This window comes from Patiria miniata, unplaced genomic scaffold (assembly GCF_015706575.1).
Source record: "Patiria miniata isolate m_02_andy unplaced genomic scaffold, ASM1570657v1 HiC_scaffold_22, whole genome shotgun sequence".
NCBI lineage: Eukaryota > Metazoa > Echinodermata > Asteroidea > Valvatida > Asterinidae > Patiria > Patiria miniata.
In genome coordinates, this window is record NW_024037061.1 from 17281872 (window position 1) to 17425137 (window position 143266).

The 143266-nt window shown below is 39.6% G+C and overlaps 3 protein-coding genes across 8 annotated transcripts; 1 reads left to right on the forward strand and 2 right to left on the reverse strand.

Annotated features, from left to right (window-relative positions):
* Positions 1-2592: 2592 nt before the first annotated feature.
* LOC119729932 (calcium/calmodulin-dependent protein kinase kinase 1-like) lies at positions 2593-57658 on the forward strand. Of its 4 annotated transcripts, none has more exons than XM_038202716.1 (16): positions 2593-3008; positions 23733-24860; positions 28554-28644; positions 29160-29913; positions 33340-33441; positions 36173-36224; positions 36705-36826; positions 43871-43929; positions 44493-44581; positions 47159-47232; positions 47832-48011; positions 50390-50463; positions 53293-53380; positions 55001-55129; positions 55825-55952; positions 57033-57658. In XM_038202716.1, exons 2-16 carry the CDS (start codon positions 24821-24823, stop codon positions 57052-57054), a joined length of 2004 nt encoding a protein of 667 aa, XP_038058644.1. In that variant the 5' UTR covers positions 2593-3008; positions 23733-24820; the 3' UTR covers positions 57055-57658. The 4 variants fall into 4 exon arrangements, with proteins under 4 accessions (XP_038058644.1, XP_038058643.1, XP_038058642.1 ...); XM_038202715.1 differs by lacking the exon at positions 2593-3008 and adding an exon at positions 16134-16319; XM_038202714.1 differs by lacking the exon at positions 2593-3008 and adding an exon at positions 18053-18242.
* Positions 57659-66142: 8484 nt separating this feature from the next.
* LOC119730693 (mediator of RNA polymerase II transcription subunit 21-like) lies at positions 66143-70089 on the reverse strand. Of its 3 annotated transcripts, none has more exons than XR_005271388.1 (3): positions 68479-68617; positions 66460-67665; positions 66143-66324 (listed from the first exon to the last, which is right to left on the reverse strand). XR_005271388.1 is itself a non-coding variant. In XM_038203689.1 (3 exons), the coding sequence occupies exons 1-3, from the start codon at positions 70044-70046 to the stop codon at positions 67453-67455; spliced, it is 477 nt and encodes a 158-aa protein (XP_038059617.1). In that variant the 5' UTR covers positions 70047-70089; the 3' UTR covers positions 67304-67452. The 3 variants fall into 3 exon arrangements, 2 of the variants coding, with proteins under 2 accessions (XP_038059616.1, XP_038059617.1); XM_038203689.1 differs by lacking the exon at positions 66143-66324 and adding an exon at positions 70005-70089 and having other exon boundaries at positions 67304-67665; positions 68479-68700; XM_038203688.1 differs by lacking the exon at positions 66143-66324 and having other exon boundaries at positions 66406-67665.
* A 2053-nt stretch (positions 70090-72142) lies between these two features.
* On the reverse strand, positions 72143-108870 carry LOC119730133. The gene is made up of 5 exons (XM_038202906.1): positions 108813-108870; positions 101484-101648; positions 83039-83088; positions 81099-81187; positions 72143-76278 (listed from the first exon to the last, which is right to left on the reverse strand). The coding sequence occupies exons 1-5, from the start codon at positions 108868-108870 to the stop codon at positions 76266-76268; spliced, it is 375 nt and encodes a 124-aa protein (XP_038058834.1). The 3' UTR covers positions 72143-76265.
* Between the last annotated feature and the right edge of the window lie 34396 nt (positions 108871-143266).

The following is a 143266-nucleotide window of genomic DNA, read 5'->3' on the forward strand; positions in this document are numbered from 1 at the left end:
CGGTGGCGTCCGGAAATTGGGCACAAATTGGCGGAGTGTTCCCTAACGTGGCGCACTTGAATAAATCTCGGAAAATTCCAAATAAACATTTAAGAATCTCTGTGAACTTGATAAATTCTGATAAAGCATTATTATCTCTACTTACATACCCAGCAAGATGTTTGTCAGAAAATTATTTTCTTATTTTTCGGGGCATTTTCAAAGGGTTCACTTTGCACTTTGTAACGGGTGAATAAACTCGCGATTTATAAACGGGAGTGTGAGAATGTGATGAAATGTCACTTTCTGTGAAATTTCAATTAAAACTTTTGCTCTAGCTAGGCGCTACAGGCGAAAAATCAAAGTGCGCCACGTTGGGGGCCGCGCCACGTTAGGGTACATCAACGGCCCACGGTGGAAATGGCACGTGCAACTCTTCTAGATCACTTCACAAATCTGCTAGATGCACAAAACACATTGTAAACACTTATACACCCATGCAGTTGTTGAGTTTCCTTAAGAAAACAAAATCATAAGATTTCCTAGCAAAAATGGAATAAAACAATTACAAAAAGATGATGGCGCATGTCTAGCCTGGCTTCCAATGTCTGTGGTTCCAATACACCAAATACGCGCTCATAGAAAAAAACACAAATCGGACTCGGACAGAGACAGCAGCGCCGCCTGGTGACGTCGCTCAAGAGATAGGCGACGAGGTTTTTTTCGCTGGAAATTAAAGATTGCGACCCCGAGGACATTTCCTTTCAATTTTACTAGTGGTAAACCGGGTCAATCGTTTTTTATATTCCCCTCACCCCAAACGCCCCTAAAATGGTTGCCCGAATCTCTAGGCCAAGGTTGAAGTACCCCGCCCCCTCCCCCGCCCGCCTCTATGCAAAATAGGACCACAAGTTAAGGCTTTTTAATCTTGTGAAAGAAATCCCCCAAGATGGCAGTCACAAGTCACAAAATTAATGCTTGATCTCCAGAAAAGTTTCTACAAAATGCCCCAAGTATATAGGCCGCAAGGACCTCTTATTTAAAATTACCTGTGGGATCACAAGATATTAATGACAAGTAAAGTAGAAGGATGTTCCTCAGGTCACGGCCCGCCCCCGGGGCCCGGGCGCGTCCCTGGCGCTTTAGTGAAGCGAAAATGGGCCCCGGCCCTTTAATAGGGCAGCGTTATTGGCAATGACCACTCTAGATCTTCTAGGCGTTTACAATTTTAATATCTAGTATTTCTTGAGTTGTTGCTCCCAAAACGAGTTTGTTTCGTATTTTAAGTGGACTGTATTTTGTCGCGCACTTAAAACACTGTATTGTTACAGTCATAATAACTTCACTGTTTGACGGTTTCTTATGAAATTAAATCTCCTAGTGTTAGATATAATGACAAATCATTGTACAAAAATTCAACTTAATACGTCTCATATTTCTTGAGTAGTTGCCCCCCAAAACGATTTTGGTGGTGAAGATCGAGACCACTATTTATGTGGCGCGCCCTCTATTGCAAGAAAATTAAGGTATAAGTAAGATTTCTTCTCCCGAAGTAAAAAAGTGCAGAGCATCACCGCCGGCCGGATGAACGTCGAGTTTATACCTCTGGTTCTTTTCAAAACCATTCTCGTAGTTGAGAAATTATTCCCAAAGGTGTTTCCGCAAACCTAGTCACTCAAAAATAAGGTAGGCATTGGTGCGAGACCACTAGGGGTGCACCCAATCAAATAAATTCAGACAACAGTGAAATGCCATACCTCAACATTCTTTTAAAAATACTCCAAAACTCTCATAGGTGTTCATCTTTCATTTTCTTTTCATTTTTTGGTGGATTGACGGTTGACTATTCGAAATTGTCACCCAAAGAAGACTACAAGTAATTTCCCAAAGTGGAAAAGTAGCTATCTCGAAAAACGATCTCTCCACGGACATGGCAAAATAGCGCCGCGAGCCCAATTGCATCCAAAATGCTGGATCTTGGAAGCCCCACGTCCGGGCCAGAGGTTCATTGCCATATCTCTTCAATTCCCCAATTGTATGGCTCTCAGCTAGAACTATAGAGTATTTTGAGGGGTGTAACGTTTATTCATGAGCTCGGCGATGGGTTTTGGCCTGTTTACGTAGGTGTGAAATAGAGCATGGAGATCAATAGTCAGAGCCGTATTGGCTCAGCATGCTAAATGGTCAAGCCCAAAGCGCTGTAATAAGAAAGCAAAACAATATGTAAATTTTCCAGCAATACAAAATTATAAACTTTTGAATGAGACATGGAACGGAAAAAAAAAATTGTGGCCGGACAATAACTCGGGCTTTGGGAATTGGGTATGTTGAGTCACGTGCAGCACATCGAGCCCCTCGACTTTCGAAGCCCCTTTGTTGAAAAGCTTCAAATTCATTCAGATAATAAAGACTGTTACTTTTACCTTAATAATGCTTACCGTTATTATCACGAATCCAACTAAATGTTTGTAAGAAAATAATGTACTTATAATATTGGGCGCATTTGAAAAAGGTTAATTGTGCACTTCAAAATGAAAATCTGAAAATCACGCAAAGCTATTAAAAAGTCTAACTCAAGAGGGCGCTACTCACCGCACCACTAATATTTTTTTTATAGAAAAAAAAAACGTCTGCACGCAAACGTTGAATGTTTGTGCATGTGGTGCTCGGGACTGAAAAATTCAATAATTTGGTTTTCGTCATGTCCTACTTAGCAATTAATTGTAGCTGTCAGTAAGGATATTTCATCCCTTATATCCGGAGGCGAGTACGAGTTCTGTGAAACGTTTTGCGTCTGCTGCATGCAGTGCAAGTGCATTGCTGATTGCAGCAGTGATTGTTTTGAAGTCAGCGGCCGGCGCGGGACGACGAAAAAAAACAATATTTCCAACTTTCCAAGACAATAAATATGGTCGACAATTTGGCTTGGGGTGTGTGACGTCACTCAAGCCAGAATCTTCAACACGACAACAGTTGTTTACTTCATTGCTCGCTGGAAGTTGTCGTTCAGGGTTCGGCTGCTGTAAAAGGTAAGCCAAGAAAGAAGACGTGGCGGTTGGAAAACAAAAAAAAGTGACACTTATTATGAGTGTACATCATTTAGGGGCCTATACTATCATGGATATTCTATAAAGTAGAATGAGACGAAATAGTACATGATGATGAAGGTGGACTGAAAAGATGCAAAACAAACTTAGGCCTCGGGTTAGAGCGGGAAAACAGTCTATATTCTCTCAAATTTCCTCATAATATATAAAGATGATTTTGGATAGAATGTTGCAACCTACTTCTATTTCTAGAATTAGAAGGCTTAATTCTCTCCATCACAGAGAAGCCTGACGGAGAGAAGCCTGACGGAGAGAAGCCTTCTCTCTGACGGTAGTTGCAACCAGAGCAGACTGCTTTTTTCTTTATAAAATATCATCTCAATGAAGGTCAGTCATTGCAAAAATGATGATAACACATGTATATCCGGGAATGAGAAACAGTTCCAATTTTGTAAGGAAATACTTAAGGAAATTTTCTTGACTCTCCATAGACTTTGTACTCAACTGCAACATCATTTTCTTTACATGATTTCTACAATGTATGTGTATAAACAGGTTGCTCTTAGTCCCACTAACTGGGTCGCTAGAACTCCTTTTTTGACATTTGGGATGTTACTGTCGTACTAGCCAGGAGTTCTAGCGACCCAGTTAGTGGGACTAGGTTGCTCTCTATTTTTGGTAAAGTATAGTTGGACTGGAGTCAAGAGTACTATTATTTCATTCCAGAATTAATACTTTAACTGCAACCTAAACCAGACTTTTCTTAATTCTAAGAACACTCTTTTTTTTGTAATTTTGAATTTTGTGTGACACTTGATGTCATGTGAATCAGTGCGGTTTTGTCTTCACGGTGCGTAATGGTGATCACAGTGATCACCATCGTTATTTTTGTTTTGTCACGTTCATCGTCATTTTACTCCAACATATCCCTAAAAAAAATCAGGAAATCCTGACGCCACTTCTCTGGTGGTGTACAAAGTCAATGGAGATTTGAGTGGATAGTTTTCAAAGTATTTTTTTAACAAATTTGGAAATGTTTCTCAGTCCCAGATTCATGTCTTTTCAACATTTTTGCAATGACTGACATTCATTAAGATACCATATGATGAAAAAAGTGGTGTCAGGATGCAACTTTCTTTCCAAAAATCAATCAAAACACGGCCCTCTATCCGCGACATTCCTGTTCGTTTGCTAACTAATTTTGGTCACACACCTGGGTCGCAGCAGTTAGATTTGTTCCAATAACCTTGTGGATAGGAACAGGGCCCGTAAAGACGCAATCATGACCACATATCGATGTACATGTAGCAGGCAAAATTAGCGATTCAAATTTTAAGTAAAAAAGAAGAATGCTGTCCACCGTTCAGTTGGCCTACAATGTACATGTACATGATACAACAAGTATGTTCATGTATAAGCGATTGGCACCAATAAAAAAAATTATGTGCACCAATTATACATTTCTGAGTTAAATGAGATGTAATTTATAAATTTTATGCGATTTTTATAAAGTTTGTGTTGTAGACAGGTACACCATCACTGTAGACTGATATCATTGAAAAAGTGTTGCTCTGAAATCATTTTAAAGACAATGATCATAAACTGGCCCAAATTTCAGATTTCCAATATTTATTCTCCAGCGTGTTTTGCAGCCAGTGCCCAGTGAGTGACCCCCAGATCTTATTGATCATTTGTTATTGCCCAATCGATTTTGTCATTCAGCGTTTATTCACATCACCCATTACCAGGAAAAACCACTTTCCAGCTGATTTCCCGCCAAAAAACCCCAACCACAAACAGACGAACAATGGAAGACTCTGACCTAGCTTAGGTCAGGGCCACGGCAGAGTGACTGACTGCATATACAGGGTCCCCTTATCTCTGTCTGACCTAGTCTCAATATCTAGCACTACCAGTACCAGGTCACTTTATAGGCAGAGTTGAAAAAAAAAAAAAAGTTTCTACCAGGGGCAGTTCCACCAATTTTGTTGTTCCAAGAATTACATGTAAAGGGCAAGAGTGCACTTCACATTTTTTTTGTACCAGAATTCATCAATGGAATTTACTTCCAAGCAGCATCAAATGTTCCAACAATCTTCCTCATTTTAAAAGGGCAGTGAAAGAACATCTCTCTTCTAATTAATTTTGTTTTTTAAGCAGCTGAGATTTTTGTGATTTCTGTGATTTTTTCTTTAAATTATTTTTCTGTTGCTAGATCCAGTGCAATTTTTTTTGAACTTTTTTAGTTGTACTTGTACTTGTATATGTGTGTTTTTAAGGACCCCGATGGAATTAAGCCGTCTTATAAACAGTTTTTCGGGTTTTCCTTGGCTTTGTATATCATGAAATACGTTCGTTTTTATTCCGTTGTATGTTTGTTTGTTTTTGCCAAAATAAATAAATAAATAAATTGTCCGAATGTTTTGAACAAATGAAGGAGGCAGCCCCCTTTTTTGGTCCCAAAAGAGGGCAGAGTTTCCAAGATGGATGGATTCTCCCATTTTCTCGACTCTTTTGCTGATGCAAAATTGTGTCCAAAGAAGTCGTCACCCCTTTATGAGTGGAAACGAGTTTAAAAAAAAAGACAATATACTGAAAAAATTGCAAAATGAAAAAAAAGAGGAGGTGAGTGGAAAAAAGACAGTGGGCGGGGACAAGAAATGGGTTTATTCTTTTACTTGGCCTTACTGTCTGGATTTAGCAAATTTTACTGTTCATCGCTTTTTGGGCAAATGCATGCATTAATACTTTCTTTGTGTGTGTACATGTGCGTGTTTATGGTGTAAATCGAGCACACACGTGCAACACCATCGATGAATCGAGGACAGGAACCAAATCGAGGACGACCTCGACCTCGATTAGAAAATGTGTACTAAACCTGTTGCAAAAAGGTTGATGTATAAACGAAGGAAAAGAGAAGAGGGACAATAGAAAATCCTTGATTTACACCATAAACAGACGTGTCTGTACATGTGTGTGTACTTGGGTCAGAGCTACCAGTACTGAACACATCTGCTGAATTGTTGATTTTATAGTGTACACACATGCATTAATAATACGCCTGTAAATGTATAGCTTGTGTCAAGGGAATGCTGATAAGATAACTAAAAACCTGGTACAGTAGGCCTATAACCATGGAGGTACATGTAGATAACCACGTTAGAAATTTCACATTTTTTAAAATGATCATAATATCGTTGAAGTATCAGTTCCGGTTGTGTGTACATGATGAGTACGATAATTCATCTGCAACTATTTTGCAATCATTTAATCAAGCATTTTAAATGTTCTTGGTGTTGTATTGTGAATTCGTTTTCTTGTTAAACTTTAAGCTTAGCAATTAAAGCTTTGCACATTCTGTTTATGTTCAATCAATAAATTTGTACCACATTTCATTAAACTGCAGACTTGTTTTCCTCGTTTGGCTAGCCTGCTGACAGCCTTGTGTAGGCCTGTATATGGTTTCCCCTTTGTTTTAATTGGAACGAAGGCAAACTAATCATCATAAAGCTGACCTTGCCTGTAGCCAGTATGTCAAACAGGGATTAGTCTAGGATGACATATTTTCCTGTTTCATGTAGGATAATTTATAACAAGTCAGAAACGCTGTCTCTCTCCCCCCCCCCCCCAACCCAGACCATCCTGGGTACTACATGCTATTAACTGTTGATGGAGTTCTTCATTAAAAATTTCACACCTTGCGCCATCCAGTTTCCTGATAACTGTACAGAGTGCGATTCAAAACAGTCTTGGAAAGCAAAGGTATAGTGAGTATTCTATAGGTACATGTACATGGGGAAAATGTATCAAACATTTAAAGGGAATGTACATCATTGGCTTTTGCTGTAATTTTCAGAAATGAACTATTTGAGCGGTTAGTATAATAGATCAAATGTTGTTACACTGACATGTGTGAAGTTTTGTGTTAAAAAAATGCTGGAAAAACCAAGAAAAACACAAATGTTCAAGTAGTCTGGTTCCCTGACTCCACTAAGATGAAATGGATCAATTTATAGATGCCGGAAAATTGTAAGGTAAGGGAACCAGTCTAGCTGGCCTGCACCCGTTCATGAACATGAAACCAATAGCAAACAAAATTTGGACTGAAAAAATGGTAAATTTGGATCAAAAGTTGCAAAATAGTTAGGTTTTTCCAAAGGTGGTCGGCCGACCACTGTTGGAAATTTATACAAAATACCACTTTTCTTGAAAATGGCTTCACACCAGGTGCCATAATTTTACGGGATGCTTTAGACTGTCATTAATCAACATCCTAGTAAGGTATTTTGTAAAAATGTGTTCGTTTTGTTTTTCGATGTTCGCAAATGTTGTATATTCCCCTTTAAATGGTACAGGTCTATCAACATGTTCCAGACTATGGACGTAATGTATTCAAGGATTAGACTTCAGTGGATCATAATTACACAGCTTCATGTACCGGTACAGTGTTTACAATAAAAAAAAAAGGTGCAACACAAGCAGTAATCACATGTAGAGTCTAACATGTGTTCATGTTTGCACAGTTATTTCCCATTCTTGATGCACATGTAGGTGTAGATGTGCATGTATGACTCATGGAAATTGTACATGTACATTGTACAATGTATGCACATGTTCCATACTGTCACAGCATACAAATGTGCAGTATATGATTAAAGGTGGAGTATCATTTGTCATTTGTGCATTTTTGTTTTCGTTTGAAGCAACAAAGTGCTCAGAATCCAAAGAAGGGTGCTTAACAACTAACCTGATTATGTATTACTATTAGCTCAGTGAATGCTGTATATTCCGAGAAACCATTATTCTGGGATCTCAATTTCAATTCGAAAGTTGCCGAGTCATGTTTTGAATTGCGCCCGAAATTAGCGTCTGGGACACGTTCTCATCCAGCCGATTGCAGGTACATGATGTTGCTCACTGAACCGACAAATTATAATGGCTCCACACCTAAAATGTATGAACTGTACACTGTATGTACATGTATATATGCTGAATAATTTAAATGTATGCACCATGAACACTATGATAACGATCAGTACATAACGACCGCACCCAGATCTTTTAAATGTATGCCAGAGTTAAAAACTCCAGTGCCTCATCAAACTGGCAAAGAATTGTGAATATATCACAAAGAAAACATAATCATTTTTCCCTTTCCCCTTGGCCAACAGAGCGTCATGATTCTCCTAGTTGGACAATAAAACTATATATCCGTACAGTATTGAACATTTGCAAATGATATGGATCCCATGATGAAAACAAAAAAAATATGGTTCATTGTTCACAAGTAGGCGCCAGATGTTGCTCGCTTCATTCACATACATGTGTAGAGCTCATCAAATATTGAACTTGATGAACATAACACCTCGGCACGCGGCGAAAGTGTTCATCTACCGTAGCTCTACATGTAGCTGTGCATTTAATATACTTGTGCATTTTGAAGTAATTAAATCCAACAGGGAGTAGGCAGTTCTGTTTTTCTCATATTTCTACCAGTGTTGTTTTTCGCTGATGGCTTAAAGACTCATCTTTTGTTTATCCTTATTTATTTTCAAGCTGCTAAATTTTGAAATTTGGAAAACATATGGAAAACATTTTAGAATTTATCTAAACTAAATTCATTCCATGTTTCATGTGCTTCAGTCCATGCTATCCCCCTCCCAATGTGAAAAAAATATTTGAGCAATCTATTTTTTGCTTACAATATCTCAATTGTATTTGCATGTATTACTATTAGTCTGATCACACCCCAATATGACGGACTTGGCCATTCCCTCCCCACAAACACCACCCCACACTCAGGGATCCAGGAGAGATGGTCAAATCTCCGCCCCTGAATTTTGCTTGATTAGCCCACCTTATCCACTACCCACCCATGTCTGCAAAAAAAAAATGTTGTTCCTGAATGGTGAATGCCGACATGATGATAATTGCTATTGCAGTACCTGTGTTTCATAAAGCTGAGTACCTCATTATCATGCTGTTTCAAAATGTCAGCCCCCCCCCCCCCCGTACCTTCTGTTTCCTGGATCCACGCTGCCTGTCTCGATCCCCGATTCCCAATCATCACCAGCATTCAAACGCATGGTAGGCCCTATAGGCCTATCGGTCCTACGGTGTTAATTAATGCGGTCATTTGTAATGGTTGAAAAGAGCCTAATAATACATATACATGATTTGCTAGGAACCATACCCATCCTGGCAAATGCCAACACCATGTGGGAAACTGCACACACATATTTCTGACTTTAATTCTGGAGGTGTGCCAACCCAATGTAAAAGACTGTCAGTTTAGGGGTACTGTACCCATCCTGACAAATTCCAACAAAACATGCCGTTGGGGTTTGATGGGTTGAGTTCTGTTAGGGTTAAATAAATGATCCACTGCAATACATTGTAATTTGTCTATAGTATGGAAGATTAAACTTAGAAATTCATAAGTACCTAAGACAGTTTACCTAGATTCCTATTGGTCAAGAGCCCGTCACGTGTGTGGTTTTAATTCAGCTGCCTCTTACTGCCCAACCCTACCCCTTCAGTGTTGCTGACTAAGCTGAAAGCTGGTATCCTGCCAGTCTAGACTCCCACTGGAATTCTACAAGTGTTCATTGACAATAAAGAGAGATTACCCTTTCTCTAGGAAGCTTATAAACATACTTCAAGATGTTTAAACAATTCTCTTCTGGACTGTACATGTAGATCCCCCAACATAATAAACCAAACCTGATGTGCATGTGGTATACACATGTCCAAGAAGAGTGCTTAATGGTAAGGATGCTTTCAAACAATGTTATGCCAACTCCAAATATTTATGAGAAAGAAAAAAAAAGAAGTAACAAACACAAAGCCCCTGGTAGACTCTTGATAAGTTGACTGGTGTCGCAAGTTTATTGACACCACAAAAAGCGGACCTGGATCTGAAGGGGGAAGTCGGGACGTGATTCAGCTCATGTAGGCCATAGGGCTAGGTCTACGTGTAAATGTACAAATGACTCATCATGCACAGACATGCATTCAGCGGTGCAAGCTGTACAGCTGTACTTGTTGACAATAACAAACGGGTCCTGTAGTTTCCAGGAAGGTGCGAGTGCCTTGCTGCCATTGACCCTGGGGTAGACCATTGTCTTATGACGAAGAAGGCGTCCTTTGATGCTGATAATGTGCAGGACGTGTGGCCCAGATTTTCAGGGGCAGCATTTACACGCAGCTGTGGTCGTTTGTCATTTCCTGTGAAAATTGAAACGTTAAAGGGTTCATGACATCAATTTTACCCTGGAACCTGGAACATATTTGTTCAACTAACCATTCCACTGAAAATGTATGAAAACTGCGAGACATCCCTTTCTGATTAAAACTTTTGAAAATTGTACTTTTTTCAATGTTTAAAAATGAAATGCTTTTTCCGTCAACAGAGTTTTTTTTCTGTGATGTCACTTTAGAGACACAGTCTTCAGTCAAGGGGTTTTCTGCTCAAATTGTGAACCCAAAGTTTTGCTCATTGGAAACTTTTTTTTTTTTTTACATAATGTCATGTAAATGTACTGAAACAATAAAGAATCACCCAAAACAGACAATTTAATGCAGCAAAAACCAAAACAACTTGATGCTGAAGCAGCTGTAACTGAATATTCTGTGTTCATCATTTTGTCTTGAGTATTGAGACTTGCTTAAGGTAGCATAAAAACCAAAAAGGCACCCTTGAAAATGGCAATATGGAGATCAAAATCATAGTGTAATGAGACACATAGGCCTACATTCTACGCATTTTAAAATGTTTGAAACAAATTTGTGAGACCTTTAAAAGTGGGGATACCGGTATATATCTCAAAACTCATATCTAATGGAACAATAATGTGCATGTAATTCAGCGTCAGAGGGGGAAATAAAAATGACTCATTAGAACCCTCCTACATGTATGAAACAAGCATTGTAAGCCTTGTTATTACTTGGGTTGATATTGGTCAAGACCCCCATTGGTTTGTACACAGTATGCCAGGAGGTGAGGAAGAAAATTTTGACCGATTGTGACCTCTTCAATAGTAGGAGGTTTTTTAAAATTAAACTAATAAAAATATGTGGACCTGATTGTGTGTACACTACGCGTGTACTGAACATGTACATGTACATGGACCGTTACTTGTATTTAAAACTCTATATAAAACAATTTAACATGTCTACTATTTCATGTTCATTTTAAAATCAAATCTTTATTTTGAATCTGATGGTTCGTGTTTGTTCTCATAACAAACTTGATCCCCCACAATACCCAATTACTGACAACCCCCCGCCACTATTCCAGAAATCCTTCGAAATCCACGCTGTGATATTGGGGGCGGTTGGGGCCATTCAAGACTGTTTTTTAATCATCTATTTTTAGCTGGAAATCATGTTACTTCATACATTGTCATAATGCGGCTTCCCTCCGTGTCGGTGTCGATTGAGCGCGTGTTCCTCGTTACTTGAAACGTGGCAGTACGTGTTCAGATCGCAGAACAGAGGTCAATAGCCCGCGGGCAACGCATTCAGTTTTTGGGTGCAACATCGGACATCATGGTTCAAGTCGTGCATGACTTTCATTCCCCAATCATAATTGAAAATGTTGAAAATGTTGCCATTCAAAGATGCGCCAGGCCAAATACAGAGATATCTGTTCACCATCTGCATGTTCAAAATTGCACTGACAGTGTGAAACGGAACTGTATGAACTATTAGCAAGAAGAAATTAAACTGAGATTGGAAAAAAAAACCTGTGATATCATTCAAGACAGAAACTTCAGTTTCACATCTGCTCTGACAGCATAAAAAGTCACCAGATTTTTAGGGGTTTGCTGCGGTTATTTCTCTGCTTTCAGTGGTTCATTGTTTCAGACTATATGACAGTAAGACAATGAGAACATTTTATGCACCGATGTTTTCAATAAGCAGAATTTGGGGTTTTCAATGTGAAGAGAAAAACCCTAATATGAAGTAAGAAGAGTGTGTTGTGTGTTCCTAAAGTGACATCACAGCAGCAACGCCCTCAATTGTCAGAAACATTTTAAATGTTTAAAATAGTGCACTTCTCAAAAATGTTTACCAGAAATAAATGTCGCATAGTTTTCTATATAAAAACTATGCGACATCCCTTTCTGGTAAGCAGTTTTACAAAGTGCAAATATATATACATTTCAGAGAAAAGGAATTTTGCTACAAGTATGCTCCAGTGTAAAATTAATTTCATGAACCTTTAAAATCAGGACAACTTGACTGACCGAGAAGAGAAACCATCAGAATTATTTTTATGTTAATTGCATTGTTGTTTTTGGATGATTGGAATTAAAATTACACAAAGCTTTTTCATTTGATTTATTTCTCTTTGTGTGGGCCACTGCCAAATTCCTGAAGGCTGGATCGCTCCGATATTATCTGCGAAACACCTGTCACAGGTTGATGCGTTGCTTGTGCAGAGATCACGTAAGCTTACAGATAATCCTTGTGGTTTTTAGTGCAGTGTATTATTGCATAAGTCCAGGTACCATGCTGGTATAGCCATTGCAGTGGCAAATCCATGTTTATTTCTTCCAAAGCTTCCTTACTCTGTTAGAAAAAAAGAAGTTCATAACTCGTTCATCTTTAAATACTCGTGACAAAACTGAATGATTATGCAGCATGTGGGTTTCTAGACCCAGCGAATATTACAATAATAACATTATCAATAACCACGCTGGTGTTAAGTTTCACACTGTATCATTTCACAGGGATATTTTTTTTCATACCGCCACTTGCACAGCATAACCTGCAGAAGTGCAAGTGCATCTGGTCTTGCCAGAGGCTGTAAACCTACATGATACATCTCTTACATGTACTACCTGTTCTTACTCCCCCGTTCTTTCCCCCCCCCCCCATCCTCTCCCGATCCCCTGCGCAGACACAGTTTCAACATTTGGATATATAGGTGGTGTAATAGGCATGTGAAGATAGATTGAAAGTTTAGAACAACCTACGGTACGCTATAGACCTTATGCATTGCGGGTACAAGATGGTGTTCTTTGTTAGTTTAATTTAGTTACAAAAAACTTACAATTAATGTACTTTCAATGCTTACCCCCCTCCCCCCCCCCCCCCCCCCACCGCCTCCTCACCCACCTTCCCATTTCTTGTGTCGAAGGCCCTTGAATGCTAAGTTCCAACTCAGTGTATGTATGTGTCATGTGGCTAATAACAAAGACTGCCGTATGCACGGCGCGGCGGATTATCGTGGTCGTACCGATGCCCGTGGGTATAGAACTTTTGCCTTGGTGCATAAAGTCTATACATGTACTACTACACAGCACTTGTCCTACTTGCAAAGGAACACCTTTAAAAAACTGTTTTGCTCATACTTTTAGATTGTCTGGGTCTATTTCCAGCCTACTTGAGTCTGTTTTCCTCCACAGTGTACGATAGAGGCTTGGGAGAGAAAACGATTTTGGCAAACATGCAGTTGCCTTACCCCCCCCCCCCCTGCCACCGCCTGCTCACCCACCCTCCCATCCATGTTGTCGAAGGCCCTAGAATGTTGAGTTCCAACTCAGTATGCACATGTATCATGTGGCTAATAACAAAGACCGCCGTATGCGCGGTGCGGCGGATTATCGCGGTCGTACCGATGCCCGTGGGTAGGACACAAACTGGCTTAAGTGGATTTACGGCAGACGAGGCGAGCAAGGGGTGGACTTTGCTCGCTGTCAACATGTTGATGGGGGATGCTTGGAATTCAGTTGGCATGGATATTAAGACGTGAGATTTGGACTCATGAATAAAATCGCACTGGGGATCTCAGAGATCCGGCTTGTTCTGGCCGGTGCGCATTTAATGGTCCGTCATGCAGGGTTGAAAACAAATGTACAGTGACATCTGTGTCAGAGATTCCCCAGGCTATAATAAACTGAGCGAGGTGGTAAAATTTCAAATCGATGATTGAAACAAAATTTACGCAGTCTGCAATCTGAAAAGAATGCAGCGCTCACAAACATGCGCGATGATAAATTGTGAGTTTGTGATACATAGAGGTCAAGGAAATTTGTCAATTGCCAAATTTAAAATTGCACGTGTGTAAAGAACTGTGAATCCGATAATTTCAGAATTCGACTATCGTAGGATCATTTGACTTTTTTTTTTAGTGCTTGGGCAAGACTGTGTAAGCCAGCATTTGTTTGGCTGATTGGCTGATGCTCCTACCCTGGATGTGTTTACATGCCGGTCACATCAGTCCGAGTGCTCTCAACTTGGGCCTGGTCAGTCTGGAGTGCTGTTCCCATTCCAATGGTACCGTGCCAAGAGCCGTGAGAGCAACTTATCAAAACAGTAGTCTGGTGCCTCTCGACGAATGGGGGAAAACATCCATTGTAAAGGATCTTTTTGCCAAGAGGGGAGACAAGATACACTACAAATGTACATGTGTGTTAAAATGGACAGTGTGGCATTTTTAGCAAATGAACTCCTTAATTCTTTTGTTGTCATTATACAGACATATTCCTTGGATCCGCTGATTTCCTCGTTTTTTACTTCTCATGAATGCCATTACAAATTGAAAAACACTGTACAAATTCTTGTGTGGTTTGGAGTTTCCTCGTTTTTTTTTCGAAAGTCCCAGTTGCATACGAAGCAAAACTGTTTTGTGTAAAGATGCAAAATTAAGAATTATTTTTAAAAAAATGGTATTAAGCCCCCCCCCCCCCCCCAAAGCCGTTTCAATGCATACATGTCGTACATGTACATGTACCACGTCGTATACCACCACTGAAATGCATGTGATGTAAACATTTACACTGCGGAATTGTCATGTACTGGTACCACTGTGTTAAAATATACATGTCCATCAAATTTATACATGCATCCATGGATACACGTAAATACCTTCAATTTTGAAAAGCAAATATTTTTAATTTTTTCAAAAACACTAAAAAAATCCTTTAAAGAATGTTCACGCAGTGAGACTGACTGATGCAACTCCACAGTGTGTTGCAACATACATACCGGTACATGCACATGAACACGTACAGTCTTGTGATAAATTCTGATGATTCATTGTATTATGCGTTGCCTAGTAATAGTTACTGTAATATTAATAAGGTCATCGGTTCTACTGAGTCGTCTGTATTGTATCGGTTGACACTTGGCATTAAATTTTGCATTTTTTTTGCCATTGCATGTACATGACACCATTCACACATTGTTCTTCTGTTTTATAGCTCCATGATAAACCTCAGTATATTTTGTTAAATGGCAAGTTCTTCATCCGGCCTGTGTTTTGACAAAAGTACCCCACCACCAAAAGTGAATGATGATCGTTTTCCCCATAGTCCTTGTGTGTCCATAGTCCATGGTCCTTACAATTTAAATTAAGTGTCTTTTTCCTGTAGTGTTTTTTTCCATAGTACTCACAAGTGCACTTGCTGCAACTTCTATTATCAAATTTGAAAGGCACCACATAATAACCGCAGCCAACATTTTCAATTGCTTTTTGACACCGGCACCAGTGAACCAAATCCAGTGAAAGATCCACAAAAGATGAACAATGTACAAGTACGTCAAGAGCTTAAATATCACCCAAGGCTAAATTATTAGAATACTGTGCCGGTAGTTATTATGAAATCCCATGCTCTTGTGGACATCACAAAGTAAAAAGCTTGCCATTCTCACCTGCTGAAAATTACACAATACCATTCCCAATCAATTGGATCGAATGAGGATTCTTATTATTTCCTGTGTCCTGTAACTCCACCTTTCACTGTCCAAGGTCATGCCCTGTGAAGTCTTCCTTCACAAGGCCAACTCCTGGAGATCCTTACTACATGTAAGTTATTTTTATGAATGAACTATGAATAACCCACCATTGGCCAATCCAAGGCCTCTCCACTGCACAAGTCCCGCCCACCAAAATCCTAATCAATGAAACTGTTCTGATCAACTAGCCAATGACAAGGCCATGACCCTGGTAGTTCAGCCAATCAGGCTGGAACCAGATCATGAGATCATCAGGCAAGGACCTTGGTCACGGGCCTCACGGCCAATCAGGCGTGGAGGAAACCCCCAACAGAACCTCTTAATTTGCATATTGACTTCTGCCAGGTGAATGTTTACACACTGGGCAATGCTAGCACGTCCTGGAGATGTGGCCACAGCAGACCTTGACTCGGTTTAAAAGTGTCGGATGATTTGTTTTTGTGTTTCCACATGAATTGCTTCCTTCCGTGCGGCGAGATTGAATGATTCTTGTGGTCATGGTTTACTGGTTGTATACTATACATCATAAATGCTTCATTTTCCGAGGTAAGTTTGACCGTTAAAAAAAGGAGTCAGAAATTTTGATTAATTTCCTTTCCACGAATGTATTATTACATGTTCAAAAAGCACACACTTGTCGTTGTGTTGCGATTGATTTGTTTTTGAAATGAAATCTTAAACATTGTGAAACAAAAACTGCAAAACAAGTGGATTGTGGAAGAATCATACATGAAAAACATTGCTTGTAGAATATTTTTTTTTGGGGGGGGGGGATATTATTAAAAGAAATTAAATCTAACCGAAACAAACCCATTGAAATTTCTGGTGATCTATTTTACCAGCACTATACAAAACTAAACCAACAGAATTTGATTTTACCATTGCCAGAGTTTTCCCCCAAAAAAATGCCAGTTGGGACCTCAAAAAGCAATTGAAACTTTAACTGTAATCTGTTCTCCATCAATATTATTTTCACTACACCCAGCTATATTTTCCTGCTCTACAAAACATGTTTAGACTTGAGTTTACCAAGCTGGACAGTCAGTCTAAGATAAAGTTGTTTTTCAAGTTGTCCATTCTGTCAATTTCCACTTGGATCAAAACGTCTTTTTGGTTAAACAAAAACCTGGAGTGGTTTGTTGTTTGACCCAGATTCAGCATTGCATAAATAACAGAGTGCGTGCTGTTTGATTTTCATGACAAATTAATTGCGTTTAACAAAAACAACATCCCACCCCCAGCTTCACTCCCTTCCTGTAGAAATTATTCATTGAATACCCCAGAATAACTCCCTTTAACTTTTATTTTGTGACTTCCAGTTTCGCAAACATAAAAGTTTTACTTTCTCTTGGACATAACACTTTCCAATTTTTTTATTCCAAATTTTTCCCCATGTGTTGCCTTTGCGACACATGATACATAATTTGTTTAATTTCACTCGGACACAACAGTTTCAATTTTTTTATTCCAATTGTTTTGTTGCAAGTTTGTTGTTTTTGCAAAATATGAAATTATAAATGTTTCCTTAGTGCTGCTATTTTCAGCACATCTTCATGCACAATTTCAGATCAATTTTTTCACCATTCCCAAATTCTCTGCCACTCTGTCGCATGTAAAATCTTTCAGCTTCAGGCCAGCCTCAACCATACCCAGAAATAGCCACAATTAACAAGTCCAGACCTGCATACAAAAAGCACTGCACTGCCAAATTGTACTGCCACAATTGATGTGGCTGCTGACTCAGTTTCACCAGTCATTTATGTCTCCTCGCCCATTCATCATTGTGTGGTCTTCAGGGAACTGGGGCAATTTACAAAGGGACCTCAGAATTAGCAGACAAACATGGGGATCAATTTGCCTGTGGTAATTGACTGTGCAAGACGCACACATCTTTCAGCTGGTGAGGATAATTACATCCGATCCCCAAACTCCTATCTCGAAATGGAGATCAGTGTCCCATATTTTCCTTGCTGCCCCTTGTCGTCTTGTTTACTGTTGTCCCATTTCAGAGAACTGTTTACAGTCCTTGAATGAACTTTATTAGTCACTGTATACAGTGCAGTTCATTCACTGGGGATTTGTTTTTCAGCTTAAGCCCCTCCCCCTTCCAGTGTCTTAATGCTATTGATTGGCCACTGGTGAGACCATGACTTAGTGGATGAACCAATCAAGACCCCCCCCCATGTAATTGATCCCATTCATCCTAAAGGTTTTGATGTTGTGAAATGCAACAAGTGTTTGCACCACCAGCTCACATGTCCCTTCTAGTTCTACTTCTACTAGATTTGTGCTGTATCATGCGTTAATAGTGGGCACTGGATGGTCACTTGTGTCTGGGCAAAAAAAGCATGGAAACAGCCTGAACAAGTGTGTAGCATCCCATGTACATGTATACATGTACATGTAGCACACTCCATACATGTGGCAATTTCAACCCCCATTCACGAATCGGATGGGATTTCATCACAGGTAATGTACATGTGTATGTAAGTCAATTTTTTCTTTAGTAACGAAGAGCTGCATCTAAGTTACTACCAACTGGTATGAACCGAAGGAAAAATTGCAAAGGTTTTGTGGCCCGATATTTTTAATTTTGGCAGAATAGCATCAGTTTTACAATTCAAGTATATTCCTACCATATTTGAGAAACTCCAAATTGAAAAACTGTCCATTTAACTTTGGAAAAAATTAAATGGAATTTTGGAAACATTTTTAAAGCTACACGTATGCATGTACCTTACATTTATAAACGGGAAATGCTTTGGCAGCATAATGATGTACATGTATGTATGTAGCAGTCCTTTCTCCATGCAAATAAATAATTAATTTCATTTTTTGATACGGCCAGGGAGCTATTGAAAAAAGCTCCATAATGATTGCATACAGTGTAATGCTCACTTGTAAGCCAGTGCATGTGTAGGTGTGCACCTGTCGCATTGCTGCAGCATTGTGCTCAATCATTTGCATTCACAATGAAAGCAACAACCTCTCTGCAACAATAGATTGTTTTGTCATGTTTGTTGGACCTTTTCTCCTCTTATGGTATGTGTACATTGTACATGATATTGTACTGCTCTGTGCAATAGGTGTAACATCTGCACACTATATAAATACATGTACAGTGGTATATTGGTGCATCTATTGTAGCCAGTGAATACATTGTAATAATAACATTTACTGCATGTCTTATGTTGGATGGCCTCTTTGCGGCTGGCCACAACGTGTTTTAGTTTACACCTTTTGTACCGATGCTGCCCTGGTTGTGAGCACGCCCCGTCTTTAGAATTTCAGGCAGTTGTATGCTTCAAGAGGGACAAGTACTGTGCATTGTAACATGTACCGTATACTCGTAAATTTACATACGATAGGTAAGCCACATGCAGTGATCATGTACCAGTATGTAACTTGTCTACTTGTATTGAATGCAACTTTACAGGGAGCTGGCACCCCAACTTTTATTGAAAAGTAAACACTATTGAACATTTTGGACATTTCCACAAACTGACCAGAACCGGCAGGTTGACTGTTCAATCGAATTGGGGAAGGATGTGCAGCGCGTCCCAAAATATCCGCAACATTTGTTTGCGAGGCTCTAGCGTCACGGCGGAAACACGTTCTGACATTATTTATTATATCATTTTAAAGCTTGGAATCTTAACTTTGACCCTGGTGAGTATTGGTGCGAGTTTCAAAAGGGTAATGAAACTAGTCGTGTTCACATAAAGGCATGTCAAAAACAAACTCAACCGATTTCAAGGAACATCAATCATGCACATTTTTTCTAATGTGGAAATGCTTCATCATGATCATGATGTGACGATGTCGTTGCCTTTTACGGTACTTTCTGTGTTTTCTTTTCTTTTCGATCCACGTAGACTACACTTAAAACAATTCACAACATTGTTCTTCGTTTCAAGTTCAATGAGTTTTAATACATTCAGCTGATTTGCCCCTTCTCACTTTTTTTGTAAACCATTAAAATTGAAAAAAAAGGGAAGAGAACCTGGAAAGGGTGTAGTATCCACTATCCAGACGTCACTTCCGCGCTTGTGTACAAAGTCTATTATGGAGAGTCAAGAACATTTTTTAAGTATTAATTAACAAAATTGGAAATGTTTCTCAGTCCCAGATTCACGTCTTTTCCACATTTTTGTGATGACTGACCTCTATTGAAATGATATATGATGAAACAAATTGGCGTCAGGATGCAACGTTCTTCCCGAGAACCTTGCCAAGCTTTTAATTTCCTCTTTTTTGTGTGACTTCCTAATTGCATGCCTTCAGGAGTATTTTGTACTTCTCTGGGCTTGAAATATACGTGTGTATCAATTTGCAAAAATACACGTCACTAAACCTCGACCAATCTCATTACATTCATGTTTCACCGCGATCTGGTTTCACCGCAACTGCTCCACACAACACAAAATGACGCAGGCAATTTTCATCTGTAAAATTGTAGAAAGCTGCAAGGTGTTTAATCTACATGGATGTATGCGCTCCCCTCTCTCCTTGACAGCAATTGGGCCGGTTTTCTGCGAAACCGGGAGTGACGATGTTTACGTTTGCGGTCGCACATCACGTGCTCGGCGGAGGAAATAATCGGCAGCTGTGGCTTCCGCCATTAACAAATTAAATTGGGGAGGGTACACTTGGGGAATTGCCTGTCACCGATGCAGATTGATGCACATGATGTACACGTGCACATGTACGTGTAGTTGTACATGTAGTACGTGTTCACATGTGTACTTGTAGTATGCGCGTGGGCGGGCCGTCACCACGTTATGGGGAAGTTTTTTATTGCTAGGCAAATTAAGACCAAGTTATGGGGACTTTCTGCTGTCCCCATAGCATCTTCGGTCCTCATAGTACATGCACCATGGAACAACTCGTGTGTAGTCCCCACAACTGCGGAACAAGTATGTGTGCACATGTACATGTGTATGTATGCACATGCACATGTACACATCCATGTCTACATGTGCATGTGTTCTTGAATATACGTAGGCGTAAAATTGTTTCGGTGCGGTAACTAGAGGCCACACGTCCTGTGAAGTGTTAATGAAAATGTGAGAACCAGAGGTCTTGTTGCTCTTGCGTAGGCCCAGAAAGAGAGAGGTTTTTTCCCATCTTGTCCCACCTGCTGATTATACAGAGGTTATGACTGGAGGGAAGATGGTAATTGGCAGGGCGGGGTGATACTGTCGTTGAGGGAGATGTATGTGGGGTGCTGTGGTCCAATGGTTACAGTGTTCAACTCGTGTGCCGTGGTACATGGGTTTGAATCCTGACTGTGTGAACATGGTGCTTGTGCTCTTGAGCAAGGCACGTTACTATTATTGCTTTGTCCTTCGGATGGGACGTAAAGTCGTAGGTCTTGTGTGTTGTGTAATGCTCGTTAAAGAACCCAGTAACACTTATCGCTAGGAGAAGGGGTTTGCCCAGGTGTTTCTGGCAGTGGCTGCAATATATGCGCCGCAGCACCTTGTAAAACCTTAGAAAAAAAAAGAAGAAAAAAAAGATGCGGCTTCAAAAAAGGATGCGGGCGGGGACGATCAACTGGTTTTGATTGTTACTTGGCTTTTAAAGTTCTGTGCCAATTTGCCAAATACTTTTAACATACCACGTTGTGCAGTGTTCATTGCTGAAATGTACACATACATACATGTAGTTTGGATTACATATACATCTCAAATGGAAAAGTTGGCATTTTTCGAAATAAAAAAAACATTTCTTTTGCATGCTGGCATAATGTTCTTTACACTGTAACACTAAAAATTATTTGGATTATTAATTATTTACGACTCTGGTACATGTACATGTACCGGTACCCTGCCCTCATATTTTAATTTTTTTTTTATTTGGTTTAGCACATGTTCACGTTCATCAATGTCATTTTACACTTTCTCAGTTGTAATGAGCTGCATAAAATGCATGCACGTTCCTGTGTTCCTGTAAATTAATATTCAACAACAAGATGTTTTGAATAATTTGTAAAAAAAAGAAAGACTGGTGCCATGCAGTATGCAGATGTTAATTTTGTGTTTGAAACAACACACACTTGAAGAAATTATTGTCCCCATTTACATATATTTTGGAATACTAAAACCCTAGATAGTAATGTACTGTACATAGTCTACACGTACATTTGAGCTGTTTTATTGAACTATAAACTACGAGTCAAGAGATTTAATATTACTCTGCTGGCTGTGACCTCTTGATGTTTCTCCTGATTAACCGGGGACTGGCCTTGATTCCAATTAAAGTCCTGCATCTGCTGATCTATAAATCACCATGGAAACATGATCTGACTCTGACATGATTAACAGAATACGGACATATGATTTATGGTTAAGTAGTTTGTGTATATATTCTGCTGGTTGTTTTGGGCAATTGCCTTCATAATTTGGTTTAATTCTGTCTATTTAAAAAGCCCCTGCACATTCACTCAGTTTTGAATTTACACATGTAGTCCTTTTTGGTTTTGAGTTCTGTCGAGTTTGAGGGTTTTGGGTAAAGGTTGAATCTTGTTACTTAAGTACAAGTTTTAAAACTCAGGTCTGAGCACTGGCACTCTAAGTCTTGAGTCTTAAGTGTGAATTAAACATTTTGGGTACAAATCAATACATTCATTCAGTTTCAAGATTTACATTTAGTCCTATTTTCGTATTGAGTTCTGTTGAGTACATTAGGGTGTTGAATCTTATTACTCGAGTACAAGTTTTGAAACTCAGGTCGGAGCACTGGCACTCGTGAGTCTGACTTTAAAATGTGTGTACATTCAGTTAGATTCAAATGTTCATGGTTCCTATTTTGGTATTGAGTAATTCTGTCGAGTATGAGGATTTTGAGTAAAGGTTGAATCTTGTTACTCGAGTACAAGTTTTAAAGCTCAGGTCTGAGCACTGGCACTCTTGAGTCTTGAGTGTGAATTAAAAATGTGTACAAATCAATACATTCAGTCAGTTTCAAAATTTACATTTAGTCCTATTTTTCTGTTGAGTACATTAGGGTGTTGAATCTTATTACTCGAGTACAAGTTTTGAAACTCAGGTCGGAGCACTAGCACTCGTGAGTTTGACTTTAAAATGTGTGTACATTCAGTTAGTTTCAAATGTTCATGGTTCCTATTTTGGTATTGAGTTATTCTGTTGAGTATAAGGATTTTGAGTAAAGGTTGAATCTTATTACTTGAGTACAAGTTTTGAAACTCAGGTCTGAGCACTGACACTCTTGAGTGTGACTTAAAAATGTTGTGCCTGAATCTTTCAAAATTTGAGAGTGAGTTCAAGCACTGAAAATATGATAGAACTCAAGACTAAGTACCGACCATGACAAGTACTACGATACTACTATTTACTAGAAGTGTCATGAAATTTCTGCCTTTTTGGTATACTATTAGTGTTCTATAACAAAATGTTGATGTCAATAATTGTGTAACTGGTTTGTTCACTGTGATTGAGTCAATTGTTTGTTGGTTTGGTTTTTGTTTCCAAATTTTTGATGGGGCCATATCTTTACTGATTATACATGTAGCAAGCATGCCTACATTTTCAAGGTTTTGTAAATCTTCAGTTATTTTTATCCTGTAATCTTTCTGTTGGATGTGCCCCTTCATGTAAACATGTTTTTGTTACAGACTGCCCAACACTCTTTTACCCAGTCTATGATTTGTTGTTGTTGTTGTTGTTGTTGATGTGATGTAATGGCACGTTCAGCAAACTAGTGCCCTTTGTGCCATAAGCAATACTTTTGCGTTACAGTAGGCTAATAAGCAAAATATGACGTACGAAAGGACAAACAAAGACACTTCGTATGTCCATATGTAGTCTCGAGACATACATGTAGTGTACATGAACATATCATGTGCCGTTGACTTATTTGATCTTATCTCTACATGCGCATCACTCATTACAGTCCTGCATAATTCATTATCTGTTATTTCCATCTCCTCACACACAGATGCTGTCTGGCCAGCGCCTGTTCACCAATTGTAAGCCGTGACTCCATATTTGGGCTTCGGCAAAGAGTCAATAGAGAGCCACGGGAACAACCCCTGGTCCCCAATTAAACCTGCAACCCATCAGGTAGTTGTGCGGCAATCAATCTTCAACCTTGAACCCAAGCGGGCAGAGTCTGTTGGACCATCCCAGAGGACAGGGGCGCCCCGTGCGTGTATCAACTCATTGAGCCCGGCGTTGACGGGGCGCTTCGTTTTCTTCCGCTGCGAGCCATCTGGGAGCAAGCCCGCACCGCCCCGCTATTACCAATCATCTAATTGAGTTTGCAGCACGTGAGGTATATTACTGTACCAAAGGCTACAACCAGTGCTTTGATAAAAAAAAAGATTGTACACTGTACATTGTACGTGACATCGGTCCCCTGTATTATCTGTGGTGTACGTGTGTGTGTCTTGTGGGGAGATCGTTGACACTAAGCTGTGCGCTCGTGATAGTCCAGCCCCGCTGAAAGCTAGACAGGCTGACTGTGTATAGTCAAGACGCTCCCAGTGTGTACAGTGGCTTTATACTGGCAAGTTGCTGCCACCTGTCATAAACCGGCTCAGTGTGCACCTGCTGATGTAGCTGTTCTACCCACCCTGCCTGTAGATCTGTGTATTTTTTCAACCCTTGTTGGAGGTGTTTGTATACATGTACACCAGCACACACACCCTGGCACATGGTCAAGTGTCCCTACGACCTGCTTGTGGTTTTCAGGAGTACTCAACTTGACAGGCACTGGTGCGACTGGCACAATTGTGCTTGTTTAACACGCATGTTCGGTGCACAGAACTCGGCCGGCAAATCTAATTGTGTGTGCTAAAATAAAAATATAACACTGCCACGAGCACAAATTATGTGGATGCACGGGTATAACTGCAAGCAAATAGTGCACGTGTAATGGTCTGTTCCCGCCACATAATTCCTGCTGCATAAACTACAGACGGTTATACTGTGGACCGGCCCACGGCCGATTGTAGCACACGTGGCCCCCCTCCGGCTAGTGTGTGACTTCCTAGGCATTGTTCAGCTTTCGCTCAGTTGTAGGACATGGTGAAGAAAGACAAACAGTCTCATAAGATGGGTGCAGGTAAGTTACACTAGATAGTTTTCCTAAATCAAATTATTTGTACGTTTGAATTGCCAGTTTTACTAGAAAGTAAGGGATAACGAAGGAAGAGAGTTTGCGAAACTTTATATTGACTCAGGCTTTTTCCCCCAGCTCTCAGCAATGGGTAGGAAAACCAAATTTTATCGTTTAGTAAATCTTTTCATCCATTCTAAAATCATTAGTTTCTATTTGCACTCTGCATGAAATTATTCATTTGAACCGTTGGAATTAACTTCAGGACACTCAGCATTTATAATTTGAAACTACATGTATACATACCGGTATCTGTTATTTATCATGCGGTTTTTAATTTTTGACTTTATTTGAGTTTCATTAAAGAGCCTGTTACTTATGAATGCAACCACAGAAAAACAGCAATTCTCTTTTGAAATTAATTTTTCAGTATGCCATTTGCCAAAAAAACTACAATAAAATTGTATTAACAGCATAACACAGACTTTTTCTATACCTTGGCAAACTTTGTATTATTGGAGCAAAAAATACCCTAAGGCTTTCTTTTGGGAATGAAAGTAACCCCAAACTTTGTCCTGAATAAAAGGGTTTTCGGTCCAAGGTACAATAAGTGGCCCCCTGCCCTCAGGCTCAGGATAACGTGGCTTTCAATAGGTGTGTGCTACTCTGTGCACTTGCTTGGCAAACCTTTTTTTTCATTTGCTGTGTATAGTTGAAAAATTAACCCTCTTTCAGGTAGATTTCAGTTTATGGTGAGAGTTCACACCGACAACTTTTAGCACCGTACAAATGTACATTTACACTGTAAATGGTTTAGGAATAGGGGGGGGGGGGAGAATAAGATTTTGTTTGTTAAAGTGGTACTGCCGATTGCGCAGATGCAATCTCTTTTATGAGAAGCTTATAGTCTTCACATTTGTGTCTTTTTGTGAGGACACTTCCTATATCGGTAGACCCTAAATTCTCCAAAATCTAACACTATGCAGTACATTACCTGTACAAAATTGTATATACCGGTGATCATGGCTGGAGTTGCAGTTCTAAACCCATCAAAATACTTGAAAGAAATCAGGTTACTAAATTTTACAGAATGTTCCATGGGCATGCAAGTTTGGTTAATTGAGAGCTACATATTTGTACACGTACATACATGTACGTGTACATGTGGAATTTATTCATTAAATATTAAAATTTAAGTTTTCCGCTTAGTGCTTTAAATATATGTACACATTACATGATGTATACATGTACATTTAAATTTTATTAAATTGGACGTGATCCATGATCATGGCAATAAACATGAAGACACTTGAACACGTAAAACAAAACAAAAAACTATTTGCTGAATGCTGTAAGAAAACAAGCCTAAAGAAGGGTAAAGATCGCTACGTACAGTGCCCGGTGTACGTGCATACTTGTATAAGTAACCACTAACATTACAAAACTAAAGTGATGTGTCCCAATTGATGGTGAATTAGCAATTTACACTGCATGTACATAAACATGTAGATCAATAAAATGTGGGGGAAAATGTAATGTGCCCAAGTCCAGTGGAAATTCTAGAAATTACGTGCACACTTAATGCCTTCTTCCTGTCCCAGGGTTCAGTTACTTGCTGAAAGAAAATGCACATTTATTTTGCACAAACTATTGCCTCAGGATACATTGTACATGTCTTGTCATGTACCGGTATTTATTTTTTACAGTATATTTGTTTGCCTCTGAAGAAAATCTTTTTAAGATCGCAACGTCAGGCCATCTGATTTTTTTTTTAGATTTGTATATTTCAGGTCAATCCAGTCAGAATGCAATTTGCAGCAGTCTTATTCATTGTCATATATTTATTATTAATTGTTCTACCCAGAAATATTACTGTACGTGGCATCTCGGCCACCATACAAGCACATGAACTGTACATGACTACATGTACAGTATGTATGCGTACATTCAGGCTGACGCGTGTATTTGTAAAGAATCACAATCAAGTACACGTATGCAGTCTGCCTTTAATGTATATTGTACATGGTTACTGTCAACAGTATGTATTTGAACACTCCTTGATAATATTTACAATACATCATGATACTGCATACAAAACACTATTCTCAAAAGGGCACAGTTTTCTTTTCGATGGAGAACTACATTGTAAGTTGGCTATACATGTAAATGCATGTATACAAACATTGTGCACCTGTATGTAACAGTAGCCTATCATACAATGTGCCGATACATCCCTACTAGCCCTGCACATTATGAGGAGACATTGAATCAGTCAACAAAATGATTTGCACAAGTTGGTCTTTATTTGCATTTGAACATGAGGACAGCTGAGATTGCATTGAATTATTAATGGCTAGAACAGTGTACATACATCAGTAATTCAGTGTATAATTCAGCAGAGACAGACTGCTCACATTCTATGGTAGTCTATCATTTACGTGTATTGACTTTTTTCAATACTAATTGAATATGCTCTTGTACATGTACGTAAAGTTAGCATATTGAAATAATGTAACTCAACTGAAAGGCTAGAAACACATTTTATTCAGACATGATCAGATAAAATTGAGAAATCATTAAAGCTTACATGTACTTGGGAACATTTTAAAATCGCATATAAAGTGGCTCTGAAGTGATCGTGTACTGCAAATGAATGTTAGATGAAAAAGTGCACTGCAAATTCATACATGTACGGTATGTAAGTGTCTTTTTTGTGATCAAAATATTAGTTTTGGGAAATGCAACGAAAAAAATGTCATAATTATTCTCTGTTTAATTTTGCCTTGGTGCACAAGGTTTCAAACAAAAATGTTGACTAACTAAATTTGGTAAATTGGGGGCAGTATTTGAAAAACGATGGTTGGCTGACCATCGTTGGAAATTGGCACACAGATTTCACTTTTCTTGAAAATGACAGCACACCAGTACCCATAATTTCACACGATGCTTGAGACTATTATTCACTTACAGTCAAGTAAGGTATTTCATAATAATTTGGTAGTTTTGTTTTTTGATTTTTGCATGTGTATATTACCTTTAATTAAGGTTGTGAAATATAAATAGATTCTACATGTACGTATGTGTGTACATCCACATGTACTTCCCTTTAGCTCTACACGTACACTGTACTCATATCAAAACCAAAACCGAGCAATGCCAAGTTTGAACTCAACTTGTTTGCCTAAACAAAAATCTGAGGTTAAAGTAATCAGTTAATATCTGATAGGAATTGCACTTCGACTAGATCGTCCGTGAAATTTGTTCACGCCATTTTCAGCCCGAACAAAATGCCAAGTACATGCATTTCTGTCATGTTTTAATTGAGCCAGGTTGGTTGCTCATATTAAGTCACGTTCCTTTTTGTCGTGTTTGTATGGTCACGCTCCCAGTGTTCAAAGGGCAACTTGTGATTGAACAGTGACCAATTAAGGTCTTATGATTCTCTGTTGGTGTTCAAATTCACGTGATGTTCTCTGAGACGCATACGTGTGCATACGTTGGTAGTTGGTACCGTCTGTGAATGGTGCAGTTGTTTGGTATCTACATTTGTACAGTTTAACCAGGGAAACAACATTTAATTCATTTGTATACATGTAAGAAAATTTTTGTTTCATGTGTAGAAAAATGTTAAGAGTGAACTGTCTGTGTGTGTCTTCTTTCGTTTTTGTCTCACTGACTGTTTTTTCCTTTGATTTTCAGGAAACAGTACGATTTGCGACAAGTTTCGTAACAACAGCAAAGTGGTCTCATCCGACAAGGAACATGCAGACCAAAGCCTACAACAGTCAAGGTGAGAATGTTACAATCTGAGAAACTCCTTGTTTGCCGTCAATGTTGGTTTTTAGATAACTGGACATATTTCATAGTGTGAATGGATTTAGTAATATCGGAACGTTGTTCTGCTGACATTTTTTATTTTAATGGGTCACATTGCAGACTAGTATGAGCATGTAGGGGGAACACCTCGATGAAAGAATAGGAAATGCAGATCTATAGATGAAAACCTAAATGTGTTTTACAACATGTACATGTACAGGCATAAGCCTGTACTTTTTATGAACTGCTCAATTCTTATGTGATTTTGAAATTCATACTTGGTGTAATCTATTAGTCCCTGTACCGCCCCTAGCAGTACTGCCTGCTACTGCCCATTTTGCTTCAAACTGCATGAGTAATCGTTGTTTCAAATGTAGTAAATGTGGGTATATATATCTATATTTTACTCCCTCTTATATCACAGATTATTTGCGACATGTTTTTATCTGTATCTGAATAAATTTATACATTTTCTCCTTCTCTCCTTAGAATGGACAGTCCCAATATATCACAAGGAGAAATAAGCATTGGCCTCGGCCATCAACACACGCCGGATATCTCCAAATTGGAGCCCTCACACAGCGGGCCGCCATCAATTATTACGGAGGAACATGCTGGAGACATTGACACCAACTATGACGAGCCCGTGCAGTTCCCCATGGACGTGTCTTTTGAGACCAAGAACATGACCGCCATGGTTCCCGAGGGGACTACCGACTCCGGCATGGGGTCTACTATAATGGATTCCGGTTCACAGGTGCCCAACTCCCGGATAGTCATTGTGGGAAGCAATGGCATGGATTTTGAAGAGGAGGAGATTGTTACGCTGCCGGTGGAGCCCATCGCGCACCCCCACCTTCTCCTGGTGGATCAGTACGGTCGACGGAGGTCGCACTCCTTCAACGAGGGAATCCTGTTGAACCGGGACCGGAAATCGGAGACATTTAACGGACTCGACAGTGCCTTGGATGATGACCTGCCGCCTGTGGAAATGTCGCCCTCGCCCTCGCCGCGCGAGGGGGGCCGGCTAGGAGGCGCCGGTTACCGTCCCATGTCCAGGAGTATGTGTGAGCGGAACGATTCGCCCGCTGGTACCCGATCGGCTTCGGCCCAGCTCAATGTGCCGCAGAGACGTATCTACCCCTCGTTGTCCTGCTCACCCTATGCATCGCCGGTCGGCTCGCCCAGGTTGCGGCGACCGCCCACGAAGGAATCCTCACATATATCGATATCATCAGTGCAGGTAAATACATAAAGGCAAGGCCAGCCTGGTGAGAAACTTTAGGCCTTGCATAATGTAAAATAATTTTTTTCGAGAATTGTGCTAATTAATTCACCACGTGAAATGGCTTAGGCAGTGTACAAAATCTTTTGTTCAGAGCTATTGTCTTAGGTTTGCGATAATTGTAGTAAGATAGGCCACGTGCTGACTATGCAGATGTAGCTCATGAAGCCGTTCTAGTCGCAGCCTTACTTTGAGAGCATTACTCTAAGTTTATGCACAATATGTTGAACAGCTCTCTATGTACCTCTATGTGTACATGTATGTAGACTACAGGACAACTTAGCTATAAAAACCACACAGGGTCCCCAGAATCTTCTTGATAATAAACATGCAATTTTAAGCCATTAATGCTTAATATAATTACTGTAAAATTGTGGTGCCAACAGGAATGTTCATTTTTTGCCAAATGTTTGTTAGTTTTTTTTTTTTTATAGGGACGTTGTACTGCACTTGTTTTTCTTACAGTTTTGCATACATGTACAAATGTACGTGTACAGTGCGTGGTACACATCACACAACTGTTTTATTGCCATAAATGGCCCGTCTTTATGAAAAACTCCATTGCAGTTTGCACTGTGTACACGTATCCATACTCTATGGACCTACTGACCCCATTCACCTCCCATGAAATCCTACTTTACTGCCATTGCTGCAAGGGACATGCAGTAATGACATTATTTGTCATTTGGAATTCCTTTACCAGAGGTCACCAGCCTGTTCAAAGGTTTGTTTGACTTTCAAGGGAACAGATGATAGGAGAATGTAGGCAGTGAATTTGGGTCTGCCCAGCGCTCACTAAAGGCAAACTTTCGTACAGATGCGAACTACAATAAACCCAGGCATATTGAAGATCAAAATAAAAATGGTTATGGTATTATCAGGACGTCCTTGACATTTTTTGTAAGTTTGGTAATTGTAAATATACAATACAATACAATACAATACAATACAATGTTTTATTTCATCACAATTAAAAGACTTTAAAAGTGAAATTCTTCTTCCCAATGTGCACATAAAAACAATGTATACATATATTTAGACACTTAAAAATTTACATAAGTCGAAAACTTCAGTTTATGAAAAGTTAATAAGTATAAAACCACCAGCAAAAATATATAAATATGTATATTGTTATAAAAAGTATTCATAAAATGTATTATCTGAATCAATCCTCCAAAAAGCCAGAGTTGGTTTAGCCGATTTAGCTTCAGACTTCCCCTTTTTTTTGGCTTGTGTTAACATTTTTATCAGAACGATGTACAGGCTTACATGTACGTTTGGGACTGAATCACAGTTTTGGAGATTCACATCTGGAAGTCATAATTTTTGTTGTTGTGACAGAAACCAAAACGTTTCCAGTGTGTCTTGCCTTACCTTTTTAAACCCAACCCTCTCCCAAAGTTCATATTAATGTAGTACATGTACCGGTAGGCCCTCATGTACAAACGGTTGGCTCATTATTATACAGATGGCAAGTGATTGAATGCATTGGTTGCTCCCTGCAACCCTTGTCTGATGTAACCCACAGCCCACTTCAAAGTCCAACTCAAGCATTCAAAGTCTCCTGCGCTCATAATTTCTCAAAGTCACACCGTGCAGACTTTACATACATACCTCAAAGTGTCCAGCTTGTTTTTCATACAGTCCATCATCGAGTGATCAAGGCTACATTTGCCGTTACCCTTTATCAACCTGGAGTTTATCAAACTTATAAAATATTACTTTTCCCCCACAGTAATTCACCTCCAAGGTGTTGACCATATTTCATGCAGTAATTGGCCACTGGTGTTATAATAAAAAAAAAAGGGAAGTTAAGATTTATGGGGACATTAGCTTAAAATTTGCAGAAGGAAGTTGGCACACGTTTGAAGGGAAGCTGAACTACGTAAATATTTGATGAGGCTGGATTTTTGTATAATAAATCATGCAAGTTGGTTCCAGTAAGGGTGATACCGTGCCGGCATATTTTGTACGTAAGAATATGAAATGTACAGACGCACGCGTACATGTGCCGGTACAGTATGTCGAGACTGCATAAAAATGACACAAAATGTTGTCACAATGAAAAGTCAGTATTTGTTGTTGCACTGTATTTTCAATTTTCATCAGCACTTGATAGGTTTATTTTTCATACCATTTCCAAACAAATTATGTTTGTGATAGCGGTGGGAGAAATCAGATATTACAAAATCCGGTTATCCTATTTTTTCAAACTGAATAATGGCTATCTGATGTTATCAGAAGCTGACACTCACAGGCATGCTGACAAAAAGTGACGGTCGAGTGAGGTGCGGCATGCAGTGTCCTCCTGACCACTGAGTCAATATGGTTTCAGTCATTTATTTATTTATTTATCTATTTCTTGTTTTAACTGGGTAGCCCATTCAGTGGAATCCACTGATCTCCCATGGGTTCCAGTAAAGAGGAGACAATGTGAAGGAATTACGGTTTTAGATGTGGGAGGAAAGCCCCTGAAGAATATTCTGAGGGAAACCCACGGAATCAGGCAGGGACTGAAAACCCAATCCACATATTGGCCCAGACGGGATTCGAACCCGGGCCACAGCGGTGGAAGGCGAGGAAAGTACCGCTACACCAACCTGACTCCCCAAATAAGATCTGAGACTATCGAGCAAATTGGGGGATGTTCAAGCTATTTTCTTCAGCTTGTGTCACAACAAATGAAAGGCCTGATATTTTTATGGTTGGTTTTGAATATCAGGTTTCCAAAAACCAAACCAAATAGTGGAATTAAAACCAAATTTAAAAAAATCTGGAGTTTAATCCCACTGGTAGTTTGTGAATTTTAGAATAGAATTATCATCAACATAAATCCCAAAGACGTCAAGAATATATCGCAGTACTTGTAATTTTACCTTCTCGTGAACAATTTAAGGTGAGAATTGAACTTCAACTCACAAATCAGATACAGGAGATTTGAGCAGTCTTATTTAAATTTGGAAAGAAAAACACAACCAAGATTTTGAAATTCCCTGAACACTGCCTGAAGGGCTTTCTGGATTATAGTGCCTGAATTTATTCTGTAAACTAAGCGCCAGTTGATGGCTTTTCCCTGCTGATGGCAAATTACAAAGTATAATTTGAAAATCCAGGTACCCGACTGATTGTTGGAGGTCTTGTTTTTTTGCAAATTCAGTGTTATTTGTTTGCTTCAGTCACAAAACGTGAGAGAGGAGAGTATCTTATATTTTCTTTTCAACTTTTCAATGAATTTGGAATATGAGAGAAGCATTACATTACATGTCAATCAAAAAATACTGATTAACATTGCTTCTGACTTTCCCATTTATAAGCATTACACACGACCAAGAAAGTTGTTCACACAATTTGAAAATATTTTGTTTTTAAATTTTTATTTTGCAGGATTACCAGCAATTGAATCAGTACCTTCTCTCTGATGAGATCGGTAAAGGCTCCTACGGAGTTGTCAAACTAGCTTACAATGAGGAAGATGATGTACACTATGTAAGTTTCTTCTTAACCTCATCAGCCCCTAGCATGACAGCGCCTCCCCCCTCACCCTCCTCCTCCCACACCCTCCCCCTTCCCCACACCCTCCCCCTTCCCCACACCCTCCCCCTTCCCCCACATCCCTTAAAATATTGCAGCCTGGTCCTTGAATAACTCAGAGTGTGTATCAGTAAGAAGTTGTATAATATATGGGTTCTGTGCACAAGTATCCTCTCAACGGTAAGAAAAGGGAGAGTTGGGGGAGACCACTGTGAGAGACATTCGAACGCATTGCCGAAGAAGCCAGACACTCATGCAAAGACACTATGGATTTGTACAGGGTGAGTCAAAAAAAAATAAAACCCAAATGTCGGGCCCATTGTTTTAGTAAAGTTCCACATGTAGCACTTGCACAATTTAGTATATGTAAGCCCAATTCATAAGCTTTCTTTTAGTTCAAGAATCATTCAAATCACTCATGTGCTTTTCAAGTTACGGAGTTTTAAACACAACCACCGTTTTGTAGTCCACGGATCACAAAAAAGGTGTGTGTTCTTTCAGCAAAACGAAAACAATTCACACTACAGTGTTCTAGCCAGGCATCAAATAGCGCTAGCACCCGCTACGCTTTCGGAAATAAGCGCTACGCTTAAATCGCGCCGCTACGCTACCGCTACGCTATAAATTTTGGTTGCGAAAAAAAAAAATCTGCCGTTTGTTCGTATACAAGCGCAGCGACTTTGAGCATTGCGCACTGGCCGTACGACACAGCGAAAAAATAAACAACGATCCCACCGCACGTAACCCGTACGATACCCCTACCGTGATGCTGCGCCACACGCATTCGCTATGATACATGTAGCAATAAGCACGTGCTGTTTTGTGCTGCGTAGATACAGCGCTCCGTACGACGTACGTGTCACCATGTCACGTACAGAGCGCTCTGTGGACCACACCATTTTGCGGTATCGGGTGTGCTTTCCTATAAAGGTCAATATTTACAAGCATTTCAACTGTTTTAAAATAAAAAATAATACTTTTTATCAAGTCCGAAACATGTTACTGTTTGAAAATAAGTTCTTCACGTCGGAACATAATTTTCGTAAAGGATTTATTCGAGAAACGATGTCCAAAGAAAGGTTAAGCACCCCTACGATATCAATGGATCCGTCCACAAGATGGCCGCACGTGAAGAATTCTTCTCGAAGAATGTCGCTGTCGAAAATTTCAATTTTTGACCACACTACTCGTTGCTGATAATATCAGTTCGATAAGTTTGGTAGTAAAAACGGATCTGTTTGTTCTTAGGACAAAACCAATCAGCAAGTATTGCAACAAAGCAAGTTTTTAGCGCTCCACGAATGCGTTGCTTTCTCAAATGCTGAGGGAAAATTTGGTCGCGTAGTTCGCCGGCGTAGCCGGTGTGAGCTGGCCCGCGCCGCGCCCGCACGCCGGGGCCGGCCGCGGCCGGGATAGGAAGCAATTCCCGGTGATTATTTCTCATCGTCATTATCTACAATTATATTTTTTAACATAACAAAAATGAGATTTCTCCTTCACATTGTGTTATAGCATATTGAAATTGCAATCGCCGACAACTTTTTCTGTCTGGGACCTCCATGGTTTTACAATTTCTCTCCCTGCCGATCGGATGGTTTTATTTACAAATTTAAAATCGGAACTACTGCTACTACGGCAGCGCTACACAACACAAGGCTTCTTGAAATATGAACGCAAAATATGAAATGTTCATGCGATTTGTTCTCGCACTTAATATTGACAAAGTAAATCCCAATTTTTTATAAAACATTGAGGAACTACTAAAAATGGTTAAACATCAGAAAGCATCGATCTTGGAACAATTTATACAAGATAACATAATCTAAAATTTGAAAACAGAAGAATTTTACAGGAGCAAGACTATCAATCATTGAAACAAATAAAACAAAATTTCTTATAAGTTTAACACTTCTGCTAAAAAAAAAATCAGGGGAAAGTGGCAGGGAATTGCCTCAGATTGCACCACAGAGCATCTAGAGTCCAAAATTTTCCGGGGCCCTTAAGCGGGCCCCGGACCCCACGCCGTAAGGGCTCCGCGCTCGCATTAGTCGTTGAACCAAAATTACCCCTACGCTATAATTTCACCCTGGCTAGAACCCTGTTCACACACATCCTTATGTGATTTGTTTTCGTTTTGCTGAAAGAACACTGAACTTTTTTGTGATCCGTGGACAGAGCCTTAAAACGGCGGTTGTGTTTAAAACTCTGTAACTTGAAAAGTACATGAGTGATTTGAATGATTCTTGTACTAAAAGAAAGCTTATGAATTGGGCTTTAATCTCCTAGATTTTGAAAGTGCTACATGCAGAACCTAAGTAGAACAAAGGGCCCGACATTTGGGTTTCGTTTTTTTTTACTCACCCTGTTTGTGTGTGCTGTGTGTCCTATCCACTGGGCTCTCGAAAGTGATCAAAAAGTGCCTGTGACCTGTTGGTGCATGGAGCCCATTGGGGTGTGGATGCATCTATCACTGTCTGTCAGGCCACCTGTAACCCCCTTCCCCACTTTGCCTCTTCAGCTCTTCTAGTGGTTACACCCGACATACTTAACTGTATTTTGTTCCCCCCACACCAAACCCCCTCCCCCCCCCCCCCAAAAAAAAATGAAAACAAATGATAACTAAGGAAGGAGAAAGACCACCTCTTTATGTACATGCAGTTTGTAAATTCTTCCTCTTTTTCTGCAGGCAATGAAGATTCTCTCCAAGAAGAAACTTGTCCGAAAAGGAGGATTTGCAAGTGAGTACATCGCAGCTTCACTATTTGAACTCACCAAATCCTCTCAAGAAAGCTATTGATAGCAAACACTGTAGGAATATATACGTAACTAGGAGGAAATTACAGTCGTCAGACTTCGGACCTTTACATATGTACTAACACAATTTTTGCACGGTACGTTTGTTTGCATGCGACGGCCCCATTGTGCTTGCTTATTTCGGGCATGCAACATTTCGTCGGATCAGCTGATTTCCTTGTTTTTCATATCACACTTATGCCATTAAAAATCAAAAAGCCCCTTATAAAGTCTTGTAAAGCTTGGACCACCTCTCTTTTTTGTTTGTTTTCCAGTTGCATGCCTTTATTTTTGTCCAAACGGTTCTTAGCGTCTTGTTTTACCAACTGATGTAAGTTTTCCTCCAACTACTAGAAAGATTTCCAGCCGAAGATAAACTATGCCAGACTTTTACCTTTGTTTCCCCCCCACCCCTACCCTTACAGAGCGACCCCCACCCAGGGGAGGCAAGCCGGGCGGTGGCCCCAAGACCCCGCTGGACAGAGTCTACCAAGAGATTGCCATCCTGAAGAAATTAGACCATCCCAACATTGTCAAGCTTGTGGAGGTAGGTAACTCCCAGTAGGTTTTCGTTACATGTTGATGATGGGCTGCGTATGCATGTCTGTTCGTGCGTGTATAGCTATAGCGTCTTCGCGTGAATGTCAGTTGTCGTAGGCAATGCGTTCAAATGTCACTCAAAGGGGCCTCCCCCCCAATTCTCTCCCTTCCTTACCATTGAGGGGGTACTTGTGCAGGGTACTTTTGCACGGAACTCATATCTTCATGGGCACTTTTTCTTTTTTGTCTTTTTAAAATAAAGAGTAATTTTGATCATTTATTGCCCTTTCACATGATTCAAAATCTCTTTGTTGGACCCGGGTAGAACCCTGAGGTTTTGGGAACTCCTTTCCATTGACTGGCTCATTATGTGGCCATACTCGACTTGAGGAATATCAAATCCTATAATATGAGGTCATATACATTGTTGCACCTTAACAGTATTTCCACTTGGTTTCGATAGTGAAAAAGCTTTAAAATGATTCGGAAAGCCAGACACTTATCTTAACCTAGAGATGAAGCAGGGGTTTTGATACTATTAATTAACCCTAACGATCCCCAACCAGCCAAACTCCAACACCAGGGTTTGTTGGAATCTGTTAGGATGAGTACTGCACTAGTAAACTGACTGTGCTTTAGGTGTGATTAGGCATACCACAAATAGACATGGTCCAACTGTTTATGTGCACAGTTTACCATAATGTTGGGATTTGCAAGGATGAGGAAGGTTCCTAGTAAATCACCCTAGGGAGTTGGGGTTAAGGGCAATTTGGAGCTTATGCATGAGAGTGTGGCAAAGTGAGGCTCCTTTTTGGCGATTTGTACAAACTTGTGAAAATACTTCAAAACATTTTTTCCCAGATGAATTTGAATAAACTCACAGCTCACATCATATCCAGCAATTTGTTCACCTGTTTGTAATCCAATAATGCACTGTTTAATAAAAGAGCAGCTGTAAAACAAGATTGACAATGAAATGCACATTGCACACTGACCCGTAAGGAGCGATCTGTTGGAACTGCGAGATACGTGCACGTATGATGTCATGAGACCTTACCAAGGATAACCTGGTGCACTATAAAATGTATCCTCTTGCGTGCGAAACCACTCTCCATTGAAACATGATTGAGGCCATTCAGTTACAGGTTCTGATGTGCGCCATTCCAAATGTCATCAGTTATTATTATCCCTCCCCCTTGTCTAAAAGCTTCTTTCTTTTTTTTATCCCCCCTTAAACAAAAATTCCCTTAAAAGTCAAAGCGCCCTTGGTCATTTGAATCGCCGAGCCACCCTGGTGTAATTCTATAGCGTGACTTGGCTGCAATTAAAAACAAGCCCCTCCGCTGCCTGAACTATCCAAACAGATTTGTATTAATCAAAACACTTCATTTGGAATACTCCCTCACACCGGGGACACGTGTTTTGATAAACTTATTTGGAAGTGCAGACCTGCCGTTTTACTCAGAAGGCAGTGTACTTTTTGATCGAGGGAATTTGTGTTGACGTTCAGCAGAATTGCTAGACGACTTGCTAAGTCAACTTATACTATAACATAAAGAAGGGCGCAAATTTGTGGTGCTGCATAGCTGATATCAATGGGAAATTAAACTGGTGCGGACAATTGACTGAAACCGGTGCAAAGTTGAGGGAGTCTTCCTTGCTTACTACCCTAAGTTGAGTTGCTAAGTTGAATTATACTATAAATTATTATTATTATTTATTTGTTATTTACCCTGGGGAAACCTCTCAGTGGTACACTGTTTTCCAGAGGTGCCCAGCAATTATACAGAACAATTCACTTAAAATTACAATGACAAAAAACACTAAAAATAGTAAACAGTTAACGAAGGATGCAAATTTGTGGTGCTACAAAGCAGACAATAATGCTTAGCAAATTCACTGGACACTACGTCTTGGAATATGCTCATTTGGGCTACAAAACACATTTTAATTGAAATGATGTTAATTGGAAAGAGCATTTAAAAGCAGGATAAACGTCCACACAACCAATAGTGCACATGGCTAAAAAGTGAAAAATTAATACCAGCGTCTCAACCTCAAATGTGGTATCCAATAAAAGGGGACAACAAGACCTTTCATTTGAGTGGCCTGCCAGTGAGAAAATGGTTTTGGGGCTGAAGTTATAGATTTCAGGTAGACATTTTGGCATCTTGTTTTCACATGCAAAGTGCTTGTGTTACTGTGAGTTTTTGTTTTAAAGGCAGAGAGAAAGGTTAATATTTTACAAAAAAAAAATTACACACAGAACTTAGAATACCATGATTCGGTATGTTTTATCATTTGTGTGAAGTTGATTTCAGACACGTAACATCAGTATTAAATGTTTTAATGTAACCTCAGTAACAACAAAAGCATGATGTTTTCATTTGATCAAAGTACCTTTTTGTAAAATGTCATTGGTGTTTTTATAGAGCCAACGCATATCTACCACAACATCATGTTTTTGTTTCATTCAATTCTTGCGAGAAACTTCACAGACTTTTATCAATGCATACTGAAAATAAGAAGCCTATGTCGTAAAACATAGCGTCCGTAATGGTCATTTACAGTGCTTATAAATGTCTCATTTATTATTTCAGCTAACACTACATTAATTAACTATGTCATGTTGAACATTAAGGCCTAAGCTACACTTGTACCAAATATGTAAAATTTTCTTTCACTGCATTTTTTTTACTTCGTTGTTTCAAATTGGTTTTAGACTCTGAATGTAACGTCAGTAACGATGGAACTGCACATGACATTTTGGCTCATACCTGTTTGTTATTCAGCAAACGATTTCCGCTCTTAGCAGATCCGCGAAATCAGCCTCAGTTTTATTTGTCTAGCAGCTCCCCCTTTTACCAAATATGTAAAATTTGCTCTCACTGCATTTTTTTTTACTTCGTTGTTTCAAATTGGTTTTAGACTCTGAATGTAACGTCCGTAACGATGGAATTGCCCCTGACATTTTGGCTCGTAACCTGTTTTCAGCTCAACAACTATTTTCCGCGCTCAGCAGATCCGCGAAATCAGCCTCAGGTTTATTTGTCTAGCAGCTCCCCTTGTATCAATTTTCAAACAAACAGTGGCTGCTTAGCATGCCATTTAAAAAAACAACAACAAAAAAATGGCAAGAACCACAGAAATTAAAAGCCTGTGTATACATAGGGCCCAGAACTGATTGATACCGGTGAATAACTTGCGTCAAAGATTAAGAAAATAATATGGTCGCAGTTCATCATCAATCAGGGGTGTTGATTGGTGGATCCTTAACGCGAGACAAAGTGAGCGTTGAGAAATTTCAGGCACGCCATTTCTCATCTTGCTCTGTGCAAAAGTAAGCACGGTGATGAGTACATATGTCATTTAGAAGAGATTGATTCAGTGAAATTATCAATTTGCATTTTTTTTGTCAGGTTTCAATAGAATAACAGTGAAATTATCAATTTGCATTTTTTTGTCAGGTTTTAATAGAATAACTTAGGATGATTTATGTGCCAAAGTAGCATTTATTAAAATAAATCTTATTTCTGTTGTCATACATGTAGTTCACTAAGATTTTTGTTACCTTCTCTCCCCCCCCCCCATTACCCCCCCCCCATTTTTTTTTAGCACCGTTTTATGTTGCGTAGTGTTATGAAGCATATCTGATAAGAAACTCTGTGTTACACAAAATTGCCATAGCAACAACCTCTGAAAATGTTTAGAAATTGACAAATTTTGTCTGATTTCTAATGTTTTGTGTCTCTTCAACACACACACTAAAAAGGTTCGCTTCAAAGGAATAGGCAATCATTAAATCCATTTCAAGAGTCAAAATGCATTATTAATTCAATCCATTTTCCTCCAGAGTGGAAAAATGATTCATTTAAGCCTTGCTCATTAGATAAAACATGCAGTTCTTAAACAGAAAAAAAAGACCCCCTGCCCCGCCCCCCTATAATGAAAATCCCCCAAAACTCCTCTCCCCCCCCCCCCCAAAAAAAACCCCACCCTGTTCATTGAAATAAAAACATAGCATCATAACCTTATGTGAAAATAAAGTATCCCGGTCGATCATTCTGTGGTTAAAAATGGACATGTCGAGGGGCAATTTTAACACCGGAAGCGTGGCTGTAACAGTACTTTTCCCGTCTATATTTGGCCCACTTTACCTACGGACATAAGCCATTTGTAAATTCCATTGTGGTCACGATTTAGATGTAGATGCTGTCATGTTTGCGCGATAGTAACTCGCGCGCTCGCTATGCAGTGTATCCAGTCTCGCCTTGTGAGCGCCCCGATGATAAATGATATCGCAGGAGCACTTAGTGTGCGACGGCCAAATTTCTGCCTGGCGAGTTCTGAAAGGTGAACTGTTAATCAGGGAATTTTTTCGTTGAGATGATGTTTCTTCTTTTTTTTGGAGAGGTCTGTGTAGTTTTTACTAAAAACTCAGGTTAAATGTCAATGTTTTTCAGGTTTTTCGAGTTTGTATTGTAGCTGTTTTGGTGTGAGGTTTTGCTTTTATCTTATACACTTTTGTTCGTTATTTGTACATGTATCTGTGTGTTTCTTTAGCTTGGCCAATTTCAATTTTCTTTTGTTTATCAATATATGTGTGTCTGTAAAAAGATTTTCTATTTAAATATGTTTTTCATTCTTAAAAAATTCTTACTGCCTGCAAAATCAAGAGTCAGGTTCTTTTATGAAAAGTCAATGTTTTTTAATCATTGATGAAAAAGTCCCCTTTCATCCATCACATCAAATCAAGAAGTCGTTTTCACTCAATGCGTAACACTTTGTCCTGTGCCATTAACATGAGTATCACATTATTGGCTTGAGTGCCAATCAATTCTATCATTTCCCAAATGAGAAATTCCAAGAATGCTCTTCAGTATAAAAAACAAACCACTTGTCAATTAAATCGATGCTTGTTTGTGAAAAAAAAATCAATAGACGTAAAAGGGCAACCAGTGCAGTAAAAGAAAGATAAATGATGTTCATAATTTATCCATTTTTAAGATAAGTACTGGTACTTAAAGAAAAATAATTTCAAATCCATTGTGAGAAGGAAAAAAAATCTTTGAATATTCCCTGGTTCATGTTAATATGGACTTAAAAGTTTTTCATCCATTCGGTCAGACCTGTTTGCCTATAGCAACCCTTCCTTTTCAATTAAGCGCCTCGCAATCGCCGTCAAGCACCCAACATGAGTAGATCCATTAAATAATTAAGCCACTGTAGGCCAGACTAACAACATGACAAATTGCCCGACCACAGACCGGCCTTCGAAAACTGTATCGCACCGTGTGAATGCTGTTATTATAATGCCGTGTGCTTGTGTCGTAAAGTGTCGTTCAGTTGTGAAATGCCGTCTTGTTTCTGTGTCCATTTTCATTTTCATTGTTTGGTTTATCAGGTGGATTTGTGTACATGTGCTGTTAGAAGCATTCATAGCATACTCACAATTGTTAGGAAATTTGTTTACATCTACTGTGCAATGTACGTAGTAGGCATGTATAAAGAAATGTGATATTTAAAGCGAGTAGTGGAATTGGATGCGTCATTACGTTATGACAGCTTTCTGTTGTTATAAGGAAGTGATCACATATTTTTGGGGGGTTTTTGGTTTTAATGATGATTCCAGATGGAACAATAATGAATCATACGATTTCCTAACGTCTTTCAGAAAGGAAACATGCTAAGTGCTGTAAGAAGGTCACTGGTAAACAGAAACCTTCAAAACCGGTGAAAAAAATACACGGGAATAAATTGGGAAATAGCCATGTGTGTGTAAAACAAAAGGAATTAATGATGAGCTATAACTTGACCAGAGACTGCAAACATATTAGGAACAAACTGAACAGAACGCAACTTAGGAACAAACAAATTTATTTTAGAAGTACATTGGAAATACAATTTTCTCCACCCCCAAAAATATGTCCTTTTCCAGCAAGTTTCCTCTTCTCCCAAAATTGGTCCTTTTTAATATTTCCCCGAGCAATCCTTTTTTTTTAATGCCTAATTTCTGAGGGACACTCCCAAAAAATTGAACTCTCTTTTAAGATCATGACTTTAAGAATTAATTACTTTGGCTCAAACCCCCAAATTTCGTCCAGAAATCGCCCTTCTACATTGTAGTTTGTCCTGTCTCACATCAATCTGACTTTAATTATTGATGGCACTCCGCGTTAATCATAACCTGTGGTGTTGCTGGTTGATCAGATTGCGGGCATCTCCCCAAAGAATATCCCGACTTCTGCACCCTCGGGCAAATTTGTATTTACCTTGGGATTCTGTAAGTAATGCATGGTAGAACACGGGGAATGAAATTATTCCTTTCAGCCAGAGATAGCGGGCTTAGTGTCAAAAAAAAGGTCTTTGGCTCTTTTAAAAAAAAAAAATTCTTTGAAAATATTTCGCAGAGAGCATGTACATGTATTCATATAAGTCTTCCAGCAATACACCTTTTTCATGCTGCCACCATTTTAGTCATGTTCCCTGTATCCACTAACAGTGCTGAATGATAATGTTTTTTGTGCAAAAAGGAACCAGACTATTTTTCCTTCCAGCCTCGCTTTGGTTACATTGATTTGAATGGGAAAAATCAAGATGGCCGCAACATAATAATGGTCTATTGCCTGATTTCATCATTTCAGGCACTTTTTTTCAAATTGTAAATTAACATACATATAATAATTGGCACATGTACATGTATGTACATGTATGTACATGTACTTTTTCTTTATACATCAATTTTCAGGCTCAAGTTGGTTTGTGTATTAAAACATCTAAATATTTTGGTTTTATAATTTCATTGGAGGATGTGAAACCTCCTGTTTAGCAGTTCTAGGATCAACGGCATAATAGTCTTAAATGAATACTTCTGTGTTTCTTTACTTGTGAAAGATTATTCTCTGCTGTTTTACAGCAGTCTCATAAACACGAGTTGTTGCAGTTGTGATTTGAAAAACATTGTACATACACGTACATTGCACATGTATATAATTTTAGCAAATATTAAAATGTCACATATTGTGGGCTTTTTTTATTATCCTTTCTCTAGGTATTGAACGACCCTATTGAAGACAACCTGTACATGGTCTTTGAACTTGTTGAGAAGGGGTAAGTAGTTTTTGGACAATGCCTTTATTTTTCCCTTTTTGAAACAGGTTTGGAATTAAAGTTCTTGTGGGGAGTTGACTAATCATTTTTTTTTCCATTTTTGTTCAATTGTCAATTTGCGCATGATTTATTTGATCACCATTTTCTGCTCCGTAGCTCCAGGAAATTGGTGTCTTTTTGGCTGATCTGTAATCTTCAAAAGTTTGCCTTAAGTTACATTTTCAAAATGTGTATTTTGTTGTTTTAAAATGTTTCTTCCCATGCTCCAAAGAAAAACAATCCACAAACACTGATGCACACCTGTGAATTGATTTCCAGGTGGAAAAACATGTTTTGAAAAAAATGCAATGATATTTTACTGATTCAACATCTGATAAGAGAAAGAGCTGACAAAATCTGTTCGACTGAGGTTTACCCTCAGGTCCCTTAATACTGTAAAGATTTTTGAATTGAGATCAAAACAGCCAGATTTAGATCTCCCCGATGTTCCGCTGTGACCAACATTAAGGAAAATGTGTTTCAGATCCACCGGAGATAACAGGTTTCTTTGTTAATCTCTGCAGAGCCGTAATGGAAGTGCCTACTAACAACCCCTTCAGCGAAGAACTAGCCTGGACCTACTTTCGGGACATCATTCTTGGCATTGAATACTGTGAGTAGCCATCTGACATACTCGAACGCCCAGGCTATCAAACAGTTACTTTTGTGTGTTGTGACCATCTTCTCATGTGCCTGGAAATAGACTTTATGCGTTAAGGCGGAGCTAGAGGGCAGTGGTTTTGCATTGCTTGGATAGGCATGCGTAAGCCTTTTAGTGAATTCGCTGTTACTAAATTGAAATGATCAAAGAACACCCTCTCAGGTACCCACAATGCATGAGGTCCATTGCAAGACACTTCCAGCAGGTACCAAAGAATATAAAGTGGATAAAATTACAGTCCATTTGTGGGGCATTCTGGCAAAATAAGACGGAACTGGGCACAGGCGAAAAAATGAATGGGGGTGATTTTTGTTCGATTTTCAGATTTATTGATACATGTATTATAAAACCTTTGAAGTGTCTACTACACATTTTTTAAAAGAGATTGTATAAAAATCGTCCAATGAAGGAGTTTTTAAGGAAAACCAATTGGCGTCTTTCATTTTGAACGACTACAAAACTCCAAACTTTAAAGGCCTTTTTCTCAGTATTTAAGTTTTTGATCATAAAAGTGCAAACTTTAAACAGTCATGACTTGTCTATGGAATGTCTGATTGAACTACAACAAACAGTATTGTAAAGAGAATTTTATTCTCTTTCCTAACACCTGCAAACGCTTGTTTGGGCCTCTGCCCAGTTCTGTCTCATTCTGCCAGAAAGGTTCACATTTGTTAAAAAACCAAAAATATATTATCCTACTCCAATTTTGTCCTGTGAATGCATTTTAAACTACAGATGATTTTGAAACTTGGCTTGTGACAGCTAAACATTGATTTGTGCAGGTCAAGTTGGCCAAATGTTTTTGTGCAAGTCGAGTTGGCCAATCATCTTCGTGCAAAATGTGGCCCTCCATTTTCTTGTGGCACTTTAAAGTCATGGCTGCCTGCTTGGAGTGTGCTTTGACTCTGAAAGAAAATGTAGCGACAGTTTGCACAGGGACTCAGATTCGGTATTGCGCAGTCTCGCTTGAGCACAAAGCGGTCGTCAAGTGCCGTTTTTCAATGCGAACCGGGTTGAGCAATGGTCGCCAGACACTGCATTATGAAAGCAGCATCCGGTCGTCATGCATCACGGGATGGCAGAGGCAGACTCGCAAATCTGTCCCTAGGGTATCGTCACTGCTTCATAGTGTCTTTGTAGCCAGATATCATTTGGGTTTTCCACCCAAAAAAAAAAAAATGTGACATTTCCAGAAACGTGGTCAGGGTTGTACGGGTCTAGAAAAACAGTTCTCCTTGTCATTTATGAATAAGTCATAAAGGAGTTACTGTTAGTGTAACTGCGGCTATGTAAAAATGATTTATGGCTGCGGCTGGCAATAATGCAGGGGTCTGTGGGAAGTGGATTCAGCCGTGTCCATAGCCGCATGTGTAATTGCAGGCGGTAGCCACATGTTTCGGCAAAGCCTAATGCAACATGTAACTAATGAAAGAACTTCTGAATTTCCTTCCCTCGCACAAAAAGTTCACATAATTTTTGTTAAATACGAGAGATTTTTTTTCTGAAGGAATTCAGTATTTTCAAGAGAGTAGTGCATTCGGCCTTGTATTCGTAATAAGATGAATATCAGTCCTGTGTATGTAGATACAATATCACTGCACCTCTTTCAAAAATAAACATTTACCACTCATCGCAAATTGTCTGAAAGGAAAATCCGTGGCACTACTTGCTCGCTGCTATGAATTCAGTCCATAATCCCAGATAAGGAATAATAGGCCGGAGTATTGATATGAAATATATGTCAGTAAATATCGACCTTTTTTTGTCCACAAATACAATAATCAGGTGCCACAGGTACATAGTCCGTGTTGATTTTATATCCTGAAATTCTTTATCTATGTTTTCCAGCAGCAGCAAAGTCAATATTGTGACTAATTTTTTTTTTTTTTTGAGGGTAGGGTTTTCCAGCAAAATATTTGCTCAACGTACTCCCGCCCCCCTCCAAGTGTTGAAAGACTGGGGGAGATAAGTGGAAAATATATGAGATGGAAAGGGCGTGAAATTTTATACCTTATGGGAAAAGGAGACAAAATCAGCTGATAAATTTGAAACAATTGAAGCATCATTTTAATGTCTGGTTTCCTGAGTGAGTTATCAAATGATAAAGGCATTATCAAATGATAAAGACTCTTTTGATGTACATGTAAATTGCAAGTACCAGACTATATTTTTTTTTTGCATTTTGGTCAAAACACACCATACTCCCAGAAATTTGTTTTTAGTGATGATTGTTTATTAGTCTTCAATATTCAGATTACTAAATCATGTTTTTATGAAAATGCAAAGAAATTTTATGAAGTTCTATTGATAGCCTTTGCTCAATATGCACATTTCATGTTGAAGATTTTGTACAGTGGACAACTTTAAAATGAGCAGGCTTCCTGCTCCTGTTTGTGACGAGGATTGAAAAAGAAAAAAACTTTTTTTTACAATTGATTGGCAGTAAGCCTTGACTTCAAACCTAATCTGAAAAACAAATTGAACATCAAATAAAAATTAAACTAATGTTGATTTATTTCCATGACACAGTGCATTATCAGAAGATAGTCCATCGGGATATCAAGCCATCCAATCTACTACTCGGAGAGGACAACCATCTGAAGGTACACATGATAACATCTTTATTCCCCTCTCACTTTCTGCATTTCCTGAAGCAAACAGACTTAACTCTGACCAAACCATTTAGACCTCAAGCACAGCAGACTGCTTTGTAGAGAGCAGTGCTTTTTCCCTCTTTTTGGTTCTTATATTTTGTTATTGCATTCAACAGCAATCATGGTTGGATCCAGAACAAAATTTCGGGGGGGGGGGGGGGGCAGCCTGTACAAGAACAAACAACAACAACAACAAAAACAGACACACAAACAAACAAAAGACATATGATTCCAACATAGTAAAGCCAAAAACTACTTTCTGCCAACATTTCAGGGGGGCAGCTTGTACAAGAACAAACAACAACAACAACAACAACAAGAGCAACAAGAACAACAACAACAACAACAAAAACAAAAATAGACACACAAACAAACAGAAGACATATGAATCTAACATAGTAAAGCCAAAAACTAAAAAAAGAACAGTTGATGCAAACAAAAACAAAAAACAAACAGATGAAGATAACAATGAAAAAGAAGGGAAAACAATGTATTGGATATTAAAGAAAACTAAATGTTAAATAGTAATATTGGATATTCCTTTCCAGATTGCCGATTTTGGTGTCAGTGACCGTTTTGAAGGGATCGACGCCCTCCTATCTGACACGGTGGGCACACCAGCCTTCATGGCTCCAGAGACCCTACATGAAGACTCCAACAAATATGGCGGCCGAGCCTTAGATGTCTGGGCCATCGGAATCACACTGTATTGCTTCATATTCGGTCAGGTACGTAGGTGTAGTCCTTCATGTTTTTTAATTGGTGCATCCACAAGGGAACCCTGTCAAAAATGAAAACCCCCTTATCAACCCTTTTCTCCTGCAGCAATCCTCAACATTTTCATAAATGCACCAAATCTAAACATTTGTAATGAACTAGTGGTCTATTTTGTTGGAAGTCAACAACAGTTTGAAATGTAATCTCATGCACTATGTGTAAATGATAGGAGCTGGATTGTCTACATTGTTATCCCAAATTTGTCAAAATATCACAAAACCACGTGTCAGACACGTGCATGTGGAGCTTTTTAAATTGGCAAAGGAAATTGCATAATAACCTATGATACATGATAAAAAAAATATATGCATGAAGACAAATGTGACCAAATGAAAGAAAGTGATTCAAGTGACAAATTCACTTTTGAAGGGAGGACATTCAGGTTCATTTTGCCTACAAAGTTGTCATAATGAGTCAGGACAGAATGAAGGGGACATGGTACCTTATGTGGCTGACTATGGACCAGACTCATTTCTGTTCATTATCACAGATGTCTCAAATCCAATCTCAGTGTGTCAGATACATTGGGCATTTTGTAACTTAAAAGGTTGATATTGTCTTAACAATGCATTGGCTAGGCATGCCACTTTTCCTATTTTAATAGGATTTCCCAATTTTTTTCTCCTTTCCATACCTTTCCTATTATTTCTTATTTTATTTATTTATTTTAATTCTTTCTGGTAATGAAACCAAGGATTCTTCAATAGTACCCTAAGCACTGAAGCAAAAGACAATGAGAAGAAATTACAGTTTTAGAGATGGGAGGAAAACCCCAGAAGAATATTCTGAGGAAAACCCACAGAATCAGGTAGGGACTGAAAACCCAATCCACATATTGGCCCGGGCGGGATTCGAACCCGGGTCACAGCGGTGGAAGGCGAGGAAAGTACCGCTACGCCAACCTGACTCTCCCAACCCGCTACGCCAACCTTCTTCCATTTTTCAGCATTCTGCACAGTAGGCATTGCACCTTTGGTGGGTCTACAGAACACTCTTTCCTATTTTTTTTTCCTGAGGGTCAAACATCATTCCTGTTCATCTTATTTTTGTTGTTGTCAGTTTCAAATAAAAATCAGCCCTTACTCAAATATGTTCACGTACACGTACACAAACGGATATGATTACAAACAGATGTGACAGATCTTACACACTCCTACACAACCCAATCAGGCTGTTTGTTTGTGTCCTTGGCTCGTCTTTAATAAACCTGATTAGCGTGGCATCATCAGTATGCCATACCCTAAAACAGTTATTCAGGAGACTTGTTTGCAATGGAGTAAAAGGGGCTTAATGAAATGCTTGACTTAGCGAGGAGGAACGTGCCGGGAAAACTAATGTCTCACCGGCCTGGCCAGCACAACAAGTTGGGCTCATTAAAGGGAGGGAGATTCAGCAGATAATTTCCATGGCCTTATTCTGGCACGACCTTGTTTTTTTTCCTTCTGCAAAAATAATTGAATTTAAAACAAAAATAGTCGTTGGCCTGAGGCCTCAGTGTGAGCTTGCTGTGGTTTAAATGTGTTTTTCTAGAAGATTCTGGAGGCAGGGAATTCAGCCCAAGTGTATATTTCCAAAATGTGATAAATGCCATTTCGTTACCTTTTATAATCCCGCTCTCTCCTGGCTGCCCCAAGTCAGTTATGATGGCTGTTATACAGACAAACACAATTGGAGAATACAATGAAGTGAACAAAAGGAAATTTATAAAATAGCTGTTAGGGAGTACCGAGGTGAATATGTCCCGCGCACGAAATGTGTGTGAAAGACATTAGCGCGTGATTCAGCCCGTGAACCAACACGGGCGCATACTCCATTAGTTTGCACTAAACTTTCTGGTTCTAAATGACGCCACACTTCAGTACGCCATAACGTTTTTATTCTTTAAAGTTTCATAAACGTGCACATTTTTCACTCTTTCAAATGGATATATCTCGTTTTGGAAATAAACTCTTCATGTGTTGAAACCAGAATGATATTGAGACAGATCTGGGTCAATTTTCATAGTGCTGCTAAGCGCACAAATTTCTGCTAACAGAGCCCCTGTCTATTTCATGGAGACCGTAAGCAGTAGGCACAGCAAAAGCATGCTTAACCCCCGAGGAAAAGTTGCTTAAATCAGTGACGTAACAATAGAAATCTCCATGCGCGTGCAACTGTTAGCACAACCACACCATGAAATAGTGCTTATGGTCAGCACAATTTCTGCTATAGTAAGCACAACTTTTCTGCTAACTGTTAAGCAGTGCCATGAAAGTGGGCCCTGACTAAACTGATACTGTGATAGTGCTTTATAATGTTATTTTCTTTCCTTTTTTTCTTTTTGCTAAAGGTTCCATTCCAAGACAGCTTTATTCTCGGTCTCCACAGCAAGATCAGGAATTTACCATTGCCTTTCCCTGAAGAGTAAGTCTGACTTAGCCGTTTTGTGTTTTTGGTAGAGCTGTTAACCACAGAGATCTGCTAAGAATGGAAAATATTTGCTTAGCAAATAAAAAAGGTTACCAGCCCAAAAATCATGTGATGTGTATTGCTCTTGACTGGTACTCAGTTTACTTAAGATAGGCCGTGTCTGAATGACATGGCTACGACTGGAGATAACACATGGGTCAATAGACCATTATCATGTTGCGGCCATCTTGATGTTGCCCCATTCAAATCAATGTAACCAAAGCGAGGCTGGAAGAAAAACTAGTCTGGTTCCCTTTTGCACAAAAACGTTATCATTCAGTACTGTTATTGGATACAGGGAACATGACTGAAATGGTGGCAGCATGATAAAGGTCTATAGGAAGTGGCTGCAACTGTGTTCATAGGTGCGTGTGTGATTTCCTACCGTAGCCAAGTCATTCGTACACAGCCATGCTGTCTGTGAAGCCGCTCCATGAAATGAGCCTAGGAAAGTTGAAGAGGAGATTTTCTGTCTGGTTTTGTTGTGCTTCATGGCTTTTGTGATTGATTGTAGTTTGTACAGCTTTGTGGTTGAGTAAGCCAGTGCCATACAGATTTATGCCAAGCACTTACCTTTGAAGTATCATGCAAACAGACGTGGCTTTCAGTTTTGGTTTCACAGGATTGAGTTTTTGTTTTGAGAGTAACGGGAATTCAATTATTACAGCACATACTATCACCATAGAGATATCACATATGCAACTAAGCGCAGGAAAAAGTCAGGCGGAAGACTCATAAGACTTATTAAAATTCTTATTCATATGTTTTTTAAGCCAGGTAATTATTTTGCACGTAGTCAAAACAAAGTTGAACAAAATTGAGTAGATTGGGAATTGAACCTGCAAACTTTGGAAAACTCTGTAATAATTTGAAAAGTATTATTGAATGGTTTGCACTGATTAACCCTGTAACCTTAGTCAAATTCTAGCTGTAACCTGTCATTTTTCAGTGTCTCTCATATTGCAAATTTGTTAAACGCCATTGGGGTAAATAATTTGATCATCATATGATTGAATAAGATGGAATTTTGCGTCGGGGTGATATAAATCAAACTACGTTTTGCCCTGCACTAGAAAGCAGGAGGTCGTGGGTTTGAGTCCCACCTGAGTGATTTTTTCCAACTTTCACTTGGGAGGTAACACACTGAGTATACAGTGTTTAAACGTCGGTGAAGGGCAAAACCTAGTTTGATATGATTGAATAGTTTGTAATGATGTCGGCCCGTCAACCCTATTTCAAGCTCTAAGTGTCATTTCTTTTCCAATTCCCCTCTCTGGTATCGCTAAATGTCAGTTGCTCTATGCTCGGGAGTGCATACGTGTGGGCAATGCACTCTTAGGTGACTTGTGTTACACATGGGGACACACCTAGCTTGCTCATCCACAGACGCAATAGATCCCCTGACCACGTGTTGACATTTTTGTCCTCCCATGTGTAAATACTCGCCGAAATGTCAGTCGGAATTAGCCGCCTCTCTGTGTTTGCTCATGGCCTTTATTATGCACCGTACCTGGGCAAGGATCGAGGGTACTTCTCCTCGGAGAGGTGGGGTTGGAGGGGGGGGGGATGGAGAAATGGAGGGCAAATATTGGCAGACTGCATCAGGATCAGGATCAGATGATTCAATACTGCAAGGTCGGTTGAAGTGACAGTGTGCCCCCCAAAAAAACAACTTGTACTTTTGGACCTGTTCACTGACCACCTGGCACATGTGGTTTTCAAGAAATGTTGATGCAGTGCACCATGTCCACAGAACAATATATGCAGCTGTAGAGTATTTCATTTGCATGTGGGTCATTGTATAAATTTAGGGTCCGATGTGTGACATTTTTCCTGTCCCTGTTACCTTGGTACATGTACTTTGTAATTTGCCATTCAAGTATCGTTCAAAATGACTTCAAATTTTTTTTTTCATGGTTGGGTAGGTACTTTGCTGTTCATAAGGCCTAAAAAAAATATATTTCTGCTTCCGGTTTCCCTACCTACCCTATTCTGACAGCCCCTACCCTAATTTTTTATTGGAAAAATGAGAAAAAAACACCCGAAACCATCAATTTCTACCTTGTACCCTTGACTACACGCAGACGCCTCCATATGATCGTACACACAAAAAAATTGCAAAAAAAAAAATTATAATTCCCTACCTACCTACTCTATTTTCAAATGCCATGTAATCGGAAGCAGAACTGTTATTTTTTTGGCCTAATCACTCTTGGAGGACGACTGCATTACGAAGTGCATTAGAATTATCAAATCACAGATGTCATATGTAACAGGGACTGGGAAAAAGTGGACGGCAAATTTATACTCAATGACCCATATGGGTACTACAAATTTCGTGCAATTTAATTTTAAAAAAGTCAGAATTTTTTTTCTGAAGTTACTACCAGTACATACCGTGAATGTATGTTGTTGGGATGTGGGTCGAGTCTGCTAGTTAACTGTTCTGGGTCTGACACTGAAGTAATGGGTCTCGTTCGAATGATGTCATTTCCTACAGACCATCCACGTGCATCGGCATTTTGAGCATCAACTTGCATAACGTGTATCAGCTGCGTCATATTTTGAACACATTTCGAGCAACAAGCGTGCGTGTTTGGAACATTTTCAACACTGCGCAATGCGTGCTAGATTGCGGAAAATACGCAGTTGCACTTCTCCTACAGAAATGGCCGTCATTGAACGAGCCCTATTGGTTTTATTATTTGGCTGCCTGTGATGTGATAATCAAGGCTGTTTGATTTACATTGGATAATTTCATGTCTCTCTGCTCCCGTTTCACAGCAAACCAATTCCAGATGACGTAAAGGATCTCATATTGAAAATGTTGGAGAAGGACCCAGACAAGAGAATCAAAATACCTGAAATAAAGGTGAGCAATTCAAATCCTGTGGTGTCAGCCGGACTGCTTTAAAATTACTGCTTTTAAAAATACTGCTTAAGCATCAGCTTAAGCATCACATAGATCTTACCAACCCAACCCCGGAGACTGTCACATGGCTACATCAGCTGCACAAAATTGTATAGTGGTCAGCAAATCATACGAAAGAAGAAGAGAGAAGAAGGAGGGAGGGGCTGGATGTTCTTTCTTGGATTTGATTTGAGCTCAGCTACATACAGTCGAGTCTCGTTAATACAAACTCGTTTGGACCTAGCCAAATTGTTTGTTATATCAGAATTTTGTATTAAGAGGAACATCAGTCCCATTCATTGTGCACATAAATGCACAGTCGGGACTAACGCTTTATATTTGTTATAACCAGAATTTTGTATTAACAGAGTTTGTACTAATGAGATTCAACTGTATATACATTTGGTCTTATGTCTGTATGTGTTGTTATTGTTTGAAGTAAAACAAACATGTCTGTTGGTCCATTGCTTATTGGTGAATTTTGGCAGATACCGGTACATGTAGGTTCCTAAAAGAAAATGATGTCAGTTATTGCAACTACTGACGGAATAGTTGACGTCAACTCTAGATTCAAATTACTATGAAAAGCCATTAAAATTAAATGGGGTTCCTCTCTTTTGAAGGGCATTGTAATTACCAAATGAGGCATGTAATGGAATATGCAGTGAGGCCTTGCTGCAAACCAATTAATGATGATATTGTCATTGAAAATCCTCATTTAAATTCTCCAGATGACATTTCGCTGTCTCTTGTCTAAAGAGCATGTGCTTCTGAGGCATGTGCAGAAATAAATTGGCTGCATCTACCTTGGGGTTTACAGTGAAATTTTATTATATTCTTAGTGTTTTCTTGGGGTGGGAGGGGGGGGGGGGGAGGGGACAAGGATGGTCCAATAGGTAGTTCTTGGAATTCTATGTGGTATGGGCTAGTTCAGGCTTGAAAACGTGTTTTCAGATTTAAAGCATGAAAGTTTAAAGACATTAGGTGTTTTCATGGCAAAGTTGTGGAATTTTTCCTGTTTGACAAGGAAAAAAAATCACAGAATGTTCACGGTGTTGTGGAAAAGTCATGCAACATCAAATTGTCATTGTTTTTTGGCATGTTTGTGACAAACTTATGGATTTTCAACAACTTGTGATGGGAAGCATGGACCTTTCACAGGTTCGGGGAGAAGTTTTGCAGTTTTCAGTGTATGACATGGAAAAAAGTCAGACTTTGTAATTAAGATTTGAGGCTTTGCATGGTGGAGATACTAAATAATGAAAGGTTTGCGGAAACACCATGTGCGAATAATTTCTCATCTAAGAGAATGGTTCTGAAAAGAACCAGAGGTATAAACTCGACGTTCCGGTCAGTATGCTCTGAACGTCTTCAGGAGAGTGAAGACGGTCAGAGCATACTGACTGAAGACGGTCAGAGCATACTGACCGGAACGTCGAGTTTATACCTCTGGTTCTATTCAGAACCATTCTCTTAGTTGAGAAATTATTCGCACATGGTGTTTCCGCAAACCTTTCATTATTTAGACTTTGTAATGTTTGACCCGGGTTAGTTAACCTCTCTTCCCCACCCTCGTTCCAGTTGCATACCTGGGTGACCAGACACGGTGAGGAACCCCTGCCCACAGAGGAGGAGAACTGCACCCTGGTGGAGGTCTCGCAGGACGAGGTGGATACCTGCGTCACCACCCTGCCAAAACTCAGGACACTGGTAAGTACAGAGGGTCATCAGCTGTGACATCAGGCATCGATGATCTTTTTTTTTTCACTGGAATGTATTCAGAATATGACATGGAGGCTACTACATTTCATGGCCCTGCTTACCGTATGCAAAAGATCCCTGCTAAGTTTTGCAGAAAAATGGTTAGCGTATTTCACGGTCTGGCAAGGAGTTTGGGGTTGTACGCATGCGTAGATCATGCACCTAATGATTTTGTGCTTACATGGTTAGTGTAGAATGTGTTTGCTAGCGCTGTAAGCTTAGAATGCTGTCCACAAGGTCACAAATCCGTGGTAAGCAGAGCCATGAAATTTGGCCCAGCTTGCCGGGTTGTGGTCAAGTTCACTAAAATTCATTCAGACGGCACAAGTAACGGGATGAAAAAAAAAGGAATGACTCCGTTACAGTCATTCATTTAGCTTGATACTGGATGACTTGCGATTGACTTGTGATGAAACGATTTGTGATATGATTGACACGTGATGACATGACTTTAATCGGATAGATCATATGACGAACGGCTGAAGCTTGGGAGAAACCCTGCAGTGTCATCTGTGCTTGTCTTGATCCAAGTCTTGATTTGACTTTTTGTTCCTTCAATTGCAGCCGTTCCCTGACAAGAGTGGTCAGGCTGCCGTGGCGAAGTGCGTTTATATTCTTCCTTGTCTTTTTATCTGTTTTTCCAGATTTTGGTCAAGAATATGTTGAAGACCAAGTCTTTCGGCAATCCGTACAAGAACAAAGCGCGGCATAGCAGCGCCAAGGGTGGGCGTGTCCTACTGGAACCCATTCCGGCCAATCAGAATCCAAACAGGTTTGTTGAATCTTTGTGTCCTCCAATGAGAGATTAAAAATTACATGTAAAAGAGGTTTGAAAGAATATCTTCAAGTTTACACTTATTAAAGCAATTCTTTGGTGATTGTATAGCATACAAATATTGACTGCTTCGAGTGGTGTAGTAAAACTAGCCTCCGAGGTGATCCATGAAGCATTCTATTTTTCCCGAAGCGAAGTTGAGGGAAAATAGAAAGCTCCATGGATCACCGAAGGAGGCTAGTTTTACTACACCACGAGATAAGGTAGTCAATATTTGTAATGTAACACTTCTACTACAGATTCTGCTTGATTTTAAGCAATAACTGATTAATTTAATCTGAATACAATTAAAATTTACATCTATTTGAATACGAAATTAGTTGAAAATTAACTTGCACTTTTCCAAACTATCCCTTCACAAAATGTGTGAACCCAGCGCTGCAGCGCTAGCGCTTGGGAACACTACGTGCAAAGCGCAAAGCACAAAGCACACACCCGTATGCATTTGCACACAATGCGTATAGTACTTTGGTTGCTACGAGTATAGTACCTTAGTTGCTACGGGTTTAGTTCTTTTGGCCGTGCACAGCAAGATAGCAAAAATAGCGAATGCCATGTGACTCACTCTCGGCCAATCAAGATACAGAATCTGTGGGTGAGGTGTTATCATTTGTAATAGTATAGGAGTGTCATTCCACTATTTGTGCAGAATAGAAAGTGGCATTGCCAACATTGATGGATTTGATGCTGTGCTTCATACAGTGTTGTCAAGTCCATCACAAGTCCGGTCGCAAGTTCTTATGTAAGACCAGGAACAAGTAACAGAATGAACAATAACAAAGGAATGCTTTTATCATAGTTTGTTTGAATATTTAGTGACTTGACATGAGAATGTAGGACTTGTCATGGAATTGGGAGGACTTGTGACGGACTTGTCAGGGACTCAACTGTAACACAGCAATGCTTTTCCCCAATACTTAGGGTCTGTGTGAGTGTACCTTAATGGGGTGCCAAGATTGTTCTATGCCATATATTATTCCTGCCAATTACTGAAATGCACCTTTTTATTTTTTCTAGGTATTCAACTGGATTACCGTGACATGGCAAGAACATTGTACCTCCTGATGCCCTGCGTACACACATACTGATTGGTGCCTCGTGGATGGAAACCAGTGATGCATTTTTGGTACTGTCTTACATTGAACGAAGGGAGAAACAACAAACCATATCTACCTTCCATCAGGATACATCCTCACATTGTATATGTACAGTTCCAGCTCTTCCTGATCGCAGAACAAATTCAAGCGTAAAGGGCGCCCTCTAGAGACTGTTGGCATAGCAACGTTATTGAATGTGCATCAGCTGCCACAAGATGGCTGAGCCAACTGGATGTGACATACTCGTCAGAAAGTGTGTGAATCCAATCGTATTTCAATCCCACGGAGCTCCTGAAGTATTTTTTCCATCGCAACTTTATTTGGGGCAAACTATAATGTACAACCCTTCCCAAAGCAATACCGATTTCATGATGGATGTGTCTGAGCGAAAGCAACTGTTAAGCCATGACTTTCTGGTCACAATCTGTGATGCCGAAACAACTCTGCCAAGTTAAATCTGCATGCATGTACGTGAACTATATACACCCCGAGGACAGACAGACAAAGGGAGAACAACAGATTCTTTGTTGTCCTCGAGAGTTCATCTTTTGTTGAAATCGGTCCTCGGTCGTGCGTTTGTGTGCTTAGTCTATGGGAGAGTGTTATATATTACAGGGACAAAGGAAAAGACAAAGCATTGTCCTCGAGAGTATAGTAAAACACGACTGTGTGTGCGTGTGTGTGTAAAACAGCATTTGGTCTCAACTTTGTGCGGGTTTAACACACAAGCTTTGAGCATGTCTGTGTACACATACCTGTAACCCGGAGACTAAGACCTGCATACGCCTGTGTGTGTGATCATCATCTGCAAAGTTCTTGAATTTTGCGAGAGCGAGGAGCAACAGACTACAGAACAGCAATGGAAAATGCAACACTGCATCCTGATCATAGGTGTACTACTTACATGTACACATATGAGATGTCATTCGGGGTTGACGCCCCATCTAAAATTAAGTGCCTGTTCATTTTGATTGAGAATGAATCTAATTTGCCTACCTTTTGTATTGCATAGAAAGGAACAAAAACGTGTCAGATTAGTGAATGACAAAGAAAGATACATGTAGTTCAATTGTAACATTCCTTGTGTTTTAAGCAAAGAACAAATAACACAGCTTTCATGTTAAAAACAAAAAAAATAGTTTCATTTCCATTGCAATCATATTTTTATTTTTAGGTCCATTTATTGTTTGTAAGGGCCACTTTCTGAAGGTTATGTACTAGACCTGTTTATGCTGTATATATACAGAATTATGTAAAAAAAAAAAAAAATGTATACATAACCTCAAAATATTCAAGAAAAAAATGAGAATCATCATCAGATCAAAGTTAGATGAAAATGGCATTTTGTTGAAATGGATTCGAGAAAATTTTGAAAAAAGTTTTTTGTCATTGAAAAAAATCAGCATCAAGCTTGACTGTTGTCAGTTTCAGGCACAGGGATTTTATTTATCCAGGAAAAAAAAACGAAAACCAAAATCTGTTTGCTTAATTTTTTATAATGACATTTGAAATGCAGTTTTTAATTGTAAACTTTTGGTTGATTGAGACAATCAGACATAGTGGTGTGTTGCTGCATTGTCGCTTTGCATTTGTGATGAGAATCGGCAATTTTGTTTGGATTACCAAAAAATTCAACTCCGTTAATTTTACACTGCGCAATATTGAGTGCTTTATTTACATGTACATCATTATATATCCTAAATTGTATTCACTTTTTTCCCCCAAGCGGTGCTTGTGACTCTCTTGATTAAATTACATTCTTCTAGAGGGAGGCAGAACGTCAAAAGTAGTGGCATAGATACTGCTCATAGCGAAAGTGTATACTTCAGAAAGCAAGAGCAACAAGCTCTTCCATTAATGGCGTTTCACCCCTCTGTCTCCCATCTTCAGCAGTACCAACTATTTTCTGTCTTCTGAAAGGGACATGCTTTAAAAAAGCTTGTTTTTTTTCTTCATCATGTAAGCGAATACCAAGACTACATAATGGCTGCAAATTTAAGTTTTTTTATTCAGTTTGATATTCCTACTCATTTTATGAATAGCTAAAATGCTTGGAGAAAAACAAGTTAAAATTTTTAAAAACTGAAATGAAGTTGCAATTCTAATGATACGGATTCGTCCGAGCAATGATAGTTTGTTCTTTTTCAATTTCCATGATAAAAACAGGCCTTTTCTTTTCAAAAATTCACACACTTTTCCGGCCAGTGTAGCCTCATAATTGACCTTTTCCCCCTATTTCAAATTTTTCTTCAATTGTAGGGTAGGGGACAATTTCCGCTCAGTACATTCTTTATTTTATCATTCATTTCTTCCTCTATATTTATGGCACTTCAATGCCAACCATGAATCCACAAATGGACCAGAAATTTTAACCAACCTCAATGAAGCAAAAGTCAAATTTTTAATTTGACAAATTCATGGTGAAACACATGAAACAAATTTACCTTTGTGAAGTTAACATTTCGAAAGCCTCATTCCTTCCTTGAGGATGGCAAACGAATTACTTCCAACTGGACTTCGATCCTCCTTGACATACATGTACATGTATTGGTTTTATCTTCTGATTATGGTTTTGCGGGTTATATTTTGTGAAATGATGTGACTAATATTGACCAAGATTTGTGACCAATTTCACATGATTCATTCAAAGCCATTACTTATTATTACACACTGATACTCCTCATCGTAAACTGTTGCTTTTTGAAACACCATCTTTTTTTTGTTCGAGTAAATTGTCCACTTTGACTAAATCTTAATTTTTTGTTGCCAAATTAACTGATTACATACATGTATATAGCTGCGTCTTTCCTGTTCAGCTTCACACACGTGATAGTGAAAACCTATTTTAAGAATTTGTAGAAATGACCAAGTTTAACAATTGTATTGATTGCTTTTACCGACAATGATGTATTTGTCGTCATGTTTTACCCGACTGCCACATATACGGAGTCGGTACCTTTAAATTATTGGCAAATTATTGGCTTATTATTGGCATGGGTGGCTTGTGCGTAAAGCGCTCGCCTCTCACCAAGGTGACCACGGTTCGAATCCTGGCCGCGGATCACATGTGAGTAGAGTTGTGCGTTAGTTCTCTCCTGTGCCACGTGGGTTTTTCTCCCTCCGGAAAAATCAAACACTTTCGATCTCAGGCTGTGCTCCGTGGTCATATATGGGTCGATGTGGCCCGCAGCCATAGGCGCCTTTACGTGCCAGTGGCCCGACCACGTTGTAGCCGCGTCCTTCGCAATTCAGCATACCAGCTGCGAGTAAGGATGATTAGCCTCCCAAATTATTATAATTATTAATTATATTATTTCACTTGTATAAGGAAAATGTAGCAAGTACTTGGAAGGGAATCAAACCGGAAAGAATGTAGTATCCAGACGCCACTTCAGCGGTTGTGTACAAAGACTATGGAGAGTCAAGAAAATTTTTCCTAACAACATTGGAAATGTTTCTCAGTCCCAGATTCATATCTTATCAACATGTTTGCAATGACTAACCTTTATTGAGATGATATATGAAGAAAAAAAGTGGCATCAGGTTGCAACATTCTTTCCATCAAACCTTGTACATCTAAACCATTAACAGATGTCAGGGGTTCCAGTCACTAATTGTCTCCTTCATTAAATGGATCAGTGATGCAGTCGAGTCCAGTCCATCACAAGTCCCTGCAAGTCTATCAGAAGTCCTCCAGCATGTCCAGTCCCTATTCAACTCACAAGCTATTCAAATGAGCTTTAACAAAGGCATTCCTTTTTTACTGTTCATCCACTGTTACTTGTAACTGGACTTGTGATGGACTTGACTGCATCCATTCTATACAAATAATTTAAACTCTGCAACATGTCTTGTGACATCTGCAGGAAACACGACTTGACTTCATGAATTTTCCATTATTCAGTTTTCTTTCCAATTAAAATCAATAAACTGGACCAAAGTAGTAATTATTGATCAAACAGTATTGAGTAATTAGAAGTGAATGGCATGGAGTCAGCATGTACATGGTATGAGTGTCTTTACATTCAGATATTGATTAATTCACATGGATCGATTATTGATTATCAGTAATATGATTACAATTGATATCACAACTCAGAGGTGAAACAAACAATTGTATTTTGCTAATTCATGGGAAAAGGTACACCTGTTTTTTTTATCATTTGAAAAAACTTTCAAAAATAGATATTTCCAGTTTGTTACTGGTAATACTGTATCATGTATGATATACTGTATATCATTGAGTTAACATTGTAATGACAATGAGGAAAAGAAATTTGGAAAGACTGGATAATTTTATGATAATTTGTCTTACTCCGTCTGATCTATTGTACATTTGGCATTCAGTGGGATAAGTGGACCAATCCTTATCGTGCATTCCTTTGGGCAACACTTGGCGTTGTTACAAATTACCATTTTTCTTCTCATAACTTAAATGAAATACACTTCATGTTAACTTTGAAACAAAACTGAACACAAAATTTATTATTATTATTTTTTTGTTTATTACTTTTTGCATGATTTGTATAGATGTAGTACAGCCTACTTTTAAGCATGTAACAGTTTTAAAAATGCAAAGGACATATACTGCAAAAAAAAAGACATTCTTGCAACTTTATTATTTCGTTAACTTTGTAACTTATACGTTCAATCCATGCATGTTAAATAGTGCTTCTGTGTATTTTGCAATGCTTTCTGTTCAACGTTAACTTTTTTTGTAAACATAAAAAAATTAAGACCATTTATATTATCAATGGATGGTGAAGGATTATAAACAAATATTTTCGCTAACTTTCTCATGAAAACGTCATGAATTACTATGAAAAAAAAAATTGATTCTATTTTTACAAATGTTAAATTCTGGCATCTTAAGATAAAAGAACCACCCAGGATAATTAAAAAGAATACATAAAATGCAAATGAAATGGTGGTACATGTATCATGGATTTGCTTTGTCTGTTCTGTATGTCCTATCAAGTTTTAAGATAAACAATGTACAGTCAACTCTCGTCAACCCCAACGTCCTAGCCATTACTTTGGGATAAAGAACCGAGTACTACAGAATACTACAAAAACGATGTATGCAGGCACCATGTAACCAAAAATACTATGTGTTTTGTGCCCACTTACATGCTGAAGTACTGCATACTAGAGTTTACTACTAGCAGTATTTTGTAGCTTTAGATGAGGTTAGGGTTAATTCCAAATCGATTTGGAATGCGTTCTAAGGCCATTAAGACATCTTTCTAGCAACTTTCAAGCAATTTCATTTTTTAAAAATCAAGGGGTTAGCCTTACATTTCGAGTCAAAATTTGCCAAAAATTGACATTTCTCAAAACAAGGCAGATATTCATCTGGATGCAAGAGGAACATCAATCTATACTCTTAACACGCAGAAATTTGAACTTTTGGGCAAAAATCATCAATTTTTTTAATTTTTGAGCGTTTTTACCTTAATTTTTTGTTTAATAGCACCTCTGTCCAGCAATCGATTTCGAATGCGTTCCAGGGCCCTTAAAACATCTTTCTAGCAACTTTCAAACAATTTCATTTTTTGGCCAAAATTGAAAAAAATTCAAGGGGTTAGCCTTGCATTTTGAGTCAAAATTTGCCAAAAATTGACATTTCTCAAAACAAGGCAGAAATTCATCTGGATGCAAGAGGAACATCAATCTATACTCTAACACGCAGAAATTTGAAGATACAGGAAAAAGTCATCCATTTTTAAATTTTTTTCTTATTTTTAAAGCGATTTTACCTTAATTTTTTGGCGGAATTTCCCCTTTAATAGCACATCTGTCCAGCAATCGATTTGGAATGCGTTCTAAGGCAATTATTAAAGCAACTTTCTAGCAACTTTCAAGCAATTTCATTTTTTAGCCAAAATTTAAAAAAAAATCAAGGGGTTAGCCTTACATTTTGAGTCAAAATTTGCCAAAAATTGACATTTCTCAAAACAAGGCAGAAATTCATCTGGATGCAAGAGGAACATCAATCAATACTCTAACAAGCGGAATGTTGAACTTTTGGGCAAAAATCTTCCATTTTTTTGAGAATTTGTTTTTAAATTTTTGAGCGTTTTTACCTTAATTTTTGGTCGAAATCTTTTTTTTAATAGCACCTCTGTACAGCAATCCATTTTAAATGCGTTCCAGGGCCCTTAAAACATCTTTCTAGCAACTTTCAAGCAATTTCATTTTTTGGCCAAATTTGAAAAAAATTCAAGGGGTTAGCCTTACATTTTAAGTCAAAATTTGCCAAAAATTGACATTTCTCAAAACAAGGCAGAAATTCATCTGGATGCAAGAGGAACATCAATCAATACTCTCACAAGCAGAATTTTGAACTTTTGGGCAAAAATCTTCCATTTTTTTGAGAATTTTTGAGCGTTTTTACCTTAATTTTTTGTCGAAATCTTTTGTTTAATAGCACATCTGTCCAGCAATCGATTTCGAATGCGTTCCAGGGCCCTTAAAACATCTTTCTAGCAACTTTCAAGCAATTTCATTTTTTGGCCAAAATTGAAAAAAATTCAAGGGGTTAGCCTTACATTTTGAGTCAAAATTTGCCAAAAATTGACATTTCTCAAAACAAGGCAGGAATTCATCTGGATGAAAGAAGAACATCAATCAATACTCTCACAAGCAGAATTTTGAACTTTTTGGCAAAAATCATCCATTTTTTTGAGAATTTTTTTTTGTTTTTTGAGCGTTTTTACCTTAATTTTTTGTCGAAATCTTTTGTTTAATAGCACCTCTGTACAGCAATCGATTTCGAATGCGTTCCAGGGCCCTTAAAACATCTTTCTAGCAACTTTCAAACAATTTCATTTTTTGGCCAAAATTGAAAAAAATTTCAAGGGGTTAGCCTTACATTTTGAGTCAAAATTTGCCAAAAATTGACATTTCTCAAAACAAGGCAGAAATTCATCTGGATGCAAGAGGAACATCAATCTATACTCTAACACGCAGAATTTTGAACATTTGCGCAAAAGTCATCCATTTTTTGAATTTTCTTCTTAATTTTTGAGCAATTTTACCTTAATTTTTCGACGGAATTTCCCCTTTAATAGCACCTCTGTCCAACAATCAATTTGGAATGCGTTCCAGAGCACTTAAAACATCTTTCTAGCAACTTTCAAGCAATTTCATTTTTTGGACAAAATTGAAAAAAATTCAAGGGTAACCCCTTGATTTTTTTTCAATTTTGGCCAAACATTTTGTTATGCAATGAAGACATCGTCCAACCTGGGCTAGGGTAATAATAACCTTGCATAAGGGCAATTCTTTGGAAACGGAATTACGCCCATTTGTCACTTTGTCAAGGATTATTCTTTCCCAAGAAAATATGTTCTATGCTAGGCAACTAATCTAAACATGGAAAGGGAACCAAGACCGAATAGAATTGATTGAAAAAAAAAAAATCCCACAAGATTACCCTTTAAGGGGCGGAGCTTAATATCGGTAACGGAATTACGGACGGAGGACAAGAATATTCGAGTTCTCGCATAAATTATTAAAACTCTCTGAAGTTTTGACATTTTAAAATTGGACACTCCCTGTTATTTGTAGAGTTCAGGGTTGTTGTTAACTACAATGCAGAACAAAGTTGAAAAAATAATCACTCTTGTCATAATTTGCATTTTAATCAAGGTAACGGAATTACGCCTGGGCAGTAAATGAATTACGCCATAGGTTTACATGTACATGTAATATGTAAATGCAATACATTAACATTGAATTCAACATAAACTCACCACAATACAAATTTTAGAAGTTTGTAAAATGGCTCAAGGGGAAAGCTACTTGTAGGTGAAAATTAGCAGATCAAAGAGTACATGTAGGCCTAAACATGTCTGGGCTTCATTTTTTAGGTCAAAGGTCAAGGTCAAATGAAATCAGTCTGTTGATGGCTGCATTGCTGGTTAGCAGATTTTAGAATTAGCAAAGGCTGTGATTGGTCAACACATTCATTTTGTCGACAATCAGATAGTGCCCGAGTATTTCCGAGTATAATATAGGTCTTATTAACTGCTTATTGCTTATTAAAATCTTTAAAACTAGTTGATAATTAATATCCATTCCTTTTATTTAGAAAACTTGAAATTCAACGACAATTTTGTACACGGATCGTATACGAGGGGCAAACTTTTTGCTGCGTCATGTACTCATTTGAATTTGGCGACCGTTACCGGCATTTTTCAAATCTCGGTGTGGTCTTCATTCGGCTCTGCCTGCTAACAGTGCTATTTGGGTGCCTAACTTTGAAGATTCCATGTCAACACTAGTCAATGTTTTCTGACAGAAATATCCAATTGTATTAACATAACTGTAAGATATTATGAAGCAAGTGATTTATTTAAAAATTGAAAGGAACATTAAAAGCTACAAGTGAAAAAGCAAGTTCGGAAACGAAGCCAAGTTTTTAAAAAGGGCTTGTCATGTTTATTTTTAACCACGGAGGCTGCCTGACCTACAATTTTATAGACGTGAGCGTCGGGAATAGTTGTCAGGTCTGGGAACCAGACTAGTTAAAACAAGGGCATGTACATGTACTTTAACTAAGTAATTTTAGTATTTAAAGTTATTGTCCAAGGTTACACATGCAAATCCTATTCAATTTGTCATGTACATAATCTGGAGGAAATGTGCATACTTTGTGCATAAGTAATTCCGTTTTACCAAATCTGAACGTTTTTAATCATAAATTGCCAAAATCCCTGTTTCTACCAGAAATAATTTTTTTCAATTTCGTTTTTTGAACTGAATTCCCCATTTAATTGAGGTCTGGAAAAAGTACAAAAAAGGTTTAATATGTAAGTATTTATTTTTGACATTTTTCCTCTCCCATGGAGAATTGCCCATAAGCTAAAATATGGCCCCTGAATATGAACACAAAAGTCTGGAAATATCACCGAAAGAAAAGTCACAAAATTCGGAGCATTTTAACTGTTAACTGATTTAACTGTTAACATTTTAATTTCTTTAAAAAGGTATATGGGAATAACAGTGTGAGGACCCGGTCTTCACTGCGTGGTAATGACCAGGTTGGGGGTGACCGCTGTTATGAACCTCACCTTCGGGCTGGTTCATTAACAGCGGCCATCCCCCAACACGGTACTTTCGCAGTGAAGACCGGGTCCTCACACTGTTATTCCCTAATTAATAGTTTCATCAGACTACAAATCCTTGGTGGCACTAAGTAAGGTGTCATGGATAGTTCCCGCACCACTATAAGTGAACCACCATGTGCACAAAGTCCACAGACATTCCCTAATTACCCCCGGTAATAGTTTTGGTGCAGCAAAAACATCACATTCAGCACTCTGTGGTGCGACAAACCGGACTAGAAATTTTATATTTCCATCCTGAAATTTACTACAAATATTACTGAAAATACAGGGGAAGAATGCATTCTACTTGGCACACTCCAACTCGGGAATCAGATTTGTAAAGTGTTTTGGAAAGTCGTCAGCCACAATTATACCCTGCTCAGAGCTTGTTGCAAGCTCTTCAATGAAACCAAACCAGTAGATCACCAGGCCAGAACCAAAGCGATTCACGTAGCTCCAGAACTGGTCCCTCATGTAGTTCTCGTGACTGTGCCTGTCCCCAAAGGATGCCTTGCTCTCCATCCAGTTGACCACGCGTCCTCCCACGGCTATCGGGACCTGGAGTTTGACATCCGGGGTCTTGTCGTACCCCTTCTTTCTCATCTCTTCCTCTCCGATGAATGCCAGCCCGTGGTCCTGGAGTGTCTTCTTGAGGTGGACTTCCAGTTCCACCCCAATGGAGTGCTTGATACTCTCTACTACGGGACCGTAGCTGGAGTCCAGCAGGACACACTGCTGCACCTCCAGCGACAGTACGGGGTCCTGAATCAAGTGTGGCTCTCGGAAAAGCTTGGTCACTCTGCTCTTCGGCACGGGCGCCTCGTCCCCAGAGGTATAAAACAAGTGGCGCTCTAGGACGATACGGGCCAGCAATGCCGGGCTGAAATCAATCTCACTAGCAAGTCCTACCAAAATTGTCCCCCATTTGTACAATGGGTCCGACACCCGTTTCCGATACTTAGCATAGTAATGCTCCACAGCGCCCGGCGAAGTGTGCTGGCTGTGGTGTCCTTTAGTCTTCACCTGGACACGCTGTGAGTAGATGCTGATCAGTGTGTGGTGGGACACCGATGGGAACTGCTGCTGCACGAGCGCCAGTGATTCCTTTGTTCCGTCGCAGTGCACAGTCTCCAGGCACTCCACTATTTTGTTATACTCGGCAAGTTTCATCGTCTTGCTCAAACACATTCCTTTCACGAGTTTTGCAAAGTTGCGAGCGAGTACAACTCACGTTGTCTCTTGACTTTCTTCCTCCTTCTCGGCCTTTACCTCCTTGGCTTGCTTTCCTTTCTTGGCACTCTGGGTCCGGAGCTGAGCCTCTGCAATGTCCCCCAGGGCCTCCTGTATTCGGACCAGCAGCGCCTCTCCTCTCTCAACCACCTCGGCAAGTTTGGCGGCAGCTTCTTGGTTGTCAGCCTCCAGGTTCCTCAAGGATGCTTGCTGTCAAGTGAAGATGAGAAATATCCAACAGTGATCATATTTAGCTCTTTTCTGTTCTGTAATAAATTGTAGCCACCGCCCTGAGTGACTCCTGGCCTTGTGTTTGGGCAATACCTACTGAAAAAAATCTGAGAAAGTTCACTACAAATGGCTTCAATGCATTTAGATTAATATAACTAAATATTTGAGACTTGTAACAGTTAAATGTAGCAAAACTGGTAATAATCTTGTCCTAAAAAATCAGAAAGAGGTTGGAGCTAGAACACGTGTGAAAAAAGTGCTACACTAAATTTATTCAGTCAGTTTCGGTTTGGCTTTAAGATGGACTGCATTTTACAATAAAACATCCAAATCTACATGGTACCACTATGCGAACTCATTCCTGGGGAAGATTGTTTTGAACATATTTATATATGCCTATGATTGAAGGGGGTGCGCACATAAAATGGATGGTTCTGAATTTCGCCATTAGCCCCACCCACCATTGATTTGTGTACATTTCTAACAGTGTTTGTGACATTTGACTGAGCCACCGTGGTCACCTGACCACAACCCATGATCTAATTGGTCAATGGGCACTGTTTGATGACAGGCAGTAAGGGTCCATGACAGGAGATCAGCTTAAATTTAAATTTATAAAAACGAAATTCCAAACAAATTTGTCAAATAAGTTGACCCAATGTCTGAGTGGTGCCTTGATGCACTCGCTGGACCCTGTTTCAATATCCAAGACTGAATCAGCTTTTGATCACTACGGTCACACTGGGTCAGAGAAATCTCTAACCACATTTTAACCAAGGCTAAGGGCCTCACCTGAAGTTCAAGTGTTGATTCTTCGCTAGGCAAGGAGTCAATCAAGACATCAATGTCTTTAGCCGTCCGCGCGATGAGCTGAGCAAAGAGCTGTGAGTATTCCTCCTGTGACTGGGCCGGTTCTGGCAGCTGGCCGACACCTTGCTTCTCAAAGCCGGGGAACTTGGCCGGAGATGCACTCTGCTGAAGGACACCGACGCTGTTACAGAAATGCTCTGCAAGCTGTTGGAAAAAAAAAACACCAAAAAAAAAAAAAGAGACAGGTTTATATATGGCTACTATCCCTAAACACCATGTATTCTGTTAAGAACCTACCCTCCGCTGTGCAGGAAAATAATGGATGTGTTTTTTGTACTTGAATTTCAAGGAGAATTATTAGTCCATGTAAAGTTATTAATATACATGTAGTGTCTTGGCTGTAGGTTCCTCATCCCACAACATGCTCTAAACCTCCTTGTAGTATTTGAGGAATATGCTGCAGAAAGTGCTGCCTTCTTCAGATGTCTAATTTTCATGAAATTTCGTGTTGAAATTTTGATACGCAAACGTGTGCAAAGGAATTTGGAAATTTCACAAAAAAGAGGCATCTGAAAAAGGCAGCACTTTCTTATTAGCCTATAATTAAAGAGGGTGAGTATGCTTGTAAAGCAAAAATAAACTACACACTAAGCCTGAAAATGAAAATCTAAAATTTGACAAAGTTCGACATGATTTTTTAAATGGTGGAAGTGTGGCCTTTATTTATGGAGGTAGGCCTAGTCCAGTAAATTGGCCACATTTACGGGGCTATTCGGGGCTAGCAACAGTGGCGTCGCCAACGGGGGGCCAGGGGGGGCACGTGCCCCCCCTGGAAAACCTAGTGTCCCCCCGAGTGCCCCCCCATCTGAGATTTGGGTTGGTAAAAAAAAATTCTGCGCGTTGTTAAAATCATTACCTCGAAAATAGCAATTTCTGGAGATATCTTCAGATCGAATTTAGCATCAAATGTGGCACCATTTTGCATCTAGCCCATCCTCCGTATGCGAAAATTTTCCAAAGGGGAGGGGGGCACCCCCTCCCCTTAGACCCCTCCCCCAGGACGGCGATCCGTATCCACCTAAGTGCCCCCCATCAAATGCTGGTGCCCCCCCTGTGCCCCCCCAGACCGAAAAGTCTGGTGACGCCACTGGCTAGTAACGGTGCTCCCTAGTAACAACCTGGGTTTTTTCATCTTTTCTCGGGAATGGTAAGACATTACTAGGCTGGTTTCCTTTTAAACAGATGTTTGAAATAGGATAAGTAAACAATCCAAAACTTGAAATTTTCGGGGATTTCAGCAGGACCTAGTGCCCCTTTAATAAAGTTGATTAATGTAGCTGAATGTCCGAAAACTGGGCCACATCACAAAAATGCTCCTGACAAAAATTTTGCCACTTTCCCACAATTAAAAGGCTTTCATTCAGAGTAACTATAATCCTCAATAATCACACCAACTCCTGATTCAATACTTTCTCCTAGCTGGCTCTATTTTGTCTCCCAAATCATACCTGATTTACAGCATCCTGCAGTTGGGTAACTCGGTCTGCCATGATAGTGCGCGTGCTTGATCAAAATCCAATGGACATTCACAAGTACCCCCCTCAACGGTCACTGAGTTAGCATGACCTTCCCATCATGCATCTGCTTTTTTGCTCTCTTTTTTGCCAAAGATCCCCAAGATCCTATGAGTGGATATCTTTGCATGTTTGGTTTTTGCTGTCCTTTTTTTTCCTCCAAAAAAGGAAATTGAGTTTTGTTTCTCTTTTTGATGTCCAAAAAGAAAAATGGGTTCTGTTTCTCTTTTTGCTTTTTGCGCTTTGTTGTTCAAAAATGAAAATGGGTTTTCCTTCTCTTTTGTCTACCGAAAAAAGGAAAACGAGTTTTGTGTGAATTTGTATAATGGCATAAAAAAAAGGTTTTTAAACTTTTTTTATAACTTATATTTTCCTTTTCCCCTCTGATCTGTCAGAGAAAAAAACGATACTCTTTGTGTGATTTCTACTTGAGGGCGTCCTTCATGGCCACCGTTAATGTAAAAGGCCGTGTCCGTTGATATCGCACTCGTCGTCCAAACACTGACGGAAGCTCATGTCACTGACCACTTACTGACCTACCTCCGTAAAAAAGGGCCACACTTGGACCATGTACTTGAAAATTTAGAACGTTGTCAAATTTTGAATTTTACATTTAGACTTTGTTTGTAGTTTATTTACGCTTTAGAAGCACATTCACCTTCTTTATGTCATGGAAAAGAAGTCCGCCTTTCTCATACTCAGACATCTATTTCCAGGTTCGTTTACACATGTTTTCTATAACCTAGAAAAAAGTCATGAAACCCCCGTCGTGTGACCGGTAGGCTTTCAATACAAAGCTAAGCATTGACCTCTGACTCGGGTGTTTCCGAAGAAATAGAAATAGCTATGTCATGCAATTTCCATACAAAGTACATGGGCACGCGACGTGCCATATGCAAATTTGATATCTTGGCCAATCCCAGCCAACCCCAGACATTCCTGTTGACTTTCGACCAATCAGAACCGCTCTTACACTTTTTTCATCAAACATGGGGTCTAGTGTGTGTTAGTCCGCGTATGTAGAAAAATGGGACCCCATTTTCTGATTAAAAATGGTTTATGATAGTTTCCTTTCCAGCAGCACGTAGCACTATATCGTTGTAATGAACAAAAAAGTCATGACGCTACACAGAAAAATATATAAATAGAACAATTGGTGTTTTTGTGATGTGCGGAGAGATACAAATAAAAGTGATAGGGTTTTTGAACCGCATTACGCCTTGAACCTGTCGTCTGACTTTCGCCCGCTCGCGAATATTTTATTTACACAATAGTAAATTTTGTACTATTTTGGGAGCTTTCAAATGATGAATGTTAAAAATCTGAGGAACTTTATTTTCATAAAAAACTTGGAAACAACGTTGCAACCCGACGCCACTTTTTTCTTCATATTATCATCTCAATAAAGGTCAGTTATTGCAAAAAGGATGATAAGACACTGGGACTGAGAAACATTTCCAATTTTGTTAGGAAATACTTTTAAAAAATTCTTGACTCTCCGTAGACTTTGTAGACAACCGCTGAAGTGGCCTCAGGTCGCAACATGGTTTTCTGAAAATTTTACGATGGGGGATGTTGAATAATGTCTGAAGGCCAGGGTAATTAAGGCCTAAAATTGTCATTCAAGGCACTGTATTATTTCCAAGAATGAGTATAATTCCGGCTTAATTACCATAAATCGTTGAGTTGTGGCTTGATTATTTGGGTACCACCTTTTGATATTTTCCCATGTATTATGTCCGACAATTTTTCAGCTGTTAGCCCATAGGTTCCTGTACGCTTCAAACTGCCCTGCCAGTTACCCCACCCCAGGACTTCATCAGGGAATAAATACAATGTAATACAATGTTGTACAATGTAATAGGATGCAGTACAATGTAGTACAATGCAGTACAATGTAATACAATGTAGTACAATGTAGTACAATGTAATACAATGTAGTACAATGTAATAACATTATGACGTAGTACACTGTAGTTCAGTATAGTACAGGTTTGAATGGGTAAATAGATGGCAGAAAAGGATTTTGGAAACGGAACTGTCAACAATTATTAAAAAGTCAACAAAGGCTGTTGTTAAAAATAATCTACCCTCGGAGGGGTTCTTTATTTATTAAGATATTCACTAAATGTCTGACAACCAAGCATTGTCATCCAAGCTTCACTGCCGTCCAAAACAATGGCAGGATATCTTACAATAATTTACACTTTCATTCAAAACATTCTTCAACAAAGTAATTAAGCCCTAAATATTACGTGTAATTCTTTTTACATTAAATTTACAGGGTTTTTTTTTAAGAAGGATTAAAGTAAGTTGGAGGAATGCAATAAAAGAGAGTAAAATAATGTACAATAATCCTTACTTTTGTTAAGTTTTATTCACAAGTTCTTACGTTTCACCTGAGTGACTCCAACTAAAGAAATGGAAAGAAAAAAATGAATTTCTAAAGTGAAAACTAAATGTGTTGTCATAAAACAATCAATAAAAATCAAATATATTTTCATTATTTCCAAGAAACTTGAAAACTTTTCCGTTTATGGGTCGGAAACAAAATATTGTGATATGAATACATACTCTTTGCCAATGTACTTACTTGCATTAAAATTACTACAAATTCACTGGCAAAAAAACGTTTTCCTTAAAAAGCAGTCGACTATCAAGACAGAATCAGTGCAAACAAATGCTGCATGTGTGATTAACAATAACATTGCTTAAAACAATGTTTAGGTGTTCCTGCAAATTCTATCACTATCTTTGCCTTGTAAAATTTCAGAACTGCAACACTTCAATGATATGTTGGCCAATTATTTATTTTTTTTGTGAAATATTTATTAGATACGGTTCGGTGGTCCTGAAAACAAGAACCATGTATAACGTAACATCGGCAGCTTTTGAGGGTTGCCAATAAAAGGCTTATGTTACCTGCTGCTCTCCGCTCTAATTTCTAACTGGAGTAAAGGTAGGTTTATGGCTTTCGGCTAGCACCCCTGAAATGGATATGGACAAATTAGGAACACCCTAATGTGTAACAGGATGGCTAAGTTTGTAGAGCGCTGGTACGAGGTTCAAATCCAGCTATGGATAAACTAGGAACACACTAACAAATAGCTCAGTTGGTAGAGTAATGGTACGAAGTTCAAATCCAGCTATGGACAAACTAGGAACACACTAACATAGCGCTAGATAGCTCAGTTGGTAGAGCACTTGTACGAGGTTCAAATCCAGCTATGGACAAACTAGGAACACACTAATGTGCAACTGAATAGCTCAGTTGGTAGAGCACTGGTACAAGGTTCAAATCCAGCTATAGACAAGCTAGGAACACACTAATGTGCAACTGAATAGCTCAGTTGGTAGAGCGCTGGTATAAGGTTCAAATCCAGCTATAGGCAAACTAGGAACACACTAATGTGTAACTGAATAGCTCAGTTGGTAGAGCGCTGGTATGGTAATCCAGAGGTAAGTGGCTCAAATTCAACTTCAGTCAATTTCTTTGTTCAACTTTATAATTATGTTTGCAGCTAGTCAATTTCCTTTTGTTGTTTATTTGAAAATTTTAAGTAAATTCAGATAGTGAGAACTATGTGCTGCTTTCTCGTTTTGCAAGAAAGAATATTACAATTTGCACAACATACAGATTAGCTTTTTTGTTTTAATTAAGAATTGACAAAGAATACTTTGATGGAACACCTTTTTTTGTCAATCACACCTGATTCCGTCAACAGTCATACTACATCTAAAAAAAAAAGACAAGCACGAACAGTTTACTGCGCACGTTAACAATTTCTGACATTGTTACTCAATGACTGCCATTGTGACAACACAATACACATAACTGTTACTGACTGGAAAATAAAAATATGCACAAAAAATACTCATATATTAAGAATGGTGTGACATCAATGTAAACAAAGAACAAACAAACATCTATTTATAAAGCCAATGTGATTTGTTTGGCCCTGGCAAAAATGCAGTTTCAAATGAAGTTAGATTTCTAACTAGAGAAAGTTGGCTAAAATAACAAACTTAGACGACAAAACCAAATAATAAAACAAGGAAGAAAAGTTACCATCATTCAAAACAGGGTTTTTTCCTTCAAATTTACATATAAATACACTGTATTTACCGCATACAACTTTTTGTTGTAGTTGTACCATCTAAATTCTGTCTATTATTTATCCCTTTAAATTGTGATACATAGTATACATGTATCACTTTTCTTTCTTAATTGAATGATATAAATAAATGAACTCAAGGAAAATGGACTTGAGATCCAACAAAAAGTAATAAAGTTTCGAATTAGATCAATGCAATAAAAAAAAGAATAACTCTAGGTTGTCCTTTACAAATTATTTCTGTTAGTTACCATGGCAACTGATATCAACTCAGTCTGTCACTGTCAAAATTGTTATTACCCAAAACAAAATAATGAAGAAAAAAATTAAAATGTGAGGACAGACAAGTATAATGTAGTACATTATGTAACATCATTGCATAGATATTTTTGTTTTGGCTTTTTATGCGTAGCTACATGTATGTAATTAGATGAGGCAGCAGGCGTGCTTTGTTTGAACTAAGAGCGCCCTCTAGTGGTGATATTTCATCTATTTGAGCCCTCGTTTGATATATATTTAATTTAAATGATGCCCTATGGTCAGCACTTCTGCATGCACAATGAATGTTGGTCATTCTATAAATTTTGGGTCCACTTTTTTTTCCTGTCCCTGTGTTACATCTGACATTTGTGAGTTTGTAAATCTGATGCACTCTTTAATGAAGTCGTCTTCCAAGAGTGATTATGAATAGCGAATTACCTACATGTACCCAATAAAGGAAAAACTCTTTTGAATTAATTCTTAATGATACTTGAATGCAACATTTCCAAAGAGACAGGAAAAATGTCACACTTTAGACCCTAACTTTACCGAATGACCCATGTGCAATGACCTCAGCAGTAAATTACCCACAATGCTCTAAATTACCCACAATGCTCTGCATTTCCTCCACAAAATTCTGTGAGAGATATTAAAGGTCACCAGTGCTTTTTTAAATTGGACAGTGGGTAAGAACAAAGTTTGTTGCCAGGATTGAAAAAAAAAGCAGTTTTTGCCTGCCAATGACTGACTGCTATTAATAGAGGGCGCTCTGCAAGTTTGAAAGTTGCCATACTTTAATACTTCACACTGTAGTTCAAAATGTAGCCCTCGGTTGCTATTTCTACAACAACAAAAAAAGGTTATGGTACAGAACCTTTATGTACATACAGAAATTTACAATAAAATTCAAGTTTCCAAAATAACAAATACGTATTTTTACATCGCAAAGCAACCGATAAAGCCTGGGTGTTTCATATAAATATGTAAATTGCTCAATTATCAAGAGGGCCTTTTAATTCTTAACTTGAATAAATCAGTAAATTTTAAGGCAATTTAATTCCTATTTAATTAACTTTTTTTGTGTCCCAAGTCATGCTCAATATATAGGAAATAGCAACATAATTTTATTTAAAAGAATAATAATAATAATAATAACAAATCTTTGCTATTTTCTTTGGCTGTTTCTTTCGTTGGAAGACCTGCGTACATTTCAAATGGCCAATGACTTTCCCGTCTGTAATGGACTTCCGCTTTGGAAGCACCAGCTACATTTAGTGAACAAAGAAATATTTAACTTACTTTAAAAGCCAATTCATGACTAAGGTTTGTGACTTATGATGACTGGTTGCATGCGCATTCTGAGAAATAAGTCTGTGCAGCTCATTTCAGCTGTCATGAACTACATGACGCACAAGATAAAGGCGACACAGATTTTGTTCACACAATATGCCCATGGCTCAGAATTTGGGATTATCACAAACAGAAACTGACAATTTTTTTCGAAAAAAAAAGGAAAATCACTGGCTTTTTGTAAAATCTCTCAAACAAACATCGCTCCTTTAGTTCCCACCCAAGTTTCTCAGAAACTTTGAATCCCAGATGATTTTTCCTTCATAAAATATCTTCTGATTGTCATAAATAACCGTACATCCCTCTCTGCTGATCAGAAAGAAGTTTGCTAGCTGTGAGCTGTTGAGGCCTGTCTCGGCTGTAGCCAAGTGGAAGTTGTGTTTTGGGGAAGTGGATAGACACCAGAAGCTGCAGTGGTGGGATGGTCACCTGCTTCAAATGCTGAACACAGTAGCCTGGACTTCTGGTCTTACTCCATGTTGCTTCAATGAGAACAAAAACAAAACTTGTGTTCACTTCGCTGTAAATTTAAAAATTAGTGTTTTTTTTATTGGCAATATTAAGGCTGCTGCTTGCTTGGATGCCCGACTACCTGCCTGCCTACTACAGGGCGAGGACCAGTAAATAGGCCCAAACTTGCATTTATATTTGATTTGTATACTGTCAATTTTATTCTCTTAAATAAGGAGTTTTGTTGCCCTTGTACTTGAGGGTTTTGTAGAAATGAAAGGTTCCGGCTCGAAACCGGTCTTTGAACTCGAGAAATGTAGGACGAAATTAGACCCGTTTTGCCTTGGAGTGGAGAGATGATTTTTCAACATGGTGATGGGCTTCAGGACTGTTTTTAGGGGTGATCATTTTTGGAGGGGAAAATCACCAAAAAGTCATTGGTTAAACCCCCCCCCCCCCCCAAAAAAAAAAATTGATCAAAAAGTTCAAGAGAATAAATCAAGCTTTAACTTGATGTATGTCTCCATGACCTGTAAGGGATGGGAGTATTTTCCCCGATTTTTCAAAGTTGGGGTATTTATCTTTGGTGCCCAGGAGAGTTCACTAACTGGTCTGCACCCTACAGTGCTCTCATACTCCATAAACTGAAATTAGACACAACAGGAGAAAATGAACAAGAACAAATTCCGTCACTAACTCAGAAAACTCTTACAGTACAAAATCTGATGAGTACGTCCATTTCTCCTTAATTCAAGTGTGGTAAACAGTCAGAAAACATCCGATGTCTGGCAATATTTTCACCCTCTGCTTTCCCTGTTACAATTGTTTGCTTTCTTGCTAGCTGGCTGGCCCCCTGCTAACTTTCACGAAATTTCCGCCACTGCTGCTCAGTTTGACCACAGGAATTTGACAAGCACGCCGCAACACTCCCGCCCCCACAACCACCTCCCCCCCCCCAAAAAAAAAATCACCGATACAAACATCTGGTTGCCTCTTCATACAAAAAGTCAGGGAAAAAACCTGACAAACACAAACTGCCAAAATCTTGATGTATGGGTTCTCCTGCCCATCAAAAGGAGAACGGGATTTTAGAAAATCCAGGCAGCAGGCACACAATGGAAGTTGTTATTGCAAGGGCTTGGGAGAAAAGCCGTCATTTCCGCTAAAGTCATCCAGGTGTAACAAGAGTCACAATCGGCACATTCCAAGTTATTGTTGATAACTTAGAATTAAATGCAAGGTCCTGTAAACTTTTCTTGGGGGAGGGGGGGAAAGGGGCGGAGATCATACTATGGTGACAGCCATATTTGTTTCTTCAAAAAGTTTTTTTTAAGGTAAATATGTGATTTGAGGTATGTGGAAATAAGTTTATAAACATTATTGTAAACAAGTAAGATTTGAGGCTGGGCATGGTGGAGATACTAAATAATGAAAGGTTTGCGGAAACACCATGTGCGAATAATTTCTCAACTAAGAGAATGGTTCTGAAAAGAACCAGAGGTTTTAACTCGACGTTCCGGTCAGTATGCCCTGACCGTCTTCAGGAGAGTGCCTAAACTCTAAGAAAGTAAACACTTAAGTAGCAAAAGCGAACCCTAACACCTATTTCTTAGTGTTTAGGCACTCTCCTGAAGACGGTCATAGCATACAGACCGGAACGTTGAGTTTATACCTCTGGTTCTTTTCAGAACCATTCTCTTAGTTGAGAAATTATTCGCACATGGTGTTTCCGCAAACCTTTCATTATTATTGTAAACAAGTGTCATTTTGTGTGTGTCTTCTTACCCCTATGCTTTCCTTTATAAAATGTTCAACCTCCCCCTCAAACTGCACAGTTGCTGAAAAAGTCTCTCTTCTGAAAAGTCCAGTTAAAAATTGCTATAAAACTCCTACCAGTTTATTTTTCATTCGGAATATGCTAGGGCTGTCAATTTTTGAATAAGTTATTATTCGATTACTCAAAACTGCATTTGACTGAATATTCGGATATTCGAAACTGCCAGCTGCAACTGTGCGCTGCACCGGTCAAAAGTTACACGCAGAGCATGCAAGTTAAAATTTGTGTGCAGTGATCGATATGGGCTGCTGGAGTGTTTTGCAGTAAATATTTTATAACTGTTAGGCCAAAGAAAAAAAAAAATAGTCGGTCTCTGGTCAGACCGAAGTTCCGGAATTGATGCGGCGACGCCTTTTTTTTGGGGGGGGGGTGGCTTTTTTTTTTTTTTCAAGCTTGTATTGTACAGACAAGGTGGGTACTATTTTGCTTTTTTGTGTCCTCATGCACATGTACATTGGAGTCCTCCATAATTTGCCTTGGTGCTTTCGATCATTTGCCTTGGTGCAATTTCCCATTCCTTGGTGCTCTTTGGTAAAAAAAATTGAGGAGGTGCGGAAATAGAGGGTGCTGTTGGAGCTACCGCGGAACATTTTGGAGAAAAAAAAGATCGACGCGCATGATTAAAATCGACGCGCGCGCTGACCAGAGATCGACTTATTTTTTTTTTTGGCCTTAGGCCAAAAAAAAAAAATAGTCGGTCTCTGGTCAGACCGAAGTTCCGGAATTGATGCGGCAATGCGTTTTTTTTTTTTTTTTTTTTGGTGGCTTTTTTTTTTCTTTTCAAGCTTGTATTGTACAGACAAGGTGGGTACTATTTTGCTTTTTTGTGTCCTCATTATACATTGGTGTCCTCCATAATTTGCCTTGGTGCCCTTTATCATTTGCCTTGGTGCAATTTCCCCATTCCTTGGTGCTCCTTGGTACAAAAATTTCAGGAAGCGCGGCAATAGAGGTTGCTGTTGTAGCTTCCGTGTTAATTTAGAAAGAAAAAAAAAGGTTGACGCACATGATTAAAATCAACGCGCTCGCTGACCAGAGACCTTGCAAGTATTTTTTTTTGGCCTTAAAGGGCTTTAACCATCTAAAAGGATGGGAACAATGAACCACCGTCGACAAAAAAGTTACTGCACTAAAAATTGACCCAAAAAATAGCACCTGACAATAAAGCGCCGCAATTTTATGATAAAATAACATCACAGTCGTGTGTGTACCGGTACATATATGCACGTGGTTTTTTAGTCAAACCGGCAAAAAGCTATTTGATTATCTGGTTGATGATCGAATATTTGAATATTCAGTATTCAGAACAGCCTTAGAATGCTTCAAATTTCATCAAGTCCATTCCGAGTTTTGCATCTCTATTTTATCACAACGGGGCCATGGATTTCCCCTCCACACTGAAAAAAAAAGTCACAGCAACTTTTTTTTTTGGCACCAAAAACTCCATCAGCTTGATCATTGATCACAGGAAGTAACTTGGCAAATTGAAATGAAGCAAAGCAAATCGGCGCACAATGCCGACAACAGGCCCTGGAATGTACTACCATTCACTCCACTGTTTACATCTTTGTCCCTGGATCAGCCCGACAATGCCCAGCGGCTCATCCTATTCTCTGAAACCAAGGTCTCCAAAATACTACAGACATGATCAGGACAAAGCGACTCAGAACAGGGGAACAAATCAATCTGTTACGCTGGACTTGCTTTGAAGTTTGGCTGGACTCTTAAAAGTTTCGCTCATCATTAAAGGGAATATACAACATTTGCAAACATCGAAAAATAAAGCTACCAAGTTTTTGCGAAATACCTTAATAGGATGTTGGTAAATGACAGTCTAAAGCATCCTGTAAAATTATGGCACCTGGTATACTGTCATTTTCAAGAAAAGTGTTATTTTTGTATCAATTTCCAACGCTGATCGGCCGATCAGCGTTGGAAACAACTGGCTTTTTTTCAAATACTGGCCCCAATTTACCATTGCACTTGTTTGCAATCGATTACAAACCTATGAATGGGTACGAGCCAGCTAGACTGGTTTCCTGACCTTACAATTCCCCAATGTATGTAAACTGCTCTGTTTCTTCTTATATGGAGTCAGGGAACCAGACTACAGGAAAATGATCGTTTTTCTTGGTTTTTATAGCATTTTCGAACCCAAAACCTCCAAAAATTCAGTGTAGCTATATTTGCTTTATATTTCCAAACCCCCAATTCCATCCATTTCCGAAAATTACAGCAAAAGCAAATGATGTATATTCCCTTTAACCCTACATCTCTCTGCACCATTTTTGCTGAGAAATCAATTCAATTTTTTTTTTTAATTCAAATCACATTTATTTCCTCTTCATCACAGAAATGAAAAAAATAATATAAGTATTGAAACAAAATATAAAGGCCACTAGAGGTGGCAAAAACTTAAAAGGATAGCTTGTATCAGGCATGCCATTACACAAAACCAACGAATAATAACAAAAAAACAACAAAAAATCCAGTTCCATCATTGTGCAGTAACCCAATGGCACAAATGGTCCTGACGACGCGACGGGCAGAGTGTACCATTCCGAAAACGTTGAGTTTCCCTCCGTTCTTTTCATAACCTCACAAACTCACAGACGAGATTTGTCACACGTTGCTACCGTAAACCGTTATCTAACAGACCCTTGCTGTGCAAGGGGATATTCCATAGACTATTCTTAGGCGGCAATAAAAAAAAAAGAGGAAAATCGTGCAGAAAAACACAGCAAATGCCTGTTCACACCCCTCTTGGCAACTAAACCACCCTCTTGATCTGCCCCTGGATCTGCCCTTAGATTTTGCAGGAATTAAGACTGCTAGTGGCAAAGGTGCCTTTACAGAGTTGAAGTTAACCTTTCCGCTTTCACTATGTGTTTCACTTTTACAGTCCAGAATTAGGAATCTATGAGGAAAAGTGAATAGAACTGGGTCAAGACAAAGAGAAGCAGAGGAGGAGGGAAGGGTACAGCAAAAGAACATCTTGAGATATCGCTTACCTACCTCAGGATGTCGTATTCCTGCTTCAGCATGGCAATGTTGTCTTCTAGGACGTTGTTTCTGGACTTGACACTCTTAAGATCTTCCAAACACTGCCCGACAAAACATAGAAAAAAGGTTGCATTCTATAATAATAATAATAAAGAGCATTTATAATGCGCCAAATCCATCTTGATTAGATGCTCAAGGCGCAGAGAAACAAACAAACATCAGCAGGGAACAAAAGTATGCACAAATGAAAATACATGAATATGAAACAGTACACATGAGAGTGAAATCAAACTGGATGATTAATGAAATGCTGCTTGGAATAGGTGGGTCTTCAGAGCACATTTAATAAATAGAGGTTATAATGCTAAAAAAATCTGAAAATGTTTTAAACTTGGAGCAAAGGTTAAGGAAATATGATATTAGCCATTTAATTTGATAGCGAGGTCAAATTAGGGATGTAGGGATGTAGTCGAGTCCATCACAAGTCCATCACAAGTCCATCACAAGTCCAGTCACAAGTCCAGTCACAAGAAACAGAAGATGAACAATAAGAAAGGAATGCCTTTATCGAAGCTCATTTGAATAGCTTGTGATCTGCATTGGGACTGGAGGACTTGTGATGGACTTGCAGGGACTTGTAGGGACTTGTGACAGACCCGACTACATCCCTGCTTGTAACCAGTCTGAAGAAAAAAAAGAATTATGAAAGAAATATCAAACTAAGTAGGGAACTGTAAACCTAAATGATTTCTGACAGATTTGGAACACAGACATTTTTCTGAAATGGTTAAATACAATAAATTTAAAAAGAAAGGTGAAACTATGCTCAGTAAAAATATATAAATTGAGGCTTCATTTGTCATTCTTTTGGAAATTTGTCAAATGTACAGAGCATACATTTTATAGACTGCCAAGTTCAGGATCAGTATTTTAATGTCTTCCACAATGTCCAAGGAAAAAAAGCAATCCGAGAGCAAAGTTTTGTCCCCCCCCCCCCACTAACACACACGTACAAGTGTGTATATGCCTGCAATCGGGGACCCCCTATTGTCCCTCTTTTGTTTGTACCCTAACTTTTTAGGAAGACTTCCCATATGTTTTGTACACGATCGCCAAATTGGGGACCTTCGGGAATTGGGGACCCTATTGTCCTCTATTGTTCAACGTCCCTTATTGAATACAGAAACAAACACACGGTGACACACACAAACCCAACCAAGTAAAGATCACAAGCAACAAAGATGAACATAAAAAGTAATACCATTTCTCATTTTTGCCAGATAGTTCATTTTTAAGAAGACATTTTTCAACAAAGGGTGCATGTATTTGTTTAAAGTACCCTATTTTTCTTTTTGACCCAGCAAGTTCAGCACCAGGCACAGCAGGCACAAGCTCGTGGGGGTGCAGTCAAGTTTACTCCCCACGCATCAATCACTCCCGGAGCCCAGGCTAATTTCACCTGACATGAATGGATGAGTTTATACAGATGTCCTCCATTCACTCCACACTGGTAGGGACAACTTAATTGTATTTGCAGGCACAAACAATTACGGTCCGCTCAACGAGGCAAATGGAACATTTCCACCGTCCATTTCCCGAAATTTCAGTGGGATTCAATTTTTGTTTAACTGGGACATCATATAATGATGTAATTGCTTGTCATTTTTTGTCATTAACTAATGATCGAATGTGACGCTTGCTACTGAAAATAGAGCACATGGTTTATTCCCTTCAGACAACTGACGAACGAGATCTAAATGATAAGGTGGATTTTTTTCTTTAAAAAAAATTATATTTCAGTTTTCGGCATCTGGTTTTGATCACTGCACTGCTGAAATTAACATGACTCACTTATTTTTACATTTCTCGAAACATATCATGGTGCAAAAGTCCGGACAGGATTTTGATAGAATGTCACACATGTCATCAGATTTTGAAAACACTGAACTTACGGTTTTGCTCCGCTGTTGTTTCCCTACCATGTCCTTGATGTAGTTCTGAGCTGTAATAAAAAAATAAAATTGACATTCGTAACCTTGTAAATGCCAAGAAATGTAGTCTTTATAAAAAGATTTATTGTCTGTCATTTGTAATAAAATGTCTAACTCCAAGGAACCCACTGAAAATAAGTCAGAAGACTTTCCTAAAACTATCCCAAAAAGAAGCACAGTCTTTGTTTATGCTTTGACACCTCTGGTGGATTAGGCATCTCATCATACAAAACTAGGGGGGAAAATGGTCAGAACTGACCAACAGTATTACATCATGGCCCCTGTCAGGGGTAGGTTGGTGGAGTTGAAAGAGACATCCAAAATTTGAAATGGTTCAAAGTTTTTAACTGTTATTTTTTTTAAGCTAACTAACTGACAAGAGAATATAGGTGTTCCTGAAAAAATTAATGAGACAGAACTGGGCACAGGTCGTAGTGGAGAAAAAAATGCAGAAAAGCAAATTGGGAGTGATTTTTTCTCAATTTTCCAATTTACTGATATTTGTAATCTTTGATATGTCCACTTATTTTGAAGAAATAGTACAAAATCGTAGAATAAAACTATTCACGGCTACATAACTCCAAACTATAAAAGGCCTTTTTCTCAGCAATTTACTTTTTTGACATGTCGATAAATGCAAACTTTAATTTAAACAGCCATAACTTGTCAACGAAATGTCCAATTGAAGTACAACAAACAGTATTGTAAGGAGAATGTTATTCTCTTTCCTAATATCTGCAAAACCTCTGTCCAGTTCTGTCTCATTTTAACAGAACACCTTGCAGATGCTCAGTATGTAAAAAGCACATATCAAAGCACTGTGCCTTTACAAGTGCAAATTTACAAAAATGTATGCTCATTAAAAATAGCATTATTCGACAGAAGCTGGGTGTATATATCTATACCTCTTGAAGCTATGCTCATCAGTGTAAGTTTCCAGGCATAAACGCATCGGTTGACTGGCGATTGTCAATTGGTAATATATTGAGAAGCTGGAGGAGGCTACAAGGGCCTAGTCATCCCAGCCTGCTAGGCAACAGCTGGGAGCTCTGGTTGCAACAAAATTAGATCGGACACTGAAGAAGATGATGAGCCACAAAAGAGCCCATAATAATGGTTGGTGGTGGGTGGGTGGGGGGGGGGGGGGGGGGGCTGGGGAATGGAAAGAGACAACTTCTCCTATTGCCTTGTAACTGTCAGTGCCATAAATTAATACTGAAAGATGGGATTAATTGGTGAGGTAAGTGACAGCCATGAGACTCGCGTTGTGACCGGAGCCACAAGAACCATACAATAAAAAAAATGACGCTCAGGCATTATGGCACGGTGTAGTATTGCGGGACCCGATATCGGCAACTTTCAGTGGGCGGGGATCCGATTCACAGCGCGAGTGAAATGTAAGTCTCTCGCAAACCTGTTGAAAAATGCTCAATTACTAAGCTGCTAATTTTCTGTTCCATTTTTCTTTTTTTGCAGACATATGGAGACAATCACCAAGGTTTTTTGGTCAAACTTTTTTTTTGGCTGGGATTGTTCTGAACATAGGGGCTCGTCCCCGACCCGAGACCACAACTTCCACGACAAAACAAGGAAATTCCATCACTTAAGGCCCATCATGTGTGGAAATTTTCAACTTTAGTTACGGAAATTTGAAACAGCTCTCTGAATCACGGAGGCTGCGCTGATGAACGAGAGCATATCCAGGAGTCTGGAGGTGCCGTGGGGTCTCTCTTTATTAGTCAACCCCAAAATATCACCCCCTCCAGTGTTACACCCCTACAAGCCTTATCCTGCTAACCCTCAGGGGGCGTTTTTCAAGGGCTTGGCCTACTTTTGGCTTGGTCCATCATTCTTGACTTAAAAAACTTATAATATATTTCAGGAAGACCAGAGAAAAAAATGTGGGACTTCAGTAGGATTCGAACCTGCGACTTCTAGGACACTGTAATGTCAACCAGGGCAGTCCCAAGCTGACTGCCGATCTCTGCTCCAAAATCGGAAACCATTAAATTGTCTCCGTTAAATAAAGTTCAGGGATGTTTTCTGTCACGTAGTCATGCACTTTTTCAAAGTCTCCAAACTGTTCTACTCCTGATAGTGTTAATGCTATGTTCCTACGCTGGGACAAACGTAATGGGTCATTCTTGCCAAAGCTATTGACCTATTTGAGGGTCAGGCGTCACCAACGATTACAGCCTACAAACGGACTGTCATAACAGGTTGCCTTTTATAACTACCGTTATTTAATAAAAAAAAAAAAAGAAGAAGAAGAAAAAGAAAAGACAAACCGCGCAAGAAATACACACACAAATAAGAAAACACCGGGCGTGAAAATATGTTCACATTTAGCATAATTGGCCGAGCGGTTTTGGAGGAAATTAGCGCCAATTGTGCTTTCCTGAGTCTTGGGCAGTCACCATACCCCATGCTTCCCTCCTCAGGGGGGTCCCAAATCAATCCCAGGCCCCCCTGATCATCAGCGGTGGGCTCAGATTACTCCTGACACCCCTTGGACTATTTCTGATTTTTTTTCAGGAGAGGGGTAGGAGGGGGGATCAAAAAGGGGGGTTGGGAAATACAGTTGTTTGTTTGCGAGGGAGTATTAGGCTAAAAAAAAGTTATAATTGAGTTGGGAAGAAAGTTGAGTGACTAGTCAGTGGGTGGATTTTGGCAGTGGTGGAAGTGGCCTGTTGGATCCCACCCTGTGCAGGCTTCCTACATCATCAATCATGGGTTATTGGGAGGGGAGGACTCATTGTCAAAATGTTGAACTCTTCAAGGTGCACCTGCTGTGTCTGGCCAATGTGCCCACCTGAATTTATGGTCTCCCCCTCCCCCCAACCACCGCCGCCGAGACCTGATTTGTTCACTGATTTATGGATCGGGATTGCTGGTTGGTTGATATTGACCCGATCATCAATTGCCGGGTATTTTGTTCAGTTTTTTAATATTCATTTGATAATTGGTTGAAGTTGGTTGACTGATGAGTACTTTTGGCCATAAATCAATGCTTTCTTGGATTCAATCAAAATATTATGCGAACATCGAATGATTTATTGAATAATTTAATGAGTGATTTCCAACATTATACAGAACTTGGTTGTGCTCCATCCCACTGCGCCCCCCCACCTAAAAAAAATGGGTTAATTTATAATAAGTTTTTAGGCGAAAACTTTTTAATTTCGCAGACAGAAACAAACTGAAAAGGAATTTTACTGAGAAAGTTAGATCCAAAATTGAACCATGTAAAGTGCAAGAGTAAGATATAGACTTGCAAAATCTGTGTTACTACTGTTCTCCTACGGACGTTATAGGCCTTTAACATCTTTGTTGAAAAGCACAGCATTGTTTACACATACACTTCATGCAATCCCAACCTACTCCACATGTAGATGGAGTCGATTTTGAGAATCCATGAATCGAAACTGGGACACAAAAGGCATGCCTGCTCCAGTAAACACATCTAGTAAACTTGCTCATTCCCAAAGCCCCGTAATTGAGATTGGAGACCGCAAAATAATATCAACAGACCAGACTGGACCGATAATTACATAAACAGGGCCATCCACTGCCAAGGAGGTTGACGAATTGGGTTAGTATTCTCAAGTCCAAGCCCTGAAATTGTTGCCCCCCCCCCTTTTGGGTCAAAATTTTTGAGGTCACATCGATCACATATCTTCCACTATTATAGTGTTGCATGGAGGCATAAAATGCTTGTTCCCTGCTCACGGGATCATGGATAAAAAATGTCATCGATATCAACTCAGAATATTTTTTACTAATCATAAAGACAGATCGCTTTTTCCGTTATGAGCCAGACTTAATGAGTAACTAATTCCCAAATACTTTTAACTTTGTGTAACTGGCCTTGGAGATGTTTAGAGATAAAATAAACATCAACTTACAATTTTTTTTTTTTAAACAGTTATTTCCTCAAATGGTTCACCTATTTATTTTCCAAATTTGTCTGAAACAAAACAAAATGTAAAAGCCAGCTTCAAAGTATCACATCTCCGGAGCAAAATGTACAATGGTCCAAGACACACTATTTTCACAAGGCTCTTTTCAGAGGAGTGATAATTGCATCCGACTTATATGCACTACATAATGAAGAATAAGGTTGTCAACCAAGGGCGTAAAGTCACAAGAAGGGGCGCAGGCATCAGGAGGATATATCCCCCCCCCCCACTTTTTGACTTGCGGGGGAGCTAGCTAAGCATCAATCCCCCATCCACCAAATTTTCAAATTTGCAACATCCAGGAAATTCTGGATTCTGCCATTGTCAACCGGCCCCCATTCATTAATCAGGCATGCAACTGGAAATTAAGGGAAAAAACAAGGAAATTCCAAACCACACAAGACTTTGTACAGTGTTTTTCAATTTGTAATGGCAATCATTCGAAGTAAACAATGAGGAAATCAGCGGAACATAGGAAAAGTTGCATGCCTGATTAATACAAATTTATGCCCTTGTCAACATATTCGTTTCTGCAAGCCACTGATCTCAAGATCAAATACAAAGTGCTATGGGCTCCGCGCACAAGTACCCCCTCAACGGTAACAACTTGAGGGGTGAGTTGGGGGGGGGGGGAGGGGCGAAACCACTGGGAGGGACATCCAAATGCATTGCCAATGACGCCTGCCACTCACATGAAGATGCATTGGGTTTATGCCCATTGAGAAAGAAAATTAGTGTCTTACAAGAACGAACCCTTATGCCCATGCTGTGTTCCGTTCACATGGCTCTTGAAAGTGGTCGAAAAGCGCCACCTACAGTTTGTACACGGAGTCCATAAGTCAGCATTCTTGCCGATTACGTGTTCATGTGGCAAAGTGATCACACCTTCTCAACTGTTTTGTGTGTTATTTCAAACAAAATGCAAACAAAACGTGGACTTACTAAATTTGCAGGCACGCAACTGGGACTTTACTAAAACAGAGGAAATTCTAAACCACACAAGACTTTGTACAGTGTTTCTCAATTTGTAATGGCATTCATGAGAAGTAAAAAACGAGGAAATCAGCAGATTGGAGGAAAGTTGCATGCCTGAATTTGGTAAAGTTGGGGGAATTTTTGAAAACAGTCAGTTATTTTTTTTTAACGATGGTCATCTGACCAATTGATACAAAATTCCACTTTCTTTGCAAACAACAGCATAACAGGTGTCCTGATTTCACAGGATGCTTGAGACTATTACTCACATACGGTCAAGTAAGGTACCGGGGGTATTTCATAATAATTGGTTGGTTTTTTTTATGTTTGCAAATGTTGGATATTACCTTTAATCATAAAGCAAGTTTTAAATTTGTTTGATATTTTTTCAACTGGTCAGTTGAATCACTGGCAAAACCAAATCTGAATTTACCTGCAGTGGGTGTGACAACTTATCAGGGAAAGAGCACTCACATATTTTTTCAAGCCTAGGCAAATTATTTTTTTTCGGAGGAGCAGAAAAAAAAAGAAGAAGTAAAGATTGAAAGTCAGCACGAAGTGGGCCAGGGTGATGACAAGGCCCACCCGGCCAAACCGTTAACTGAAAAAAAAGTGCAAGTTTTTACACGTCATTATTGGATGGCGGTATCATTTTTCTAGGGGGTCTGGATTAAGCCGATTCCCCTAGGGGGTGGGGATGACGCCCGGAGGTCTGTCAAGTGTCCCCTCCCATCACACCCAGGCCAGTGTGGGCCTTATCAGCACTTAATGCCATATTGCCCCTATTGGGTTTCACATATTCGCCACTTCCTGTGGTGCGCATAGATCATCCTTGGACTTGCAAGAAATTCTATATATTTACACATCATCGCTTTTTTTTTCAGGGGTGTTATTTCTACGTAATGGGAAGCCAACACTGATAATGGCTTGCAGGAAACCAGTTATAATAACTGGCCGGCATATTACACTTATGTCATCGTGATGATGCAATACCGGGGGTACGATGTGTAAGGACTGGGTCAACCCCCCTCAAGCCTTCCGAATTTCTTATCACTAACATTAATTTGAACACAGCATTTTTGAAATTTGCCATACACCTGCTACCCAACCCAACCCCCTTGAAAAGTTGACCACAGCTAAATGTCTAAAAAAATAAAACATATGATGACTTACACTGTACAGCATTTGAACAGGTTTGGCGACATGTCTTTCCTTTTTTTGTGAGTGAAAAATATTGGAAAATTCAGATTCAAGAGATCTGAGATTCCTCAATTTTTGCCAGGAGTGGAGATTTCTTGTCAAGATTGGAGGAAGGGGGATCACGGGCTTGTGAAATTTGGAAAATAGTGGTGGTTGGGGAGGGGTGGGGGAGATTGAGAAGGGGGATGGATGCCATCTGACCCTAGGAGTGTGTTCGATTACTTCCCCCAGCTTACTCGCGCCTGCTCCTCGCGTGATGACAGACATGCGCATTGAAGCTAACTAAACGAACAGTTTCGGGTACAAGTTTCGTGCAAGAGCTGGAAAGTTGAACTTTGACACGACACTGAGGCTGCATCCATATCAACTGTCTAGAGCTAGGTCTAGGTCTGCGCCCATTGAAAATACGCAGGGACGGGCTGACAATAGACGTAGCTGTAGCTCTGGAAGCACACGGCCTGAGGCGCCCGCCGGACGTCATGTTGGCAGCCATGTTTATTGCATGGCCTTATGGGATACTTACCCAACTAACCAGCTCGGTGAGTCGGTCACTTGGGCCAGGCTCGAGTAAGTGCGAAAAGTCACGTGAGAGGTAAATCGAACGCTGTCGCGCTTGCACGAGTAAGCGCGGGGGAAGTAATCGAACGCACTTGTATAGTGCTCCTTGTGTTACATTTTCTTATCTTATATTTGGAATTTGAGTAATTTGTTATGGACTAGGGTAAATTACTGAGGGTAACTTGGTAACATTATTGCCCTCCCCCACCCCCACTGACATTCCTACCCTCCTCCGGTCCGCTGCATGCCCATGACATCTGCTCTAGTTTCCCAAAACCTATGTGAAACATCCATTCAAGAGAGGACAGAAATTGTAAAGTTACATTGGATCATTTGCTTTTACGTTGGATCAAGTTTATATTTCATTTGAATTAAGCAACCCAATTGTTCAAAGGGTGCATGATATATAACTAACTTGTTGAAATTTCAGCTCAGTGGATGCTGTACATTTTGAGAAAACGGAGAAAACGTATGCACAATTTTTGGGGTCTCGTAACAGGATTTCATTGTTAATGCAAGTAAAAAATGTGCCAACAGGCAAACTTTCTTAAAACACCTTCAATGATTGTTTTCTTCCGAATGATAACATTTCAGGCGAAACAATTTCACAGGGTGTTTGGTACCAGTTCTATCTTCACTTCGAGCAAGGATTTTCTCGTTAAATTGGTTGGTACATTTCTGTAGAACTTGCAAATGTATCCTAGTACATATACGTTTCCTATATGTACCTATAATCTGAATGTGTGGCAGCCTGACATATGCGGGCTCGCGAACGTTGAAAGTCATAAAACGTTGAAAGTCATAAAAAAAGACCCTATCATCAGGGTCACGGTGACCTTAGATAACTCGGGAAAAACCACAATATCATTTGTATAAAAAGGAAGGAAAAACGGCATTGATTACCCGGACACGTTTTTATCGTTATCTATGCAACAGCTAGGGAAACACTGCGCTGATAAAAGAGTCAACATTACTATCTCTCCATCATATTGCGAATTTTTATCATTTCTACATAGCCACCTGAAATTATTTTTTTTATCGCACTAATTTTTTTGACCCTTTTCTGGGGTGGGGGTCGGGGGCTAAGGGCTTACATTGCAAATACTTTTCTTTTTGAAAGACTGGGTTGTGGTATTTCATTCATTGATTTTTGTTCCTTTTCTTGACTTTATCTTAAAGGGAATGTACATCATTGGCTTTCGCTGTAATTTTCAGAAATGAACTAGTTGAGTGGTTAGTATAATAGAACAAAATATTGTTACACTGACATGTTTGAAGTTTTGTGTCCGAAATGCTTGAAAAACCAAGAAAAACAAAAATGTTCAAGTAGTCTGGTTCCCTGACTCCCCTAAAAATGAAATGGATCAATTTATAGATGCCGGAAAATTGTAAGGTAAGGGAACAAGTCTAGCTGGCCTGCACCCGTTCATGAACATGTAACCAATAGCAAACACAATTTGGACTGAAAAATGGTAAATATGGAGCAGTAGTTGAAAAATAGTTAGGTTTTTCCAACGGTGGTCGGCCGACCACCATTGGAAATGCATACAAAAATACAGTTTTCTTGAAAATGACTCCACACCAGGTGCCATAATTTTACAGAATGCTTCAGACTGTCATTTACCAACATCCTAGTAAGGTATTTCGTAAAAACTTGGTAGTTTTATTTTTCGATGTTTGCAAATGTTGTATTTTCCCTTTAATTAGATAATGCACAGTTCTTCACTCAAATATTTGGGAGACATTGGATTGTAGCCATTTTGGAAGATCTGGTTTGCCGGAGAAAAGTAAGAAGTCTTATTTTGAGTCTTTTTTTTAAATAGGGAATTACAGATTATAACATCAATACAAGTTACCATGCACCAAATCACTGTGTGAATATGTGAATTTGTTGTGAACACTGAGACACTGAGGACACATAACAAAGGTGTACTAAACATCAAGAAACAACCATCTTTTTCAAAAATTGTTTCAAAACCTTTCATTTTACCAGGGGATGGAGTTATAGCACCAAAACAGTCCCAAATACAGCTAGAGTTCAGGCATGCAACTGGGAAGTCACAAAAAAAGAGGAAATTCAAATCTTTCCAAGAGTTTGTACAGTTTTTTTCTATTTTCAATGGCACACATTGGAAGTGAAAAAAGAGGAAATCAGCTGATCCAAGGAAAAGTTGCATGCCTGTAGAGTTACTTTAGTTTGTTAATGCATCTTCCCCCATTTTTTTTTTTTGGGGGGGGGGTATTGTATTGTGCGAGTGGGCAGTTGTTGTTCAGTTATTTTTCAAAGGAGCGTGCATTTTACAAATTGTTTACATGACTGTTCCTGTCCCCCAACACACCCATCTAGTACCTGAGCCCTACAGCAGAAAAGGATGTGAGCCAAACGCTGACAAACCTTAACCTTCAAAGAAAAGTTCAGAAACAGCCCACAGCAACTAGTAAAACGCCAGCACCCAAAGATTGACGACGCATTCTCTAGCTCAAGTATGCAGCCGGAGACCGCTGAACTTTTGTGGGTCCCCCGCGGGTGGGCGGTGGTTCATCCCCCCTAGGTAGCTGACAAATATTACCCTTCAAACCTCACCCTGCCTCATGCCATACAAGAGGTTGGAACTTTTTTTTAACTCTACAATAAGGAACAGAGATCAGGTTTAAATTTATATCAACCAAAAGAATTATTAAAATTTGACACTTTATTAAAGGCTCTTCAAAGTGAGAGATGGTAAAAAAAAGTTAATGACCTTTAATATCCAATGGTTTCATTAGCTCTGGAAAATACCTTAATTAATCATTAAATTGAGTTATGGCTTAAAATTTGGAGGGGCGTCCACATTCCATAGCAAGCACGTAGTGAACAAAATCCATTTGAAGAAACCAACCAACCAACCACCAGGCATCAAAGAGTGCACGGACAATCTGACAGGGATGATATGCATCCTAAACCCATAAAATGAGTTCGAAGTCCGTGAACTACTTTTGTCTATATAGCTCAATTTGCATAATGTATGTCATATATATATAATTTCATCAGCATTGGAAAAACCTCCATCATTTATAAGGAAGCACTGAACAACAGCTAGATCAACAGACAAACCAACCACCAGGTCGGCACAAGAACACCAACAATCCGATAGCCATGAGCAAGTTCTGGCGCTACCTACTTTGACTAACTTTGCTCTAACAAAGGATGGATGGACTACTGTAGGCGACTATTTGGAACTGGACCACAGAGCATGGTTCCATCACTGGTTACCAATAGCCGCACGCATCATATAGCACAACAGGGAGCCAGAAAGTGTCATGATGATGTATTCACCATCGTTTGACTAGGGGCATTCGCACATTGCTATTAGTGCGCTGGCATAAGTTACGTTACGAATCAACAACTAGTCGACTAATGGTCCTCGCCCGAACGTGCTATAAGTTATACATCCTACCCCAACGAAATGAGTTGGAAGCCATCCGAGCTACTTCTGTCTAGCTCTGTTTGCACAATGTGGACTGCAAGGAAGTTTCAATGTCCTCAACCACATGATGTCCACATTCAACAAGATGTAAAACTGAGTGGTACGTCAAAATTATGAGTTGAATATGCTCTTTCTAAAGCACATGCATACCTCATTTTGTGGGATTTAGTCACGCATATCATAACACGTATGACATGTTAAGATAACAGCTGGCTCTTGCTGTATCTTGTCTGCTCACAAGCAGACAAGACGCCCTGGATTCCGTTCCACCTGTCACACAGGTACATGGGGTGTAGGGCATGACGGGGCATATATACCAGGGTAGAAAGGACCCGAGCCAATCCCCCCTAGCCATTGACTCAGCCCCGGCATATAGCCCCGGCCTCCCAAGGCCCCGCGATTAATTCCAAATTGGACATAGACCTCATTTTCCTTCCTGGATTACTCATGACACATCCGATGGATGGCACGCCGAATGTGAACCCGGGGCTAGGAGTCGGTGTACGTAAGCCGGAGTTGAGGGGGAGAGAGCAAGAGAGTGCAAGGCAAGGTACCCTGCATGCATAACCGCAAACCCCCTCCCTCCCCTCATTTTCTCCCCCCCCCCAAACAAATGCACGCAAACTCTTGACCCCATTGCCGTTGACTTGTCAAGATAGTTGGGTTATCAGCGTTGCAATCGCGCGGTGAGTAATCCCTAACATTATTAGTGTAAATCCTCAATTGACCAAACTCACAGGTCACGTAAAAGTCACAGTTTACTCTGTGCCGGGGTAAAACAGAAGTACGATACAAATTAAAAACTTTTTCCCCTTTCTAACTCAAAAGCTGGGCTGTTTGGATTGGGATTTTTTTTTTTTTCCCTCTGTAAAATGGGGTTGACTTCCAAGTTCCCGGCAAATTCACGGGGGAGGAAATTACTCCACGGCATGGTCCAGACATGGAGACTGACGGACCCACCCTACCTGCAGTGTAATTGCCATTTCTCCTTCCGAAAAATTGTCCAGGGAGCAAAGAGCAAGCAACAGCATTAAAAAAAAAAAAAAAAAAAAAACCAAAAGAAAAAAATTTGGGGTCTCAATTTCCTCCAAATCCCAGCGATTTTATTTTTGATAAATTATTAGATCACCAGTCAGTTCACCTGTCTCCTCCAGCTTCCAGCCAAATGGTTTGAGGGGTCTGCACTTCCTTGAGTGGGCTGTCTGAGCCGGAAAGCCATCGTAATCCTGGGGGACACCCCCTCACTTGAGGTGGACCACAGAACTGCAGCCAATAATACTTGGGCAAACACTTGGAGCAAATGGCCAAAGTGAAGTACTGATCTCTGGACCTGTGCCCGTGGACAACAAACTCAGCGGCCAGAATTTCATTTCTGAAAAACTGCAACCATTACAAAAATGGAAATCCAACATGTCCAAGGCTGCTTTGCTTAAAGATGTTATGAAATCAGTTTTGAAAAACAGTTGACTTACATGTTCCTTGTAAACTGTGTACTGAACATGCATGACTGCCAACGCTCACGACATCATTTGCGTGAAGTTCACAATTATACGTGTATTAATCTTGAACTGTTACTGCAACTTACATACGTGTACATGTACTTGCTGATACTGACAAATTCAAATTGACATACTCGGAGCATTTTACTTTCACTACAATAATGTGCAACTTCCCGAGAAGGGTATTTTGGGACCCCATGACAAACGAAAAAAATGTTTAAGCTCCTCCTTTGTCCTTTTCAATTTGGAATTAAAATTTCACAACTTCGGGTTTTCCAGGAAGAAATGTGGCATTTGGTTTTTCGAAAATGCTGGGAGGTTTCAAAACACGCACAAGAAGAGGTCCTGCCGCAAAACTCTTGCTATTAAGTTATGACAAACCTCCTGAACTGGTGACAGGGTTTATAAAGGTTCGATACTGCCCTCCTCTAATTGTTCCTAATGCCCAAAACTAAGAACATGTGGCGAAAGGAAATAATCAATTGGCGAGGTGGATTATGGAGAGAAGCCCGAAAAATCCTGCAATGCACGATATGTTATCTCCAATTTGTACGTTGACTGGTTTCAAGTCGCCCCCTTCCCCCTCACTTACCGCAAGGATTCCCGCTGGACCCGAACAAACAATTACCCAGACCAAGTTTCGGTCACTAACATCAAATACCTTTTTTTCTTTCACTAAACTGGCTGATACAAGATTACGCATGTACCTGAGCCAAATAAATGAGTTCGATTTTGTTGGTCCGTTTACCAAATCTTGTCAGACTTAAACATCCAGAATTTCCTGTTTGTCCCAGAAGTTCAGCTGAGTTCGACCACGCTTGATTACATTAGGTGTGAACAGCGCCCTCTTGTGATGACAGTGATGCATCCATTGTTCATGCAGTCCAAGTGCACGAGGAGGCTTGACCGTGCTCTTGGGAATTATAGTGTGAAGTCAAGGAAAGCGTGTCAATTGGGGGTCGTGATAAGAATATAATGCGAAAGTATTCTTTGACATGTATCACAGAGACAGGAAATGTGTAACTTCATGCAATGAGGCCCTCGTTGGTACCGGTAGATGTGTTCGCAAGTGTTACCTAAGAATGACTGAGGTCACCACACTTTCCTTGACGACAGACCATGCTGCCTGCATAACAGACCTCGCAATTCGAATTGAACGAACACACAGAAGCGGAGGAATTTTTACCTCCACATTTTAGTTCTAACCCTAACCCTGGCCAGCTTGTACAGTTCCAAGAAATCGACTGATGTCAACGTAAACAAGGTGGTTGGATTTCAAAGCAATCTCGCAACAACAAATGACTTTTGGATGGTCAGCAAAAAAACGTGACCATTGGTGAGTGGCCGCCAACTGCGCGCGATCTTGTTGCTGTCGTGACCCCAATTATATAATCACTTCGATGGCGCAAAGCAGTTATTTAGAATATCTGCGTGATACTGAAGCCAAAGTGAAGCGAAAGTTGCCCGGCGATCAAGGTTTCACCCAATCACCCCTTCCCCCAGTTTTCAAATGAGTCCAATACGCGCAATCAAACCAATATCCACCAATAAACGCTATTTGAGACACACACACGTACTTGTAATTATGATGAGCACTGTAATTCACAAGACACATACCTAACTTGACCAAGAGAGTGTCAAGGATTGTGACCCAGATCACCCATGGGTGAACCACCTCTGGCCATTCATGGTATCAGCGGTTCCTTCCGAGCAGAGGAAGTATGGGGCTTGTAAGAATGACAGGACAGGTGAAGATCCGCAGCACTTCCGAGAATCTCATTTGACTCATACATGTGTTATGTTGATCCTAACATGTTTCAATGCATCAATTGACCCCTTGTACATCTGAAGGCATCACATCTGAGGCAGGTCTTTGTTATTCTGAGATACTGAATAGATAGATTGTACTTTCACTGTCACTGAGTTTAAACAAAAATCTGTCCTCAGTGAGATTGCACTGGGTGTAAATAGCTTCACACTTTGATGTAATGCAAAATTACTTACAAACTGAGAGGATCCCAAATACAAAGCAAGTTGAATTTAAATTATTCATAAACACCTGAGACAGTTTACCCATTCCTACCGTACTGGTCGAGAGCCCGTCACTGGTCAGTGATGTGTAAAACTGATCGTGAGCACCTATGCTCAGCGCCACATGCACGCAGTGCGCCGCACTCCGCCGGCTTGATAGCCACTGATAATGATCTTCATATAAGGACAGGAGCTAGGCCTATAGGTCATAAAAAGAAGCCCTGCTGAGCTGAAAGTGGATCTAGCCCCACAATTTTTGGGGACTAGAATTAAGGCTGGATAGCTCAAGAGCTAGCTCCAGAGGTGGAGTTAAGTTGTGTTCCAACCGTTTTGGGTGCAGCTAGCTATCTCTGGAGCTAGCTAAAGCGATAGCCCTCCGTCTGAACAACCCCGGCTATACCGTGAGGGACAAGAAGGAATTGCGCAATGTTAGCACTTTTAAAGCAAGTTTGATTTTACCAAAGTCATGACCAATTATGACACAATGATGTGAACTTTGCGACAGCGAATTTGCAGACAAAGTGCAGCAAAAACCTCCCTGGGTATGATTGACTTCAGATGGGATGCAATGGCATACCTTCATGTACTGATGCATGCGACCAAAAATGCGGATAACATCAATTTTCCCTCTCATTTCCCGTCGACTACGGATCTCCAAAAGCAGGTGCATATGTTTTCCATGTTAACACGTTCCGTCAATTACTTGTACTAGTCCATTATGTACACGTATCACAAAAAAAGGGATACAATCACCTCTAACAGATCAATCAAGAGTACTGTATTCACAGAGAATTGGTTCATAGAAAATAAAAAATTATAAATGGGACTCTGAAACACTGATAAATATATATGTAAGATTGAACCATTTAAGAGTACTTTTGAGGTTCAGAAATTTATTGAGGCTTGGCACAGAAAAAACACTTTCTTGTGCCCCAATCCCAAAACACCCTTTTTCTGTCAGTGACGCCAGTGGCAAAATTAACAAATATAACGAACACTAGTTTTTATTAACCTTGGGCATGTATTTTTCAAAAATCCATCAGATCAAAGACAGATAAAAAATTGCCCATTTGTTTTACATACGCGTGTACACACAGTTTGATTATGGTGTAAATCAAGGATTTTCTCTTGTTCCTCTTCCCTTTTCCTTTGTTTGTACTTTTTCGCAACAGCTCTCATTGGTTTTGTACACGTTTTCCAACCGAGGAGTCCTCGATTTGTTTTCCGTCCTCGATTCATTGATGATGTTGCACGTGTGTCCTCGATTTACACCGTAAACGCGCGCACGTGCACATATTAAGGGCGATTCTGTTCAGCCACACAATCTTCTGAAACAATGAAAATAATCATAGCTTTATCCATGACTTGGAAAACGATGATGGTTATCAAGTTTCACTGCAACAGCATTTGAACTGCCCCAAGGCAAAAGGTTGAATCTTGACCAAAACTGAGAAGCCGGAACTTGGCCTAAACTCTACGAACCAGCCCTGAACAAATAATTCCATTTTGGCTAAATTACGAAGCTCAGGGCAATTTTTAGGCGAAGAAAAAACCTGACCCCCATAAGAGTCAGTTGGCCGTGGACTATACTTTTACACTTGTACAAGTTGCCAGAAGCAGTTGGGCTAAGAATAATACTGGAATAAAACAAAAACAAACAAGTGGAACCTTTTAGTTTTGTTTGTGTTTGTGTGCTATGGGGGTCAAGGATGCATGAGTGAACCGCAATTCCACTCCCGAAAGTTTGGACTTTCTTTCAACTTTCTTTTTCATAGTACATATTACAATAGAATGCGCTTGGTTTCAAGAAAGGTGAAGACTTTGTAAAGAAAATTGCCAAAAAATAAAAGAAAAGTTTCCAAGTCTTTTCACGTATTCCTTTCATGCCGTGAAATCTTTGAAAGGCTTGAAATCTATCAGGGAGATTCAGATTTTTCAGTTTTCTTTTGTGGTTTCAAAAGAATTAAGTGCATTCGGGGGGAGGGGGGGGGGGGGTTTTGAAGCAGTTGTCAACAATAATGTGTTCATGTACTCGGGCAATTGGCAAACTTTATATTTTGGTCTAATTGCACGTCGCGTAACAACAACAATCGTATAATGGGTCACAAGTTCAGATTCCCTGCGCTTGAATTCAGACCAAGTCCAAATCTGCTCCACCTGGCCGCGTCTCCAGCAAACATCTGAACACAATTATTCCCACACGTAGCCTAAGGCGCAAGATATATTTAACGTAGATGCACACGGCAGATATTTCTCCAGCAAATCCTAAGTGGGTTTGGAGTCATTTTCCCGAAAGGTCAAGCAAAATTCTTTTTTCCGATCGACAAGTTCTTTAACGAGGCCTGGACACTTGAAATGAATTTCTCGACAACATTCTGAACAAGGGAAGGGCAGGGCTTAAGATGTGGAACAACAGGCAATTGGAAGGTTTACAGGTGAAAAATATTTTCCCCAGAACTAACTCCTCCATCATCAGTTCAATTTTGTGCATACACCAGTATGAACAAAACACAGCGGTGCATTAATAAGTCTGTAAAAAGACAAAAGTACTCATGAGACCTGAGAGGAAGGGAAAAAGCAGTGCTGTGCTACTCAAACTTGTGTAACAATTTAAGTTTAAAACCTTTTTTCTGTACTTAAGTTCAAATTAACAGTCATCAAAATGCATACATGTGTACTCAGCTAAGTACATCCAAAGCATAACAGTATCCTAGTATCAGTGTCATTTATTTTCCCCCTATACATGTACCGGTACCTGTACCTGTTCGTGAAACCTGTTCAACTGCAACACTAGTGGAAGGGTGGAGGCATGTAAATTTCAAATCGGAAATTATTTCCAGCATGTGTTTTTGGGATTCGGAACCAACTTTGGTAATGTGTGTTTTCCTATTGGTGGACGGTACTGACCAGTCAATATCGGCGTGACTTTAAACTGACCTCACACCATGATACAGGTAACTGTTCACACCTTAAGCATGGCAGGTCCCCTACGTCCCTCACACAGCCTAGCGCAAGATGCAGCCCATGTTGATCAGTCAACTATAAGCCAATCAGACACCAATGGCCGTGAACGGAGGAAGCAAGCAGGGAAAGCCCTATCTAATGGTGCGCGAACAGAACCTACCAACAGACCAGAGTGTCAGGCAGAGGATATGGTGGAGTTTTCGGGTTAACAGGTTTGCCACCAAGTGCAGACGAAGACGCTTACTAACAAGGCGTCACACAGGGGGACTAAACACTGGCGACAGAAGAGAGAAAAAAAAAGAGGGGGCAAGAATTGCCGAAACGAATAGGAAGTTTTGAAGGAACTGAATCATGAAGAGGGCTCGGGGTTCTGGTAGCTTTCTTCCTTGAATGTGCCCGTTGATTTCCTAGTGATTCTTCACCGTGCTGTGACATACGAGGTGTTGTCGATTGAAGATTTGCAAAGGGGGAACGAGGGGGAACTGACTTCAAATCATAGAAAGATTTGGGAACCTGCAGACATACATGCACTTAACATGACGATGGATAGGTTGAATCTCAGTCAGCCTATACACCCCTTTCCTATAATTGGAATATACCGGTAGTACATGTCACGTCTTACAATTATTCACAGCTCCGCAGCTTGGACATACTTGCATCCAGTGAGGTAGCCGAGATACAATTTCAAGATGTTCACACAAATGTTTCAATGAGCTAGATTTAAGCCATCAAATCCAAAAGCAATTGGGGAACTAGTTTTATGACCACACATACTGTTCAACTCTCTGTAAAATTTTCAAAACAACTGAATACTAATTTGTCAGGCGTACATGTACTTCGCCCTATCTGCATGCAAACCAGTACTTGCACGAGGTGTGTCCCGTCTACTTGGCTCACGAAAGTGGTAAACAAAAAAAGCGCCCTCTCTTGTTTGCGCACTGAGCCCATATAGACAGGGCAGAATGTGCTCGCATACTCATAAATTGTCAGCACCTCAGCCAATCCACCATTGAGCCAAACCAGAAAAATCCGGATTAGGAGGGGAGGCAGGTGAAACCAGACTGCAGGACCAATAACAGTCCCATAGTGACTACAAGGGAAATTTCATGGGAACTGAATCACAGTATCAAAGGGAAGGGGGTGCCTTTGCGGGGCTCTAGATGCGTATCCTTCTCCTAAACAAAGCCAGGGTATCGAGAGCATGGGGACTACCATGGCAACTCAGATTGGCAATTGCTGCCACAAAATCTCTTTTCTACTTATAGCTGCAGACTTTTCACACATTAAGGCAAGCCCCATCCATATGGTATTTTTCAAAAGCACGTTTGTCAGACTTGTTTCTGGGAATTTTTTTCATTGTCTCAAATGCACAAATTAGGCACTTAGTCATAGATCCTCAATGGTCATGATGCCAACGAAAATTTGCCCAACGGACTTCTTTGGGTGACGGTACTATGAACTCACTGTGAACTCTTACATGTACACACACTCTTGTTTCACTATACTCTTGAGGACAATGCTTTGTGTTTCCCAAGGGTCAATTTATAACAGAAAAGCACAGAATATTTCTAAGCACAGAATATTTCTAAGCACAGAAAATATCTGCTTTAATAGCAAAACCAGGTTACCAGCCAAAATGTCACGTAATGTACATTGCTGGTGACTGGTTTACAGCAGATTTTTTGTTAGGCTCAGACATCTGCTTAGTGATATGTTCCGTTAGCAGCTCCCATAAAATCAAAACTTAGCTTACCTTTGAGTAGTACACTTTGTTGCGTCTGGTCAGCCAGGTTGCGGCCGTCGGGCAGGGCATTCTTCAGGTTGTCGATGGAATTCTTCAGCGAGTCTCGTCGCTTCTGCTCCAGGAGTTTATTCTGGGTGCGTCGGTCCACGGGATTGAGGTCTACTTGCTGCTGGCCTGCAAGTGCAAGGAGGGTACAGAAACAAAGTTTTTTTTTATAGCTGACAACACCACATTGTAGTTTGGTTAAGACAGAAAGTTACTCCTATAAGAGCTAAACAAGTAAATTCCCAAGCAGCACCAGGAACTCTGGTACACAACAGTTCAATTATACATGTACAAACGAGTACATGTACATTATCTTTGCTCAAACCCACCCTAATTGATTATAGTTGGACTAGTCTAGGTGCCCATTTCAGACGACCAACTGAGGTTGGTCTCAACACTGGTTACCAAAGCCATGCACATCATTAAGTCCAGCAGCCAGGACCAAGACACTTTGTGATTACACTTTGACTATTATCCTATTGACCATCAACTGTTTGACACGGAGACGTTTGCACCTTGCTATTCCCCCCCCCCCCCCTTGAGCCGCAAAAAATAGGATATTAACAGAAAAAATAGCATACCGGTATGCCTGCTAAACACCCCTCTTAACAGCTCCACACCCCCCCCCCCTTTTGAGCCAAACCTGGATTGGAGTGGATCCGCCCCTGCCCTTAATCCATCTAAAGCCCCTCCCACGTATTGCAATATTTTGATTAATGCTACAGATCCCAGATACGGTACCGATACATGTATATACATTGTGATGTTCATTGGTTTTGTACGTAGTGATCAGCTGTGTGTGGAATACTTTGAAACAATTTTTAAAAAGAAAGAGAAAAGAAGCCATTTTATCAACATTTTTGACCAAAAATTGAATGTGAAGTGAAATATTTTACTCGGCTCAAAATTTGACAAAATATCTATAAGAACCTTTACTGCGGAAACCACGATGACAAAAAATAACATAGGATGCGAACAGTTTTAAATGTAAAATTCCTCTATTTTCGGTATCTGTTTCATTTCATATTTGATTAGTTTTTCACAACATTCACATTCCCTGAAAAAAAATATAACAATCAAAACTCCATGGTGGTCACTTAATTTCATGATCAAGTCCTGAACAAACAGGGTGCACTTGTTTGCCCACAGAGTTTGTTCTTAGCAGATCAATAACAACAATTATTCCGTAAAGCGAGACAAAAATCCATGCCGGCACGGCTAAAACTCTGGGAAATTGAGGGTTCAATTTAATAGTTGCATTCAGAAAGGATCGCTTAAATCACGTCCTCCAGCTTAAGTTTCATACATCGCATGAGTAGTATTGATTGTACGCACGCAGAGAACGGGCCATGTTGTCACGCACATGTGGTACCAAAAACCACGTAAAAGAAATTGCCATTACAAGCTGTTCAGCAGGGTAGGGTTGTTCTTGCGAAAGCAGTGACCGGCCTTAACCAATATTTCGATTATTATCAACAAACAGTAAAAAGCCATTTTTGATTTTCATTTTTCATCTAAATATGTCAGACATTGCATGGACCATGAAAACAGGCCCCGTTCTTGTCAAATCTTTTGAAGATTGCTCAGGGCCAGTTCCATGGGTGCGTACATGTACCTATGTTCCCCGGTCCCTACATGTATGTTCCCGGTACCTATGTTCACCGGACCCTACCGGGTATGTTCCTCACAGAGTGACCCCATTCATACACTGTATATCCAGTAATAGTTCCACGGTGTCGGACGTACATGTACGTTGTATACTCAGACAAATTGATTTTTTTTCGTGTACCCATTAATTAGTTTTTCAGTTCCAAGTATAAACACCTGACCTGTTGAACATTGTTAGAAATAAATTATATTTAAATAAAATACAGATAATATGCTTCAAAATGATGTATGTTTCATTTGTGGCATTTGGATTTTTTTTATAGTTATGGTAATGAAGTTTATAATTCTGTGGAATTGCCCTCAGTATTTTTTATCAGGCATACATAACTGTGCATATGTGTAGATATGTGTCTAGATAGCAATCACCCTGCCACTGGAATACAAATTCCCCCATACGGTACAAATCATCCTGGAGTGTTAATTGTGTACACCACAAAAAAAATGGTATGAACTACATGTTTCATAATGAAAAGAGACTGTGACCTTATTTCAGGACAGGAAGCCAGCCACTTGAGGCAATTTGTATTTTATAGCTCTCCGTAATTAATCTTGTTGGTAACCTGCAGAGCTGATTTTTTCCTCTCTTTTTCCCCCCTTTTTCTTATGTAGGTGCAGCCTGTGTATGTGTGCCCTTGTTGTTAAATAGCCTTTTAAAGAGTTCTGGACGGCTATTAAATTGAAGTGGGGTTGTAATTCAGTCAGTGGGGGTTACAAAGCGAAGGCACAATTTGAACTGACAGGCAGGTGAGTGAGGACGGTGGAATATTGGAGCAGGCGTGGTTAATGGGTTGGCCAATTACATGGTCCTGTTACATCGGAGTTCAGACTGCCAACAACACTTGCGCACCTGTGCACAGTACAATGTACCTGTGTATTGTTGATGTTCCCAAAATGGCTTTGCCCCTAATATGGCACTATTTCATTTTTTTGCCTCCAGTGACTTGCTAGAGCAAAAGTTCTACGGTACCTCAAATTTCACAGTAAGGGAAATTTCATCAAAGTCTAAACATTCCCTTTCATAAAAGAAATTTACTTTGCCTTGATTTTCCGATTATATTTTCAAGTGTGCAGCGAACCCTTTTAAAATGTGGCCAAAAATAAGAAAATCATCTTCTGACAAACATGTAGTTGGATATATGTGAGTGGAGAAAATAATGGTTTATCAGAATGTGTCAACTTTCAAGAAATTCTGAAATGTTCACTTTGGAATTTCCAAATTTTTTTTCAAGTGCACCAAGGTAAACATGATATGGATCCCATAAGAAATCTGAGGAAAGTTACAAAAACTGCATGCCTGGACAGTCTACTGAACAAGAAGAAAAAATTAAGGGATTATAGTAAAAAAACAATTGTCAAGTCTATCTCATCCAAGTGAGAAATTCTTGATACCCAAGACTCAAATTACATGCACATGTAACAATACAACACTGAACACCTCAATGCAGTCCTAAATACCAAATGAATAATCACAAATTTGCAACTTTGCGACCGCTCCCCAATCAATAGATGAAAAGAAACCAAAAAAATCAGCCCTGGGGCAGTAAGACTGCGGCCCCGGTGGTTTTGAGCATGACCCCAATAGAGAATAGGCAACTCGGCTAGAAATGATTCATCCGCGCGCACCGAGGGGGGATCGCTGGCACTATATGAGAAGACAATGATGCCGCAGCCCGAGACATTGTTATGGAGGTGTTTGGGTCAATGAACTAGATTCCGTTGACTGGGGCAGGATGTGATCCGCACACGTGGGAACGGTCCGTGAAATCTGAACAAGCAGGGACGCATCATCCAAAAAAAATATGGATTGTCAGCGGTCATGTTGCTCAACTTTCTTTGTAACAGCTACTTGTGTATGTAGGCAATTCCACAGTCATGGAGATTACAAATTACAAATTTAATGTTATCCGCAGTTTATTTCTGAAGGTCTAAGAGGTTCAGCGAATATGCAATCATGTGCAATTTGTTTTGGAAGTACATATGTACAGTCGACTCTCTTTAGTACAAACTCTGTTAATACAAAATTCTGGTTATAACAAACATAAAGCCTTGGTCCTGACTGTTCATTTATCTGCACAATGAATGGGACTGATGTTCCTCTTAATACAAAATTCTGATATAACAAACAATTTGGCTAGGTCCGAACGAGTTTGTTATAACGAGAGTCGACTGTACGTACATGTTTACAACTCCTTAAAAAAAACAACTTCAGGACATTAACACTAGTGCACTGTGTATTTCATACAGTTTGTTATAACGAGAGTCGACTGTATGTACATGTTTACAACTCCTTAAAAAAAACAACTTCAGGACATTAACACTAGTGCACTGTGTATTTCATACTACAGCTGTAGTTTGAAATGCTTCAGCATATAAGTGTGCACAACACTCATAGTATTCTGTAGTACTCAGTTCTTTATCTCAAAGTAATGGCTAGGACGTTAGGGTTAATGCATAACAAACGATTCATTTTTACACCTACCGGTATTATATCTCATTTCTGTGTTTCATGCATTACTATTCCTGCCACAATGTATGTGATTAAGGGAATAAATGTGTGCTCGAGAGGTTTTAATCACTCTGTTTAAGACCGCTTAGAGTCTGGGTGCTGATAATTACCCGAGCTGGAGGCGAGGGTAATTATCAGCACCCAGACTCTAAACGGTCTTAAACAGAGTGATTAATACCGACCGAGCACATGTTTATTCCCATTCCTAAATACCTTTTCGGTCAAAAAAATCCAATATTTCGGTCAAAAAATCCCGATTTTGTTCAACAAGTTCACTTCATGCTTTTTGAAACATCCCTCTAGCTAAGTAATGGAGTGTTCAGCTGGCGATTAAGATGTAAACAACCCTTTTATGGAGATTGACGCGCGCGTGGCACGTTCTGTGCGATGTCGCGCACAACACATGTGGGGCGTTGCGTTTTGAATTTAGAACTATAAAATTCTGACTCACTGGTACCGTAGTGTTGCGCATGCCTACGTGAGGACTGTGAATGTTCAACCAATAAAACGGTAAAAGGCACCGGATTTCATGGGAGTCCACATTTTATATGACATTGGAAAAGTGTTTAAGACCAGCTAGCCATGTCTTTATCATCTGTTTAAGACCGGCCACGTGACGGGCTTTTGACCAATAGGAATGCGTAAACTGTCTTAGGTATTTATGAATAGTGTTTTTTCCCCAGACATCCCTGGAATGCCAAAATCAAACAAACCACCAAGGTACAATTTGGGTTCCATTACAAGCAACTTAAAAGACGATGACATTAAGTTGCAATTACATTTTTTCTTTTCTTCCTGGGTTGAGAGGAATCGAGTTCCAAATGTATCTGATGCCGGAGTCAGAATGACAGGCACGGATGAGAGAGATAAGTGGCACTGGTATCTCCTCCTCTGGATCGCTTGGCCCGTATCCAGGGAACTCATGGAATTTGCATTCGACGATGCGGTCCATGCATCCACTGCCACAAGATCATCATCATCATCATGCCTAAACGGATTCAGGCTGAGAGCAGTACTGATGCATGGGGAATTTTTCTTGAAGCGGCTGATCGGTTGTGGTGAGGGGGGAGGGGGGGGGGGTGGTGAACGTTGGGGCAAATTTTCGGAAGATTGAGAAGGGGTGGGAGGGAGGGCTGGATGCGGGCAAGTAAGGGGATGGAAACAATTACACTAAAATGGGAATTTCATGATGAAGATTTGTCTTCTGGAGATAAATATTACAGTTGAGTATCCATCATGAGCAGTGATGCGTTTAGCTGCTGTTGTCCTTTCCTTTCTCTTTTTCTACAGACAGTCTGTCTATCAGATGAAACGTCTTAAGTTCACTTACTTGCAGTGGATCAATGCCAACTGCAAAATAAGAATGCCACGAATTCAGAACTACATGACTCTGAACAGAAGTCAATACATCTGCTACACATTGTACTTCTACATAAACCTCATATCTGCACCCCAAGTACTGTACATGTAAAACAAAGTTTGTGGTTAATTCACATGGTACAGCCATCAACAAAAGCGTCTGAAAATAAATTTTGCACTCGACTCATATGTAAATGTAGTTCAATGCACAGGAACAGACAGATGCCACTGACAAATCATTCCAAATATGGACAAGCTTTTGTCATTTTTGTTTTATATGAAAAAGTACAGCAAGTTGACAAATTGAACAACCAATTTCCCACCAAATTTAAACATCCTTATCACAAATCAATCTAAACCTGGCAATCAAATGTCATTTTAGTACTAGAATGAACCATTTGTTTGGGGAATAATAGCGCCCTCATTTGGTCACAAAAAGAGAGGGTCGTTGCGAGAAGCCCTCTTATCATCGTAGCAATTTAAAAATACACGCACTCCACATTTGTAGGACCTGTCCTTGCTCCTGGCCTAATTGCACTCCAAGTACATGTACATGTACGTGGAGATTTTAATATGTACGGAATTTCAAGTTGAGCTTTAATCCCATCTGTTTATGAATGGCTGGTCAACAACTGGGTCAAACCAATAACAGATTTGTGGTCTGCGCTCTCTTAAACGATCGCCAATACCAACCTTGGTGACCCAATTAGACTGGATTGTTGACCTAGTCCAAACCAAAAAAAAAGGACTCGGATTTATTTGAACTCAGAGAAAAGGATTTTTCACTACAATGCTGGACCAATGATAACAAAATGACCGAATACTTAGGTGCATAATAACTGAAGACTTATTGAAATTAACTATGAAAGTATAAGTCCAATAGTGGCTACAAGTACATGTACATGTACCATGTACATGAACATGAACAAGACAACAAAATCAAAGATATCATGTTTAAAAAAAATTGAAATCATGGGTCTTAAAGCGAAAAACAAAATCAGAGTACATAATATTCATATGTACCGGTAGGCCTATAGTCTTCATATGGAGCCAAATTTCATGACACATGCCGTGTACGGAGTTTCAGCAAATGGAATCTTCATTTCCTTCACTGTCACTGACTGTACACGGTTCAACAGTGAACTGCATGCCAATTGTGGATGTAGAATTTATTGCATTTTAAAAAGTGACACAAGAGATCTCCATGCATGAACATGTACATGTATCATCAAATATCCTTCAGACAACCACAAGTTTTCTATTACAAGATCTCTTCACATGTAGCTGAAGTTAGTCCCACCGGTACTTAGGCACAAACTTACACCTGGTGTGTGAATTAGATTTTGCACTTTCTACCTGCTGCCTCTCAACCCGGCCACTAGGGTGACTGCTCTATGTTCCGACACCCCTATGTTCCGACAGCCTAGATTGTGTTACTCCCGGTTAGGGTTAGGGTTAGGGTTAGGGTTAGGAATAGGAATATGTGCAGTCGGAGCATAGGGGTGTCGGAACATAGAGGTGTAACCGCCACTAGTGTGCGAACAAGAGAGGGCGCTTTTTGACCACTTTTGACAGCCCGTAGACGGGACAAACAGCTTCCGCGTACTTATTCGCACGCGTATAGCATGAAGTATGCACGCAACTCAGTTTATTCTGTATATGAGCACAGACCCATGGCGTCTTCGCATTAGTTTCAAGCGTCTTCGGCAATGCGTTCGAATGTCTCTCCTAGTGGTCTCTCCCATTTCTTCCTTTCTTACCCTTGAGGGGGTACCTGTGCACAGAGCCCATAGAGTGCTGGACCCGCGTGGAAGCCATGTCTGATTCTTGCAATGTGTGAAAGGGGTTTCTAAAATCTCTGAGTTGGATGAAGGAGATTTTGGAATAGTGTAAAGACCCTTAAATGCTCCTGTTGGCCCAATGTTTTTGCTTATAATATTCCAGCGACTCTAGGTACATGTACATGTAACTGGCCCCGGGTATGGTACATGTATACACGAAGACACATGAACATCACATCGATGATCTGTGTGCTAAAGAAGGGAACAATGAATTGGCACCAAGTGCACACATACATAAAGGTGCATAAAATAAATATAAAACCGCATTTCAGACACAGAGTACATATGTACCTCACACCTTTTGCATTAACGGAAGAGAGTACACTAAAACGAGGTTTTCCTCTGAGCTTAAAGTAACACCAACAGTTTACAAACTCAAGCAAAACGTAAGTTACAGAACCAACATGTATAGCCCGCACAATCTCACAACCGCCCCTTTAAGATTGCCTTGCAATAAAAAGTGAATACACACAAGTAATAATTCGAAGTCAGAAGCCAGCCAAGGATCTGTGTGGTTCAACCCACTGTAGGCTGTGTCAACAGTGTACAAAATGGAGGCCAGCTCCCGAGTGAGCCAAGCCAAGACTTGCAGCATGGAGTGGCTGAGTACTCTACCATGAAACGATCTGCCCCATGAGGTTTAGCTCAAACCATTATGCCAACTACATGTACAGTATACCAGAAGTTAATACTTCTTTAGACAAATCAAGGGTAGCTGAATGACACTGTTAGTGAATGGATGTCCTTAAACTGACAGAATAAATCACATAAGTCTGCCATTGCCCTGAAAATGTTCGTACATATGAATGATTCTGCCTAAGATAGATTTTACATAAAATTCAAGCAGATCATTATGAGGTTATCTGACCCTCTTGAAAAAGGCATTATTTCTCCAAGAGCTTTGGCAATGGGTTTGGTTCTGCTTTAACAACCCCCTCCCCCACCAAACCCCCCCCCCCCCCAATCTTAGCAAAATTTACAGGGTTTTTCTTAGTGATTGACGATGAAAAACTTTCCATCAAAAACAATAACTGTGCAAATGAACATACAACTTCTCCAAAATAACTAAGCTGTACACATTTAAACTGTATGTACTGTACATAAGTTCAAGTACATGTATACACATGAAAAAAGTAACCAGTTCATGATGCACCTTTTCTTTCCCCCCTTTTTTTTTTTTTTTGAGTAAGAGCCAGGCAGAACATTAAAGGGTGTGCACTACGCTCAGTCAAACAGCTGAGGTCAAGCTAGGGTCAGGCCAGACTAGCATGTTGGGACTCATATTACATGCGAGGAGCATACAGGCTGATGGTGTAATAAATCTATTATCGCCCCCAGCGTACCCAGGTGGCATTGCTCAAGTCAAGGCAGAGTCCAATGACAAAGTCAATGATGGGCTGCAGCTTAAACTAGAGTGCTTAACTTTCTAAAAAGTTGAAATAAAGTTTTCCAATATGGGTGGGTCATTCTATAAATGTGAGGTCCTTTTTTCCCCTGTCCATGTATGTTACATCTGACATCTCTGATTTTATTTTAATAATAATAACTAATTGTATAGCGCCAAATCCATCAAAAATTGACACTCAAGGCGCTTCACAGAACCAGTTCTGATGCACTTAATGCAGTCTTCCTCCAAGAGTGATTTTGAATTACAAACTTCATGTACCTATCCAACAAATGAAAATCCGTTTGAAGTCATTTTTAATGATACTTCAATGGCAAATTACCGGTACAAAGTTATAAGGTAATGAAGACAAGAAATACATGTATATATACCGGTATCACACTTTGAACCCTAAATCTATAGAATGAACCATATGTGAACCATGTCGGAATATCAAACACTGTACACAAACTTTTTAGACAAGTTTGGATACTTTTTATTTGTGTCGTTCTCTAACACCTGTTAAAGACTGGTGTGCCAGTGTTGCATCAAACCAGCTGTTCCGGAAGATTTGAAGTACTGTACTTGAAAAGATTGAAGTTTAAAATGGTTATATCAAAAGACTGACTGTTACTGTCATTTGGAATAACTCAGGAGTCTATGGGCTCCGTGTACAAACAAGAGAGGGCGATTATTTACCAACTTTTGAGAACCCCATGATTGGGACACCCTGGGTGCGTAAAGATGTTCGTGTGCGTGTGGCGCGAAGTACGCACGAGTAGTTTCATTCTGAATGTGCACATAGCTTTTTGCGTGAACGTCAGGCATCATCAGCAATGCGTTCGAATATCACTCCAAGTGGTCTCCCCCAACTCTCCCTTCCTCACCATTGAGGGGGTACTTGTGCATGGAGGCCATAGTCAGTGGAAAATTAATTAATACCAGTACATGTCTGAGACACAGCCCAACTCTAGAATGCAAGTCTGACAACGGTGTATAATCTTCCTACAGAAAAGTGGAGTCTCTAACAAGTGTCTTTTTTTTTACATTAAAAAAAATCTTCATCTTCAGTTTTGGCTTCATGTGAAGCTCAAGAACAACTAACCACCTCTACTTCTTTGACGAAATGAATTACTCTGGACAGTTGGCATATATTTAGAAATTTACATGTAAGGCTCAGATGCAGAAAATGGACCTGCTATTCAGCCTCTGGCTTCCAAGTCAGTGAACTGAACTCACAAAACTGGGGCCTGAAAGTTGAAGTTGGAGATGTATTAAACCGAGGTTTGGAACCCCCCCTCCCCCCCCCCACCCCCAAGAAAGGCTGCAGAGTAACACTAACAGTGCTGACCTACATGCGCGACATCCAAACTGTCACACAAGATGGATTAGCCCTCTCAAACACTCCTGGCTTTAAATTGCAAAATCCACACAGATTCAGATGTTCCCCCTTCACAAACTCACTTTGTCTTGCTGGGATTGTCAGGACAGAGAAGGCTTAAAACAACCTGCGGAAATCAATACGGGAGCGAGAGCAGCTTCCTGATAAACTGAGAGGAACTCTGGAAAAGAGGGACCGGCATTACGCAGAGTTGCAGCGCTTGCAAAGAGCCGGCATGGAGTATTTGACATGCTGTTAGCTCGATAAACTTCAACCGTATCTTGATTTCATCCATAGCAGAGCACGCATGCATAAATGCACTGGCTTCTACACCCTCAAAGTACGAAGTTGGTTAAGAGTACAAGTGATTACACATGTACACACCAGAAAGTAAACTCCATGTATACACTGCACTTGGTTGTAGTTTTGCCAAGACAGCTACATGTATACCACCACACTGTAGTGGAGAATGTTTGTCCTTCAAACACAGCGGCATCAACCACAGTAAGAGACGCACAAATTTACCCACAAGAACAGCATTGAGCACTAGGCAACTTTGTCTGGTCAAGTGGGGGAGCGTTTTAGAACGGACACAGAGGGGAAAAAAAATGGCAATGCATGAGCAATTGTGCGTAGCGCAGGAGCACTTGGCTACATCGGATGACATTTGCTTTCCCATTTTACCGCGTCGAGTGCCGATTGTCAGGTTTTTGACTGATCACCCGGCGTTTGAAATGTGCACTGAATTTTCATCGGGTGCACTTCCTTCACGGATACTGTTGACGTTTTAGATGCACAGGGAATAAAACTTAAAAGGACAAGGAATTTTTTTTCTACAAAAATTTAGAAAGGTGTGCAAGAAATGCCAACCACAAATTATCCTTGAAGTTTACTGGATCACATAGTCCAAAAAGAGGACAATGACTAAGTAGCTTAGTTGCAAATGCTTGTATAGGACAATGGAGTTCACCTTCCAAACAAATTGATGCTGACATGAATAATCAGGATTTGCCTTTCACCTACAGTACATTATTACAATAAACATATCTCAGTGCATCCCAAAAGCCTATTGATCCAAATCTCCATGTTGGACATGGGTTCAACACAAAGATTTCGGGAACCCCTTTGAGTTTTACAAGAATCCAACACCGCTTACAGTACACGGGTATGGCACTCTACACAGAGGCTCTACCGGGGTAGAGAACATCCACAAACCAATGTAAGAGTGAATAATGTCATGCCTTGCCTCCTTATGTTTGATGGTATCCAGTTCCGCTTATGATGGACCTGTTTGAAATCAACATGGTGTGAAAATGGTGTGAAAAGGCCTGTAGACAACTCTAGCAGGAAATTACCATAAACTTTTTTGAACCAATGTTGTCCAAGATCTTCTTTTCCAACACCCCACCCAAAATACCCCATTACCCACATCTTCTGACCATTTTCCTCCTTTTCTAAAGTCTATGATGTTGACAGAATAATAACCCTTCCTAGACAAATTCTGGATGAAACTAAACAGGCAATGAAAGCTCTGCATTGATCTGTTTTGGATTTGGTGGTCAGAGAGTGACAGTAAGTGAAAGTATCCCCATAAAGCCTGGTACCGGTAACTCTCCTTTTTATGGACAGTGGATAGCCCAGGAGGACTGGGAGTTAATCTTATTGGGGGGAAATTGGCCATTATTCAGCAACTTGTAGCTGTCTCTTCTGATTGTTATGGCCCCTCTAATGAGTGCAGACTGACCCCTCCACAGCAGGTGCACGCACCGAGTGATCAGGCCTGGGACTTTGCAGTACACACATTGGGGTATGGCTTGGGCATACATAATCTGACCATCACCATCTCTTGCGCAGTACTGCATATCAGGCATGCAACTGGGAAATCATAAAAAAGAGGAAATTCCAATTTTCCCCAGACTTTGTACAGTGTTTTTCTATTTTCAATGGCACACATGGGAAGTAAAAAAAGAGGAAATCAGCTGATCCGAGGAAGAGTTGCATGCCTGTGCATATAGTAAACATATATGTATACCATAAACATATTACACATGTACTATGACTTAACCAGAACTGAATGTCATAAATTGTTTGTTATCCGGGTATTGGTAAAAGTTGAACACCCCCTCGGACTGACAAATAAATGGTTTACTATCAAAATATGTGGCACGGAAATCTTCTAGTAGAACATGTAGATTCTCTTTGAACGTATAAAACCGGCTAGGGGCCTGGATGCGGATAATGGCTCAAGCCTTCCGGTCAAAAAGTCAAAATTCTCAAGTTTCCAAAGATTTGGTTCAATATTTTCATGTTTTGTGAAACACCCCTCTGGCCAGGTCTATGGTACGGTACACGTACGGTATGTGCCTTGAGTAAAGTGCTAAGAATCTTCTTTTATGGAGATTGGCTCGAGCACGGCGCATACTGCACCAGGTGGCACAGAATGCAACGGTGCGGGAATGAAGTGTTTAAAACCAGTCAGTCGGTGTTTTAACCGTTTTAAAACCACCCATACGACATGCTGTCAAGTCTCAACCAATCGGAATGGGTGAACTATCTTACGTATTTAAGAATACCTATTGTAACATACATAACTCGCATGAAGCCAAAGCAAACAAAAACATCCAAAGCTACCGTATAGGCGTACAAGCTGACAAATCACACCAAAACATCTCAAAGAATCAACTTCAAGTAACAAAATCACCAACCACATGGCCACGGCATGCGCTCAAAGGGATACAGCCAAAACAAGAGAATGAAACATGCAATTAAAAAAGAATCTGTTAAACTTGTGCTTCAATCATGGTCATGGGTGTCGCCAGCATTTTTTCCGGGGGGGGGGGGGAAGCAAATCCCCCCCCCCCTCGGGACGTCCATGATCATGGTGATAAATTAGGAAGGGGAAAGTAGAATAAATGGAAAGAAGTTCTGCAATGCAGTATGTAAACACTGGCAATTGTATGGAAATGGTAAAAAGGATATGACAGAACTTTTGCCCAGGCAATCATCTGGCTCTGAACCAACCAACAAACATGAAAGGAAGACAAATGAACATTTCCAAACCGTCAAACAAAACAAGCAAAATTGCCACCACAAAATGTGCAGCAAAATGTACTTGGACTCCTTAAACAACTGATCCCTCTTTGCAGCAAATCAAAACAAAATATCTTTTCCAAATATATATATTATTTTTTAAAAATTCTACATTAATTGAGTCAAGACTATATGACTCAGGCCGGAATCCTTGGCCTTTCAACAGGTATATAATCCACAGGGTGGAGGGGGGGGGGGGTGTGCATGCGAGTGCATGGGGGGGGGGGGGTTGCTGAACACAACCCTTTGATTTGATTCCCTTGGGATTCCATTTGGGGTCGGTAAGCTGCAGTGACGGTTGTTGCTTTTACACAGGGCCTTCAACACAAGGCTTGTCCACATGTGGCAATATTTAGGTATTAGCAGAAATAATAATCACTGCAGTGATAATTGGTTCCTGATTGAGGTGATGGTTTTCCTGTCTGGCTGACAATTATCAGTAGTCAAACAGTACGGTCACAAGTCACTTAATTATTTTTGGGTGTATAATAAGAGTGCCTTCCAAGCCACATTATTTTAAAGTTAATTTCCAGAAGAAGCAAAAGGGCTAGAAAAACCTCAAATGGTAAAATTTGTGTTATAAATTTATTACAGGACTGCGGCATTTGTATAAAATTCTGACTACAGTAAGACGGAATGAAAACTCAGCCTGAAAAACTAGACAAAAGAGCACTAAAAGTGTGTTCTTGTTTTTGCAGGTTTAAATCTCACCCAGTCTACACATTTATGTCAGTTGCATATTCCATGATGTGGTATTGTCTGTTCCCGCAGATGCGCATCCCACATAGGGTTATACAGCCACCGCAGGTCACACAACCCCTGAGAAGGAGCCCACCATACGAGGGATGGAGATCCATCGAAATCGATGGATCAGACCACCATTGCGGTACCCATGTGAGCCGGGTACCCCAAGTAAAACATGGGTACCCAGGTACCCGTAAAAGAAACCCCACCCGAAAATTCAAATAACGGAATATATCTGTAAAGGGCTTTATAGCTTTACGGTTTTTACTGCAACTTTCGCGAGTGTCATCTGTTGCGCGTTAAAATGCACCAGTGTTGTAGTCGAGACCGGATAGTCCGAGACCGAGACCAAGACCGAGACCTGAAGTTGCGAGACCGAGACCGAGACCGAGACCAGCCCCTTCAAGGCGGACCGAGACCGAGACCGAAAAGGTCCGAGACCGAGACCGAGACCGCGGATAATAAATAACAATAATCTAAATAAACAACAAGACACTAATTACAGTTGAACAGTCTGTCCTTGAGATGTTGATGTTCATGGGGATGTGAAGGAAGTGATTGAAAGTTAGGAATCACTTGTACCTGCTTAATTGTGTCATGCGAGTGCTCTTCGTGTTTGCTTCATGCCATAAATTACAACATGGCAACAGAATTTGTTATTGTCACAATCAATTAAAAAAATTGGAAACAACCTAATTTAAAGAAGGGGAAAACCTTATTTGATAAACTCCATATATTTTTGCCACTTTTTAAATTTTTAATTTTTTTTTAAATTGTTTAACTAATATAAAGTGTAAATCTGATGAAGAAACTCTAACTTAGGAGTACGACAATTTGTACTAGTTTTTGCAAAACTTGAACATGTTGAAACTTGACAAAAGTAAAAAGTTAAAGGTGGATGTTTCGTCTGTTATAGGAACTCGGACCCTAAACTCCACAGCCACCCCTTGGTTTCAGCAATGACCACTAACGGATATTTAAATGCAACTTTAATTTTACATTGGACCTCCTTGTAAACCTGATTCGAACAAAATTTGGAGCAAGAAAATATTGATTTATTTTTTTAAATTTCAGTCATAGAATATAGATTTGTACATGTAGACCAAAAAATTGAGAGATGGTAGCCAGATATGGATTGGTCTGCCCCCCCCCCCCATCCCTCTTTGTGATTCTCCTTCCAACCCTGCATGTCTGTGTGTCCCCTACATGTTTGTTTCTTGTTCCTCTGTCATTTACCTCTGAAGAAGGCCTGGCTAAGGCTGAAATGTAATGCCACTTTATTTTTGTTTAATGTCAATAACGTTACATATACATGTACCATAGAAGATTGATGAACCCTATTTGCCTGATTCAAAATCAAAACAGCTCGAATTTTTGGGGTCGCAAAAGTGGACCCCGAAATTCGTTCACGCACGCATAATACAGGAATAACACAGAACGCCCAGTTTTGAAAGGATAATTGTGTGGATGTTTATATCCTACTTTTAAATGTTCTTTCAGATTAACATCATTTCGTTCAAAGCGCGTTTGTAGCCTAATTGGGCTGTTCTAGGACCCAGTGTCCCGCAAAAGGCAAATCACTTTACGGATGAAATCACAACTAGCATCAAAACAGCTCGAATATTTGAGGTCGCAAAAGTGGACCACGAAATTCGTTCACGCGCGCATAACACAGGAATAAGGACCCAGTTCTAGGACCCAGTGTCTCTTTAATCAAAAATGTGTAGGAAACAACTTATGAGCTCCCTTTAAAGAAGTGCTGCCGAACAAATGGAAAAACTAAAAAACCTGCCTTAACTGATCTTCAGTTTGCATCTTGATAGTGACCGATACCACTGAGTTTAGGTGGGAACTATGCTGCAGACTCCATTTGGTTTAGTTATCGTGGCCTGATAGCGAGAGGTCGATATGAGGAGAAAAAATCATACAATATCAAAAGGGAAGTGTGAACAATAAAGAAATGCTATCTCGACAGTCTAGCGGGGCATTTGTCATGTTCACATGCTATAAATACATGTCCGCCTATACTGCAAACATGTCACAATATCCCATTTCAAATAAATTTTTTTATGGATATAACTTTGTTGATGATGTCTACAGTGCTCAGAAAGTACATGTACATGTAATACAATTTAACCAATTAATACAATATCAAAAAGCAATTTCTCAGGTCAGCTCGTGCATTCGCTATGCTTTTTAATATCTTCATGTAGATTGTGATAACTACGAATTATGTATTATTAAAATACGCAGTTTTAATTTTAACTTTGTTATTACAATATCCAAAGCCACTGCATCTGTCTCAAACAGATCCATGCTGGTACTTTGTTTTCCTACCTACACCGATTAGCTACCATTTTATCAATAAAATCTCATTATATTTAATTAACTCTCATATATCAAGTTTCTATTGTACATGTCACTTTGATATATTCAAAGCAGAAATATAAATATGCACTGTACAGTAGTGTTATTTTCTTAAAATCCAAAAAGTTATTCTAAATATTTCCATGTACCGTTAGTTCAGGCCCTATACAATGTAACTACAAAAATGAATTGTACATTTTAAAAGGACTATTATTGAAAAATAATATTTCCAAAAGGTACCACGTGAGATACACAGACAGTGAAGTTAACTTTTGCATTGTCTATACTATGCAAAAAAGGTTGTAAGACTGTTACATTTTTAGGACTGCCATTTTCAAGCTTCCAGCAATAGAGGGCGCTAGAGCAACAACACCCATTTATTTCTGTAAAGAGATTTTTACACCTGTATCAATAAGGATCGCTTGCTTGAATAGTATGGTGCTCTTTTAATATCCGTTTAAAGAGAAAGTTAATAGTGCCATTGATCACTTGAAAAAATATTTGAACTAAACCAAGCATCTGTTTAAGTGTACAGCAATAAAAGCTGCATGGATGAGTGTTAATATGAACGAGATCGATACAGCCTCAATCAAAATCAATTTCATGGCAACAATTACATGTCAACACTGTCACTGACTACATGTGTAACAAGCCAAGCGCAAACACCCACCCAACAAACAACACACGGCAGCCAGCGTTTAAGTGCCATTGTCCAGACAAGATTTTTCCATTTTGTCAGAAATCATTTCACTGTGTGACAAAATGGAGTAGCCATTGACAGGGAGAAGGGGGGGGGGGAGGTTGGTTGGTTCACCCTTTATGGAAAGGTGATAAAAACAGGAGGGTTTGTCCACAAGAGGGGATGAATGGGATTTCTTTTGAAGCTGACAAGATTGGCTTTGTAAATAGATCTCTGAGATGGGTAAACTCTTCTGGTTTCACTTCACAGCAGTGACTTCTGATGTCTGGCTTGTGTGTAATGGTAAAACCTATAGGGAGAGTGAGTTTTCTGGTGGCCCTGGCAGGGCTTTTCTTTTGGTCAGACACCATTGCAACCTGCTGAGCCACAGTGCAATCAACACACCAGTCTGTAAACGGCCCATTGAGCCCATGGCATTGTGAAAACACTCCAGCAGCTGTCAACTAACCTGAGTGACAGGCCCAATCAATGGCTGTGTTTACCAGCCAGCGGTAAACTATATATCCCTTTTCAGGGGGTCCAAAGCTAAAAGACTTGGTATTTTTTCCCCCTTTTTCTCTCCCAGTGGTGGTATGGTAGTGGTGGTGGGTGGAGGGTAGTCCGGGTACCAATAGGGTCCTTTGATTACGATCATTCCAGTACACTGATAAATACCATTGTTTGTTACAACCTGAGTAAGGTAACCAGTTTGGAATGGGGCTGTATTGTTGGATGGGGACTTGGCGACACCAAAAGCTGAACTGTTGGTTGAAGTAAACCTCATTAGCCCCTGGCTTAGATTTTTTGTGTGGCTGATTCAATTCACAGCAAAGCCAGACTGTGCATGGGAATGGCAACTTAGTAGACTGGTGAAGGATTAGGTTGTTGGTTCTGTTCAATCGCCTTAATACAGAATCCCAGGGATAATATCAAGTATTTCCTGGTCATTCAGTTCAATGGTGCATTGGCTCACCACATAATTATTGTACACACAGAAGAATTTTATTATTATTTTTTTTCAACTGCCGATGGCATTAAACTGCCAATTACAATATTAAAAATACAACAGCCAATTTATTATTTGCAGTGATTGCCTCAAAAATACAGTATAATCCTTATTGCAAAAGCAAGAGGAATTAATTATGGAACCGGCAAGACATTATAAATAATCTACACCTAGCAACTGACTTTTAGTGCAGATAATAGCAGACTTGTAATGAAAAAAACCTTTAACAAAGTCTAACTGTTCCAATACCTTACACCACAAAAGACAGACAACACAAGAACATGTGGGTACTATATAATTAAAAATACACGTATGATGTATTACAAAAATATATTATTCCACCTCAATGCAGACTTGACGTACATGTACACATGCAATGTCAGTCTCAATAAGTTGTTAGACAAATGCTATGGTCTAAAAAGTAACAGGATATAAAATTTGTTTCCTATTCTGGTCTTCAATTTTTGTACTGAAATGGCTGGTGTACAAATGTAATAACGCGACAAAATACTACATGGATTGATTTTTTTAAAGTAAAGTATCTACAATGTACATGTACGAAAATTGTACAAATCTCCAATTTAACAATCTGTGAAACTTTCCTCGAACACTGCTTGGAAATGTACATGCCTACAAACTGGTTATGCTGGAATAAAAATAGGGGTTTTCTGATTCACAGAATGTGTACATATGTAATTCTGTGAGGGGGAGAGAGAGGGCTCACCAAGACCGGGCAACAGATGCATTGACGGCCAAAGGGGGTCTATGGAGGGGGCTGAGGTGAGGCTAATGCCATGTGACACCAGGTTTGGAAATAGGGGAGGGGCAGACAGGAAAACTGAAGGTGAGCAAGTGTGCACAACAGGAGAAGGGTCATTACTAGGGGGAGGGGGGGGGGGACACACCAAGGGGTACCCCTTGCCCCAAATATAGGGATCCAGAGTTTGAAGAATGGGGGGAAGTGGGGGCTAGGGTGAAGAGTGTATTACATGTGGCAGGGGGATGGAAGGGGCGTGGAAATTGACAAAACTAGGGAACAGATTGTCTTCATTGACAGTTCAGATTAAAGGTACATGTACGGTACATGTACTGTACATTGTATAAAAGTAAAGGGACGCATACCAATATAACGTCAAGTTTTTAACAGGATCACGCTGCAAAACTTTATCATTCTTAGTTCGGCAATTTACAGGAGAATAACACCAACAAACAATGAAATATTTATTCCAAACTCCAAATGGTGATTTTCAACATTTTAGAAAGAAAATTCATGCAGCTTTGTCCTAAAGTCACATACCGGTACAACATCGAGAGATATTAATAGAGGTTTTAAAAATGTGTAGGACTCCATTACGGCCTATTCCAAACATCATTACATGTGATAACCCTTTTAAATACCAATAATGGACTACATTCTAACAATTGCAAACCAAATATGAACCTCCTACCAAATTATTACAAAAGAGAACTAGCTACTGATTTGCAAAGTCGGTCACAGAAAAACACAAGGCAAAAATTCTACAAGAATGGACCGATGGAATGTGCAACCTTCGTACATTGGACCCTCAGTGAGACAAAAGTGTACACAAAATCTGGGTATCGGGCCAATAGCCACCAGAACGCACCTGAAAACACACACTACTGTATCCGGGACACATGTTAGAATTGACAAGTAAACAGGCCCCCATTTTTCTTTCTTGTCTTTGAATTTCTATAAATACAACTGGCCAATTTGGGGTGGACCAGTTGCACAGGTAGGCCTGTTTGTCCCTGGTATCCTGGGAAACAACAGCTAGTTAAAAGGCACACCCTGCTGAGCGTGCACCGGTGGAAAACAGAAGAAAGAAATCTGACATATGTAGCTTGAAGTAGTTGCAAATACAGAATTCTCAATACATTGAGGTTGTTACTTTCTTTTAAATTTATTTATTCTTTTCAAAGAAAACAAAATTCAGAATGAGTTTGGTGGCTATTTGCTTACAATGATTCCATGAGTGTTACAATTCCCAACAAACACTCTTCAATGTAATCATTTAAAAGTTGCCGTAACCTTTCTCTAATTTTTGAGAAACCTCGTGTAGGATTATGCAATGTACAATGTATGGGTGTACAATGACTGATGCATATGACTATGAGAAGTATGAGGGAAAATACTCACAGAAAAAAAATATATATTTTAGTGAGTGTTTTCCCTATTGACTCTTTTCAATGCAATCATTCAAAGCTTGCCATAACTTCTCTGTATTTGAGCATGAAAGTTCGTTTTCTGTAGTATTGGGAAACTTTAGGCATGTTTTTAAAAATGAAGGAATGCACACTGACATGTGACAGAGGAATAAAAGTAATGATGTGGCAAAGACAGTTTCTTGTATCTTATAAATTAAAAAATGCAAATTCGCTAATTTTTTTCTAGATTAAAAAGAAGACAATTACAGACAAAAAATATACCTGTGTGCCATAAAAACTAATAATAACGATGAAAATAAACATCCCTGAATGACGACCACACAAGTGTACTATTTATGTATAAAGTGTGTTTGCGTTCAAATGGAAACCTCAACTAAAGTGTGCACTTTGACGAAAACCAAACCAAAATGCTAATAATTTCAAGGAGTGTTCTCAAGGTATTGGTGTTCTCGTCACGTATGCGCAGATATGCACAGCCGGCCAAAAGACGCGGATGATCAGCGCGATATTGGTATTTGAGTTGTGATATGATAACCGAGGGTAAATATTGGCGAAGGGGAGAAGGGGTTCATGGGAATGGCAGCAGATATCGCGCGGCTGGGCTGAACGGGCCACACCAGCAGTGGATCTTCCCAGGCCCAAGATCGATAGCGAGTCTGTTGAATCTAAAGGAAAATAATCGGAGAGCCTTCTGATTCCCCGTGACGAGGCCGTTTGTATTCATGTGAATCTGCAAGGTGACATATTCTCTCTCTCACACACGCGTAGTGCGTACCTTGTATCAGACTTCTCCTTGTAACGAATACTAATGGTATAGCTATTGACTTTCAGTCAAAGACTTTTTTGACTACATACACAGACACTGACAGTGATCCTGACCCCCGTACAGTTGGATAAACTTTTCTGGCAATCAGCGCGACACGTCTAACATCCTTTGCCAACTTAAGAGCATATAGGATCATTTCTGTTCCATACATTTTGTTCATTTCCAATAATAACACCACTCAAAATCCAAAGAGGAATGTTAAAAACCTGACCTGTTGAAGTTTCAGCTCAGTGGATATTATTACACTTTTTTGAGGAAAAAAGTGAAAAACCCTGTACAACCTTTTGATCATGAAACACAAAATTGTCAATGGCACACTTCATTCCAAAAATCATTCAATCAACTGATCATCGGAAATCACCTGCATTTCTTGATTTCTTCTCAACGACAGCAAGCCAGAAGGAATAATTTCACAAGGCGTTTATTACCAGTACAATTTTTAATCCAAGTAAGTTTTTTGATAATAATTTGGTAGGTTACATTTCGGATAAATGCAAATGACGGATGTTGCCTAAATATTTGTTCTATAGCCTACTCCTGCACAACTTTGTGAAACTCAAACCACGCCAAGTTGAAGTGCACTCAGTTAAATCATACTGAAAGCAAATATGAACACTTTCTAGGGCTGACTGTGTATCCAAAGATTTTTTAATGGCTTATTACTGTGAGCAGAATTCGAGGGATAACAATACTCACTTTGGTCATGCAAGATTTGGTACCTAAAAAGCAGTTGAGAAAAGCTGCCAAGGCCATTAATACAAGAATGCCTGAACAATTTGTATATTTCCTGTAATTTTCAATACATGTCAGGATGTCAGACATATCAATACGGTCCGATACCTGTAGTATCCCATAGTGGTTGAGTGTAGACTGGGGGTGTGCCTTGGAACCGGGTACCCAAGTACCCGCCCGCTGATGTCAGGAAATGGCAGATTATGGGATCAGGTACCCATATAAACCTACAAATTTCTTAGTAACTTCTCAGACCATGAAAAAGAATGGTTTTGAATGCCATTTGTGGGGAATTTTCAAAACGAAAACCAGGCTACATCATACATGGAAAACCAAAACAGATTTCACGTTTATTTGCATTTGAACAGGTGACAGATGACGCTCGTAAAAGTTGCAATTTACACCATAAAACTACATTGTATGAAGTGCTTCAGACACCGCCAATATTCACACTGTCAAGTGTTGTTAAGGACGAGAGTTCCTGACAATAGAGGGAAATTACAAGGATGTGGTTATTTTGGTCATCTTCATTTCTGATAAGACCATCTTTTAAAAGGTACTAGTAAGTAGGGTTCCCATACCAGTAAATGCACACTGCTAGTGCAGATCTGGAGTCGGGGACCTTTATGGGATCATCGAGAAGATCTCCTTTTTTTCACTCCATCGCAACCTTTTATCTGTCTTCAAACACCAAAACATCACACACCGTATACCCAGATCCACGCCCAGTAGAAAAGTCTCTGGAAGGACACGGATTGAAGCTTCAAATTTTTGACGATACACATACGTATACATGTACCGGTATGCCTAACAAACATGCCGGCGTAACTCAGTCAGTGCACTTTTTTTCTAATTAACCCGCTTAACGAACATTCGTTAATTTGTACCAGTACATGTGTTCAGACACTGGTCTACAAATAACATTCAGCTGTCCTACAACATACATGTGTACTCAGTTTGCTTTTAAGCACATGAAGTACTTCTGGTTCAGCACACCTGGAAACCATTAAGAGCCAAACTGGGTCTAGGGTTCAGATTAATAGAAATGTTGCTGTGGGAATTGGCTGCATAATAAATGTAAGCTGCACATGAGCTACAGACCTTACAACAGTAAAACTGGTCTATGGGTTCATTTGCAAGCACAAATTGAATACAGTTGACACCATTTCTGCCAGACTGCCAAAATGTGTGCAATTTCTACGCGGCACAAATTAGCAACAGCATCTCATTGCCTTAAAGGGAATACATTTTTTTTTTCATTGATAATTGATGTGCCACAAATGAATTTGCAAATAGATTGCTTCATGATAAAGCCGTTTTTGCAGATGATGGAAATAATAGGTCTGCTGGTGATCATACTTAGCAAAGAACGTCTGCCAAGACAATGTGCAGTGTAAACACAAAATTCTTTATGACAGGATACACACAAACCAAAGTCCTTGCCAAAAGGGGACATACTAAATGTACTGAGCACAATTTTCTGCTATACTTAGAACAACATTCTTTTCAAAACAGACATGCAACTGGAAATTTAGAAAAAATGAGGAAATTCCGAACCACACAAGACTTTGTACAGTGTTTTTCAATTTGTAATGGCATGCATGAGAAGTAAAACAAACGAGGAAATCAGCAGATCCGAGGAAAAGTTGCATGCCTGTCAAATGGTACTCTGAGCTACAATGAGTCCAGGTTAGGGTAATACTGTCTTAGGGTAATACTCATCTTGACTAGAGGCTGCCCCTAATACACCGAATATTCAAATATTTGATCATCAATTGAATATTCAAATAGTTTTTTGCCCGTCTGAATATTCGAAAACAAAAGAACTATGCACACATGCGCACACACACGACTGGGATGTTATTTCAGCGTAAAGTTAAGGTCCTTTATTGTCAGGTGCCACTTGTTTTTGTCCACGGTAACTTTGCTGTCGATGGCAATTCATAGTTCCCATCCTCCTAGCAGGTTAAAGCCCTTGACAGCGATAAAATACTTACAGCAAAACTCCCAGTGGCCTATAATATTGATCGCAGCATGCAAATTTTAACTGCCGCGCTCTGCGTGCAACTTTTGACCGGTGCGTCACACAGTTGCAGCTGGCAGTTTCGAATATATCCGAATGTTAGGGCAAACGGAGTTTCGAATAATCGAATACTAAATTATTCGAAATTGGACAGCCGTAGTTTTGATATAATTCTGTATTTTACAATGGAATAAAAAAGGCTTGCTGAACTTTCATCCGAGCACGGTACAGTGCATGTACCTCAATCTGGGACGTCGAGTCAGCGAGCAGCCATGCAGGTACTTAGGGGGAAGTTCTTGCCATGATGTAAGGTCACGGTCAAATCACAAACTTACTGCATGTTACACCCAACACTGCCAAGCCCAACCCAGCCTGCCAACAATCATGAGGTCACGCCATGATTGTCACCTTTAATTGTGCGATTCTTATGTAAAAGTTCTCCTTTCTCCCCCCCCCCCCCCCCCCCCCTCTTTTATAGTGAGGGGGATACATGCATGTCAAAGTCTGTGTTATTCTAAGGCTTTAGGCAGAAACTGTGAAGGCTCAAGTCTGGTTGTGAATTATGCCTTATACTTTCAGTTGTATGAAGATGTAACAGCCTCACTGAGGAAGAAAATAGTGCAAGATATTAACCGGGGATTTCGGAGGAATCTCTGAAATATTTGCAACAGATCCCCTTGGCGTGCTGATTGAAAAATTGCTACAGGACTTTTTAAAAAACCTTTACAGGGAGGAACGATGTCTTAACAGAGACCGTAACTTATCTTTTTATTGGCCTCTGGATCACATGGCAGCATTGGTAGGTGTGAAAAGCCCAATGACACCTGGCATTAAATCACACAGGCCCATTGTCTGTCATCAACTACGTGATGGTTGGATAAAAGAAGGCTAACAGTGGCTTGTTGGCACATTTTTGCAGCTTGTCATGAAAATAAATCAAGTCTTGGTAGAGCGCTGCAGATTTGCGCCACATTGAGGTGTACACACATGTGGGGCTGTCACAGAGAGCACACACAAGTGTAGTGACTGTTTCAAAGGTAAAATGACTCCATTGGCGAGCATTCAAAATGAAACTGTCAAAGTATCATGAACTGACTTGATTGTAAAAGTAAATATTAAGGATCATGCATTCTGTTAAATCATTGTGCCTAGTAGTAGTATGCTGATTTTCTGTTGTTGAGAAAACAGGAATTACGATTATTTCCTCGCGATGGCTGGGACCAAACCATCAAATGGAAACCTATGCTTTGCATCAAAAAACACAAAGTTTATTTTCACAGTTTTCTCAAAACAGTATGACATTTATTGAGCTGAAATTTCAACAGGTTAGTTTTTTTTTAATAACCTGCTTCAGCTTTATTGTAAATTGTTGTTCCTTGAATCGGAAGAAAAACACATTTGTCTTGCAAATACCGGTAGTGTCCTTTATCTTTAACACTGTGGGCAATGTCACACTTTTTTGAAGTTGCATTGGGTAGGGTACATTTGGTGGTGGCAGGGGGGGGGGCCTTAAACAGACATGAAGAACAGAAGTGCATAAACTGGGAAATCCAAAGATTCTTGATTTTGATCAACTGGAAGGAGTTGCACAAATGACTTTATTTCCAAAATGTCTGTTAAATGAGTGTTATCCATTTCGGGAAATCGTAAATTCCATTTCAACCAAAAAACTGAAGAATTCCTGGTCAGTGCTTCATCACGTGTCTCATGCAGTGTACGCTCACAGCAAACAACTGAACAGGTCTTTTGTCAGACAATTCTGAGCTGTGGAATTTTACCATCAAAACTGCCCACAGATGTATACTGTACATAGGTCGACATTGAAAAGATTTAAAGAAAATATTTAATTTCAAGCGTTCATATCTCTTCCCCCCCCCCCCAAAAAAAACCTATGAGCTCTGTGCATGACCAAGAGAGGGTGCATTTTGCCTAGCAACAGTGCCTTCTTTGGTGGGTAATAAAGCACTTCGCTGGTTCACGTACGCTTTTCCATATTTATTCAATGTACCGGTACGTATACCAGGCAATGCGCGTAGACTGTTCCCAATCCCTTTCATGTGGCTCTGCCTATGAATAGTTATGGAGGCAGAAACCAGTCTTTGGGGCAGGATACTGTAGGTACATGTGCGCATTGCATGCACAGTGTGTGGATCGATCACGGTACCAGTACGGTCGTTAAGCAAGATGGCGCCTGATTGAAACTGATTTCAAGGCTCCCCTACTAGCCTCTCTCTTTTCAACCGGTGAGGGGGGTACATGTACTTCTGCACGAGGCAGATAGGGTTTTCCATAAAGCTATTACAAGCTGACTTCTATTTCAAACGGTGAAATCTGTACATTCCGTTCCATTTTTCCAGTGACCCTGAAGAAGTCCTTTGGGTCTCGAAAAAATTAATAGACATTGACCGTTTTTAAAACTACTCAGAAAAGACATTGAACAAACATTGGCCTACCAAAAGTTTACTACAGTGTTGAGGTACAGCAAAATTCGTTTTAAAGAACACATGAACATGCACCAAAGATTCACCTCGAAATAATTTCCAATTTTCCACATTTTCATGTAAATAATATTCATGGAACCTTCCACACGTGTGATGTGAATATTAAAAAAAAAAATAAATCAATTTTCTCAATTTATTTTTTGTATTCTGGTTTATTAAACAGACTTGCACCGTCAAACATTAACAATACTAATGATACATATATTTGGATAATTCCGAACAGTATTGGCTTGTATGTTCATGTGCAGAGCATGTGTGGGTTTTTTTTCAACCCAGGAAAACATGGACTGTTTCTGCCGTGGATGTGTCACCGTGTTTGATTTACAATATTAGAACGCAGTGCAAATACTCCTACACCAATATTTATCTTGCTGGGTTAATTTTTAGCATTCTTTGGCAAAGTCCAATATTATTTTTTTTTTCTTCTCGGCCTTAGTTTTTTTTCTTTTTTCCTTCAACGTCTGGATGTTTGGTAGATCTCAGCTGACTAGGTGGATCTTGTCAGGAACGCATGTTCGGAATTCTTCACCCCTCACCCAATAAATTCAACAGGAGTAACCCGAAGGCTGATATATTTCAAGATAATTGCCTAAGTGTTTGTAACAACTTTGTGATAATAGTCGGTCGGATTTTTGTGCCAAGTCACTGTATTTTTTTCATAAAAGTTTATTCATTTTTTTTATGTGACTTTATACAATGAGCAACACCGCTCATTACCATACAATGAGGTTAAGAGAATCTGTAGTTGCGTCTGTATTTAACCCAAATTCCTCAAAACCTTATCATAATTGTTTTGTAGAATTTCATTAGATTTAGGCCTGTATAGGCACGCCACAAGGATGCGTACATAAGGCTTTAATAATATCCCACTTTTTATACAAAAATGTGCCATTGGATTTACTGGTTAAAGTGGATTTTTTTAGGTTTAAGGAAATTCCTCCCTGCCAAAGGCATTAGGCTGAAAACAAATTGTGTGTTATCTGTAGCACCCTAAAATTATCCAGGTAGATAGGTACCGGTACATGTAGGTGGGAAATCAATTTTATTATGTAAATTTTATTTATGTTTGTCTGTCAGTACTTTATAAATGTACATAATTTGTATAAATATTGGGGTACTTTTAATGGTATTCTGTTGAATTCTGTTGTATTGTTTAATAATAAGCCAATAACAAAAAAAACCCAAATTTACATATAGGGAAGACTTGTTTAATTTTCACATATTGAATTCTTTTCTGCCAAATGTGGCAAATAAAGTCAGCAATTTGGCAACAAAAAATCCAGGTAGGTCAGGTTACTGTAAACACACAATTGTTTTTGGGGGGGATTTGGGTTTTTTATTTTTTTTGCCTTAGGCTCAATACCGGTACTTTGGAAAAATTGGAGTTGTCCTTCTGCACATGGAAAATCAACAAAAACTATAAATGCATTATAAACATCAGAACTCGCCAGAGAAAACAGTTGGTTACAATTGTGTGACCACAACATTTGGACAAAAATAGTGGTCTCTCAGTTAATGAACTAAAGGCCGCTACACTGTGGAGAACCCAAATTCAACATCAGCTGTCACCGCCTATTCTAGAAGCGGACGCCTACGGGCCGAAAGGCTCTCGGTGATATGATGATGATAAGGGAGTATTCTACCGTACAAGATCACCATTAGAATTATCATATGGACATGTGCGTTGCAAATGTCTGCAAATCATGTTACGAGCAAGGTATTTTGCAACGCTTGAAATACGACACACCATAATAACCAGTTATTACAGACATACAACATCGGAGTGTTAACATATCTGTAACCCTTCCGCCTTCCACGTGCCTTCAAATGTTACTGTCTTATTCAATTTCATGAGTTGGAGATGGAAAACCTCTTCTTTTTTTTTAACGTTTGACGAAACACGACACGGAATGTAGCAATTGTGACTGCCGGTTTGCATATCTTTGGCATACCATGTGTCAGTCAGTCAGTCTTCTGAAATCCAATAGGGAATATCACATTGGATTGTATCACAGAAGTGAATCCATTACATGCTATAAAAAGATGTCATCTTGAACTTCAGTCTGGTAGCCAAGGTTTGAGGCCTACTGGGCAATGGCTAAAAGAAAAATCCACTCTCTCTCTGGTTTCTGATTTCTACACGGTCCCGATATCTAAAAATATTCCTCTTGTGGACATCGTCCAAGTTTCAAGTTCCAAAAATACAATTTCAGTTTCATAAAAATTGGCGAGTAGCTAACCTGCATGTGGGCCATTACTGCCCATCAGTAGTATAAATGTACTAGGGAAGTACGGAGTAACCAAGGATGAGCTCCTAGACACAACTATGCAACAGATGTGATGGCAAGTGAGGTTATGTTGTGGTACCGTACTAAAAATCCTTGCGACAGACAAACAATTATTCTGGATTTTTCGGGGAATTTTTTTTCTCCACTTTTTGAGAATGAAACTAAATACGTATGAGGTATAATAAATCAAATACATCGTTTATTTGGGACTGAAGGATCAATATTATTGGTTCTGCTGTGTTGGTTGATTTTGACTTCCTCCTCCGCTTGAGGTTGGAAGGTAGTTAAATTAGCCAACACCGATTTCACGAAACAGTGCATAGCAATTTAGCATACCCCTTGTGTAGGACTCTGACGCTACAAATTTGTTGGACAGCTGCACAATAAAGTTACGATCGATTTCACGAAATGTGGCCTAGCTGCGCAACATATTAAATAATCTACACATCCCTGATGACAATAATAACAGCATTTTTCAACGGCTGTTTGTGAATCATTTTGTTCGGTCACGAAAAAATTCTGTCACAAGTAAAATTGCAACTCATTTACTTCAAACACAAAGCTGTGCGTGTCTTGTATCAACCTTGATAAATTGCGCAATAACAGGCTCCGCGACGATCACGATTTGCTGGTAAAATAGTTCATTTTCAGTTGCTATGCCATAACTATAAATGCTACAAAAAATGATTGTGCAAGTTGCGACATGATTTGTTGCACAAAGCTGTGCGTGTCTGGTATCAACCTTGATAAATTATGCAATAACAGGCTCCGCGACAATCACGCTTTGCTGGTAAAATAGTTCATATTCAGTTGCTATACGCCATAACTATAAATGCTACCTAAAATGATTGTGCAAGTTGCGCCATGATTTGTTGCGCAAATCGCTGACTTACACACTATGCAACTTTCACGAAATCTTTATAACAAAAATGTTGCAGTGTGAAATGTTGTGTAAGGCCCCCCCAAAAATACTCGGTTTCTGGTCAGCGCGCGCGTCGATTTTAATCATGCGCGTCAACCTTCTTTTTTTTCAAATTAACATGGAAGCTACAACAGCGCCCTCTATTGCCGCGCCTCCTCAAATTTTTGTACCAAGGAGCACCAAGGAATGGGGAAATTGCACCAAGGCAAATGACAAAGGGCACCAAGGCAAATTATGGAGGACACCATGTATAATGAGGACACAAAAAAGCAAAATACCGGGTAGTACCCACCTTGTCTGTACAATACAAGCTTGAAAAAAAAAAGCCACCAAAAAAAAAAAAAAACCCACGTCGCCGCATCAATTCCGGAACTTCGGTCTGACCAGAGACCGACTATTTTTTTTTTTGGCCTAACTTATGTAAAATTTTCCTGAAATCGGCTGCTGGACCAGTAATTTGACAGTTACTTCCCCTCAAACCATGTTGTATTTGTATAGTACTGTGTATACCACTAACAAGTGTGAAAAGTAATATATGTTCTGTTTATTTTTTTCTCCCTTTCAGTACATGCTCATCATGTTTTATCTCAGAACAAATAAAAACCAAAAATCTCATGACAGAAACAGCAACACTGAGGAAACATCAATTGAACTTTCCATGACCAACTGTTCAAACAATATTGTTTGAAGTGATGATGTTTATAGCCTCCATGCTGCACTGACAAAGTACATATGAAAACGGAACCAATTAATTTTTGTCCTGGTTATAAATACCGGTACCAGCCCACGTAATGTATGCGAACATGGCTAAATTCATACAGGTCTGAGGTAGCCATAATGAAATGTGCACATAAAGGCCTTTTACACTAACGTCTTGCCTACCAGTGTTGAAATCAACACATGTCCACAAGTGAAAAAAGAAATTATCTACGTTTCCAATGATGGTCAGCCAACCGTCGTTGGAAAAAAACCTAACTTTTACAAAATACTGCCACCAGTTTACCAAATTTATTACTTCACTTTTTGTTTGCAATCAGTTACACATCTATGCACGGGTACAAGCCAGCTAATCTTGCTCCCTGACCTGGCGATTCCCTGACTTCTATAACTTGCTCCATTTCGTCTGATATGGTAGGGTCAGGGAACCAGACAACAAGAAGAGCATGTTTTTTTCTTGGTTTTTCCAGCATCCATGAACACAAAACCTTCAACAGGTCAGTGTAACAATATTTGCTATAAAATGCTAACCCCCCAAATCCATCCATTTCTGAAAATTACAGCAAAAGCAAATGTTGTATTACCTTTAAGTCTTGATAATTTAGTGGAAAATAAAAATGCTCTAATATTATTTCTCGTGTATTAATACTTGTTTCCAAACCATTTGTCACATTTTCCTATTTCTATTTCAAGATATCCACATTTCTCCGTCATCTTAATTTTGTTGAATTCATGTACTCATCATTGTTCCAGACCCATTTGTAGAATTTTCCCTTATAGATTTGCAAAACTCTCTTCAATTTTTTTTTTTTTCATCGAGTTTTGTTTTATTGAAAACTTGGCCAATCCCAATCAATCCCAAACCTGGGTGGGCTGCTAAAAATCTCCATCAAGGAACTCCTGAGTATGATGGATGGGCTAAGGGGGAGTGACATTAGATTCAAGTGCCTGGGTGCCAGGTTACAAAACAGTGAGCCAGGAATACAATGGTTGTTTATTGTTCAACTTTTCACAAACACTGACACCTCCAACCCATACTGGGCCAATTTCTGCACTTGTACTTTTTCAAAAACGAAACCTTTACATTTTAAGTGTTGTGCCCCTCTTACATACTTGAGCCCCCCATCCAAACTGTGGTTGGGGGGGGGGGGGGTGCGGGAACTGTGCACTGTCAAGATGGCAATCGAGAACATCACATTTACAAAAGAGGCGGAATGATTCAACCCTACCCATCCCAGATCTCTCAGAAATCCACCAGGCGATTTTGGAAGATTTTTTTTTTAACTAATTTGCATGGGGCTTGATGCCTCTTGAATGTTTCAGTACAATGAATGGGTCATTGTATTCCTGAACAGGGGTAGATTTTGAAAGAGCGACAGAGTTTTCAAGAAAACAAGTGCCTGGGGAATAAGAGGGAGCATAATCTTCATAACATTGTGTACAAGAAAAGGGAGACCCATCCTAATGCTTTGACTTTGAGATTTTAATACCGGTACTACATGTACAACTTGTAATGTAATGCAATGTAATGTCATAAAAATTATTAACTCCATCATGCAAGGAAGGTTTACCATTAGGCCAAAAAAAACCCAAAGTCTCCGGTTTCTGGTATGGAGCTTGCCCCAAAATTTTTATTCCGTCAAATGTTGGCTGATGACTGCAAATGGTGCCTGACGAAATTTAGTGCAAAATGTATGGGAGCCCAAAGATGCCGCATAAAGCTTATACTTTTCTTATTCCTCCATGCTCGATCGTAACCCCAATTTAAAACACATTGAAATTGTGCAGCAGCAGGATTCCAGTCAAATCTGTGAGTGTGAGTTTCGTGGTTTTGAGACATCATCTTACGTTGAAAAAAACCTTTTTAATTTTGCCAACGCGCATGGCTACGGCGACGCGCGCGCATACCAGAAACCGCAGACTTTTTTTTTGGCCTTATAAACAGTTCTGGTTTCTGCTAATATAATTGAACATGTTAATAATTGGCTACGCTAATTTTTCTGCAAATGCTTTCTGCAAAGTGGCTTCATCAAACTGGGTCAGGTTTGCCAAGTCTGCCTCTCAGCTCAATTGACAGTCTCATGGTTATCTCTAAATGAAGCACTGTGTCTCTTGCATCAACAGTAGCCTATAATTACATGCTACCTCTGATTTGTCTAGAGTGTGATGAGGGTCTGTGAAAAGGCACAGGGTTTCCATTACAACCCGTCCTATTTGTGCAATAGTCAAGGATGAAGGAATGGTATGGTCCAGCGATCCAGTGTGATTTATCAGTGCATTCAGGTGAGTCTACATGGCGACGCCCAGAAACGTCACCTGATAACATTTCCCAGAAAAATTCAATTTTTTTTCTTCTAATAATACCAGGTCAAATTTTGTGCAAAGGTGTGTGTGTGCGAGTGTTGTGTGCCCATGTGTCACCTATCTGGCTGGGTTGTGTTTTTACGCACACCTACTTGACACGTCCATAAGGTTTGGGCTTGATTATCCAGCTTCCATGTGGGTTTTGTCATTGTCAAGGTGGCTTTCCCTCCGATAATTCTGGGATATACAATCCTCAATACTGGAGCTTTCTGTCTAGGTGACTCTTAAAGTTTTTTGTCTGGCATTTTGCTGGTTTGTTCTCTTTTTTTCACCTCTGGCTTACATCAGGGAGTTAGACAACCAAACAGTGATGAATCGTCGGGCCTTTGGGGGTGAAAGGGTTAAGCTGCGAGCAGGATAAAAGTTCAGACGGCTGCTTTCAGCACGGACAATTGTTTTTGTCCAAACAACTAGCAGTTGAGATGGTTCGGACCACAGAGGACTTTGTTTGGTGTGTCACAAGACATTAGTTTCACGGAGTTCAAAGGAGGACAATTTATTGCTTGACCAAGAAATGAGACAGGATAAGAAAGAATGAGCACAATAGTCACATTCTGAATCAAAATTTGTGTAAAAGTGCTCCAACGATATCTTGGCGTAACACACGCTACAATTCTCAGCCACCGAGTATGAAAATTTGAGTGGAGAAGTGTCCGCTTGACGGATCAATACAATCTCTGTACAAAATTGGAAATGAACACAGTGAGTGGATAATATGCATGCCGTGCCATGGTGCCAGAGCCTCTGACAAAATGGCTTACTCCTGCTAATTGAATCACAGCAATGTAAAAAAAAAAAAAAGATAGAGAAAGAAAGAAAATCAATTTTCTGAAGAAACAAAAATGGGAAATTTTGTTAAGGGGGAAAAAATTAATGCGATTTACCGGAATTACACAATGCTGGTAATTTCATCAGGGTGGATGGAAGGGAGGTACCACCTGCAGGGAATGTGTACACATGTGGAAAGGGTTTTCCTGCAAAATGCGCGAGGGTAATTACGTCGGACTGGACGCACAATTACATGTGAGTAAACCACGCGATTTGTCCGACTCCGGCTATGCTCGTGCAGCGACTGATGGTGAAGGGGGAGAAGGGGAAGACCCCCTACACGTGGTGGTGTCCCCCCGCGCCATAGCAGGGACACCTGTTCAAGGGGGGCTAGTCTTAATTGCATTACGCGGTTGTTGTCACGCAGTGATTACGCCGATTTGCAATTCATTCGGGTGGATTTCTGGCTCGTAATGCGTCCCCGAGGCGTATTATTTTGCAAATGAATTTGGTTAGTCCTGCAGATGGTGGAACGCTTAGAAGGCAGAGGCAACCCCCCCCCCCCCCAAAAAAAAAATTCATTCAAAAGGACCACCACTACACAAAATATCATTTGATACAGTTGTCCGATGCACTGGCAAGTCATTCACACCTGACTCATCTAAATTGATAGGAAAAAATGCATCCAGGTTTTCTGCTTTGGGGGATAAAACCGGCGCACGCATACACTATGCACAGCCGCCAACATGAATGGGCGCTGAGCATTTGAAACAATGAACATTAAGAAAACAAAACCTAAACAACGGTAGGCATTATGAATGTAAATCTACCGTATGTTGCTGAAAGGGTTTCAACACACAGTGTGGAGGGAGTAGAAATAGGATGGAAATTGACAAAGCAGGGTTTACTTGGTATGTTTTTGTTTATTCTAACGTTTTTATTTATTTTAACCTGCATTAGTAAAAAGTTATGCAGGCTGGTAAACTCATACTCACTTTTTACACTCCGTGAACATTTATGAAGGCTGGTAAAGTCCTTAAAAGTTGACTCACTTTTTACACTCACTGAATATTTACGAAGGTTGGTAAACTGGTACTCAATTTTTACATTGCCTGAAATTATGATTTTTATTTATTAAAATGTATTTTTTCACAATGACTCAAAAAAGCACCAGTCGTGACTCGAAAGAGATTATGGGGCTGTGTTTAGCACATGGTGGACTGATCCATAATGAAAAGATCATCATTACATGTATGCCTATTATGATGGCGGATAAACAGTGTAGATAGATGACAAAATACATGTTAACAACTAGGAAAATACTTTTTGAGCCAAGTCTATAGGCCTTTTCACACTTGACAAATCTGAGGATTGACGTAGGTTTGACGCAGGATTGAAAACATGCAGCATTTCACACTTGAAAATGTTCAACCCTGCGCCAACCCACGGTAAACCCTGAGATTGATTTCACCCTGGGTTGAACTCAACCCTGCTCCCCGGGGTTGAGATTTTCAACCAAGGTTGAAATTCTCGCCAGGGTACAAAACAGTAGTAACCAAGCAAAATAAGCTCGGTTTGCATGAAACAAGAGTGAAACGATGCGGGTTGAAAGCGGGATTGAAAAATTGAGTTCAACCCGGGTTGAGAGGTTCTAGTGTGAAAACGCTTAAAGAGTTTTGCTTTTTTCCCCCCATTTTAAAGGCCTGTTGAATGTATCAGTAATGAATTGTGTCAGTTATAGAGCATGCCGGAAACACCAGTCAGCCATACAGCCTTTGCAAACTGTACATGATCATGTAGACATCTATATATAGAATGGAACTAGCAAAAACACATTTATTCAAAGTAATTCTTTTAAGACTGCCTGAAAATGTTCACAAAAACCAAATATTGTGTAAACACGTCATATTCGAGTACTTTTAGGCATCCCCAACATATTGACTTTGTAAATTTTTGTATTCTCACTCATTCCTACCGGTACATCTATTTCCCGCCCTAAAAGAAAGACACAAAACCAGAAGCTCTCTTTAAAAAAACATATCTCCTCATTAAAACAGGTAAAAGGTTCAAGGTTGGCCAGCTTGGCCCTGGCATGTTTGCCATTCCAATGCTACAGGTAAAGGCTGTAACATGAACAACACCCATGCAGCATTGGGGCATGCTTGCCATACCAGTCGGTGAGGGGACCATGCCCCAGGGCGGCGGCTGAGACATCCACACCACCACACAGGAGCTCAGCTGACCCAAGCCTGTTTTGGCAGTCCCCAAGTCCGCAGTTTGAGGAACAGCTCAATGTTTCAAGATGGTTGTGAGTTTTGTTGAGTTAACTTTGCTTTTGAACAAATGCAGAAAATCTAAATAAATTATGTAGAAATGTCAACCCAAAAACTCAAACAGTGAACTCCAAACAAAAAATACTCAAAATTACAAAAGTGAACTCTCAAAAGTCACCTCAAAACTTAAAAAACTTCAAACTCAAAAAGTCAAACTCTAAACTCTCAGAACTCAAATATCAACTCCAAACTAAAAAAACTCAAACCCCCAAAAGTCAACTCAAACTCAAAACCTCAAAGAGTCAACTCCAAACTTGAAAGACTCATAACTCAAAAATCAACTCATAGGGCCTAACTCGAAAATTCTTAGCTCAAAAAAGTCAACTCCAAACTTGAAAGACTTAGAACTCAATTATCAACTCCTAACTAAAAGAAATTAAAAAGTCACCTCCAAACTCGAAACTCGAAAGAAACTCAGAACTCAAAAAGTCAACTCCAAATTCAACAAGTCAATTCAAAAGGCAAGTTGAGACCTGAGGAGCCAACTTGAAAATAGGAAAACCACTCAAAATTCTTGATTCAAGAAAAGTAACACTCACATGTTCTTTTCTTTCAGGACTTCCTTTTGCCTTGAGAACTCCCCTTGCTGTTTTTTTTTTCATCTAAAACTTTTAAATGAGCTGTGGTTATTATGACTGTATTTTAGGCGGAGTTATAGATAAAAGGGGGGATAGAGAAGGAAAAAGTAGACTAAAACAAGCCTAAAGTTGAAAAATTTCATCAAGATACAAAAGTTACTTGTACATGAACATCTGGTTTGATCATTAATTTGTTTGGGGTGGAGTGGAAGGGTGATAACCAAGTGAAATGTCAAGATATATATTTTTTTGCTGTCACCATACGATACATTCAGGAAGGCTGAATTGAGTTTTGGTCTCTGTATACAAAATTCACTGAAATAGTCATGATGTCACTCAGAGGTCAACTCAACGTGCACTGCAACGACCCAGTGAAGACCCAGTGAACACCGTGGTTTCGCTATGGCTGCTGTGAAACCGTTTTATAATTGGCTTGATTCTCCTCCTGAAAAAAAGCCTAACTGTGGTTGTAACTGGTGTGGTGATCAATCTGCTGGAAGGCAGTGAACCATTTTCAGGTACAAATTTGTGGAAATGTTGTAAAACTGCTGTCTGTGATCCTGTGTGTTTTAGGAAAACTTGTCATTATGGAAGGCTTGTGAACCATTGTTGAGAAAGTAAGGGGAGGGGGTGGCATCACACTTTCTCAGTGTATACATGTACATTAAAGAATGCCAGGGACAACGGTTACACCTCTATGTTCCAACACCCCTATGTTCCGACTGCACATATTCCTATTCCTAACCCTAACCCTAACCCTAACCGGGAGTAACACAATCTAGGTTGTCGGAACATAGGGGTGTCGGAACATAGAGCAGTCACCAGGGACAACTACATGTACTCATCCTGGTTTGGGTTAAAAAAATAGAATTCAAATGTGCATGAATTCAGTCGATGTAAGACCCCACCCCCCCCCCCCAAAAAAAAACTACACTTTTTAATTAGAAGGTTGATGCGTAAAGTTGAACACAATTTGATGGGTCTATTCTGGCACCTTCAATTGAAGCTCGACAAACAGTTTACCTAGCTGTCCAATGACGTCCTGATGGAAATCACTGAAAGAAATGTCCTCAAACAAGGAAATGCTTTACAAAAAGTTCCCAAACCTAAAACCTCTTAAGTCCCTAAGCCCACTGCTCTGTCAATAGAAGTACTACCGCAAACACGGATGACACATCATTTTGCAAATCTGCTCACTCCAAAAGTGGTAGGGAGATAAGCCACTAGTGCGATAATCATTTGATTGCTTTCTTCTCACAATCAGCATGGATTAACAGTAACAACCGCAGTCCCTGCTTCTACTAGGCTTGATTGAATTTAAAAAGCAAAGTTTGAATTGTACAGCAGTAGTCACTAGTCAGATTATTTTCAGGGGGGAGGTAGGGGGAAAACAAAAAAAAATCCATGAAATAATTGACAGAGGGTTTGTGGTCGCTGAGGGCCCCAGAGCAACATAGGGTTGATGGGATATGTTTGTAAAAGCATCTTTTCTCTATAATCTTTTATAGGTAAAAACACCTTTATATGGTAACACCTCAGGAATTCCAGATTTTGAAAAGGATTCTTCAAAACTCCTGAAATCAGAAAAATCCTTTGACAAAAACTCATGAAATCAGGAAAAATCCTGACAAAAATCCTGAAATCAGGAAAAATCCTGACAAAAAATCCTGAAAATAGGAAAAATGCTGACAAAAAATCTTGAAATCTGGAAAAATCCTGACAAAAAATCCTGAAATCAGGAAAAATCCTGACAAAAAATCCTGAAATCAGGAAAAATCCTGACAAAAAATCTTGAAAGCAGGAAAATTTCTGATAAATTTCACCCCTGTGTTTTATATTCAAGGCAAATTATGAAGAATTTTTTTTCTTAAACTGAAATTTATCAACAACCACATACCTTTTCAGGATTAAAAAAAATTTAATACAGGTTTTTTTGTTTGCCTAATTTTGGAGGGAAGATTCATCTCTCTGCCTAAAACAAGATAAAAGACGTTCAGTGTGAAAAGTCTTATTTTGACTGAACACAGGTATCCCAGCACTCTATCACAACAAAGTCACTGATGAGCTTCCCTGGTATTTTCCTGGTAAATTTCCAAAACTCCATGATAAAATATATTGTCACTTTAATTTAACGCAGTTGCTGGGATGTCAAAAGGTGGTTACAGTAAAGGAACTAAAAAAACTGATAATATTTACACTGCACAAACACTAAAAAGTCACCAAAGTGCTGCTAGTCAGTCAATTGACACAACTTGGAACACATGGCACCAGATGCACATACGACTGGAGAGAACCTTTCTTTTCTGGGTCACAGTTTCCCTGATTTGTTTTTAAGTGTTTTTCCCCTAATTCTCTGAGATTTCCCTGACTGGAAAAATGGAAACTCGTTTTCGAGCTTTTTCCCTGATTTCCAGAGAGGCTGGCGGGGAACCCTGTAGTAAATGTGATGCCTTTTTTTGTTCAAACTTTATTTTTGATAGATCACCAATTTTTTTCTCCAAATCATCTGGTCACTGTAAGGTACCGGTACTTTAAGGAGGTGATGGAGTTCCACGGACATGTGTAATTTTACGATTGTTACGATCTTTGTATAGGCCTACTGTTTGAATATTTTGTTTCTTGTAAACACCAATTAACCCTAACCGTCCCAAATCCTCCAAAATTCTCTTTGCAAAATGCAGGATTTTGCAGGATTGACACTTAAAATCTGCAGCTGATTTTGGAGGATGCACTGTGTCAAGGCATGGAGGAAGGAACTCCTCTTAGGCCAGACCTTGTGTTGTTTATGCTCAGCCATACATAAATTTAGGCCTGAAATCCTCTGCACTGCTCCAACATATTGACAGTGATTGCTGGAGGATTTTGCAGGATTGAGGCAGTCGACACCCCTCCAAGGACCACATTCAAGAAATAACAGGTGATTTTGCAGGATTGAGGCTGTATGCAAGTTTTACATGGAGGCAGTTGGAGGATTTTGCAGGATTGAGGTTGCATCCTAGCCAAAATGCCTAGAAAGTTAGGGTTAAGTGAAATGTGGGTCACCAAGACGTAAATATTTGTCACCTTCTTCAGTTTGGGTTGGAAGATAAAATTGAAATCAAAATCGTTCAATGTTAGGGTTTTTCAGGACGATAATGTTGAAAGGGAGGAAGTGACTGTTCAAAGATGTCAATTCTTCTGATTAGTTCTTCATCATTTATGACATCTCAAACTTATGATGTCAAAGTGCCTCGAGGTAAATGTGTTAACAAAATTACCCTCAAAGAAATTTAAGAAGCTAGGCCAATTTTGTCAGTTCCTATAAGTTCATCACAACAGACTTGGCAAGCCTAATTTCTCTCAATTTATGAAGTTTCCTGTATGAGATTATTAAATTAAATTTCATTTAAAAAAAAATGAACACTGGTGGCAAAAAAAAAGCCAGCGGATTTTGAATTTAATTTTTGAAGATTTATTCTGTGTCATGTGCAAGCTTTGGTCACACTTGTGCTATCTTTGATTTCTAACAAACATTTGTTCAAAGTAACATGTTATCTTGGTGGAGAAAAGTTCATAGAGATTAGGGCAACCACAACTTCCTCTGATCAACGTCAATTAATAACCTATTATCAATGCTAATTTAAAGTGGAAACAGATTGGAGAGTAGGTGGCGTTCTAGAGTTCTGATCGGTTAATACAGAGTTCGCAAAGCACAATGTTTCATGTGCAAAGCTGTTCAAGACTTCCAACATTTTATGGGCAACACCTGAAACTCAAAAACACAATGAAACTTCCAAAGTTCTGTGACATTCAATATCCACTTACTCAACCCTGAAAGCAAACTTGAATTCCGCGGTGAAATCTTGCTCAGACCAAGTGTTACAATGAATTATTTCCATGAATTTCCATGACTGTTCTCAGTACATCATGAACAACTGAGCATGAAATTTTAAGCGTGAACAGTGTGGGGAAAAGTTGGAATAAACAAACTGTTCCTTCAGTTCTTGTCGAGACTTAGAAAGGCTAGAAAACACTTGTAAGTTGACAATCATCATCCAAGAGTGCAGTGAAATATTTACATTTGCCTTGAACTGCTTCCATTTTGGGGTAAACGCTCGATATTACTGTTTTTGAAAAACAAACTGATCTATTTTTACTTTGACTGCAGTGTGTTTCCGTGCTATATCGTGTAGGCCATGACCACTGCACTCTTCAATTCTTGCCAAACGTTTACGTGTGTTTCACCACCACTGTACCCAGAACCGAGTTCACCCCCCTTTTTCCAGTAGTACGACATTTATGTAAATCCTGAATACAGAAGCCACTGCATGGGATTTGCGTACAACAATGCCGTAATTGTCCCCACCGCTCAATGCAAACCTTCTCTAATTTCCCGGTTCAGTTGAGCTGGCATTGTCGCAATGCACCCAGGCATTGACCAGCCAACTGGAGTTTCGTATAATATATTTCTGTCAGGGGTACATGTTCTGCTCTGTCAAAGCTGTCTGAAATCCACACAAAAGTCCAGGAAACAAGACCCCTACCCCAAAATACACACTGGTTGTTAGTCGGGACCAACAACAAGGCAAGTCTCCAGCATTTCTCAAGCAGTTTTTCTATCTCCGCCTTCACCCTCCCTTCGCTCAACCAACAGAAACCTTAAAAAAAAATTCTTTCTGTCAGTTTAGGGATCAATGGTACCCACTGTTTCCACAACCTCAAAAAAAAACCCATGAAACAAACACCCCCTAAAAAAAAACCCACACTGGCTACATGGGGGAAGATCAAATGGCCAACACAATTTTTATCTTGTAAGAATCTGGCTTAATCTCCAGGTGCAAGGATTTCTACAGGGTCAATAGCCCAGTGACAGCTGCCAATCACCAGGCCCGGCCGGCTCCACTCACCTTTTAGGGGGTAATCAATTCTGACTTCGCCTTGGGGACAGACGACTTGCCCCAAAATGAAAGCCACATTTTTCAACTACAGTAGTTGGTGAACAAGTAATGCATTCACCACAAGCAACAAAAGTTCTGCTGGCTGGAGTTGCACCCATAGCGCCCATCAAACCGTAGAAAATCCCCCTATGTCCAGAAGCAATGGTACAGCCCGACCTGTCAATCAACCTGCATATCATGCCAAGCTGATTTCCAGCATTGTTGGAGGCATTTGTACTCCTCCCTTGTACACCAACATGGGTAATTCAAGGGGGTAATTATCTACCCCCCAATGAAAAATTACTGTCCAAACACTCTCTGGCAGGATAATTCAGTCATGTTTGCAAAGGCAATTTATTTTTTTTTCTGGAAGAGCAACTTGTGATGGAATGCCACTGCATCTCCAATATATGCATTCAGACACCCACCCACGCTGTCATGACTTTCAATGGCTACAAGTCAACGGTTTCTATTCAGGGAACGACTATCCATGAGATTATGGTTAAATTTGAACGGAAAAAGAAAATCTTGTATACATTCTGACTGAACTGTGATTGAATCTTTCCA

Coding starts and splice junctions, on each gene's coding strand:
- LOC119729932 (XM_038202716.1), top strand. CDS start 24,821: ATGGTGAAGAAAGACAAACAGTCTCATAAGATGGGTGCAG. Junction 48,012..50,389: donor ATTGCTTCATATTCGGTCAG/GTACGTAGGTGT, acceptor TTTTTGCTAAAG/GTTCCATTCCAAGACAGCTT. Junction 55,953..57,032: donor GCCAATCAGAATCCAAACAG/GTTTGTTGAATC, acceptor TATTTTTTCTAG/GTATTCAACTGGATTACCGT.
- LOC119730693 (XM_038203688.1), bottom strand. CDS start 67,413: ATGTGTTTGAGCAAGACGATGAAACTTGCCGAGTATAACAAAATAGTG.
- LOC119730133 (XM_038202906.1), bottom strand. CDS start 108,870: ATGGCTTCCACGCGGGTCCAGCACTCTATGGGCTCTGTGCACAGGTAC. Junction 101,649..108,812: donor GCACAGGTACCCCCTCAAGG/GTAAGAAAGGAA, acceptor TTGCACTTGCAG/GCCAGCAGCAAGTAGACCTC. Junction 81,188..83,038: donor AACAACAGCGGAGCAAAACC/GTAAGTTCAGTG, acceptor TTTGTCGGGCAG/TGTTTGGAAGATCTTAAGAG.